Raw genomic sequence first — 144,179 nt, 5'->3', positions numbered from 1 at the left:
CGGGCTCCCAGAATTAGGAGAGGGGATAATTCATAGGCCACCATCTGGCCAACAGACCTTATCTTGACTTTTTGGTTTTAGACCCAGGAGCAGAAAAGGAAAGAATTGCTGTGTCCAGGGAAAACACACTGTTTAGGACTCTCAGTGGTGAGTTTATGATCAACATTTTGGTACTGTGTTTTGCTTTCTTAAATTACTATGCCATGTGCCATTCTATTTAGGATCATTTATTTACAAAAGGAGGTGGGGCAGTTCTTGCTGTGTGCAATGGGATGGGTGGTGTTTTTGCAGCTCCAGGATGCAGGTTCCCATCTCCGGCTGGGCACAGTGGGTTAAAGGGTCTGGAGTTGCCACAGCTGTGGTGTAGGTCGCAACTGAGGCTTGGAGCTGATCCCTGGCCTGGGAACTCCATATGTCTCGGGGTGGCAAAAAAAAAAAATAAAAAATAAATAAAAAAAAGGAATAATGCTTGTATTGGCTGAAATTAGTGAAGAGTTCAAACTTCCCATAAATTGCCTCTGTGAATCCCCCACTCCATCAGCTTCTTTGAAGTGGGGTGGTAGCTTGAATAAGCACTTTTGACCTTGGCCCACACATTGCTGTGCTGGAAGAAAAAGGCCACATTTTACCTTAGACTGCTTCTTCCTCCAATGGAAACGGATTTCTAAAGACAAAGTAGAGACCGTCTCTAAAAGGACATTTCTGACACAGGTGATAAGTGGCTAGCAACTGAGATATAGATTTGAGAGCTTAGTCTCTTCTGATTTAAAAATGTGTCTTAGCATCTCCTGGAGCCACTCAACACAAAGGACTTTGACTTGGAACTTCCCTGCAAATCCCAAGGGACTGTGATCACACTTACTAAAAACTGTCTTCTGTGTGCTCCAAACATCAATAAATTTCATGGAGCATTTACAGGAGCCGTGACCTTTTGGTGTATGAGAAAACTGAGTATGGGGAATGTGTATGCAGGTGTTTAAGAGAAGGAAAAAGTGAAGACGGGTGGTCTTACTACTTCTCTTTTGGAGGCACAGGCAATGTGACTGCATGTTGTCTATTGAATCGAATGGACCTCTTCCTAAATTTCCATGTCTAGTTGATGGAAAAGAAACATTAGACAATGTGAGCCAGTTGAATATGTGAACATCTTTCCAAGTCCCTTCATGACTCCAGAAAAGCAAACCACTCTCACAAGCATTTGCCATATGCCAACGCATACCAAGCACTTGGTGTTCGACCCTGGGGTCAGAAAGTTGGACTATGGTATAACTTTGAACAATTTTCTCCACCCCACCTATGAGCAAAGTGAAGCCTTTGAAAGCACTTCTGTAAATTATGGACTATATACAGTCTATAATAATTAGCAGCCATTCAAGCTACAGGAGTCTGAAATAGAAACTTAAGATAGACTGAAAACAGAAGTGGCTGAGAGGAAATTGCATCAACCCTGAGGGGTAATTTTCATCTGGTGGTTGTCAAAGGGAACCTTCTAACCTAACCTCCCCTGATTTGACTGACTTACATACCTTCCTTTAGGGGTTTTAAGGCTAATGAGCCACGATTGCTATGGGAGTGTTCCATTTTGTTTTTATTTATCTATGTTTGAGATCAGAGGGTCGGGGGTGGGCAGAGCCTATGAAGTTAACTTTCTCCTCTAACTGGAGAAAGAGGACCTACAAGAACAGATGAAGAGAATGAAGATGGAGACAGATCCATGTTCCAGACTAGAGAGAACTGGAGTTTAAAGGACAGAATAGCCAGGTAGTTAGTTTTGGAAAGAAACTTGACAAATAAGAAAAGATGTATAGCACTGGGAACTCTATCTAGTCACTTATGATGGAGTATGATAATGTGAGAAAAAAGAATGTATACATGTATGTGTGACTGGGTCACCTTGCTGGACAGTTGAAAATGGATAGAACACCATAAACCAGCTATAATGGAAAAAATAAAAATCATTATTAAAAAAGAGAAAAGAGTTCAGGTTTAAAAATAATTCTTCTGGTGTATTCTCTCAACTGGAGCCAGTATTGTCAGCAGTGTAGAAGGCTGAGCATCCATAAGGCTGAACTAAGCTGACACTTGGCTATTGGAACAGTGATTCTCAGAAGTGGGCAGCAAGTATGGTACCAGAATCCCTGGGGGTTAGGACAATCCACTTCCCCACCCACCCTAATTGTAGAGGTCCACTCTTCCAAACTGTAGTTTATCTTATTGCTCAGGGGTGGGGAGAGAGGAAAGGAACAGGAGAATAAAGTATGTACCCAAATTCTAGATTGTTCTCTAGAATTTTTTCTATGAAGACTATAGTGGTAGAAAATGGGAGCCTTCTTGGAAAATTAATATAGGAATCACAATATTTAAAAAAATTTATTATAGTTGATTTACAATGTATAGTTTCTGCTGTACAGCAAAGTGACTCAGTCATACATAAACATACATTCTTTTTCTCACATTATCCTCCATAGCTTTCCATCACAAGTGATTGGGTATAGTTCCCTGTGCTATATAGCAGGATCTCATTGCTTATCCACTCCAAATGTAATAGTTTGCATCTACTAACCCCAAACTCCTTGTCCATCCTACTCTCCCTCTCCCCTTGGCAACCACAAGTCTGTTGTCCAAGTCCATGAGTTTGTTTATTTTCTCTAGGTGGGTTCATTTGTGCCTTATATTAGAAGGAATCACAATATTTAATTGAAGAGCCCCCCCCCTTTTATTCTTTTCTGAATCTACCAAGGGTAATAAGAAGAAATCGAGATCATGCAAGGGAAACAAGACAAAACCACCCTTGGCATCAATCCTGGTGCCCTATATCATTTCAAAGGCCTTTCAGGAGTGGAGATAAGGCTGAGAAGGTAGACACAAGTGTCCCTGGAAAGCAGTAGAAAAGGATGGGGAGGTGAAGAATGCTGGTTAGAGTTTCTGCCAGTCTTTTTTTTTTTTTAATAATGATTTTTGTTTTTTCCATTATAGCTGGTTTACAGTGTTCTATCAATTTTCTACTGTACAGCAAGGTGGCCCAGTCACACGTACAGGTATACATTCTTTTTTCCCATCATGCTCCATCATAAGTGACTGGATATAGTTCCCAGTGCTGTACAGCAGGATCTCATTGCTTATCCTTCCAAAGGCAATAGTTTGCATCTATTAACCCCAAATTCCCAGCCCATCACACTCCCTCCCCCTCCCCCTTGGCAACCACAAGTCTGTTCTCCAAGTCCATGATTTTCTTTTCTGTGGAAAGGTTCATTTGTGCCGTATATTAGATTCCAGATGTAAGTGATATTGTATGGTATTTGTCTTTCTCTTTCTGACTTATTTCACTCAGAATGAGAGTCTCTCGTTCCATCCATGTTGCTGCAAATTTTATTCCAGTCTTAACTGAGGGCTGCCTCCTCCATCCAGTTCCTCTGCCATCAGGAGCAGAAGTTGTCCTTGGCTCAAGCCCATCAACACACCGCTGTCTTCTCTGTATGTGACCCTGTTCCCTAGGCCAATGGACTGTCCGGCGCCTTGTCCTTGGCATCAATCACTTGGTGAGGAGTATTAGAGAACTGAAAAAAAAAAAAAGATCTAGACTTGAATCTGGGCTCTGCCTCATTAATTTCATGGCCTTGGGTGTGTTCATGGCACCATGGTTTTCTAATTTTTAAAATCAAAGTTATTGGAGGCTTAAGTGAGCTAAAGGAGGTAAAGTATTTGATCAGTACCTGGCACACAGATTTCAGCCTTTGTGAAGATTCCAATTAAGAAGGTTCCTGGCCTCCCTACCTCGAGCCACCATTCTACCAATTACCCAGCTCCATGTTGCATCACCTCTAAGGAATGCAACATTTATTTCTATACATTATCCTTAGTTAGACTGCGAGTTCCTATAGGAAGAGGTCAACCTTATGGCTTTGTATTCCTCACACTATTACTAGGACTGCAACCAGTACAAGCTCAAAGAAAGTTTCTTGGATCCCCATGGTTCCTCTGCTGACTGAATACACAAGTGATTGACTAAAAGGGGAATGGTGGTGGGGAGAAATGAAACTAGAGGTCTTCATTAATCGAGGGGAATGTTGCAGCCTAGCACCCTTTTCTTGTTTTGACTGATGCAGCAAATAAGACAGCAGACTTACCGGATTTTATTCTGAATACTGTTGACTAGTTTGTGAGCAAAGGAAGTCTAGGCTGTATTTACTTTTAAAGGGCCACGCAGGGAAGCCTCATCAGAGTTTCGTACTAGGCTGTTGAATCAGGAGTGAGTAAGAAGAAGAAGCCCCACGCTGCCAAGACCCAGTGTGGTTTCACATTATCTGTCATCTGCTCGAGAGGTTGGAGTCTTCTTACATTTCAGCACCACCTACTGCAGCTGGATCTGCAGGTTGTAGATGGGCATGTAGTGTCAAATTATCCTCCATTTACACATAATTTCTGATTATTATCTAGATCCTTTCCTTCCCAGGACTCTCTGTCATAAAACTTCCCTTAAGTCACAAAATATTCCCTCAAAGCATCTCTGATCAACAGCAAGCTTACTTGAAGCTAATGTCCCGGTCTTCTTTTATAGATGGAAACATGAGTTATTCTACTGAAGCCAGGAAAGTACGATTGCTAAGCAATCCACCAAAAGGTCATTCTTTCCTCACTGTCCATACCCTGTTTTGAATATGCACATCTGGTGAGCCAATTTATGTAGGTAATTGCCCACATCTCTTGCCTAGGGCACATTCTCCTGCTTTTCTTTGTGGACCGAGAAGAATTTTATTTTATTTCATCACTTTTTATTTAACTATAATTGGTATACAGTATTATATTAGCTTCAGGTATATAACATAAGGGATTAGATGTTTCTCTATATTATGAAATGATCACCGTGATTAGTCTAGTTACTATCCGTGCCCATGCAAAGCTATTACAATGCTATTGACTATAGTCCTTGCGATTTATTTTGTATCTGGGAGATTGTGTCTCTTAATCTCCCTCACCTATTTCATTCATCTTCTACTCTCCTGCCCTCTGGCACCCAACAGTTTGTTCTTTATATCTATGACTCTGTTTCTGTTTTGTTATATTTATTCATTTGTTTTGCTAGTGTTTTTGTTTTTTCAGATGAATATATGGAACTAAAATTGCTCGATTATCTAGCTGTTTTATTTTTAATTTTTTGAGGAAACTTCAGACTGTTATCCACATTGGATTTCTTCTAGGAGTTTTATTGTTTCAGGTCTTACGTTTAGGTCTTTAATCCATTTGTGTTAATTTTTGTATACAGTTTGATTAAGTAGTCCAGTTTCATTTTATGTGTGTGTGGCTGCCCAGTTTTCTCAATATCATTTATTGAAGAAGCTGTCTTTTCACCATTGTATATTCTTGCCTACTTTATTGTAGATTAATTGACCATATAAGTGTGGGTTATTTCTTAGCTCTCTATTTTATGTGTCTGCTTTTGTGTCAGTTCCATACTGTTTTGATTACTGTCACTTTGTAATACAGTTTGAAATCAGGGAGCATGATACCTCAAGCTTTGCATTTTTTCCCTCAGATTGCTTTGGCTATTCAGGGTCTTATGTGTTTCCATACAAATTTTAGAATTATTTGTTCTGGTTCTGTGAAAAATGCCATTGGAATTTAGATAGGGTTTGCACTGAATATGTAGATTGCTTCAGGTAGTATGGCTATTTTAACAATATCGAGTCTTTTCATCAATAAGCATAGTATATTCTTCCACTTTCTTGTGTCATCTTTAATTTCTCTTATCAATGTCTCATTGTTTTTAGAGTTCAGGTCTTTCAACCCCTTGGTTACATTTAGTCCTAGGTATTTTATTTTTTTGATGTAATTGTAAATGGGATTTTAAAAATTATTTTCTCCTGATAGTTCATTTTGATAGTTCACTGTTAGTGTATAGAAATGCAACAGATTCTGTACATGAATTTCGTATCCTGCAATCTTACTGAATTCATTCATGACCTCTCATAGTTTTTTGGTGGTGTCTTTAGGACTTTCTATGTATAGTACCATGTCATCTGCAAGTAGTGACAGTTTTACTTTTTCCTTTCTAATTTGGATTCCTTTTATTTCTTTTTCTTGTCTGATTGCTGTGGTAGGTCTTCCAATACCATGTCAAATATAAATGGTGAAAGCAGGCATGTTTGTCATGTGTTCCTGATCTTAGAGGAAATGCTTTCAGCTTTTCATTGTTGAATATGATGTTGGCTGTAAGTCTGTCATATGTGGTCTTTATTATGTGAGAGTTTTATCATAAATGAGTGTTGAATTTTGTCAAAAGCTTTTTCTGAATCTATTGAGATGATCATGATTTTTATTCTTCAATTTGTTAATATGGTGTATCACATTGGCTAACTTATAAATATGAAATCATCCTTGGAACAAGTCCCACTTGATCAGGGTGTATGATCCTTTTAATGTATTGTTGAATTCAGTTTACTAACGTTTTTAAGTATTTTTGCATCTACGGTCATCAGCCTATAATTTTCTTTTTTTTGTGTGTGATATCAAGTTTTATATCAGGATGATGCTGGCCTTGTAGAATGAGTTTGGAGGTCTACCTCTCTCTTCAATTTTTTTTGGAATAATTTGAGAAGGATAGGTGTTAACTCTGATTCTGTTTCATTATTGGTAGTTGGTCTGTTCATGTTTTCTGTTTTTCCTGAAATAGAATCTCTAGTCTTGTGAGATTGTACATTTCTACAGATTCATCCATTCCTTGTAGGTTGTCCAATTTATTGGCAATAATTTCATAGTAATCACTCATGATCCTTTGTATTTCTGTGGTGTCAATTGTAACTGCTTTCTCATTTCTATTTTCTTCTTGTATGTCTGGCTTAAGATTTATTATTTTTCATATTCTTTACAAAGAATCAGCTCTTAGTTACATTGAACTTTTCAATTTTTTTCTCATTTCATTTATTTCTTCTCTGATTTTTATGATTTCTTTCTACTAACTTTGGGTTTTGTTCGTTATTTTTCTAGTTCCTTTATGTGTAAAGTTAGATTGTTTTGAGGATTTTTATTGTTTCCTGAGATGGCTTATATCACTATAAGCCTTTATACTTCCCTTTTAGAATTGCTTTTATTGTGGCAATAATAAAACTTTGGGTTGTAATGGTTCCATTTTCCTTGCCTTCTGGTATTTTTTTTTTTAATTTCCTCTTTGATTTTTTCAGTGACCCATTGGTTATTTAGTAGCATATTTTTTAGCCTCTACATGTCTGCATTTTTGCAGTTTTTTCCTTGTAGTTGATTTCTAGTCTCATTCCATAGTGGTCAAAAAAGATGCTTGATGTGGTTCCAATTTTATTAAATGTACTGAGATTTGTTTTGTGGCCTAGCATGTGATTTACCCCAGAGAATGTCCCATGTGCACTTGAAAGGAATGGGTATTATGTTGCTTTGGGATGGAATGTTCTATATATATCTATGAAGTCCATTGGTAAGGTGTCACTTAAAGCCAATATTTCCTTATTCATTTTCTGTCTGGGTGGTCTACCCTTTGGTGTAAGTGGAGTGTTACAGTCCCCTACAATTATTGTGTTATTGTCAATTTCTCCCTTTATGTTTGTTAGTATTTGCCTTATGTGTTTAGGTGCTCCTATATTGGGTACATATGTATTTATAATTGTTATATTTTGTTAGATTGATCCCTTTATCATTATGGAATTTTGTCTCTTCTTACAATCTTTGTTTTAATGTTTGTTTTTTCAGGATATAAGTATTGCTACCCCCTTTTATTCATTTCCATTTACATGAATATCTTTTTCCATCCCCTTACTTTAGATCTGAAGTGAGCCTCTCTCTCTCTCTCTTTTCCAGCCATTCTCACAGCATAAGGAAGTTACTGGGCCAGGGATTGAATCTGAGCCCAAGCTGTGACCTTTGCCTCAACTATAGCAATGCTGAATCCTTAACCAACTGGGCTGGGCCAGTGATCAAACTGGCACCTCCACAGAGAAAAGCTTGATCATTAACCCACTGCACCACAGTGGGGAACTCCTGAAGTGAGTCTCTTGTAGGAGATCGATCTATCTGTCTGTCTGTCTGTCTATCTGTCTGTCTATCTATCTATCTATCTATCTATCTATCTATCTCTCTCTCTCTCTCTCTCTCTATATATATATATATATATATATTCAGCCGCTCTATGCTTTTTGATAAGAGCATTTAGTTCATTTACATTTAAAGTAATTATTGATAGGTATGCACTTGCTGCCATTTTGATGTTTTCATTTATATTTCTTTTTTCTTTTTTCTTTCTTTGTTTTCTTTCCTTGTGATTTAGTGACTAACTTTAGTGTTATTTTTGGACTTCTTTCTCTTCTTTTGTTTGTGTATCTATTTTACATTCTTAGCTTATGGTTACCATGAGGTTCATATATAACAACCTATATCTATCTATCTATCTATATATAGATAATATGACTATTATAAGTCTATTATCTCTTAAGTTCAAATGGAATCTAACAACTCTACATTTTTACTCTCCTCCTCATCTTTTATGTTTTTGACATCATACTTTACATCTTTTTACTACGTGTATTCCTTAACTACTTATTGTACATATAGATGATTTTACTACTGTGTCTCACAATTATCCTACTAGCTTTTTAAGTGGTTGATCCACTACCTTTACCTATATTTGTCCTATATTAATGAATTTTTCTTTATAATTTTCATATTTATATTTGTAATCTTTTCTTTTCTGTTTAGAGCTGTTCCTTTAACATTTCTTGTAAAGCTGGTTTAGTGGTGCTGAATTCTTTTAGTTTTGCTTGTCTGCACAACTCTATCTCTTCTTCAAATCTGAATCATAACCTTGCTTGGTCGAGTTTTCCTGGCTGTAGGTTTTTTCTTTTTGAATATATAATGCCAGTCTCTTCTGGCCTGCAAAGTTTCTCCTGAAAAGTCAGCTGATACACAGGTGATTTAAAGTCACTGTTATCACTTGTTTGTTAAACTCTCTTTAAGCTCATGTTCAGCTGACTTGCCCTGAGATACACAATAAGCCATGAGTGAAAAGCAGCCCATGATATTCCATAATATTGCTGACCAGAGATAGTGAAAACCTTAGCAAAGATGAAAAAAAGAATTCTGCCAACATTTTGGTTTTAAGAATAGCCTTCCAGAGTTCCCATCATGGTGCAGTGGTTAACGAATCCGACTAGGAACCATGAGGTTGCGGGTTCGATACCTGGCCTTGCTCAGTGGGTTGGGGATCCGGTGTTGCCATGAGCTGTGGTGTAGGTTGCAGACGTGGCTCGAATCTGGCATTGCTGTGGCTCTGGCGAAGGCCAGTAGATACGGCTCCAATTAGACCCCTAGCCTGGGAATCTTCATATGCTGTGAGAGTGGCCCTAGAAAAGGCAAAAAGACCAAAAAAAAAAAAAAAAGAATAGCCTTCCCTCACCAAATTTAATAGTCTTGTTCCTTTCAAAATATGACTCCACTGTGTCCATTTGAGAGCAGGAAGAGCAAAGTTGAGCCCAGGATGACTCATCTAGGAGGCCCTTGGTGTTGGCCTAGGCCTCATGTTACAAAACACAGCATTTAGACTTTTACTTTAAATTCAAATGAGGTTATGTCTATTCTTACAGAGATATAGGACAGAAGTGAAAGAAGACATTCTTTTTCGCAACTATACAATTGTCTCATTTTGATACCACAAAGCCTTAATTCTTTTTTTTTCTTTTTTTTGTCTTTTTACCTTTTCTAGGGCCACTCCCATGGCATATGGAGGTTCCCAGACTAGGGGTTGAATCGGAGCTGTAGCTGCCAGCCTATGCCAGAGCCATAGCAACATGGGATCCGAGCTGTGTCTGTGAACTACACCACAGCTCATGGCAATGCCGGATCCTTAACCCACTGAGCAAGGCCAGGGACCGAACCTGCAACCTCATGGTTCCTAATCGGATTTGTTAACCACTGTGCCATGACAGGAACTCCAAAGGCTTAATTAATTCTTATAAATTATTTTGTGAACAGTACCACCATATTGTATTAAGTTTATGTGTTTTATATATGTTAACTTATTAAATGTAAACACTTAAAATACACTCTACTTTTGTAACTTTGTTTTGGAAGTTCCTGATAAATATACCAGGAACATCATGCTTTACATCTTTTTTTCATCTTTGGGAATTGCTTGGTGACTAGCATCTAAGTTCTCAAAAAGTGCCACTAGACTGAAATTGCCTCTCTTGGTAAAGCTCACTGCATGCCCTATGGAAGTAGAAAGGTTATAGTCAACTGTTTGAAGGCTTACTAGAGCTTCTCAAGTGTTTTAATGCATCCAAAGCATACATGGCCAGGTACTCTACCACAAACAAATAAAATATTCTACCACAAAGAAAATATTCACATGAGTATGGTTACCTACTTCTTAGTACTCAATAGTCATGGATTAGGTTTAAATGCCACAGCTTTGGTGTTCACTGGATGGTGCAGCTTTTCTTTCTCTGATCTTTTGTACTTGAATGAGAAGGAGATGGAACAAATGAAGAATTCCCCCATCATCAGTGTCAAAGGCTCTGTTAACCAGGCTGCCTAGTTATTGTTCGTGTGTGTATTGTGGGAAAAGTTCATAAAACGTGCCTGAGGGTATTTAGGAATAAGTACTGAATCTTCCTGTGCAGTAAATAGTATCCAGTGGTCTGCTCTGCAGACCTTGAGATTTAGCTTGAGGATTTAAATAAATGTTTTTTGAAAGTTAATTTTTCCTTAAACATTCTTGATCCACATCAACTGAGTCCCTAGCCCCTGAGCATCCACACTTGGAGAGAGATTATAAATAACAGAACACTAAGATTGAGACTTCCATTAAAGAAGTTCCCTTGTGGTGAAGTGGGTTAAGGATCCAGCATCGTCATTGCAGTGGGTCAGGTTGCTGCTGTGGCACAGGTTCAGTCCCTGGCTTGGGACCTTCCACATGACACAGGAACAGCCCCCCCACCCCCTCACCCAAAGAAAAAAAAGAATGAGAGACTTCCATTAAATAAAGAAGCCAATAGCTTTGGTAAAGCCTCTGCTTTTAAGGCACAACAGGGAATTCTGGTTTACAGCAATACTGCAGAATGGTGCACCAATGAGTTATTCAAGTCATTCCTTTAGGAAAGCTTGCAAGATGTCATGGGCTCAGCTAGCTGTGTGTGTGTTTTCATTTTGAAGTCTTTGGAGAAGAAGAAATTTTAAGCATATACTGTTTTGAACAGGTATAAGTAGCTCTCATTAAAGCAACTTTAGGATTCCAGGTGATTGAATTTGAGATTCTTGGATTATGATGCCTAGTGTATCTCCTCACTTTTACTCTTAAGTAAAACCTACAGGAAAGAAAGTATATCAGAGTATCTTGCTTGTGTCCTCCCATGGGCTTAAGGGGTAGAAGTCCTTGACTGGATTTTCCATCTCCTTTCAGGCAATTCTCTTCTGCTCACAACTTTCCCAGATAGTCAGTGCATTGGATATTCTGGGCCAATCATTATGCTTCTCTTCCTCTCTCTCAGCAGATTCCTCAGCATTCCTGTACCCAGGAGAGTCAAATTCAGCCCTGGCTTCTATCCAGTAAATTTCTCCATACTGTTAAAAATGTATCATCTAAAGATAAATCATTTTTTTAGAAGGCTTTGAAATTATCCAGAGTAATTTATTTTTCACTCAAACTGTGAGGTTATTTTGATTTCAGATAGCAACTAAGAGAGGAGTGTTTTTTTTTTTTTTTTTTTTTTTTTTTTTTGTCTTTTTGCTATTTCTTGGGCTGGTCCTGCGGCATATGGAGGTTCCCAGGCTAGGGGTCGAATCGGAGCTGTAGCCACTGACCTACGCCAGGGCCACAGCAATGCGGGATCCGAGCCGCGTCTGCAACCTACATCACAGCTCATGGCAACGCCGGATCGTTAACCCACTGAGCAAGGGCAGGGACTGAACCCGCAACCTCATGGTTCCTAGTCGGATTCGTTAACCACTGCGCCACGACGGGAACTCCCAAGAGAGGAGTGTTAATGTCTGTATTTTCTTAGAAGGCCTGAAATGGCCTTCTTCCCTATTCTGAGCCCATATCGGTGTCAACAACTGTCTAATGAAGAGAGAGCATGTTGGTGGACTTAAACAGGGAATGCTGGTGGAATGATGAATAGACCAAGATGACATGAACAGAATTGTGTAGTTAGAGAAGCTAGAAATGTAGTTTTTTAAAAACTGAAGTATAGTTGATTTACAATGTTGTGTTAATTTCTACTGTACAACAAAGTGATTCATTCCATTATGGTTTATCATAGGACACTGAATATAGTTCTCTGTGCTGTACAGTAGGACCTTGTTGTTTATCCTCCCCATGTATAATAGCTTATATCTGCCAACCCTAGCCACCCATTTCAGCCTTCCCCCAACCCCCTCCCACTTGGCAACCACAAGTCTGTTCTCCTTGTCCATGAGTTTGTTTCTGTTTTGTAGATAGGTTCGTTTGTGTTATATTTTATATTCCACATATAAGTGATATCATATGATATTGTCTTTCTCTGACTTACTTTTTAGTATGATAATCTCTAGTTTTATTCACATAGCTAAAATCACATTATTTCATTATTTTTTAGGGCTGAGTAGTATTCCACTGTGTATATGTACTACATCTTCTTAACCCATTCATCTGTCAACAGACATTTAGGTTTTTTTCCCCATGTCTTGGCTATTGTGGGTAGTGCTGCTATGAACACAGAGGTGAATGTATTTTTTGAATTATAGTTTTGTCTGGATATATGCCCAGGAATGGGATTGATGGATAATATGGTAACTCTATCCTTAGTTTTCTGAGAAACCTCCAAACTGTTTTCTATAGTGGCTATACCAACTTACATTCCCACCAACAATGTACAAGAGTTCCCTTTTCTCCTGGAAAGGTAATTGCTAATCAGTGATAGGAATACAAATCCCGAGTATCCATCTACTGTGGTCACACCACAGTTTTTGAGAATAATATTTAAAGACCATGAAACAATGCTATTGGTCTGTATGTTGGCCCTGAACTCAAATGTGGTATCTAAATCAATAACATGGATGGACCTTCACCATCAAGTCACCTCTTGCCCTTCCATTTAGGACCTAAACTAAGTCAATATCAGTGGCAATCTTGGCCTAGTTCCCTGGGTCCTACTCTGGCTGCCACTTACTTAGACTAAAAGGGGAAATGGAAATTAAGGGGAGAGAGTGTGCCATGTAGTTCTTTAGGTGAGCTCACTGAAACCCAAAACAATGCAAGGAAAACCAAAATGAACAAAATAAAGCAAATAAACAATAAGAACAAATATCAAATAAACCACCTCACCTTTGAAGAGTACATTTCAGAGAGATGGCTATCCTCAGTGCCTTCTTTACTTCTACCAGGTGCCTTCCCATAATGGCCTAAAAAGTTCTTAAGGGGGATGAAGACCTAGTGCTTTCTCTGGTCAGAGGGGTCATCAGTGCTCCATCATAATTTGTATGCTGTTTAATCTGGGGAAGTAAAAGCAAAGTCCTATAGCCTTTGAGTCCTCATTGCATCTGGGATCCAAGGAAAGCACAACTCAGTATCACCGGGGGCACAAGAAGTGCTGTACAAAAGGGCCCTAATGGAAGTGCAAAAGGAAGTGAAGGAAAAGGAGCAGTTTACTCTCAGAAGGTGAGGGGCACATCCAAGAAAATTATTATTCCATCCCTTACTCTCCTGTTTTTTCTTTGCTATCTGAAACAAGAGCTTGAACAGTACATGCTTGAATAATACTTGTTAAATTATGAAGGGGGCAGAAACAAGGGAGCAGGTAGAAGACTGTATTGGTGGATAAAGGATGGGAAGGCATTTCTGAGGGATTCTGTATTCCTACAAAGCTGCACTGATCCCTGTTCAATTCCAAAAGGGCTGAGATTTGGGCCCGAGCCTAGCCAGATGGTCCAGATGAACCCAAAGTAAGTTACAAGGGCAGCACTTATTTTTCTAGCCCAAAGCCTAAACTACATGCTCATCTAATGGCCTCCTTAATCTACCTCTAGTTCTTCCTTGGTCTGACCTGAGGAGAGATGAGGAAGGAACCTGTCACTGTCCAATTACTCGGCATATCTGGAAGGAAGTTTTAAAGCCTCTGTCCCTTCCATCAAAAGCTCCAACCTGACAACACCATGCCTAAGAGTATCCTCAGCCACAACCTAGATATGAATACAGCTGGTCCTCTGTACCTGTGGGTTCCACATCCACAGATTCAACCAACCAACCTCAGACTGAAAATATTCAGAGAAAGAATTCCAGAAAGTTTCCCAAATGCAAAACTTGAATTTGCCACATGCCAGCAATGTTTTTTACATTGCATTTGTATTAGGGATCATAAGCAATCTAGAGATGACTTAAAACATACAGGAAGATGGGCATAGGTTATACGCAAATACATGTTACACATAGGGACTTGAGCATTCGCAATTATGGTATCTGTGAGGGAGTTTTATGATCAACCCCCCATGGATACCAGGGGTTGATTAAACATCCTTCTTGAGTTTAGAGGGAATGAGGAGAAAGGCTTGAGATTTTGTGATGGTTGGATCCTGTCCCAGAGTTCACATTCCTTCTGTTGATTTTACTGCCTAAATCTCTGTGGAATTGTGCAACCATTAACTTTCACCTGCCCTATTTTAATAGTCTACTAGCTTGAACCTTACTCTTTTCTCTGGCTTTTGTACCAGTTTCCACAAAATGCAGCGGAAGCATTTTATATTGATTTTTAAAATTAAAATATAGTTAGTTTATTTACAATACTGTGCAACTTTTGCTATACAGAAAAGTGATCTAGTCATTCATATATATAGTCATATATTCATTTACTTTTTTTGGCTTTTTTTTTTTTTGCTTTTTTAGAGCTGTACCTGCAGCATATGGAAGTTCCCAGGCGAGGGGTTGAATTGGAGCTACAGCTGCTGGCCTACACCACAGCCATAGCAATGCAGGATCCGGGCCGAGTCTGGGACCTACACCACAACTCACGGCAGCGCCGGACCTTAACCCACTGAGTGAGGGCAGGGATAAAACCTACATCCTCATGGATACTAGTCATGGTCACTACCACTGAACCACAATGGCAACTTCCTACATTCCTCTTTTATATTATCTTCCATCATGATCTCTTCCAAAAGACTTGATTTAATCCCTGTGCTGTACAGTAGGACTTCATTGTAGCAGAAGCATCTCAAAAAATATACTGCTGTAATATTATCATCTCTCTTGCCTATAACTTTCAATACCTTCCTATAGCTTTTAGGATAGATAACAAAACCCTTACCATGATCTAGAAGACCTTGTCTAATCTATCTAGCCTCATATTGTATTTTCTTAGTCCCTTTGTCCTGCTTCCCATATGCTTTTTCTCCCCACCTGTAATGCTTGCTTGCTCCCTCTCTCTTCTCCTTTCATTTCTACAAGAGGAGAAGCAAAGGATGAGCAGAAGTTAGCTGGACAAACACAACTTCCCTAGGAATGTTCTTTCTGATCTTACCACCCATCTCATCTAGGTCACCCTCCTTTGCCCTTGCATGGTCTCTAAGAACCACGCTCTTTCTTTTGGAATTATGTCCAGTTGGAAATTATACATTCATCCCATACTCCACCAGACTACGAAGTCCATGAAAACAAGGGATTGTCTGTCCACAGGGCCCAGCTTAGTTATTTATTTGATGAATGAGTGTGTCAGTCCCAATATATACCAGCAGGGGAGCAGTCCTCTAGGGAGATCCAGGGAATGTGAGAGGCATTCTGTCTGGGAAGAACAAAAGAAAACCCACATTCCACAGAGTTTTAAAATTGCTTTTCTTAGGGAATAGATGATGATATTTTCCAGGCAGAAAAATGGCAAAGCATTAAGGAAAGTGAGCATTGAAAAAAAGGGCATTAGATTTGATGACTTGCTTCTCTTTCTTAGTGACCTTTAGTAGATGAGCTTCAGTAGAGTAAGAAAAGCCAAAATTGTAAGCGGTTAAAGGAGTAGGAGGTAAAGAATGGCAGTTGGAGTTTTTATTTTCGGGAGTTCCCTCTGTGGCGCAGTGGTTAAGAATCCGACTAAGAACCATGAGGTTGCGGGTTCGGTCCCTGCCCTCGCTCAGTGGGTTGACGATCTGGCGTTGCCGTGAGCTGTGGTGTAGGTCACAGACACGGCTCGGATCCCGCGTTGCTGTGGCTCTGGTGTAGGCCGGTGGCTACAGCTCCGATTCGACCCCTAGCCTGGGAACCTCCATATGCCGCGGAAGCGGCCCAAGAAATAGCAAAAAGACAAAAAAAAAAAAAAAAAAAAAGAAATTGCAGTGAATATGGACTGTACCTGACATGTTTGTGGGTAAAAATGAAGCCAAGAGATGAAACAACTTGAGAAAGTGGCAGAATCAACAGAAGATTGTTTAGTTGGGTGAATTTTTTTTATCATGATAGAGACCAGAAAATCTAAAGGCTGAAGGAGAAGAGGTAGTAGAATGAGACCATGGAGGTTTGTAGGTTTTCAGTCTTGAGACAGAAGGAAGGCACGTGACACCTAACAGGTACTCCATCAATAATAATGTAATAAGCGGGTCAAGTCAGCATGGTGCGGTGCCTGGGAGAACTCAGGCCTCATCTCAAGGGGTCCCAATCAACTAAGAGCCAGGCACTTGTTCCCAGGTAGGAATATGGAACCATTGATACTGGACATTCTAATGTCAAGAAACTGGATTGTTATGTGAAATCCCTTTGGATTTTTAATTCTTTTTGGTCTTTTTAAGGCTGCACCTCAGCATATGGAAATTCCCAGGCTAGGGGTCCAATCAGAGCTACAGCTGTCGGCCTATGCCACAGCCATAGCCACATCAGATCTGAGCCGCATCTGTGACCTACACCACACAGCTCATGGCAATGCTGGATCCTAACCCACTAAGCAAGCCCAGGGATTGAACCCACGTCCTCATGGATACTAGTCGGGTTCGTTACCACTGAGCCACTATGGGAACTCTTATTTCTGAATTTTGACCAAAGTTAAATCAAAGTTAAACAAAAACAGCCAACATGCAGTCAATTGACAACCAGATGGGAATCTGTATTTTAGCCACTGTTTCTCCTGACCATAGATGGTGGTATGGTATTTAACAGTTTTATTGAGATATAATTCACAAATAGTGTTCAGCCATTTAAAATGCACAATTCAGTTGTCTTTAGTACATTCACAGATATGTGCATGATCACCAGAGGCAATTCTAAAATGTATTCATCCTCTCAAAATAAACCCTGGATCTTTTAGCTATAATCACTCCCCTATCCCTCTACTTCCTCAGCCTTTAGCAACTCCTTGTCTACTTTCTGTCTATAGATTTGCCTATTCTGGACATTTCATTGAAGTGTCATCCTATATTCCCCTGTGGTCTTTTGCAACTGACTTCTTTCACTTAGGGGAGGGTATTTTTTTAAGTGAAGATGTTGGAATGTTAAGAATTTGGAAGGTCATTAACCTCAGTGAAGGAAAAGCCAGGTTGCTCCAACACTAAGGTGAGTAGAGAGAAAAAGGTATGTCAAGGTTAGAAAACCATCCTTCAGAAAGGAGGGACAGGCAAAGGCAGAAACAAGCCCTGATGCCTTCTGCAACCATGTATATAGGACACCTCGAGCAGCAATCTGTGTGAAAAGTTTCCATTAGATAGTCAGTCTGCACCAGATCTGAGAGTCTGAAGGGTGTGTAGAAGTTTGGTTTATTCATTGTTTAGACAGCCAAGATCTGATCTATTTCTGCCTGTGTTCTCTCTGTTACTGATAATTTTGAATATCACCCTGGATTGCACAGCCGTTTTTCAGGATGTTATTCTCAGTAAGTCCTTGGTTCCAATCACCAGCAGTGCTCAGAACGGGCAAAAAAGGAGAATAATCTAAGGGTCCTGGGCACCTGGCCTCAATTTATTCAAGGTATTTTGCTTGTAATGAAGACAACTCTCCAAAAACATCCTCTGCAAAGAAGCAGAGCCCTTTCAGGCAGCTGAGCACACCAGCCTAAGGGGCTGGGAGGTCTCATTCCAAGGGCTTGGCATTCAATAGAATTAAAAAAAAAAAAAAAAAAAAAAGTTCCTCAACAGCATGCCAGGGAACACAACTCTGGAATTTTCAGAAAACCACAAGAAGAGAGGAGCATCTTCAAAATATGCACATGAGTTGGACACTCAGCTATTAAGGACTGCAGGGGGCACGATACATCAAGAAAACATCAACAGCTCTCGAGTTGGAATATACTTACGTCTGATGATGGTCACTTTGCTACAGTGTTGAGGCTGCAGTTGGGCTGAGGGGCAGCCTTTGCCAGGCCCACATCCTAGACAGGGTAAACCACAGCAGCCAAACCTACCTCCTCAGAAAATGGGTCCCAACTCTAGCTTTCCAAAATTCCATTCAGGAGAGTGACTCCTTAGAAGCTTTCTGAAAAATTCTTTGGGTTAAACTCTATTAGTAAGGATTAAATGTGTACAGGTTTCCCCTGCTATCTGAAAGGAGAGCATTTCTATGAAAGCTTTTATAAGCCAAAAGGGTGGAAAGCAGAGAAACAATGACCTTCAGACAACATCTTGCTAACGGATGCTCGAAATAAATCAAGATAAAGAACAGATGCTCACAGTTCAAAGCTCTGGCAGCTTGAGGCTGAGATGCTGAGTATAGTTTCTGAGGAAAGAGCCAGGACGGACCACGCTCCATGCTGCGGTGCGCAAGTGGACTCTGTAATGGCTCCCGCAAGACAAATACTGAAAACTGTTTTCAGTTTTTATCTTTTTTCATAAAAGTGAATATCCCCGTTGGATTTCTCTTTGGTTAATGAAAACCATAGGTTTTGTTGTTTTTTGTTTTGGGGGTTTTTTCTTGTCTTTTTAGGGCCGCACCCAAGCATATGGAAGTTCCCAGGCTAGGGGTCTAATTGGAGCTGTAGCTGCCAAGCCTATGCCAGAGTCACAGCAACACCAGATCTGAGCTGCATCTGTGACCTACACCACAGCTCATGATAACACCAGATCCTTAACCCTCTGAGTGAGGCCAGGGATCAAACCCGCAACCTCATGGTTCCTAGTTGGATTCCTTTCCGCTGCGCCATGATGGGAACTCCTGTTTGTTTTTTTAATGACTATACCTGTGGCATTATGGAAATCCCAGTCTGGGGGTCAAATCCGATGCCACAGCCACAGCAACACTGGATCTGAGCTCCGTCTGTGACCTACACCACAGCTCATGGCAATGCTGGATCCTTAACCCACTGAGGGAGGCCAGGGATCGAACCCATAACCTCACAGAGACACTGTTGGATCCTTAACCCACTGAGCCACAGCAGGAACTCTACTCATGTAGTTCTTTCATAAAAGCAAGCTTTCCCAAAGCGGGGACACTTGAATCTGAGTGCCTTCATCGGGACAGAAATGCATTTCTGGCCAGGGGGCATCTGGAAGAAGGCTGTCCAATGCTGTGTGGCAGCTCTTCTGCACAATCCAGGCACCTGGGCCCTCCTCCCTCACTACTCTGCTCTCCCCAGAATATGGCCCTTGCAGTGGCTCACAATCTCATTTCAGGCAGCAGATGGAAGAAAAAGATGATGAAGGAAGTTCAAAAGGCACCTTCCCACTATCCTTTAAAGAAGGTCCAGAAACTGCCATCTAGCACTTCTGTTTAAGTTTTATTGGCCGGCCATGGTTATCTGGGCATGTTCACTTGCCAGAGAGGTTAGGAACTGCTGCCTTTATTCTGTATGATTATACCCCAGGTGAGCCGTGGGCGTGCTGGCCCTAGTTACTGTGGCAGAGATGCCTAGTTGCCCTTCCACCCTTGGATTTAAAATGTGAAGAAATGATATTGGATTCTGTGCCATTTAGTAGTGATCAGACACTGGGAGAAAGAGAATATTAAACAAGTTTTGTTATTCAGGGAGAAGGGGAAGGGGCAGGGAATGATCACATAACACATAGAGGCGTCTAGTCTTGTCTCTTGGGTTCATACTTAACAATGAGCGTAAGTGACTTTTCAGGGTCAGGTAGCCCGCCAGTAACTAGAACCCAGGACTGACTCCTAACCAGTGCCCTCTCGTGCCTCACCCAGAGCTCTACAGATAAGGAAGCTTTTTCTACTTTGTACGTAAGAAACTGCTCAATAGTTCAGCCTGGGAGACAACAAACAACAGGAAAGTCATTTCTCTTTATCACTACGGTGTCCCTTGCCTAAGTCAAGTCCCCAAAGTCTATAAATTCCCAACACTCCTCTGCCTCAAGGTAGCATTCTGAGCAGGTTCTCTTGCCTCTGCTTGAATCTGCTCAGTGATGGGGGAGCTACTTTGAGACAGTCCACCCTGATTCATGCTGCTTTTGTTGTTACATAGTTCCTGATATAGAAGAGAACATATCTTCCATCCATTTTGTGAAAAGGCTCTAAATAGACTAAAATCCATGACAAGAAGTTCTTATAGGGAGAGTGGTTAGTGTTCTTAATGTCAAGATTTGGGACATACCCTGGAATCCCCAAATTTCCTTTAAAAACCTAATTTTTCTTTCTTTTTTCTTTTTCTCTTTTTGTCTTTTGTCTTTTTTAGGGCCTCACTAGCGGCCTATGTAGGTTCCCAGGCTAGGGGTTGAATCGGAGCTGTAGCTGCCGGCCTATACCACAGCCATAGCAACGCAGGATCCAAGCCGCGTCTGCTACCTACACCACAGCTCATGGCAACGCCAGATCCTTAACCCACTGAGCAAGGCCAGGGATCGAACCCGCATCCTCATGGATACTAGTCAGGTTTGCTAACCACTGAGCCATGATGGGAACGCTAAAATCCAAATTTTAACCTAACGCAAGAGGTACAAGTAGTCGATCACCTAAAATCATTCTTACAGTTGTTTGCAAGTTCACTGGTGATTGGTTGATAGGTTTTACTCATTGCTATTTAAGAGATTAATTTAGGATAAAAGGGGACAAGAAAACATGTTCTAAGATTGGGAGATGGAGGAATAGGAGGCCCTGAAGGATTTTGGTATTTTATGTACTAGTGGAAAAAACAAAAGCTACAAATTGAAAAAGAATTTTTAAGGGTCCTAATTTTCACATTTCACGCTCTAAGAACTTATTTTTATTTTTGATTAGATTATAGTTGATTTACAGTGTTGTGTCAATTTCAGCTGTACAGCATAGTGACCCAGTCATACATATATACACATTTTTTTTTCTCATATTATCTTCCATCGTGGTCTATCCCAAGAGATTGGATATAGTTCTCTGTGCTGTACAGTAGGACCTCATTGCTTATCCATTCTAAATGTAATAATTTGCATCTACCCAACGGCCAACTCCTAGTCCATCCCACTCCCTCCCCCCACCCCCTTGGCAACCACGAGTCTGTTCTCTATGTCTGTGAGTCTGTTTCTGTTTTGTAGATAGGTTCATCTGTGCCATATTTTAGATTCCACATATATGATATCATATGGTATTTGTCTTTCTCTTTCTGACTTACCTCACTTAGTATGAGAATCTCTAGTTGCATCCATATTGTTGCAAATGCCATTATTTTATTCTCTTATGGTTGAGTAGTATTCCATTGTATATATGTACCATATCTTCTTAATCCATTCGTCAATGGACATTTATGTTGTTTCCTGTCCTGGCTATTGTGACTAGAGCTGCATTGAACATAGGGTGCATGTGTCTTTTTCAATGAAAGTTTTGTCGAGATATATGCCCAGGAGTGGGATTGCTGGATGATATGGTAGTTCTATATTTAGTTTTCTGTATTACCTCCATATTGTTTTCCATTAAGAACTTATTTTTGTAATTTTTAAAAAGGTTATGATAGGAAATTTTATGTTTTTTAAGAAATTCTATCACAGTAATTTGTAAAGGGGAAAAAGGCATGGTCCAGAAAATAAAAGCAGTAATAGTTTCAGAGTTAACATGTCTTAAATTACACTTTATCTCTTCTCTAATCCGTATTATCTGAAGGAACATTACCAATGAGTAAGTTAAAGTTTTGTGTCATCTTTGCTTGTATAACAGGTGCACTTTTTAATCCCCTGAAGGGACTGGTAAACAAGAGGTAGGGATATACATGTGTAGCCCTGGATGTTTTAGAAAACTTTAAATGTATATTTTCTAGTAAATAATTAGATGGCCCCAGATGGCCACACACATTTGACGCTTCATAAACACTGCTTGCTGACATATGTTGTAATAGAATTTTATCAATAAGGAAGGTGGACTTTCATCATCAAACTTAGCTGAACTATACAGAAGTCCATCTGAATCATAAACAAAGGTCTATAAATTTGATATATAGGTCCAGATGTTGAAGAGTATATAAGAGGATTCTCTAGGAAAATATTGAAAAAACCAACTTCCTACCCTCTAAGACGTCTTTTCAAGGTTTGTGGGTTTTGTTCATGTTACTGGAAACTCTAGGTAGCAGTTATTTCATCTTCTCTTGGGAAACATAAACATCTACCTAGTGAACTGTAACTTCTCTAAGGCCAAACCTGGGTGCCATTGTTTTTCCAATTTTCCCATGTGCTATGGCCATCAGCACTTTTTCCTGCCTCCCGGACATGAGTTGGAAAGTGACAACTGCCATGACAGGTACAGAGAATTACTTAGTTCCTCTTACCTGCTGAATTGTGAGTCTTTTGAAAAGAAGCTCCACTGTGTTTTAATAGATAGTCAAGTAATTGTTGGAAGCTGTAGGAAAGCATAGGAAGGAACAATGAATTTCAGCTCCTGCATGAAAGGAAGATCAGAGCCACTTTCATGTAAAGCCTTCTTGGTTGGCCCTGGAAGGATTTTCTTTCTTTCTTTCTTTCTTTTTTTTTTTTTTCTGAAAGAGCCTCGTGCAAACATTTACAAAAAGGAAATGTTTCTTAAGCTAGGAACAGCTTATAGTTAGTGAGCAAGCATTTGGCATAGAGAAAATTCAAATATGTTTTGTCCAGAGTTCCAGAATCACCAAATCTCACTATCGTCTTTTCTGTAATGACCCACGTTGAACTTGAGTTGTGTTTGGGGAAGGGGAGGGAGGAGCACATGATCCACTTAGAGCGAATTCATTTTCTCTCCGCTGTTTTCCAGTGACGGCCCAGCCAAAGCACTGGTTTTTAAACTCATCTTATTCAGTTGCAGAACCTCACCTTTTGGCAAACATATTGTTACCCACAGTCCCTCTGTTTAGATTAAAACAAGTGAAAGCAGCAGGGGCTGAGCCCCGTTCACCGAGCCCCTTCTCTCCCCGCAAGACCTTTGAACCACAACAGCTGAAAGGCAGGCTCAGTGGGACAGTTTGAAGACCACTGACAACCTGATGCAACCTGGTAAAAATCCATGGAAAATGTGCTTGTGAGGCAAAACGGACCCAGGAAAACCCCGCATGGGCTCCGCAGGGTCTGTGGCTGTGGATTTTCTGCTGCCCTGCCCCTCCCCCGCCGCCGTGGAAAGGGGAACTGCAGCGGCGCTGAGGACGCAGCCCTGCCCCGCTGTCTTTCCCTTCCCTTCTCTGTTGGGGGCCTTTCTGCACAGTCTCTGCTCCTCGCGCCTCTTGGCATCAAAGCTATTTCCCTATGGAGGGGAGCTATAGGTTGTAATTAAGAATCTGGGCTCTGGATCAGACTCCCGGCTCCAGGACTTGCTGGGTGCAGGAGCCTAGCAATCACTTAACTCTCGTTTTGCCCCAGCTTTCTTCCCTTGGGGCTAGTGTGAAGCAACAGCACCTGCTCCATAGGGTGTCCTGAGGATTAAATGAGGTGATGACTGTAAGGGCCTTGGAACAGTGCCAGACACTGTGTGACCGCTTGGTAAACCCTCTATGTCATTAGGAACACAGCTTGCTTGCCTGATGCAAAAAGCTAGCTCAAAAAGGACTGCTTCCTTTTTTTTTTTGTCTTTATAGGGCTGCACCAGTGGCATATGGAGGTTCCCAGGCTAGGGGTCTAATCAGAGCTGTTGCTGCCGGCCTACACCACAGCCACAGCAATGCGGGATCTGAACTGGCGTCTGAGATGTTCTCCACAGCTCACAGCAACGCCGGATCCTTAACCCACTGAGCGAGGCAAGGGATCAAACCCACAACCTCATGGTTCCTAGTCTGATTCCGCTTCTGCTGCACCACGACGGGAACTCCAAAGACTGCTTCTTTTACTCCTAATTTTCTGGATCACCTGAATTTTCCTTGCTATCTCCAAGCAAGACATGCAGTTTCAGCAAATCACACCTATGCATATTCCTCTGCGTACGTCAGTGTGACAGCTGAGGAATAACCCCGAACATCCAAGCCATTGCTCTCCTCCTGCTCTCTATGCAGAAACCTTTAATGACAATTCCCAGAAGCTTCCAGAAACTCCATCTTCTGTCCGTTTGACTTTTCTCCAAAGGCACTTTGTTATTCAACCCTTATAGATCTTTGAGCTGGACTTCTCTTTCTTGTACCATGAAAACCCATATATTAAAAAAAATTAATTGGTACAAAAAAGGCTGACTAATTTTCAAGACCCAGTGCAAAATGAAAGTGGTGGTGTGTCGGGGCAGGGGGGCTCCCTTGTTCACAATTATCAAGAATTTCAAGGCAGGGACATTAAAGGCATTAAACCAAGTGTGAGCCCTTCTGTCACATGTCCCTGAAGCTGGTCCTGAGTATAAACATCAGCATCTTTAAAGCCTTTATTTGTGCCACAATCAGGAGGGGATATTTAATTTACACAATGAGCTTTCCCTTATTTTTATACATGAAGGCTTGAAGGACAGAAAGTATATATAAGATGCTTGTTTATTCCTCCCACAGAAAATAGTTGTAAACAAAACACAAGCAATTCAATCTAAAGAGCTATATGATGGATTCCTGTAGAAGAAAATTAGATCTTTTCTTTCTCTCTGCTGGGGAAAGAGCGCAGCTGTTTTTTCCTTGAATTCCCCTGTGATACTCCATTTTAATAAACACCCCAGATTCTTGTCTTTCAGCTGTCACCAGTCTCATTAAAAGATCCCACTCTTCTTAAAGGTGTCCTCAAGCTTTACAAAAGAGGTTAACTGTTCACTTGTCAGTACTTTTCTTGTGGGACTGTGAGGAATTCTCATAGGAACCAAGCTAACTTTTCTGCTTGCTTAATGGAGATCCTCCCCAGGAGCAGAGCCTGAGATAAGGATTTATTTATCAATAGTTTATTGAGAGATGCAGGGAGGGAGGGCTAGGAAGGCAGCACAAAAAAAAGGTGACTTATTAAGCCAACTACCCCAGGGATTGACTGAAAATTATCATGTTGTGAAACCCTGAGATGCAGTGTAAACATACACCACAGAATTATCTCACCTGAGGGCTCAGGGCACCAGGGTCTTGAGGCATCAACTCCCATCAGACACCTGCTGAGGGGGCGGGGCTAGATCCAGCCAGTGCTCAGCTGGGAGGGTAAGACCTCAGGGACAGCCGGACATCTGCAATATTAAATTGGCAGGCACTTCTACACTGCAAGAGAAACTTGGAAAGCAGATAGTTTGGGGTTCCAAGACGGGCACTACTGATTAAATGCAGAGTGACATGGGGTAAGTTAACACATGAGCCTCAGTTTTTCATCTATACAATAGAAATACCACCACTTACCTACCTTCAGGGTTAGCTGAATGATTAAAACTCTATGAAGCATCAGATAATAGCCATTGATCGAGAGTGCTGCCATTACCTTGTTTTTCAACCTGTATTTCTCCAACTTAAATCCTCATACCATTCATTTGGAAATCTTGTTAAAATGCAGATTCTGATTCAACATACCTGGGTGTGGGATGAGTATCTGCATTTCTAGTAAACTCCCAGATGATACAGAGGCTGCTGGTTCACGGACCAGAAGGTTATGAACAAGAGGTTAAACCTTTCTAAAGTTTCTTTTTAATCACTGTGCACCATAAATCATAAAGTATTTTCCCTGGATCTATTGAATTTCATCAGAGCAAAAAAAAAAAAAAGATAGTTGATAGCTGCTAGCCTTATATGGATCATAACAACAAGCTGGGTTAATCACCACTAATAAACTTAACCGACTGGGGTTCCCAGAGCAGAGTTACACAAGAGAGGAAGTGCAGAATGGGAAAATACATAGGATAGATAAGGATTTCAGCATTATGGGAAACCTAAGGAAAGAAAAAGGTTGCATCATTTTGAGAGAATGAGGAAAAGGAAGAGAGCCCAGAGACATATTTCTAAGCAATTCATGACACTAATCCAAAAGTAATGTGATATGCTTTGAGATGCCTCCTATGTACCAAATAGAATGTCAGGTGGAGATGTGAAAAGAATGTACGTGATATTTACAGTCTGTTGAGGGCAGCAGACATATACATGCAGATGCTAAGCAATAAAAATGGGAAGGAATAGTACTCCTTAGAAGGAGAGTTTTATTAGGCACAGGGAGGTTATTTTCATCTGGAATACGTAGGAAAAGTAAAGCAGGAAGGGAGATTTCAGCTGAGCCTTCGGAGGACAGGTGAGTCTTGGGTTTGAAAATAGTGGAAATGTAAAGGGAAATAGTTGTAACTTTAATAGAATGGTTCAAGAAATTGTGCCTCAAAACGGCATTGCTGGAGTTCTTGTCGTGGCTCAGTGGTTAACGAATCTGACTAGGAACCATGAGGTTGCGGGTTCGATCCCTGCCCTTGCTCAGTGGGTTAAGGATCCGGCATTGCCATGAGCTGTGGTGTAGGTCGCAGATGCAGCTCGGATCCTGCGTTGCTGTGACTCTGGCATAGGCCGGCAGCTACAGCTCTGATTCGACCCCTAGCCTGGGAACCTCCATGTGCCACAGAAGCAGCCCAAGAAAATGGCAAAAAGACCAAGACAAAACAAACAAAAGGCATTGCTAAGGTATATATATGGTCAGTAACATGACTTGGTTATGAACTCTGGCCCACAGCTGACCTTCAGCTAAGGCAGGTAGAGGTCAAGAAGCATGGGCCAAGAGGAGTTTATCACTAAGAATACGGAAACTGGAGTCAGAGGTGGGCTCATGCACAGGTTTCAATTAGAACCAGCTGTGTGACTTGGAAATAACTAGTCCCCGTTGTGGCTCAGCAGTGACAAAACCGACTAGTATCCATGAGGACACGGGTTTGATCCCTGGCACCCCTCAGTGGTTTAAGGACCCGATATTGCCATGAGCTGCGGTATAGGTTGCAGAGGCAGCTTGGATTCTGTGTTGCTCTGGCTGTGGCTGGCAGCTGCAGCTCCAATTCAACCTCTAGCCTGGGAGCGTCCATGTGCCATGGGTGCAGACCTAAAGAAAAAAGAAAAAAAAATCAACTTTATATAATAAAACATCCATTTTAAGTGTACAGTGTGACAGGTAGTCATCTATGTACCTGCCATTCCAATGAAGTTATGGTGCGTTTGGTTATTCTAATCAAGGTATCGTATATTTCCTTTATCTCCCAAAGTTCCTTCATGCCTCTTTATCATCAATATCTACCTATACCCCCACCAGACACAAGTAATTGCTATCTCTTTTCTATTGCTGTAGATTAGTTTTCCTCTCCTAAAAGGTCACGTAAAAGGAATCATGAAGTACATATTCTTTGGTGTCTGGCTTCTTTATTCAGCATGCTTTTGCAATCCATGGGGTGAGCATCAACTGTCTGTTGACTTTTATTATCAAGTAGTCTTCTATTTTATGGATATACTATTTATTTATTATTTTTAGACTGTATTTTTATTATAGTTGATTTACGATGTTTTCTCAATTTCTGCAGTACAGCAAAGTGACCCAATCATACATATATGTATATACATTCTTTTTCTCACATTTTTCTCTATCATGTTTCATCACAAGTGATTAGGTATAGTTCCCAGTGCTATACAGCAGGATCTCATTGCTTATCGACTCCAAATGCAATAGTTTGCATCTGTTAACCCCAAACTCCCAGTCCATCCCACTCCTTCCCCCTCCCACTTGGCAACCCCAAGTCTGTTCTCCATGTCCATGAGTCTGTTTCTTTTCTGTATATACATTCATTTGTGTCGTGTGTTCCAGATATGTGATATCATATAGTATTTATCTTTCTCTTTTTGACTTAATTCACTTTGTGAGAGTCTCTAGTTCTATCCATGTTGCTGCAAATGGTATTACTTGGTTCCTTTTTATGGCCGAGTAGTATTCCCTTGTGTATACATATACCACATCTTCTTAATCCATTCATCTGTCAGTGGACATTGAGATTGTTTCCATGCCTTGGCTCTTGTGAATAGCAGTGCAATGAACATAGGGGTACAGGTATTGTTTTCAATGAAAGTATTGTTCAGATATATGCCCAGAAGTGGGATTCCTGGGTCATATGGTAGTTCTATATTTAGTTTTCTGAGGTACCTCTGTACTATTTTCCAGAATGGTTGTACCAATTTATATTCCCACCAATAGTGCAGGAGTGTTCCCTTTTCTCCACACCCTCTCCAGCACTTGTTATTTGTTGACTTGTTAATAATGGCCATTTTGACTAGTGTGAGGTGGTACCTCATTATAGTTTTGTTTCACATTTCTTTAATAATTAGTGATGTTAAGCATCTTTTCATGTGCCTGTTGGCCGTCCGTATATCTTTAGAGAAATGTTTGTTCAGAAATATCTGCCAGAGCATCTCAGGCTGTGGTGTCCATGGGAGGTAGTACCAATGGTCTGTGTGGCTCTCTCTCTGCTTTGCCCTCCTCAGTTCAGCTGCTGTGCTTTTCTCTGAGACTTTAAGGTACCTCTATCTTGGCTGATCCCCCACTCCCACCGTTGGTTAGGCAGCTTCCTCGGGTGTGGATTCCTTTCTTCTTCAGAGCTCCCTTTCAGGAATGCTAGTTGCATCCTCCTTCATTCTCTCTCTCTCTCTTCTTTTACTCCTTTTGTTCTTCACAGTTATGTGAAGGTTTCTTGCCCTTTTTGGAGGTTTAAGGTCTTCCACCGGTGCTCAGTAGATGTTCTGTGTGAATCGTTATACATGTAGATTTTTTTTTTTTTTTGATGTGTTTCTGGGAGAAAGTGAGCGCCATGTCTTACTCCTCCACCATCTTGATCTCTCTCTCTCTCAGAGATACCATTTATTTAATCATTCAATTGTTAATTGATGTTTGGGTTGTCTCTAGTTTTAGGCTGTTATAAATAGCTGCTATGAATATTCATGTATAGTTCTCTTTGTGTGGACATATGCCTTCATTTCTTGTTGGTATATACTTAAGAGTAGAATTGATGTGTCATATGGCAAATGTAGGTTTAACTTTATAAAAAACTGCCAAATGGTTTTCCAAAGTGGCCATACCACTTTATATCTGCACTCACAGTATATGAGTGTTCAGTTACTCTATATTCTCACCTTCGAGTATTCACAGTTTTTGTTTTTAGCCGTTGTATATATGTGTAACAATATATCATAGCTTAATTTGTATTTCCCTCATGACTAAAAATGTTGAGTACCTTTTCATGTATTTATTGGCCATTCTGATTTTTTTTTTATTTTAAGGACCAAATTATTATTCCAATTTACAAACTGAGCTATTGTCTTTGATTATCAAACCATAAATGTTCTTCTTTTTTTTTGTGTGTGTGTGTTTTTGCCATTTCTTGGGCCACTCCCTCAGCATATGGAGGTTCCCAGGCTAGGGGGTCTAATCAGAGCAGTAGCTGCCAGCCTATGCCAGAGCCACAGCAATGCAGGATCCAAGCCGCGTCTGCGACCTACACCACAGCTCACGGCAACGCCAGATCCTTAACCCACTGAGCAAGGGCAGGGATTGCACCCGCAACCTCATGGTACCTAATTGGATTTGTTAACCACTGAGCCACGACGGGAACTCCCATAAATGTTCTTTATATATTCTGGATGCAAGTCCTTCATCAGATATATGTAAAGAATATATCTTCTACCAGTCTGTTGGTTTCTCTTCATTTTCTTAAAGGTGATATTTGAAGTATAGAAGAATTTAATACTGATGGAATCAGTTTTTTGATCTTTTCATATTTTTTGTTTTTATGATATATCTAAGAATTCTTTTTATACCCTAAGTTTGTGAAATTTCCCTATGTTTTGCTGTAGCAGTTTTATGTTTGTTTTTACATTATAGTTTATATTCCGTTGTTACCTTTTGCATTTGGTGTGAACTTAGAGAGTTAAGGTTCATATTTTTTCACATGGTTATCCAGTTGTTCAAGCACTATATTTATTGAAAAGACATTCATTTTGCCATTGAATTATTTTGGCACATTCAATTTCTTCAATAAATACAGTGCTACTAAAAATGTCTGTTTCTTTTATCTTAGTTTTTACAAAGCTATGTCTTTCAAGGATTTTGTCCATTTCATTTAGATTGTCTAATTTATTGCATATGTTTGTTCATAATAGTTTGCTTTTATGTTTTTAATGTCTTAAAGTGAAGTTCCTTCTTTCATTCCTGATTTTTTTTTTTTTTTTTTTTGCATGTTAGGGCCACACATGTGGCATATGGATATCCTGAGGCTAGGGTCGAATTGGAGCTTCAGCTGCCACCACAGCATAGCAACGCAGGATCCAAGCTACATATGTGTCCTACACCACAGCTCACAGCAATGCTGGATACTTAACCCACTGAGCAGAGCCAGGGGTCAAACCCACATCCTCATGGATATTAGTCAGGTTCAATACCACTGAGCCACAATGGAAACTCCTCATTCCTGATTCTAGTAACTTGTACCTTCTATTTCTCTTGACTAGTTTCATTAGAAGCTTAATAATTTTTTAAAGAACCAGCTTTGGGTTTCATTGATTTTTTTTCCTGTAAATTATCTGTTTTCCATTTCATTGATTCCATTCATATTTTTATTATTTTCTACATTCTACTACTTTGGGTTCTATTCATTCTTCTTTTTCCTAGCTTCTTCATGTGAAATCTTGCTTTTTTTTAATTTTAAACTTCCGTTCTTTTCTAATGTAAGCAATTAAAGCTCTATGTTTCCCTCTAATCAGTACTTTATCTACATCCTACTAAGTATAATATGTTGCATTTTCATTATTATTCAGGTAAAAAATGTCCTAATATTTCTTGTGATCTAGTATATAATACATGAACTATTTAGAAGTGTGTTTATTAATTCACAAACATTTGTGTATTTTTTCCAGTATCCCTTTGTTATTGATTTCTAATTTATTTTGTTGTGGTCAGAGAACACATTCTATATGATTTAAATGCTTTAAATTCCTTCAGACTCTATAGAGTCCACTACCTAGTCTGTTCTGATGAGTAATCCATGTGCATCTGAAAATAATATGCATTCTGTTGTTTTGGGGCTAAGTGTTTCATAAATGTCTATATCATTTGGTTGCTATTATTGTTTCATTCTTCTATATTCTTATATTCTGATGGAATTTTCCTTATATTCGGCCAATTAATGAAAGAAGAGGTATGTACACACTTATAATTGTATATTCTTGATGAAATGACTCAGTCATAATTATGAGATGTTTCTTTCTCTCTATTAATATTTCTTATACTGAAGTATCTCTCAAGTTTTCTTACACTAAATCTTTGCAAACTATAGTATTTTTTATCCTTTTACATTAACTTACCAGGATTTTAAAAATTATTTATGGTAGGCTTCTTGCAGACAGCAAATACTTGGGTTTTGCTGCACCCTCTTTCATTCTATTGAGTGTTCTGTATCTTTTTCTACTAGTAAACATTAGGATTTGCCACATAAATGACACGAAGCTCTATAATGTTGAATGCAAGAAATATTATGTGTCTATTTTTCCAAAAGGAGTTGTATCAAGGTAGTTTCTTCTCTCATCAAGGTGGGTAAGAATGCCAATATCTGCACTTCTATGACCTTTCTGATCTAATGGTCATGGAAAATAGTGGAGACTATTTGTTTTTTGTTGCTTTAGGATGCTGTTGCCATTGGTCTTTGCCTAGGCCCACATGGTTTAATGGAAAGCTCCCCAGTTTGGTGAGACTGGTTATTCCTGTTCCCATTGCTGAGCTCAGACATGGGCCCTCCGCAGAGATGATTGTCACTTTCCTTGAGTATCCAGGCAACCATCTCTACCAGTGGTTCTGCCATCTCTAGCAAGCTTCACCAGAGGGAAGTTTCCACTTCTGCCGCTAAAGCACAGAACCCTTATCATCTTTCTCTTCAAATTAGCCAGCCTGATCAATTTTGGCTTCTACAGTACCAAGTGAAAGGTGGGAATGGGTGTGAGAAAGAAGAGTCTTTTTTCCAAGAAGAGTCTATAATTACCCCCCAAAAGAAAGAAAAATTTTAAAATGCACAAGAAAATCAAGTAAACCTCTCAACAGTTCACTGTTATACTCTTAAGTTAAAGCCATGAGTCATTCTTCACTGAGCTTTAAGAAAATATTTAATAAGTCTGAGCAGGGACAGATCGCTTTTTTATGAAAGCTTCCAGGGCAGCCTAGGTCAGCCAGGAATTGCAGGAATGCATGTGTGGAATAGTTCTGAGATGTAGAGGAACTCTGCCTATTCTTCCACAGGAAAAGGCTGCTGGAGTAATTCCCCTGCTCTTGTCTACTTCCCTCTCTTGTGAATGAACTGCGTGTTTAGTGTTATTCAACTTCATTGAACCTCTGGGTTCAAGATCTAAATAGGGAATGAAGAAAAAGAAAGTACATCCCAGCGTTTGGAGAGAAACAGCTGCCAAACAAAATGTCTTAGTTGGCTTTCTGTCTCCAAGTGGAGATAAAATGAAGCAGGGAAGATGCTGGGCGGTTCTCATTCAAGCAGTTCGAGGTTCTAGGTGCAAAAAATGCAGTACAATCCTACAGATATAAAGTACTTAGCGGTGTCCAGCTCAGTAAATGCTTGCTGTTATCATTACCATTAATATTGACAGCAATTTTCTCCTACTCTTTCTTCTATAGCCCTTTGAGAGAAATTGCAGCTGAACTAAAAATATGATTTGCGCTAACTGCCTGTCCTCCCTCTTAGGCTATAAGCTCTGTAGCCTAGGAATTATCTTGGGGAGGAAAGTGATGGAAAGAAAGAAAAAGGAGTTTCCGTCATGGCGCAGCAGAAACAAATCTGACTAGGAACCATGTGGTTGCGGGTTCGATCTCTGGCCTTGCTCAGTGGGTTAACCGACGTTGCCATGAGCTGTGGTGTAGGTCACAGATGCAAGTCGGATACTCGAATCCCACATTGCTGTGGCTGTGGTGTAGGCCAGCAGCTGTAGCTCTGATTTAGACCCCTCGCCTGGGAATCTCCATATGCCACGGAAGTGGCCCTAAAAATGGGCAAAAAAGGCAAAATAAATAAAAAAATAAATAGAAAGAAAGAAAAAAGAAAAGAAAGGAAAAAAGAAACACTTTACTTTCCAGGTGCTAAGCATCATTAGAACTGTGCTTATTCCTTCCCTAAGAATGAATATGCCATAAGAGCTTGTTTGAACACTCTGTTTTAACAATGGACTGTTTTAATATGCTATTTCTGGCTAAAAACTATCTTAAAGAGATGAATCATTTAAACAGATGAAACTGTTTTGTAATCGAAACTGAAAATATTCCCATTAATATATTAAACAAATGCTACTAAAAACCACATGCTGGAAGTGAAGAAATACTTTGCATAATTAGCATCCATTAAGAATTGTGTTATATAGTGAAGAACAAGGAAATAAAATATCTAATTATAGCTTAAGACATTTTTTGTCCCCTAGTTAGAGGGCCAGTTTTCCCCAAGTTACCTGGTAGTCAGTTCAGCTAGATGGCGTTCCTGGACTCCAGGACGCCTTTCAGCCTTTTTCTCATGACTGAATGATATTCCTGTGTGTGTGTGTGTGTGTGTGTGTGTGTGTGTGTGTGTGTGTGTGTGTGTGTGTATCTAGGCTTTCTATCATGTTCCATTGATCTATGCCTTTGTTTTCATACCAGTACCATATAGGTTTTTTTATTACTATAGCTTTGTAGTATACTATGAAGTCAGGGAGCATTATTACTCCAGCTCTGTTCTTCTTTCTCAAGATTGTTTTGGCTATTCAGAGTATTTTGTGTTTCCATGTAAATTAAAAAAAAATTTTCCAATTCTGTGCAGAACGTTACTGGTGATTTAACAGGGACTGTACTGAGTCTGTAGATTGCCTTGCTAATATGGTCATTTTAACAATATTGTTCTTCTAATCTAAGAACATGGTGGAGTTCCCATTGTGGCTCAGTGGTTAAAGAATCCCACTAGGAACCAGGAGGTTGCAGGTTTGATCCCGGGCCTTGCTCAGTGGGTTAAGAATCTGGTGTTGCCGTGAGCTGTGGTGTAGGTCGAAGACGTGGCTTGGATCTGGTGTTGCTGTGGCTCTGGCGTAGGCTGGCAGCTACAGCTCCAATTCGACCCCTAGCCTGGGAACCTCCATATGCTGCGGGAGCAGCCCAAGAAATGGCAAAAAGACAAAAAAAAAATAATAATCTAAGAACATGGTGTATCTTTCCATTTATTTGTATGGTCTTTAATTTCTTTCATCAGCATCTTAGGATTTTCAGAGTAAAAGCATTTTGCCTTCTTAAGCAGGTATATTCCCAGGTATCTTATTCTTTTCAATGTGATGATAAATGGGATCATTTCCTTAATTTCTCTTTCCGATATTTCATTGTTAATTGTATAGAAATCAACAGATTTCTGTACATTCATTTTGTATACTGTAACTTTACTGAATTCATTGATGAGCTCTAGTAGTTTTCTGGTAGAATCTTTAGGTCAATTAATCTATGACAAAGGAGGCAAGAGTATACAATGGAGAAAAGACAGTCTCTTCAGCAAGTGGTGCTGGGAAAACTGGACAGCCATATATAAAAAAATGAAATCAAAACATTCTCTAACACCATATAAATTCAAAATGGATTCTAGACCTAAATGTAAGATGAGGTACTATGAAACTCCTAGAGGAAAACATAGAACACTCTTTCACATAAATTGTAGCAATATTATTTGGGTCTGTTTCCTGGACTAATGCAAAATAAATGGGACCTAATTGAACTTAAAAACAAAAGAAACCATTAACAAAATAAAAAGACCCATGGAATGGGAGAAAATATTTGCAAATTATGTGACCAACAAGGGATTAATTTCTAAAATATACAAACAGTTCATACAGCTCAATATAAAAAAAAAAACCCAATCCAATTAAAAAATGGGCAGAAGACCTGAATAGACATTCCCCAAAGGAGACATACAGATGACCTACAGGCACATAAAAAGATGCTCAACATGGCTTATTATTAGAGAAATGCAAATCAAAACTAAAATGAAGTACTACCACACACCTGTCAGAATGGCCATTTTCAAAAAGTAAATGCTGGAAAGGGTATGGAGGAAAGGGAACCCTCTTACACTAGAATGGAATCCCTTGCTTTCCAATAGAGCTTGACCGGTGGGGGGTGGGAGGTGGGCAGCAGAAAATTCAGGAAGTAGAGTGAAGCTAGGGTACTTATTCTAACAAACTGTATATTTATTTTTTGCCGCTTGAAAACCACCCCCAGTTTACTAGTATAAAATTACCATTTTATTAGCCTCACAAATTTTGTGGGTCATGAATCAGCCAGAGCATAATGGGGATGGCTTGTCTCTCTCCACCATGTTATCTGGAACTCAATAGCTAAAGGTGGCTTCTCAGCTGGGAGCTTTTTATCTAAAAATGTTCACTCACATGTCTAGCAGTTGGTGTTAACTAGCTACTGGGACTTCAGCTGAATGTTTGACCAAAATACTTCCATATAGCCTCACCACTGACCTTTCCACCTGGCTGACTTTGGGCTTCTTCACAGTATAGCATCTGGGTTCCAGTAATGAGTTTCCCCAAGAAAGCCAATAGAAGTACAGGGCATTTTTATGTTCTAGCCTTGGGATTACATAATGCTGCTTCCATCATGTTCTATTGGTCAAGTTACAAAGCTCTGCCCAGAATCAAGGAGAGGGAATATAGGTGGTCACACTTTATGGGAAAAATGTCAAGGTCACATTGTAAGAAACACACGTGAGGTGGAAGACATTTTGCAGTCATCTTTGGAAAATACAGAGTCATGACATTGAGATTTGAGGACTAAGTGTATACATAAGTATAGCTCAACTGATAAGGAATGCCTAGAAGAGAAGTATAGAATTTATGAAAATGCAAAAGAAGTAGTATGTTATACAATTATTATTCAGGGTTTTCCCCCAGACTTAAAAAAAATAAATAAATAATTGGATCCAAAACAGAGTTCCTAAAATACCCCCAAATCTCCCTGTGAAAATGAATGTTCTTGATCATACTGTGTGTGTCCCTGGAAAGAACTTCTTTTCTCCTCATTCTTGCCACCAACCCCTGCCCCCTTGAAGAGGATGTTGTAAGGACAGGATGGGTGGAGGTAATTTTAGACAGGAAAGAAATTGCTTGCATTTCCTCTAAAAAGTGCAGTAATCTTGCAATAGTATGCAAAGCAGTCTTTGGGAAGGTAGGAAGGCAGAATGTACTTCTTCTGGTGTACTGCTAGAAAGACAGTTAGTGCTCTTTCCATAAGGATTATCAGAGGGTCTTTGAAAAATGTGATCACACTGAAGACAAAATTCCACAAATGTATATACCTCACTCTAGTTATGGGATTATAGAAAGCAAAAAGAGACCTTGGAACCTATTTGTAGCCCAACTTCATTAATTTTCCAGGCATGAAAATGAAATGAGAGGTTAAGTGGCCCAACTAAGGGATAAACTACTTGGACTTCTGCTATTGATGATAACTTTGAAACAGGTCCCAACTCAAAATCCCCACTGTCTTCAGAGGTATTTATTTTATTTTATTTTTAATGATTTTTATTTTTTTTATTACAGCTGGTTTACAGTGTTCTGTATTAAACTTTAAATTTTGAGATAATAGTAATTTCAAATGCAGCCATGAGAATAATAGAGATCACATGTTGTCCAGTTTCCCCCAATAATATCTTGCAAAACTATAGTGTAATATTGTAACCAGGAAATTGACATTGATGCAGTCAAGATACAGAACATTTCTGTCACCACAGGGGTCTGTTATGTCGCCCTAAAATAGTCACACATACTTCTTCCTACCCCTTCTCCCTCCTTAACCCTCAATAACCACTAATTTATCTTCTATTTCTGTAATTTTGTCACTTAAAGAATGTTATATAATTAGAATCATACCATATGTCAGTTTTTGAGATCAACTTTTTTTTCACTCAGCATAATTCTCTGGAGATTCATCCAGGTTCTTGAGTGTATCAGTAAATTTTCCTTTTATCACTAAGTAGTATTCCATGCTGTGGATGTACCACAGTTTAACCATTCACCTGTTGAGGAACATTTGGGTTTCTTTCCAGTTTCTTGCTGTTACAGATAAAGCTGTTATAAGCATGATATTCAGGTATTTGTGTGTAAATGCCCAGGAATGCAATAGTGGGTTGTATGGTAGTTGTACCTTTAGTTTCTTAAGGAAACTGCCAAACTGTTTTCTAGTTTTTCATTTTGCCCACCAGCAATGTATGAGCCATCCTTTCTCTCCATATCCCCACCAGCACTTGGTGTCATAGCTATTTTTCATTTTACCTGTTCTAATAGGTATGTAGTACTATCTCTTTGTGGTTTTAATTTGCATTTCCCTAATGGGTAATGATGCTAGGCATCTTTTCATGTACTTATTGGCCACCTGTATATCTTATTTGGTGATATCACAGGAAGACTTTGCTCATATGAATCATTTAAAAATATATTTGGTTACACATACATGTATACATTCTTTTTTCTCACATTATCATGCTCCATCGTAAGTGACTAGACATAGGTCCCAGTGTTACACAGCAGGATCTCATTGCTAATCCTTCCTAAAGGTAATAGTTTGCATCCATTAACCCCAAGCTCCCAATCCAACCCACTCCCTCCCCCTCCCCTTTGGCAACCACAAGTCTATTCTCCAAGTCCATGATTTTCTTTTCTGTGGCAAGGTTCATTTGTGCCATATATTAGATTCCAGATGTAAGTGATATCATATGGTATTTGTCTTTCTCTTTCTGACTTACTTCATTCAGGATGAGAGTCTCTCGTTCCATCCATGTTGCTGCAAATGGCATTATTTTGTTCTTCTTTATGGCTAAGTAGTATCCCATTGTGTATATATACCACATCTTCCTAATCCAATCGTCTGTCAATGGCCATTTGGGTTGTTTCCATGTCTTCACTATTGTGAATAGTCTGCAATGAAGACGCGGGTGTGTGTGTCTTTTTTAAGGAAAATTTTGTCTGGATATATGTCCAAGAGTGGGATTGTGGGGTCATATGGTAGTTCTATGTATAGCTTTCTAAAGTACCTCCACACTGTTCTCCAGAGTGATGGTTCCAGCTTACATTCCCACCAACAGTGTAGGAGAATTCGCTATTCTCCACACCCTCTCCAGCATTTGTTATTTGTGGACTTATTAATGATGACCATTCTGACTGGTGTGAAGTGGTATCTCATGGTAGTTTTGATCTGCATTTCTCTAACAATCAGGGATGTTGAGCATTGTTTCATGTGCTTGTTGGCCATCTGTATATCTTCCTTGGAGAAATGTCTATTCAGGTCTTTTGCCCATTTTTCCATTGGGTTGTTGGCTTTTTTGCTGTTGAGTTGTACAAGTTGCTTGTATATTCGAGAGATTAAGCCCTTGTCAGTTACATCATTTGAAACTATTTTCTCCCATTCTGTAAGTTGTCTTTTTGTTTTCTTTTTGGTTTCCTTTGCTGTGCAAAAGTGTGTCAGTTTGATTAGGTCCCACTGATTTATTTTTGCTTTTATTTCTGTGGCTTTGGGAGACTGACCTTAGAAAACATGTGTAAGGTTGATGTCAGAGAATGTTTGCCTATGTTCTCTTCCAGGAGTTCGATGGTGTCTTGTTTTGTCTTTAAGTCTTTCAGCCATTTTGAGTTTATTTTCGTGTATGGTGTGAGGGTGTGTTCTAGTTCCATTGCTTTGCATGCAGCTGTCCAGGTTTCCCAGCAATACTTACCGAAAAGAGTGTTTTTTTTTCCCATTTTATGCTCTTGCCTCCTTTGTCAAAGAATAATTGACCATAGGTATCAGGGTTTATTTCTGGGTTCTCTATTCTGCTCCCTTGGTCTGTACATCTTTTTTGGTACCAGTACCACACTGTCTTGATGACTGTGGCTTTGTAATATTGCCTGACGTCTAGGAGAGTTATGTTTCCTGCTTGGCTTTTGTTCCTCAGCATTGCTTTGGAAATTCTGGGTCTTTTGTTGTTCCATATAAATTTTTGGATTGTTTGTTCTAGTTCTGTGAAAAATGTCACCATGCTGTACAGTAGAAAAAAAAATTGTATTGGGTAAATAACAATTTAAAAAATAATGTTAATATCAATATTAATATTTAGAAAATGCTTTTTTACATCTTATAGTTCAGAACCTAACAACCTAATAATGTTTTAAGTCATCTACAAATGCTCTATGGGCAGGTAATTTATACTTTTCTATATGACAATTATAACACAATACTTCAGTTCCTTAAATATGATTTCTTATTCAACTTCTCCCTCATTTATTATAAAAAAGATTTATTTCTTGGATCTCAATAACTTTATCAAAATAGACATAAATTGTCTGTGCTAGATAACATTTTCAAATGTAACTTCCTTGCCTTATAATACTCTCATTTGAGAGAGGCTAAATAATAGATGAATTATTAAAAATGCCTGCTACCTCTACAATCTAATGCTTTTCAACATGATTTAATCAATCGATAAATGCTTACATCAAAAGTTACTGAGACAAGTTGTTTTTAAAATGTAGTCCTTGGAGTTTGGGGATTTTGTCAAGGAGACTTACGGGTTTATAAAATAGCAGAGGGTAAAATAATCAAAGCAGCAGTGATTTTGTATTTTATAAGTTTGTTGGGATTGCTTGTAAAATTTTGTTTGAAAGATGGGATATGTTGTATTAAACATTAGTATATTACTGACTTGTGCTTAAAAATATTTTGAAATATAAAAGTTAACAAGGTAATAATAATAATACATACTGAGCATTTATTAAATGCCACTGTTTATATATATATAAAAATACATCAGCCCACCCTCCCACTCATCCTTATGGTTTTGTTTGCCAGTCCCTTAAGTTCATGAAAAGAAACCAACTTTCCCACTGTTCTCCAACCCCATTGGCCTCCGTCAGCATCTTTAGCATGTCAAACTCTTCTTGTTTAACCAGTGAACACAATGGCTCTGTGACCAGTCTTCTTCATTCCCCACGTGGCTGGCTCTTCTCAACTTTGAATCTGGGCTTAAAGACCACTTCTTTAGAAATATCTCCCTTGAGTTCCTTAAGTTGGTCCTCTCTTAGTCTCTCTTGTAGCTCTGGTTTCCCTCCCCTTATATTTACTTATCTATTTGCTTGTCATCATCTTCACTGACATCATGTTATATAAACTCCATCTCCAGGGACCTTGTGTCTTTCTTCACTTGAAGCCTCAGCCCCTGGGCTAAGGGCCAAGTACATAATAAATCCACAGATTTGGTGAACAAATGGCTACATTTCAGTGTCACTTTATCCAGGTTTCAAGTTACCACAGATTTTTTTTTCCCCCTCAAATGTATTTTCCATGATTTCCCTTTTCAATTTACTTCTTATCATCGTCATCCCTATCCTTAGGATCAAGCTAAGACATATGTCATATTTAATCATGTGAAACACTCATTCAGATAGAGGGCTATTTTAGATTAAGGTGGTATTTAGTCACTAAATATATTTCATGAATATTTAACATGGAAAAATTTTAGTGTATTAATGTATGTTATCTGATGCGTCATGCAGTTTCATAAAGTAAGAATGTTATGTATGATTGAGGTGTATGGAAATAAATACTAAAGTAGTATTACGGGCTAAATTGTGTCCCTTCCACCCCAAAGTTGTATTTTGATGTCCTAACCCCAGTACCTCAGAATGTGACTGTATTTGGAGAGGTATTTAAGATTAAATGAGGTCATTAGGGTGGGCCCTAAACCAGTATGACTGGTGTCTTTGTAAAAAGAGGGAATTTGGACACAGATGCCCACAGAGGGAAAACTACATGAAGACCCAGGGAGAAGACAATCATTTGAAAACCCAGGGGAGAGACCTCAAAAGAAATCAACCCTGCAACGCCTTGATCTTGGACAGCTAGTCTCCAGGACTGTGAGATAATTAATTTCTGTCGTTTAAGACACTCAGTCTCTGGTATTTTGTTATGGCAGCCCTAGCATACTAATACAATTAGTTAACAGCAGCAAATGAGGTGGTAGTGTTATGAGAATTTACGTCTGATTCTCTGCATTTTTTAAATTTCTATATAAATTTTGTCACAAATTAGTTTAGTGCTACCCAATCCTGAGCTGATAGATGGAGCTATTTTGAGATGAAACTAATGAGAAAACAATAAATGAAGAAGGAACAAGTTGGCTAATTAATGCCCCCCTTGTCACTGAAGAATCTGAAAAATTGAATTCATAGTTGAAGCTGATGGAGCTTTTAAAGTCTTGGTCAAAGGAAAGTGTGCTTAAGGGTTGGTCCTCTGACCAGACCATCATCACCCAGGCAAGAAGGCCTGTATCCCTTACCTGGAAGCAGATCTTCAGTGTGGTCCATGGCACAGTGCTCCGGGGACTGTAAGTGGAGCTTCCAAATCCTTGATTTGAAACTCACAGAATAAACCGACCTTACTAATTACTTGGAGACAAATTCCTGACTGGGCTGCCCATGCCAACAGGGATGATGGACGTTGGCTCTGGAAATCAACCAGGCAGTGGAGTGTGTGGGGCTGACACATTCAACCTCTCACCTCATTAGCGGGGTCGCTTTGTTCATACATCTTTCACTCCCTTGAATAAATGTAATTGGCCGAGAATAAACGAAGATGCTCAGATAAACTCTATTGGACTCAAGGACCTTCATCAACTGGGCCAATCCTCTTTTAGTAAGGGAAAAAAGTGGGACCTCCAAATGCTCAGAGTAGTGTTCCCAGGGCTCGCACATATGTGTGCAGAATATTTATAGCAGTCTACCTCAATCTGAAGTTCAAGATAAAGACTCCTTGGAGACCTACAAAGTCTACAGTTTCTCATGCTACAAACAGCACTTTAGATTCCCTTGATAGGCCTTGTCTACTATCTCAGAGGGAAACCCATTTAAGGGATGTTCCAAAATTAATTGCTTATCTTATGATGTTGGGCTAGAAGTTAAAATCCTATCAGTACCACATCTGGAAAATATAAAGAGATTGATTAGCAGTTGGAGGAAGCTGTACTATCACTGAACAGTAACTGAATCTCATTAGTGAGCATTGTTTGATAATTCCTCTCTTGATAAATTATTTCCTCTCTTCAGCATACCCAGGTACAGGTATTTGTTTTACAGAATTTTGAAATTGATAAGGTAGGGAGCAGATGCATTTGAGACCCAGTTACTTAACTATAATGTATTTCTGCCCTATCTACTCTAACTCTCAGACCTTAATAAAGTGCCTGTGCATTACCAACTTTTTATTTATTTATTTAATTGAAGTATAGTTGATTTAAAATCTTTTGTTAGATTCAGGTGTACAGCAAAGTGATTCAGTTATACATGTATATTTTTTTCAGATTATTTTCCATTATAGTTTATTATAAGATACTGAATATAGTTCCCTGTTCTATGTAGTAAATGTTTGTTTTTTGTCGACCAACTTTTTTAGAAATAAAATTGGATGGAACAGTCTGTCTTCAAGGAGAGCTCCGTCTGGTGGAAGAATCAGACACATGAGCCACTGAGTTGAACAAGAATAACAGAAAATATTCTTCTGCTCTCCCCACTGCCTTTTCTGCAGAACAAGTGCTTCCCTGAACCTTAAAAACAATCTAGGACAGGTCTATGACTTTTCTGGTAAATCCCCAATAATAAAGTCCTCTGGTTACTTCTAAAGAAAAAAAAATTCTTGTTTCAGTAACTCCTACCCTGTCAAAACTCCAAATTTCATTTTAAGGGAAAGATTCCCATTACTATTGGCTTCTCCATCTCCCTCCTGGTCCCCACTCATTCTCTCACCCACTAGGCTCCTCTGGCTCTTTAGGCTGAAGCCTAAGGTGGGGGCTGGGGGTGTGCTCAGAGGCAGGGACAGGCTTGACTGGCACTCGGTGACCTCAGCCCTGGGCAGGTGTGTGGTTGATGGTATCTCCTGGGGGTGGTTTGAATACCGCAAAGGGAACTGCAGAGGAACTTCCTCTGACATGGTGATGCATTTTCTTCTGGGTGGCTGCTTATATTTCCTCCCTCAAGCCTGGAAATTGGATGGTCCATCTCTCAGTTGGAGTACCAGCCTCTCCAGGGGAGTTTTGAAATAGCTCTCAGCTGGCTCTCTCTGTCATGGACCCACTGAGCTGTGAAAGGACGTGCTGCTGGCTTTCAGGGCAGCCTGGTTAAGCTCTTTGCTCTCCTGCCTCTGGCTTATTACCACAGTCTGGCCTTTAGCTCCTTCAGCAGTGTTTACGCTGTCCCCCACACTCCAGGGTATATGTAGATCAAAACCCTCTTAGTTCATCAAAGCCTGATCACTAAGCTTGAGGAAAGGGAAAGAACGCTTCACACCTCTTCCATGAGGTCAGGAAGACCCACATCAGTAAGAACCCCCTTGGAAGAAATCTTTTTATTCTAGATTCCAATTTCTTGACTGAATTCTTTTTTTTTTTTTTTTTTTTTTTTTTTGGACTTTTTAGGGCTGGGCTGCACCTGTGGCCTATGAAGTTTCCCAGGCTAGGGGTCAAATTGGAGCTGTAGCCACTGGCCTATATCAGAGCCATAGCAATGTGGGATCCCAGCCATGTCCGCTACCTACACCACAGCTCACGGCAAAGCTGGATCCTTAACCCACTGAGCAAAGCCAGGGATTGAACCCACATCCTCAATGATGCTAGTCAGGTTCGTTAACCGCTGAGCCACAATGGGAACTCCTTGACTGAATCGTTTTATTTTTCTTTCCCATTATGGTTTATTACAGGATATTGAATGTAGTTCCCTATGCTATACATTAGGTCCTTGTTGTTTATCCATTCTGTATATGATAGTTTGTATCTACTAATCTCATACCCCCAATTCACCCCTTGCCCACCCACCCCTTGGCAATCACAAGTCTGTTCTCTATGTCTGTGAGTTTGTTTCTGTTTCATAGATAGGTTCACTTGTGCCCTATTTTAGATTCCAAGTATAAGTGATATCATATGGTGTTTGTCTTTCTCTTTCTGACTTACTTTGCTTAGTTTGATAATCTCTAGGTCCATCCATGTAGCTGCAAATGGCATTCTTTCTTTCTTTTTTTTGGCTGTATTTTTAACTCTCACTATGTGGCCTGGTTATAACCAGCAGATAAAATTTGTTTCCAACCGATTCCTTTGGAAGTTCTGCATAGGTAATATAGCATCTTTCTTTGGATTGCAGGCTAGGTTGCTTTTTAATTCTTAGCAAAGAAAAAAAAAAAAAAGACAGTCTCATCTTGTCATATTAGCAAATATATCATTTGTGAGTGTGAGAGAAATGAATGCTATGATAGAAATACACAAACCTCTTGTAGCAATTAATGGTAGTCCTTATCAGGGAAGGGGAGGTGTTAATAAGTTTCTCATCAAGCTCAGGAGCTCTCCTGAGCTGAGTTCCAAGAGATTAAGAATCCAGAAAGGGGAGTTCCTGTCATGGCTCAGTGGTTAACGAACCCGTGAGGACGTGGGTTCAATCCCTGACCTTGCTTAGTAGGTTAAGGATCTGGCGTTGCCATGAACTCTGATGTAGGTCACAGATGCCGCTCAGATCCCACATTGCTATGGCTGTGGCTGTGTCCAGCGGCTGCAGATCTGATTCAACCCCTCACCTAGGAACCTCCACATGCCCTGGGTGTGGCTCTAAAAAGACCAAAAAAAAAAAAAAAAAAAAAGAATCCAGAAAGGAAGAAAGAAGACCTTGTAAATTAGTTGTTTTTTTTTTTTTTCAACTGCAGGATCCGTTTGGATTCCTCGGTCTGTTTGCTACAATAGTATTACTCTAACACATGGCATTTTTCCCAAGGAAATCAACATTTACCATTATAAGGTGTTCTTTCCTGGGAAAGTTGAACCTGGATCTAGAGTCTCTAGCGTGATCTTCTATTTGCAGAGAAGTACAAGGATAGAGGAATAACTTAAGTGATACTAACACAGGGAAACAGATGAATCCAGAATGGGGAACATTCTGAGGAAATGACTCATTTTCTGCAACAAGACAATGAAGGGGGAAATTTTGGGAAAAGGGACAACTGTATATACACAGTCAAATGTGAGACACAGTCAAATGTGACATGTGAACTTTGTAGATCATGCAAAAGAATTACTAATAATTTTATTAAGTATCAACTGGTATTGTATAAAGTAAGAATGTATTCTTTTTAAGAGCTGCGTACTGAATTATTCAAGAGAAAAATGACACAATGCCCAATACTTACTCTGAACTGTTTTAGCAAAGAAAATGACAAAAAGGATAGTTAAGCTAAGATGGAAAATCTTGATAATTGTTTCAATTTGGGTGATGGATAAATGTGATTCATGATTCTAATTTTGTCTTGTTTAAATTGTTTTATAATAACATTTTTTTCAAAGTTCATCTCTTGCATTTCCATAGTTGGTGGGATGCTTTTCTCCTCATGCTGCTTTCTTCTTATAGGTTGTACCATGCTGTAAGGGCTCTGAGCTTTTTGCATCCAAATGGGCCTGAGAAATAAAGAATAGTGAAATTCACACCTTTCTTCTACTGACACCCCATTAGCAAAAATGTGTCATATGGCTTCTTCTAGATAGAAAGTGTTTGCTGAGTATGCAGTCACTTCCAGCCTCTGCTCTCCACTATGAAAGTAAGGCCCTGCTCTTCCATGGATGTCTCATTGTCTCTGCCACATGCAGACTCCTGGGTTCCAACAATGGGGATTCAGGTTTAGCAGGCAATTTGGGCCTCAGCTCAGCATCCCCAGCAAGTCCTGCAGGTGACTCTATGACTCAGGGCACTCTGAATATTTTCCATTTGCTCTCCCAAGTGACACTCAGCTCTTCGCCACCTGTGCCCTGCAGGGCAGACCCCCATGACTGCATCAAGAAACTCCTTTGTCCTGTGGCTTCCCGTGGGGTTCAGGCAAAGGTCAGCACTGAGTGCCAGAGGCTGGAAGGAAGTAGGGGATGGAAAAGAGGAGACTGAAGAGAAGGGGCTTTGTTCCCGACTCCCCCTGTGGAATTGTCACCTTGGGGGTTTGTTTCCCTCCTGCAGTCACCCTCTTTCAGCTGGCTCTCTCGATAGCCTTTTCTGTCTCCAGGTTCTGATAAGGGTTCCATCCTCTCACCCCTTCCAGCCTAGGCTCAGTACCAGCTCCACATCCAGAATATTACTTGATCTGTGTGGTTTCTCTCTACTGTCCACACTCCAATAAATAGTGCTTTTATTCAGTTCACCTCAAATTCCCAATTGTTTCTACTGAGACCCTTGGCTGATACACAGAGGGTCCAGGGATAACCTTGAGCAACACAAGTTCAAGGCAGGACATGCCACAGCTCCTAGGGAATCTGAAGGACACATTTGGATTATAAGATGTTTAATGCCGCTGGAGTGAATGTGAGGAGTGAGAGGTGAGAATGATGCAGTGGGCGGCATCTGTACCAGTGCAGGGCCTTTCTCCCATGCTAGATCATCCTGACAGCTGCAGGAAGGATGCTTTGCAGTAACCAAGGTGAGAAATGAGAGTTTCAACTAAAAGACAGTAAATAGTGAGACTGGAGAAGGAGAAAAATCAAGGTTTTCTTGTTGGAATCTACCTACAGTGTGGCGAAAGCTGTGCTGGTGAACCAATGAATCCGCAAGCACAGGAAAAAATGCCTCTAGGAAGAAGAACAGAGGAGGTGGGTAAAGAAGGTTTTAGGGAAAGTACAAGTAGAAAAGCATTACTGGAACCTTAATATCCCTTATGCCACAAATGTAACCTCTTTATTAGTCTTTACATTTATCACCAAGAAATTATGCTCCAGTTTGGGAGGTTCTTTCCCTTCCTTATGGGAAGAAGATTGTCCATTGCACGATCATTTGTTTTAGCAAAGAAAATGGAATTTTTTTTGTATAGTCAGGTTTGCTAGGCTACATTTGTTATGGGAAGTGAGAAATATCTAAAACTGGAAAGACTAAAAACTGTAATGAGAAATATTATTTGAAGAACAGCATTGGGAATTTCCGTTGTGGCTCAGTGGTAACAAGCCTGATTAGTATCCATGAGGATGTGGGTTCGATCCCAGAATCCCAGACTCCTCGTCCAACCAAAGCATCCTGGCCTGACCCCTTCACCCCAAGTCTCCACTCAGCCCCTCATCCCTCAACCCAAGAAACTGCTCTTTTATGCAATGTCTCTTCCTGGCTGACTATCCACAAGAGCCAGATCTGAGAAACTCAAGGAAGCAACAGTCATTGACTAGAAAATAACTAAGTGGCATCCAAGGTAGAACTTAATATAACGTGCCTCCAAGTAAACTAGCAAACCCAGATATCAAAGATGCTCAAACATGCTTTACTGATGGTTCCTTAGATTCAATCCTGATTGGTTCCCAATGAATGAAAAACATTCGGTAGCTGTGAGAAGGAGACATTTTCAACATATTTCTATAAATAGGCTTTTTGTAAATGAAAATGTACAGGAACTCTATCGGTCTTAGGAACCATGTGCAAAAAACAAGCAAACAAACAAACAAAAAAACTAACAACAACAGAACACATTTCCCCCTATTTTCTTCTTAATTTTAAGATGATAGATATCCAAATAATTTCCCATTGACATACTGCGAGTGCAACTTAAAACCATAAGTACACTTGCAAGGATGAATCTACAACTTTCATTAGGTTGAGGTGTTTTTGTTGTTATTTTGGCCATAGCCTCTCTTTTTCAAATCTATGGTTCATATATCAACATTAATCCTTTTTAGCAAATACTATCCTACTCTCATTCTACTCTATGAATAAGTCATCCTAATCACTTCAGTGAAAAATGAGACTTCCCATAACTTGGATCATTTTTAGAGATGAAAAATGAGTTGTGATTCAGTGAATCTGGGGGGCAATCATTGCTTTTAAAAGGAAAACTAAGTTCTGATATTATAATTACACACAGAGAAAAAATATAGAATTGAAAATATTATAAATCTTCATTTTTTTGGTCAGAGCGTGAGAGATAGGAGAAGATTGAAACCTGTTTCCTAAGAAGTAAAGCAAAGAACAATCTTGTCTGATGCCAGTACTTTTATTCAGGAAGGTTTAAAAAATTTTTCTATTGAAATATAGTTGATTTAAAATGTTTCAGGTGTAAAGTGATTCAGTTTTATATATATATGTATATTCATTTTCAGATTCTTTTTCATTGTAGATTATGACAGGATAGACTATAGTTCCCTGTGTTATACAGCAGGTCCTTGTTGGTTATCTATTTTATATGTAGTAATCTGTATCTGTTAATTCCAAACTCCTAATTTAACCATCCTCCCTTTCCCCTTTGATAATCATACATTTGTTTTCTATGTCTGTGGGTCTATTTCTGTTTTTGTACATAAGTTCCGTTCTATCATTTTTTTTAAGACTCTGCATATGTGATATCATATGGCTTTTGTCTTTCTCTGTGTGACTTATTTCACTTAGTATGATAATCTCTAGGTTCATCCCTGTTGCTGCAAATGGCATTATTTCCGTTCTTTTTTATGCTGAGTCATATTCCATTATATATACATATTACATCTTCTTTATCCATACATCTGTCAGTGGACATTTTGCTTGCTTCCATGTCTTGGCTATTGTAAATAGAGCTATGAAAATTGGAATGCTGTATCCTTTTGAATTAGTTTCTTTCTTTTCTGGATACATGCCCAGGAGTGGGATTAATGAATCATATCGTGACTCTATTTTTAGTTTTTGAAGGAATCTCTATACTGTTCTACATATTCTTGTGTTTTAAGGCTGATAAAAATTGAATTTTCTAAAAAGTTAATTTTATTGATTGGTATCAAGTAATTATATTTTACTAAACTTTTTTTTCCTTTTCTTAATGTGGTAAAACGCACATAACATAAAAATTCACCATTTTAACCATTTTAAAATTTATGGTTCAGTGGTATTAAATACATTTACCTTGTTGTACAGCCATCACCACACTCCATCCTGTGACTCATTTGATCTTGTAAAACTGAATCTATATCCATTAAATAAAAACACCCCATACTCTCTTCCCCAGCCCCTAGAAACCACTATTATACTTTCTCTCTTTATGATTTTGACTATTCTAAGTATCTCATATAAATGGATATAAGTGGAATCATAATGAATTCATGGTTTGTGTGTGTGTGTGTGTGTGTGTGTGTGACTGACTGACTTCACTTAGCATGAAGTCTTCAAGGTTCATTTATTTTGTAGTATATTTCTGAATTTCCTTCTTTTTTAAGGCTGAGTAATATTCCATTGAATATATATACCACATTTTACTTATCTATTCATTCGTATGGACACTTGGGCTCCTTTCATGTTTTACCCATAAGTGAATAGTGCTGCTATAAACATGAGTGTACAAATAGCTCTTTGAGACATTGCTTTCAATTCATTTGAGTATATGCCCAGAAGTGAAATTGCAAAACCACATGATAATTCTATTTTTAATGTTTTAAAAAACTGTCATATTATTTACCACAACAGCAGTACCATTTTATATTCTCACCAACAGGGCATAAGTGCTCCAATTTTCCTCTCTTATTACCAACACTTGATACTTTCTGTGTTTTGATAGTAGTCATCTTAATGAGTGGATATAATTCTCAGATATAGGGATTCATTATGTAAAAGAAAATAGAGAATAAAGACAATTAAAAAAAGGTACCATCTTTGGACAGTATCACTAAGAAAAAATGTAATTAAATGATTCAATTAAAATTCCTCAGGTCAATTTAGTTGTACAGTTTTCAAAGGAATGTGTGATATCAATAAAGAAGTATTTGTAGCATGCAGATGACTCTGCTTCTTAAAAAAACTATTGTTAGAGGTCTATTAAATTTGTAATTTTTTAATTCAAAAAAAAGGTGCCGTTACCTCATTGTAGGTTTGATTTGTATTTCTGAAGTAATGTTGAGCATCTTCTCAAGAGCTTATTGCTATCTGTATATCTTCTTTGGAGAAATGTCTATTCAAGTCCTTTGCCTGTTTTAGATTGGGTGATTTTTGCTTTTGTTATTGAGTTTTAGGAGTTCTACATATATCCTAGATATGAATCTTTTATCAGATATGTGATTTCCAAATGTTTCTCCCATCCTGTGGATCACCTTTTTATTCTGTTGATAGTGTCCTCTCACGCATAAAAGCTTCTCCCCCCACCCCCACTTTTTTTAACATCCGCACTTGTGACATATGGAAGTTCCTAGGCTAGGGCTCAAAATGGAGCTGCAGCTGCCAGTCTGTGCCACAGCTTGTGGTAATGCCAGATCCTTGACTCACTGAGTGAGGCCAGGGATCAAACCTGCATCCTCATGGAGACAGCATCAGGGTCCTTAACACGCTGGGCTACAATGGGAACTCCAAAAGCTTTCCATTTTGATAAAGTCCAGTCTGTCTAGTTTTTTTCATTTGTTACCCGTGCCTTTGGTGTCATATCCAAGAAGTTATTACCAAATCCAATGTCATGAAATTTTACCCTATGTTTTCTTCTAAAAATTTTATAGTTTGACCTGCTGTATAGCACCAGGAACTATATCTAGTCACTTATGGTGGAGCATGATAATATGGGAAAAAAATATGTATGTATGTATGTGTGACTGGGTCACCTTGCTGTACAGTAGAAAATTGACAGAACACTGTAAGCCAGTTATAATGGAGAAAATAAAAGTCATTAAAGAAGAAAAAAATTGAAAACAACAAAATCAAATAAAAATTTTATGGTTTTAGGTCTTACATTGAGGTGTTTGATCCATTCTGAGTTAACTTTTGTATATGGTATTGGATAAAGGTCCAGCTCCATTTTTTTGCATGTGGATATCCAGTATTCCTAGCATTATTTGTTGAAAAGACTGTCCTTTCTCCATTGAATTGTCTTGGCACTCTTGTAAAAATAATTTGGCCATATATACAATTATTATTTCTGGGCTCTCTATTCTGCTCCATTGGTTATATATCTAAACTATATGTTTATACCAGTACCATAGTGTTTTGATTACTGCAACTTTGTAACAATTTTGAAATCAGGAAGTGTGAGTCTTCCAGTTCTTTTCTTCTTTTCAAGATTTTTTTGGCTACTTAGGATCCCTTGTGATTCTATATGAATTTTTCAATGGGTTTTCTATTTCCGCAAAAAGCATCATTGGGATTTTGATAAGGATTGCACTGAATCTATATATTACTCTGGGCATTTTTGAAATTTTCATAATATTAAATTACAATTATATAATTATATTCTAATTTATGAATATATGATGCATTTTCATTTATGTATGTCTTTAATTTTTTCTAGCAGTGTTTTATAGTTTTCATTGCACAAGTCTTTTACCTCATTGATTAAGTTAATTCCTAGGCATTTTATTTTCTTTGATGCTATTACAAATGGAATTGTTTTTGTAATATCCCTTTCAGATTTTTTGTTGTTCATGTATAGAAATACGATTGATTTTTGTGTGTTGATTTTGTATTCTGCTCTTTTGATGAATTCATCTGCTAGCTCTAAGAGCTTTTTTTGTGGAGTGTTTAAGATTTTCTACAGATAAGATTGTATCATCTACAAACAGATATTTTTACTTCTTCCTTTCCAACTTGGATGCCTTTTCTTTTTGTTGCCTAATTGCTCTTCCTAGAATTTCTACTACTATGTTGAATAAAAGTGGTAAAAGTAGGTATTCTTGCTTTGTTCCTGATCTCAGAAAAAAAGCTTTTAGTCTTTCCCCATTGAGTATATCTTTTGTGTGGGTCTTTCACATATGGCTTTTATTAGGCAGAGGTAGTTTTCTTCTATTCCTATTTTTGAGTGTTTTTATCATGAAAGTGTATTGAATTTTGTTACATGCTTTTTCTGCATCAATTGAGATGATCCTGTGATTTCTTAGCTTCATTGTATTGATGTGACCTATTATATTGATGAGTTTTCATATGCTAAACTATCTCTGTATTCTATGAATAAATCCCATTTGTCATGTTGTATGATCTTTTTAATATGCTGCTGAATTCTGTTTGTGAGTATTTTGTTGAGTGTTTTACATCAATATTCACAAGAACTATTGGTTTGTAGTTTTTTGTGATTTTTTTTTCTGACTTTGGTATCAGGATTATGCTAGCCTCAAAATGGTTAGGATGTGATGTGTTCCCTCCTTTTCATTTTTTTGTAAAAGTTTGAGAAGGATTAGTATTAGTCCTCTAAGTGTTTGGCAGAATTCACCAGTGAGGCCAGGGCTTTTCTTTGTTGGAGCTTTTTGAAGACCGATTCAATATTCTTACTAACTGTAGGCCTATTTAGATTTTCTAGTGTTGGTAGGTTTAGTATTTCTATTAATTTGTCTGTTTTATCTAGGTCATCATTTTCTGGTGTAGAATTGTTCATATTACTCTTACAATCCTTTTTATTTCTATAGAATTAATAGTAGTACCCCACTTTCAATTCTGACTTTAGAATTTTTGTCTTCTCTCTTTTTTTTCTTAGTCCATGTAGCTAAAGTTTTGTCAATTATGCTAAGCTTTTTGAAGAATGAGCTTTTGATTTTCTCCATATTTTTCTATTCCCTAAGTTGTTTAATCTCTGCTCTTTCTATATCCTTCCTTTTGCTAGCTTTGGGTTTCATTTATTCTTTATCTAGTTCTTTATGTTTAAAGTTTGTTTGTTGAGTCGAGATTTTTTTCTGATTTTTTTTTTAATGACTCACCTGCTGGGATATTGGGAGAAGTTAATTTAAAACATACATGAATGGGAGTTCCCATCATGGTGCAGTGGTTAACGAATCCGACTAGGAACCATGAGGTTGTGGGTTCAATCCCTGGCCTTGCTCAGTGGGTTAAGGATCTGGCGTTGCCATGAGCTGTGGTATAGGTCACAGACATGGCTCGGATCCTGTGTTGCTGTGGCTCTGGCATAGGCTGGTGGCTACAGCTCTGGTTAGACCCCTAGCTGGGAACCTCCATATGCCATGGGAACAGCCCTAGAAAAGGCAAAAAGACAAAAATAAAATAAAACATACATGAATGCAAAAAAAAAAAATTATGGCTATAAATTTCCCCCTTAGCACCACTTTTTCTGTGTCCCATAAGTTTTGGCATGTTGTGTTTTCATTTTTCATTTGTCTCTAAATACTTTCTAATTTCCTCTGTGAGGTCTTCTTGACCCATTGGTTGTTTAAAATATATTGTTTAATTTGCACAATTTTGCGACTTTTCTGATTTTTTTATGGTATTGTTATCTAACTTAATCCCATTGTGTTCAAAGAAGATATTTTGTATGATATCTATGTTTTTTAATGTATTGAGACTTAATTTATGGTCTAACTTATATGGTCTGTCCTGAAAACTGTCCTACGTGCACTTAAGAAGAATGTGTATCCCGCTGTTGTTGGGCGAGATGTTCTGTATATGACTGTTAGAACTAGTTGGTTTATTGTGTTAAGTCCTCTTTTCCTTACTTATCTTCTGTCTCTCATTATTGTGAGAGGTGTTTTGCAGTCTTCAACTATTGTTGTAGAGCTGTGTATTTCTCTCTTCGATTCTGTCAGTTTTTGTTTTATGTATTTTATGGGTATGTCAATAGGTATGTATATGTTTATAGCTCTCTTTTGGTTGCTGTTTATATGTAATATCTTTTTTCATCCTTTCATTTTCAATCTGTTTTTGTCTTTAGATCTCAAAAGTGAGTCTCTTGTAGACAGCATGTAGTTGAGTTGTGTGTTTTTATCCATTCTGCCAATCTCTGTTATTTGATTGGAGAATTTAAACCATTTACATCTGAAGTAATTATTTATAATGAGAGATATTGTCTGAACCTCTGTGATTAGAAGAAACAATCAGCAAGCAGGGCACAGATCTTCATATTTGGAGAACAAGGTTCTTTTTGCTCATCCTGGCTCCTCTAAGCTATGTGAAATCTACTCCAGGAACATATGCACAGCTGCCTGCTATGTGGCTGGGGGGTAGGGACAGATGCTACTGTGCTAAGAGCTAAATATGATGAAAATTAATCACTGTTTGCTTTCTAAGTCTTCCTCTGGAAGTGTAAGCTTTCTACAGACCCCCAAGTTCAAAAACAGTTACATCATACAGATTCTGCTAGTGCAGTTGTCTAAGTAGGGAAAAAGATTCCTTGTGCCCCCACTCTGCTATCTTCCTAAAATCCTTTCTCCTGGGTAAAGTTAGTTTTAACTAAAATATTTTTTCCTTTGTATTTAGACAGAAATAATCTTCCCTTGGAACTTAGGGAACATAATGAAAAATTTGTTTGCCTTGCAAAAGTCCAAGCAAGTCGAGAAATCCTATGTATACACACAAAGTAAACATATGGCTCACTGCAATCATTTCAAATCACAGTTCGTTTCTCTTATTATCAATGAGGTTGGTGTTCAATTACAAAGCACAGAAAAAGCCAAGTGGAACCTCTGAGTTGAAGCAGCATGGACATCCAAACAACTCACTGGGCTAGAATCAGTTACTAAACTTTGCATTCTAGGAAAATATGATGGAGAAAATAAAAGTGGCAATTGTCCAACCATGCAGTTATTTGTGCTCTGACATTTAAAATATGTTGCTTAATAGATATTTGATGATGAAAGTTAAACAACTTATAGAAACAAATGTTTTGGCAGTGTCAATTGTTTATATATCCTTAACTAGCAAATAAGAACCTACTTGTAGTAGACACTGGAGATAAAGAGAAAATAAGACAGTTTCTGATCTTGGGAAACTAATAGGGAAGGTAAACATAAGAGAAGAATCCAGAAGAAAAGGCCTCTACAAGTGAAAAAGAGGTTGTAGAGAAGAGCTCTTCAGGAAAGTCTTACCTTCTAAAAATAATAACACTTGGAGTTCCCATCGTGGTGCAGTGGAAATGAACCCGACTAGGGATCATGAGGTTGCAGATTCAATCCCTGGCCTCACTCCATGGGTTAAGGATCCGGCATTGTCATGAGCTGTGGTGTAGGTCACAGATGCGTCTCGGATCTGGCATTGCTGTGGCTGTGGCACAGGCTGGCAGCTACAGCTCCGATTAGACCCCTAGCCTGGGAACCTCCATATACCATGGGTGTGGCCCTAAAAAAAAAGACTAAAGAAAATATAAAAAATAAAAAATAAATTAAATCAATAGCACTTGATCAGAGAATAATTAAGCGAAATATTCCCAAATTACGGCAACGAAAGAAAGGTAGCATTTTAGGTTGAGAAAATGTGTATTTGGGAAAAATAGCAAGGCTTTTGATAGGGCAGAAGCAAATGGTACAAATGGCGGTGTGACAAGAAGTGATGCTGAAGAGGACACTGAGCTCAGACCCTAAAAGGCCTTATCAGATATGCATTGGGGTTTGGGCATGGCTCCATAGATATGGGCGAGATAGGCTGTGGTTTATGTGCAACTCAAGGCAAGCAACTATTATTCACCCTCTTGCTTCTATTGAAGAATATGTCTGAAACAGGGGAGGACATGGTACTGTTTAGGCTCTTGTTAAAGTTATTAACCAGGCAAGAGTAAATGGCTGAAGATTTTAATGATTTGTCTTATTAATAACTTATAATACATGTTGCTGCTCTTGACATAGGCTATGAGTACGCATTTGGGGTGAGTTTATTGCTCTTTGTGGAAACGCACTACAAATATTTCATGAGAGCATGAAGTGACAAGATTTGAGTAGTTCTGTATATCCCCCATCCTCAGTATCATATATCATGTTTCCCAGATGAACCTAAGCAAAGTGGTGAAGGTGAAACGCTCATGGGTCTTTTGTCCCAAATCTTAACAGGGGTGACCCTGAGGAAACTCCCCCCACTTCCTACCCCACCAGGACTGACTTTCCCTGCTCACAATTGTCTTCTTCCCTTTCTCACCTAGGATCACTTAGATTTTCCATGTACTTGCACTTTCACAAGAGAACGAAAGATTCCAATACCAGTCAATCCAGGAGGCAATAACAGTAACCCTGCCCTGCAGAAGCCCTCCACCTTGAAAAGGACCACCTCTTAACTCAAAGAAGGACTCTCTGGTGTTAGGATATCAGTTATCAAGGCTGCCTAGTCAGGGAATACAGTGTTGCAGTAGTTGAGTTGGTATAGCTGGTGGGGGAGGGGTGCTCTTTGGGACCTCACAAATCACCATTACTAGAGTGCTAATCATCACTAGCATGAGCTCCAGCCTTGGAGCTGTTGAGTGTTCATGTATTCAAACAATTTCTCTTCCTTCTGCAGCCTCTGTGCCTGCGGGCCTTCCTCTGTACATGAGTAGTAGTAGGCTTTGAGCCAGTGAAGCGCTGAAGAGTGCTATTTAGGCATTTGCATGTGTCAGATGATGTGCTTTTATGCTTTGTGAACAATCAATCTGATAAAGTGTCCTCCTAAAGCACCCAGAAAGGGCCAGGATTGGATCAAGCAGTGGGTGGACAGAAATGCGGAGGCAGTAGCTGTGTATAAAGAGATAAATGACACACACTAAAAGTTCTGATAAAAATACCCTCGTGGGAATGGGCATTTGACTGTCTTCTTCTCTTCTTTGCTATTCAAGAATGTGGGGTAGCAGATGGTAAAGTTAAACTACATTTAGAATCTATATCTTCAAGGATGACATGCACCAAAGTGAAATGGAATGGTGGACAATGGGTATTCTGAAAGGTGTTCTAACTTGTATGTCACTGGGTTTTAAAGAATCAACTACTTTTTAAAAAGTTTTATCTGTGTAGGGACAGGACAATGCATAACTTCCTGAAATCCCGGACCCATGAAAACCTCACTGCTTTATGTAGATGCCATATTCTGGCCTCTAGATGAAAAAAGCCTTGAAATTCTGATGTATTGTGACATTTGGGGATTTTGAACTCTGTTTCTAAGTTACACAATATAGCACTATTAAGAATCATCCATCAAAGCAGAGATAACCCTAGGGACCAACAACTAAGCATTGAACCCTCTCTTGACCATTAATTGTGACTGCTAATATTTGTTCCTTTTTTTTAAAAAAAAAAAAAAAAACTTAAAAAAGTCTAACAATGTTCCAAATAGTACCAGTCATCACAAGACTCAAAAGTAAGAAAAGAAACTAAAGGAAAATGATACTCAGTTTTTCTCTTGTTTGGCAAAAATATAAGCCTCACAGTTTATAAGCAAGGTTATTGTCTAATGCACTAAGTATGGCGGCTTTTGAAGAAGGGTGCAAAGATGACTGTATTCGTTAGGCTATTGATTCATAATAGGCTGCTGTGTTTCTAATAACTGGCAAATGCCTAGATATAAAATATTGTCCAAGTTGTAATCACTGCATTCTCAAATTCCAGATGTAGGCATGAAATCACACTTTAGTCACATGACATTTATACCAGATTCAGTTTATGTATCTTCCCAGATTTGCTCAGCTCCACTCTCAACCTTGTTCAATGAGCACTGCTGCTATTGCCTCAACTCCAAATACTACCAGTGGTCTCCTCTTCTTCTAGGGCACAGCTTCCATGGTGCCATCATAGCAGCATCTATAGCAACTCCACTACCAAGGTTTGACATAAACAGACACATAGAGACTCTTGCTCACCTGGCCAAGTAACATAGCCTTAGTGTGGGTGAGTTATGGGTTCCATAAGCAATTTTGACCAATGGGAAGCAGAAGGGAGTTGACAAATTCTACATCCTTCTCTCTGATCCCTCACCAGAGGTTTCTAAGACCCAGTGGTACCTTGCATTTGGCCTTTTCAGAGATGTGTCCTGTGTTCAAGCAACCCCTTGTGAATTTTTATGAAATTTCAGTTTGCTTGATAATGCATCTCTCTGTAGTATTTCTCTCCTTATTTCCCTTCTTCATGTCTTTTTCTCTAACTTTTGTTGTCCTTGGATTTGCACCTCTAACTCTGCTTTCTAAGGCTGAGAGACATTTATACTTTCTATGTTCACCTTAAGTTTGAACTAAATACTTATTATGTATGTATGTATGTTGGTTATCAACTTTTTATTCCTGAATTTCTCCAAGATGGGGATAGGGAGGGTGCCGGTCTGTGGTATTAGGGAAGGAGTAATTTAAGTCCATTGGGTATTTAGATCTTTGTTAAAGCCATTGCACCACCAAAGGCATGGTTTTTCACATTTTGGAACTGATGTAGTAGCTCAAGGGAAAACAAGTTTGACATTCCTTTCCAGCATGCAGTAGGTCTGTCCCTTTGAGATACAGTTGGTATTGGTATTGGTTTCCTCCCCCTATATAACAAGAACAGAAGCCCCCAGGTAGGTATGCCCTGTAGGAGGCTGGTGAATTTGGATGGAAGAAAGTATAACCTTGTCTGCCCTTCTTTATTAAATGCATGTGCTTTATCAAGAAGTACAGTTTCTTTCTCTCTCTCTCTCTCTCTCTCTCTCTCTCTTTTTTTTTTTCAGGGCTGTACCCACGGAATATGGAAGTTCCCAGGCAAGAGGTTGAATTAGAACTGCAGCTTCCAGCCTACACCGCAGCCATAGCAATGCCAGATCCGAGCTGCATCTGTGACCTACACCACAGCTCATGGCAATGCTGGATCCTTAACCCATTGAACAAGGCCAGGGATGAACCCACATCCACGTGGATACTGGTCAAGTTTGTTACTGCTGAGCCACAACGGGAACTCCCAAGAACTACAGTTTCAATATCAATATAGGAAATACCAATAGATACAACTCACAGAAACAAAAGTTCTTTGGAGTCCTCCATAATTTTTATGAGTGTAAAGTGATCCTGAGACCAGCAAGTTAATAGCCATCTCCAGGGCCTAGCATAATTACTGGAACAAAGAGACTTCTGGTGCCTGTGTCATAACCCCTTAGCCTACTCTGGTTCACCCCTCTTTTATGGTGCTTTGCAATTTGCAAATAGCTAGTAAAGAGGCAAAAATGCTGAGTGGCCATGAATTGCTATGCTTGATATCTTGTTGATAAATCTAGGGAAATTATTACTTTGAGATCTTAATTCTTCAACTTTTGTGTTTCTAACCTCTTCTACTATAAGGATCTCAGTGTCTCCAATATTATTTTTCTTCTTCATAAAATACTACCAACATAAATGTGCCACACTCAAGCTCCATGGCACACTGAGCTGGAAGAGGATACATCTTACATCTACAGCGAAAAGTTGGCATTTACAGAGCAATGAAGGGAACTATTCATCCAACTGTAGTTTGAGACTTCAGTTTCATTTATGGATAAGATATCATTTTTAAAACTTAGATAACTTTCATATGGTATTTTATTTCTCCCTAAGATTAGGTGAAAAATAATGGTGCTTCAGTGCTTGGTGAGAATAATACCTAATTTTTACTTTCCTTTTTAAAAGGTTTTATCTGGCACATCAGTAGAAATGAAGTCAAATAGCACTGAAAGTATACAGCAATACAGTGTCCCAAATGCACATAAATCAGGCTAAGATGTGGGACTCCAAGAATATACAGTATTAATTTGATTTCATTTGATGTTTTATGGAAATTGTCACTAAAATGTAGCACTATTATTTAAGGCAAAGTTTTATGCTGGAAATAGTGGTGCCTATAATAGACAAGCTTGTAAAATGAGCTTAGGACATGGCCTGATTGCTAACTGGAAAATTCTATCACATCTAGAAAATCACATCACTTTCAGTGAAAATTGGCCACTGGGTCTCTGTCTCTCTTGTGCTTGCTCTCCTTCTCTCTCTCTCTCTCTCTCTCTCTCTCTCTCTCTCTCTCTCTCTCTCTCACACACACACACACACACCTTTCTTAAAGAAATTATATAAAAAAGGTCTAATCTGGAAGATTTATTCTTCCAACCTCAACACAACCTCCCCCACCTTAAGTCATGAAGTCAGCGATCCTCTTAAATTCTTGCATGCTTACACACACAGTACAGAGGAGTTTTCATTTACTGTCACCCCTTTTGCAGTTTTATTGAGTACTCCCCATAATTTTGGTGCCACAGTAGGCTTAGGGATATAACAAGCAAGGCAGACACCAACCCTGTCATGTTGAACTTAGTCTAATTTACCACTAGTCTAGAAAATACAGTGCCCTTTAGTTTGCATGACCCCCTTAACTCCCAATAAGCTTCTTGGTGTTCTAAGAGTGTATAGGAGTTGCTTTCAGCTATAAGTAGCAAAGGTCCTGATCTAAAACTGGCAACAATTTGGAGTGTACTTTTCCCAAGTAACAAGAAATCCAGAAGGAGCTGGTTGCAGTGTTGGTTTGGACATTGGCACTTGCCACAATGTCACTGAGAATTATAGAGTTTTCCATCTGTCTTTTTACCAACAGTGACATGGATGATGAATATTCTTAGGCTGACAGGAGTCCACTCAAAGAGTCTGACCCAATCAGAGCTATCGGTCAGTTACAAGATGCCTGCAGTAGCTCCAAGCACTGTATCCTCACATGACAAAGTCCAAAAACAGAAAAGGAGACCTGGGGTCACTTCTCTGGCTTTTCTACTTCTATAAATTAAAGAAGCATTTCCAAAAGTCTTTCTTAATGGTCTTATATAACTCCTATTCAGAAGTCATAGCTTTTAATTCTGAATTTGAAACATAAAACCAATAATATACATTGACATGTATGTTCATTTACTTTTTCAATTGGCATAGACTCTGTTATAAAGTAAATCTGCTTTTCAATGATTGGAAAAAACCCAAAAGTTTTTCTTATGCTTCCTTGAACAGACTGAGTCACTTAGGCACCAATAGCTAGTTGCCAGGGAGGCTGGGTAACCAAGTATCAGCCTCAGTTGAGCAGAGAAACTATAGGGGAGGTGAATACCCCCAAAGCAGGCAATCCACAGTATGCACCACAAAGGCATATTTATATTTGTTAAATGCAAGTTGTGGGAATGAATAGTTAAAAAACAGACTAGAATAAAGGAAGAGACAGTGACATGGAGATGAATATTCTTAGGATGACAGGAGTCCAGTCAAAGAGTCTGACTGTATCTGGGGTCCCAAATCCTCAGTAAATCTGTGAGCATTGGGGAAATGGAGATGAGGGTTCCTAAGTTGATAGCAGTGATGACAGATATGAAATACACCTGGGGGTAGCTGGAGCTCCATGACCTATTGTGGACAGGGAAGAGCCAGGACACTGACTCTGAGCTTCATGCCAAATTTTAAGGTCTTCTGGGAGAATGGGCAGATTTTTCTCAAGTGAGTGAGCAAGAAATTAGCACATCCAGGTTTCAGTTAGAGGAAAAAAAGTATGGAAGTGATGTATATAGAAGAGTTTATATATGGGAAAAATGAGAATTATAGCCAGCAGTGAATGTGGTTGAAAGGATGAAATCAAAAAGAAGATGTGGCTTGGAAGGTGGGGAGAGAAGCAGGCAGAAAGGGAACCAGGATAAACACATGGGCAAAGATCAGTTTCCTCCAAGATTTCTGCTCTAGATCCTGGCAGGAATTCAAGAGAATGAGAAGTCAAGATAAAGAGGAAGTTTATGGATAAATTTAACCAGCTCTATAAGTTATGACTCTCTAGTGTCAAGTAAACCAACTTTAATTTTTTTTTTTTAAATAGAGGATGTTGAACAGACTCTAGAGCTAAGAAGTCAGCTGGGCCTCAGAAAGTGACAAGAATCTTAGCCTGGTAAACTGCCAGAACTCTCCCATCTCTGTTTTTACATATTCAGATAACTTTTCTCTGCTCTTAGGCTAGTGATGGAATACAGCCACGCCACACTTCTTATGTTTACATGTTGTATTTCCAGCCACCCACTAACACGCTGACTTAAGTCCACATCCTTGGAGAAGATCTGACTTATCCTCTTTGGGTTGGATAGGGTCTATCCAGCCTCTACTAATGCTGAGGAGGCACAATTATGTAATATAAGTATGGCTTCAGTCTACTGAAAAAAAAATACACAACCTAAATTTTGAGATTTATGTTTTATTTGGCAGACAAGAGTGAGGAATAAGCCTGGGACACAACACCTCAGATGGCTCTCAGAGACTGCCCTTAAGAGGTAAGGGAGAAGGCAAGATAAACAGGGATTTTTGCAACAAAAGACCAAGTAGTTGGAAATCAAAAGATTGCTGTTAATAAGAGAAAACCAGATACCTCAAGTGAAAGAATATAGCACTTTTCTATGTATGGGAAGATACAAGAGTCTGGGCTCACTGAGATCATTCCTTGGATGTGCACCTCAGCTACCTGGGGCCAGTATCCTGTGCTTTCTTATCCTAAGTTTCCTCAGGGTGCACCATTGGAGTGGCTGTTGCAGTTGACTGCTAGATGGTAGGCATCCTGCCATCCTTAGGGCTCACTGTTGGGGCAATTGTAATGGGATGGCTTTATGGCTGCAACATCCTTTGTTTACTGATATGGCAGGCAACATTTTTTTTTTCATTGATACTTCGGTAAGTTTATCCCTAAAATGGGGAGTTCCCATCGTGGCGCAGCAGAAACTAATCTGATTAGGAACCATGAGGTTGCAGGTTCAGTCCCTGGCCTCACTCAGTGGGTTAAGGATCCTGCGTTGCCATGAGCTGTGGTGTAGGTCACAGATGTGGCTTGGATCTGGCATTGCTGTGGCTGTGGCACAGGCTGGCAGCTATAGCTCCGATTCAACCCCTAGCCTGGGAACCTCTATATGCCATGGGTGCAGCCCTAAAAGGACAAAAGACAAAAAATAAAATAAAATAGGAAGAAAGGGAGAGTTTAAGAGAAGAAGATTCTCAGAGGTCCCGTCATGGCTCAGTGGTTAACGAATCCTACTAGGAACCATGAGGTTGCGGGTTTGATCCCTGGCCTTGCTCAGTGGGTTAAGGATCCAGCGCTGCCATGAGTTGTGGTGTAGGTTGCAAACGTGGCTCAGATCCCGAGTTGCTGTGGCTATGGCATAGGCCGGCGGCTACGGCTCCAATTAGACCCCTAACCTGGGAACCTCCATATGCTGCAGGAAGCAGCCCTAGAAAAGGCAAAAAGACAAAAAAAAAAAAAAAAAAAAAAAAAAGAGAGAGAGAGAGAGAGAGAGAGAGAGAGAAGAGGATTATCATGTGCTATGCAGACATCCCAATTATTTCTTATAGTGCTGAAACCAGAGATATTTGGTGTAAACTGACTTGGTACAGCTCTGGTCTTCAGGAATCTTTGGCAATTACTGAAGTTAGCAGTAGGATTTGAGTCTGTCCTATCCTCAAAGTGGATTTCACATTTCATTCAGTGGGTGACCTGGAATGAGAAGGAGAACATGGAAAGGTAAGTCCCAAGTCCCAAGTGTTTGTCACCTATGTCATGTAGAAGTAGTGTGTGGGTTAGAGAGGTGAGGGAGAGGTTGGAAGGAAGGGAAGAACCACACAGACATTAAGAACAGAGATGACACTGATTCCTTCACCAATAAAGATCTCTAATGGGAAAGTTTTGCAACTGCAGAAAGACAATGTGTGGGTCTCACCTTAAGGAACACAAGATATGCCAAAGGCAGAAAATGGTATTTTGGAAGTGGCCAATAGCTGACTCCGTAATTTTGATGGTATCTTTTAGTAAATGCCATAGAGAAAACATCTTTTGACTTCAATATACAATTAAAGGCCGGGGCAGCAGCTCTGATTAGACCCCTAATTAAACACCTAGGAAGAAGTCATATAGTAAGATAACATGAAAGAGTGGGAAGAACCCTGAATTTGATATGAATAAGACTCGGAATCTAGTTGTACACCCTGAGTTATCTTGAGCAAGTATTTGTTCCTTTTTAATAAATAAATGAATAAACTAATAGTGCAGAGATTAAGAGCTGTTTAGATTTAGGACTTCATGTGGTTGTGAGGATCAATTGAATTGACATAATAGCAGGTAGAAGACAGCTGAACTCTATGCAAATGCTAGCAATGACCCGGAACTTGGAGGAGAAATGTTCATACACAGATGAAAGAGGAAGACTCTCCTTTTAGCTACTAGTCACTCCTATAATATCTGAATGCCTGGGGGAATAGGTAGTGAGTACTCATAGTGCCAGACCAAGCTTTTTCAAGGGAGGTATCAGCTCTAAAACTTTATAAGAAGTATATTCCTTAATCACCAAGCGGGCCTCTTTGCAAGATTTTTGGAAGCATAAAACCAGATGGGAACCTTTGCAGTCTTGAGTGCTATATAGATGGGACCCATTTGGTCAGTTGTACATTTGACTCTTGAACAACTATGTGCTAGAACCTTGACCCTCCCTGTAGTTGAAATATCACACTTAACTTTATTAAGTCCATATCTGCAGTTCTGTGTCCCCGATTCAACCAACCACAGATTGTGTGGGTCTACAGTACTATTTAGTGGAAAAAAAAAAAAATCCGTGTATAAGTGGGCCCATGCAGATTAAACTCATGTTGTTCAAGGGTCAACTGTATAAGGACCTCACAGAGCAGCTTGCTGGTTTGGGTACAGAGGATTCTGTCTCAAGGACTGTGGGGGTGAAGAGGGGAGAGGGGAGGGACGGAAAAGCCCGGGCACAGTGTCCCTGGACTCGTTGCGCTCAGAAGCCTGTGGGTGGGGGATGATGTACTAGAAATAAGTGCTGGGGGAATTTTTGTTTGAGCGTACATCTGTTTGATCTAGAGGTCATCTGGGCCACAACTGGAACATTCAAATACAAACAGACTTGCAGTCTTCAAGAAAGACTCTTGCCTATATGGCAGAAACGAACTTGTCTACCGAAAAAATCAAAGTCATGGACATGGAGGACAGACCAGTGGTTGCCAAGGGGAAGGGGGAGGGAGTAGGATGGACTTGGAGTTTGGGGTTAGTAGATGCAAACTATTGCATTTAGAATGAATAAGCAATGAGATCCTGCTGTATAGCAGGGGACTATATCTAATCACTTGTGATGGAACATGATGGAGGATAATGTGAAAAAAAATATATATGACTGGGTCACTTTGCCATACAGCAGAAAATGACAGAACATTGTAAATCAAATATAATAAAAAATAATAAAAATCTTTAAAAAAAAAAAGAAAAAAAATAAAGAAAGAGCCTTGCCTAGGGAGAGCTGCTTGCTGGTTTCAGCTCTGCCCTTCTTCAGGCAAGTTCCATGAGCCCTCTCATGATCCAGCCATGCGCACTTACTAAGTTTTCATTTTAAATTTATAGTCAACAATCTCAGGATCCTTGCTTAAAAGATGAGACAGTTGGGGCAGATAGAGTTTGAAATGTCCAGGCCAACAGGGTATTCTGTGATTATCTGAATAGTCTACTGGCCAGAAATGTGGTCCTCTCTGAGAATGTTCATCTCAAGCAAGGACTGTACGGTCATAGAGCCCTTCTAGCTAGACTCCCCAAAGTGCTCCCACCCCATCTTCACTCCCTTCTAACACCTGAAGCAGTGAAGATAGAGGGCTGGACAGTGTACGTACCAAGATGGTGGTGATGATCTAATCACCGGTCAGGGACACGCCTCTAAGTGCAGTCTAACCTTGTTTGTTTTATAAGAGGAGCAAGGCTGGAAGGATCGAAGCAGGAGAACTGGGGAAGAAAGTATATTCTGTTTAGAATAAAGGCTTAAAAATCCACCATAATCCAAAAGGGGAATCCCACTCTTTTTACATGAGCCGAGTTCCTCTTTTACATATTTGGGAGGACAGTATAATTAGATGAGGACACTGAGCAACCTCAAGGCATTTGGAAGTCCCCTCTGGCCCCCATTTCAAAAGGAGGCTCTTAATTTGGTTCAAAGTCCTAACCACAAATGTGCTGAATCAGGCCCTGGATGCCTTCTGTCTGCCAGCAGGAATGGGACTCTTGGAGGTACCCGTTAGTAGGAAGCCTTATTCATTTTCTGGTAAGGAAAATAAAGGGAATGACCCTAAATTTTGGGTTTTACAAGCATGCTCAGATGATGGCATGTCCACTGCTACTTGTACAATTGAACTTCTGCTTCAGTCATTGCCGATCAAGAGGCTACATACTCATTTTTTAAAAAAAATGCTTCAACACTAAAAAAGAGATGCAATGAGTCAGACCCAAACTCTTAAAAGAAACCTTGCTTGAATCACTATCCAAATATTCAAAATCACATCACTATAACACAACCTCAGTTTCTACTCCGTATCAGCACTCTGGGTATTGTCTATTTGCTCAAAGTCTCAGGTCAAGCAGCAAAGAAGTTAATGTGCTTCCAATCTATTGGGAAATTAGAATTCATTTCACAGAGTAGGAAAGTCTGTGAGGAGAAATTGGTAGCAGCAAGGCAACCTGAAAAGGACCTTGGTGGTCCTTACAAACGTGGTGGTTGGCATGTGGGCTCATCGCGGAGGAAGTGCCGATCCCTGATCTAAGAGTAGGAACCGTTGTCCTATCTGGAAGAAAAAGGTAGTGTCATTGGGGTAACAAACCCAAATCTCAAGTTAACTAGGACTCCAGAATATTAAATTATGAAAAGGATAACAAGTGAAACACCCAGGGTACAAATTTAAGGAGGTGTGCATACTCAAGCTCATGCAAGTACTGACCTTGCACTAGCACAACCCTGAGTGCAAGTGCCTCCTAAAATTTTGTGCCCAAGGTGCCTCTTTTGCCTCACTCTAAGCCCAAGATATGTTTGCTCTTCAGCTGCAGAAGATGTGGGTCTTTTAAAGTGTTGTTGAGAGGCCATCTGACTCTTGAACCTTGCTTTAAATCATGGGTTAACATGTCTGAGTCTGTCTCAGCAACTTTAAGGCTTGTGGAATGAATGTTGGCTGTTCTCTCTGCCATACCTCTCAAATGTCCAGGGCACTCTACCAACTACAGCTTCCTCTTCCACCTACACCTCATTTCAGTTAGTTTCAGCAATCACAGAGCTCCAGCCTGCTAGGAACTATTACTGCTTCACATATTCAGTGCCAGAGAGTGAGCAATCCAAGTACAGAATCTTATCCATAGGGTCTGCTTCCTCTACCAACTGTCTTAGCTTGGATTCCCTAGAAACAGACCTATGATGGGGATTCTTAAGTGATTAATCAGGTGGGTACTCTTGAGAAAAAGAGAATGAGGGAAGCAAGATAGAGCAGATGAAAAAGCTAAGCAAGAATATGACCTCACTGGATTCTCCCTTAAGTTTGATCCTATGGGAATTCTGAAGCATAAATTGCACCATAAAACTAGTCACACCTCAAGGCAAAGAGGCTGACCTCTTATGCCCTGAGTCAGTTGTTGGATGAGATCTGGTGCAGGTGAGGGGGTAGGGGAGAGGAGGACTCACAGTGTAGCCTCCCGTGGGTTTCTTTTTGCCCAGAGCCAATTCTTTGGAGAAAGAACACTGCGAACTTTATTGGCCAACATTCAGAGCATCGGGGGGACACGTGCACCAGCTGGTAAAGGGGTAGAGCACCAAAAAATCAAGACCACCACCGTATACCCTCAAGAAATGATCTGTTTCATGGAGAACAGACTTGTGGTTGCCAAGGGAGAAGGGGAGGGTGTGGGATAGACTGGGAGTTTGGGGTTAGTAGATGCAAACTATTGCATTTGGAGTGGATAAGCAATGAGATCCTGCTGTCTAGCATAGGGAACTATATCCAATCTTCTGGGATAGACCATGATAAAAAATAATATTTAAAAAAAGAACGTGTGTGTGTGTGTGTGTGTATACACATGACTGAGTCACTTTACTGTACAGCAGAAACTGGCCCAACATTGTAAATCAACTATATTTTAATAACAATAAATACAATTTTAAAAAATGATTTGTTTGACCAAAATAGAAATTTTGTAGAATATGTGGACTGCCAGAACAGCACCAGTCCGGAGATATATTTCAGGCTTAGCTCTGCCATTAGCTAACTGGAGGACCACTCTGGCCACTTTGAGTCTCAGTCTCTAAATCGTTAAAATTAGAAGGAAAGTCCACAAGACTCAGAGCATCTTGCCTGTGATTTCGGACCTCGTTGCTTGTGGTAAGTGGGATGGCTGTGCTGTAGCATCACAGTAACTGAAACTCATATCTGTAGTGAGTTGGGCTGGGAGATAGGTATAAGGGGATGCACGACTTATGCAATTGTCAGAGTCGCCAGGACGGTGATAAGTTTAGGGAGTTGGTTATTAAGTGAAACTGATGCTCTCAAGGGAGAAAATGACAGGTTAGGGTCAGCTAACTACCAACTCTGTCATAATATGAAAGCTAGAGGGCCCCACTTGGCAGCATATAAAAGAGGTCATGGCCTGTGGCTTAAGAGCAGATTGTGCTTAAAATCAGGTCTGATGCCTGATCAGATAAGAGCAGAATTATAAATAAGGCTGAACTCACAGTCCCAGAAAAATCTCCCGTGATAGGACTATCTGGAGGGATGGACTTAAGAACTCTAAGTGCCCACACTCCCCTGAGCACTCCGGGGATGGTGAGATCGCCCCATGGCCCCTTGCTCCCCATGCTACCGGGGAACATGGCAGTCTCACCTGAGGTGATGACTTGTAAGATGATGCTTGTTCTATTTTTTCTAACATGGCATTAGAACAATATTTCATTGGAGAATACTACTCTGATTTGCAGAATTCTAAGACAATGCAGTCATTCTCATCCTTTAAAACATTTGAGACTACCACAAAAAAAAAAAAAAAAAAAGAGGATTTCCCACCATGATGCAGTGGAAACGAATCCGACTAGGAACCATGAGGTTGTGGGTTCAATCTCTGGCCTCGCTCAGTGGGTTAAGGATCTGGCATTGCCATGAGCTGTGGTGTAGGTTGCAGACACAGCTTGGATATGGTGCTACTGTGGCTGTGGTATAGGCCAGCAGCTGTAGCTCCGATTAGACCCCTAACCTGGGAACCTCTATATGCCATGGATGCAGCCCTAAACACACACACACACACACACACACACACACACACACACACACAAAATAAATAAATAAATAAATAAATAAATAAAATAATAAAAATATTTGAGACTATTTAAATATCATTATGTGGCATAACAATTAATAGGGCTTTTTTGTATTTAGTAAGTTTTTTCTGATTTTTTCCAGCATTATTTTTCTTTTTTTTTGTTTTTGTTTTTCTAATTAAAAATGATTGAAGTATAGTTGATTTACAATGTCATGTTTGTACCAAGTGTTTGGCACAGTGATTCAGTTATACTGATCTGTGATAACCTATAAGGGAAAAGGATCTGAAGAAGAATCCTTTTCCTTTATAGGGTATTACAAAATATTGAGTATAGTCCCCTGTGCTATTTGGTAGTTCCTTGTTGGTTATCTATTTTATGTATACAAGTGTGTATATGTTAATCCCATCCTCCTTACCTTCCCCTTTGGTAAGCATGTCTGTGGGTATATTTCTGTTTTATAAATAAGTTCATTTTTATCTTTTTTTTCAAATTCCACATGTAAATGATATTGCATGCATTTGTCTTTTCCTGGCTTCATTTGGTATGATAATTTATAGATCTATCCATGTTGCTGCAAATGGCATTATTTTGTTCTTTTTTATGATTATGTAGTATTCCATCATATATATGTACCACATCTTCTTTATCCATTCCTCTGTCCATGTACACTTAGGTTGTTTCCATGACTTGGCTATTGTAATGCACATAAAGGTGTATGTATCTTCTCAGATCATAGTTTTCTCTGGATGTATGCCCTGGGGTGGGATTGTAGGATCATATGTTAACTCTTCTGTCCATTTTTTGATAGGGTTGTTTCTTTTTTGATATTGGGCAGTATCATCTGTTTGTATATTTTGGAAACTAATTCCTTGTTGGTCACATTGTTTGTAAATATTTTTCTCCCAGTCCATAGGTTGTCTTTCCATTTTGTTTATGGTTTCCTTGTCCTAATTTTTGACCCCATATCTCATCACAGCTCCTAGACCAATAACAAAGATCAAAAGCCAGCATGGCCCAATTAATGAAGTACCAGCCATGCTTTAGGAACCAGAGTGAGAGAGGGCTCTGCAATACATTCAGGCCATGGCCCTTCATCCCACTGCCATGGGAACATGGCTGACTGTAATATAGGGATAGCTAAACATACTAGGGACATCCCAGTAGTGATCCTCAATGAATGAGGAAAGGGTGAATACCCCAGTTTCCTTCCCCCTCAATAGACAATGCAAAGTATATTCCACGTAGTTCTTTGAGGGTCTCCAGTGGGACTGAGCCCCACTGCCCACAGTGATAACCCACTTGTTAAAGCACTTTTTTTTTTAAATTTTACTCCCTTTCCTGTCTTTTCTCTTCTTTCTTCACCATGCTCCCTGGGAGCTCCTCCAAAATAAAGTAGAGCATATAAATCCTTGCTTCAGGCTCTGCTTTCAGGAGCACCTGATATAAGACAAAGCCCACAGTGGAACTCAGGGAGGGAGGGGTAGTGGAAGGAGGTAAAGTGAAGAAGCAGGTATGAGCTGGATCATATAGGATTTTGTAGTGTCTTAAAAGCTTGGATTTAATTCTAAGAGCAATAAGAAGTCAGGAAATGTTTTAAATAGAAGGCTAACATGAATAGATTTAAGTTTCTTTAAAAAAAAAAAAACTGCTAGCTGCTTTGAAGAGAATTATTTTCATGGAACAATAGTGGATACAGAGGGGCCAGTTCTGGAGACATAATGGTGCTTAGGTGAGGAAGGTTGTCAGTGGAGAGGAAAAATGGAGCTGATTGAAAATATTTTAGAGTTAAATTCTACAGGACTTGCTGATGGGTTGGTTAGGAGGGCCAAGGAAAAATGACTGTGCCAGTCACTTAAATGGAGAGGATGAAATAGAGCATGCTTCAAATTCCAGCTTAAATATTTCTATTCTATTCTTTAACTTTTCTGCCTAATGAGGTCCAGGATCCAGGAATTTCTGGGCAGATTGAGTTGGGTGGGTTATGAGAGCTCAGTGGATACTGATAGAAATCCCTTCCCAAGTCAGGTGGGTAAGTGGGCTGGGAATACATGTGTTAATAATTTTTTTTTCTGTCATACTTGGGTTTTTTAGGCATAATGATAAGAACCTGTTGCCTTCTCCAAGTTCATTTTATTATGTAATTATAATTTCTTAACAACAAAAATAGTTGCAAATTTTAACTTGACTCATACCACACAGAATACTGGAAGTGCATATTCTAAAAGGGGGAATAGTAATTACAAATTGAGCCATGTTCTCATCATTCAGGAGAGGAACAGTCAGCTTCCTGGACAGCACAGATGGCTGATACATTATTAATCCTGCAGGGCAGAGGGACACTGGAAAATAGTCCGGAAGCCATTGCTTTCTAGACAAAACACGGAAATACTTCAAGCAGTCTGCCTCACCCAGCCAGCTCTTCACACTTCGCTCTCCACTGGATCCATGGTGTCCTGATGTCACAAGAAAGGAATAGCTCCCTTTTAAACACTAAGGAAATGTCTAAAACACTTCCTGCCAACAGCCTTTCTGGCATCAGTTGTAAGCCAGTAGTCATTAAGGACTTGTATTCCAATCACTAGCGATTTATATTAAATAAAGGTAGGCGTTCCCACTGTGGCACAGTGGAAATGAATCCAACTAGAAACCATGAGGTTGCGGGTTTGAACCCTGGCCTCGCTCAGTGGGTTAAGGATCTGGCATTTGCTGTGAGCTGTGGTGTAGGCCAGCAGTTGTAGTTCTGATTGGTCAGACCCCTATCCTGGAAACCTCCATGTGCCACAAGCGTGGCCCTAAAAAGCAAAAATAAATAAAATAAAATAAATAGAAAAAGGTAGGGGAGTAGGGGAGCCATATAAGCAGCTCAGCTTCTGGAAATTTGTCCTTAGACATCACACGTGGAACTTTCCTTTTGGTAGATCTTGCCACATACAGAGATGTTGGGGAGGGGTGGGAGCCTGCAGGACATGACAGGGTATGACAGGTTCAGTTCCTTTCAGGATTTTGTGGGTGGTGCAAAATGGCTAAAACTGAGCGACTAGATGACTAGGAAAATGCCCAAACTGCTCCCAAAGTCAAACATTTGTTCTTACAGAGTAGACTCTACCTCCCTACCTATTGAAAGTCAAAGACTGTTGTAAATGCAACCTGAACTGCAGACTCCTGCCCTCAATGGGAACCAGGTCTCACATCACCCACATCCCTATCAGTCGTCATTCACACTCTATTCATTCTCTGCTACTAGAATGACTAACAGGGCTCACATTTTGTGGAATCAGTCCAATCACAAAATGGTTTACCCACTGTGTACAACCCCCAAATGCAGCAGAGACTCAGAATGCTACTTCCCTTTACCTTAGAACAGATGGGATTTCCCGTCGTGGCTCATTGGAAATGAATCCGACTAGGAACCATGGGGTTGCGGGTTCGATCCCTGGCCTCGCTTAGTGGGTTGAGATGCAGAGTTGCTGTGAGCTGTGGTGTAGGCCATAGACGAGGCTCAGATCTGGCATTGCTGTGGCTCTGGCATAGGCCCGGGGCAACAGCTCCAATTAGACTCCTAGCCTGGGAACCTCTATGTGCCACAGGTGTGGTCCTAAAGAGAAAAATGACAAAAGACGAAAAAAACAAGTGAGCCACCTTAGAAGAGATGGCGTTGATAGGCATATCCAAGGGTGTGGCAGATGCTATTTGTTGATTCCGCTCTACATGCCTTTGGTTACTTCCAAGCTGGTCTGTGGCTGCAATGGACAGCCTCCCATCCCAAGGGTCTGAGCTGCTCTGCCTGAGGGTTTTCTCTGAGACTAAAGGTCCTTGCCTGGAAGTACCAAGGACTGAATGCCCCAGGGCTACCCAGATGGAAGTCAGTGGAGAAACTGTTCTAGCCTCCTCCACGCACTAGCGGGACAATCCTGAGACATATTCTCTATGGGTGTCCATAGAGTCCCCAGTGGATTAAACCATAGTTAACCAACAACAACTGCCCAACTGTGTTGGCTTTCTTCCTATGGTAGACAAAGAGGTGCACTGGCTTGATCTAGAAAGGGTGACTAGCAGCTCCAGACACCAGCTCCTTCAGGGTCTGTCTTAGTCCTAGAGTTGCCTCCCCTGAGACCATGCCCTTCCTGGAAAGCCCACATCTGACAACTATGTGAGATCAGGGCACAAAGGTATGGCCATTTCATTGCCACACAGGATGATGCTATGGCCCATATTTGCCACAGAGCTCCCTTCCAGGCTGGCCGAGGCTTTGGTAGGCTTGTATCCAGTGTGACTGCCCAGTCCCACTTCCTTTCTCCTTATCTTTCATGCAGACATTGATCCCTAAGCGACATCTCGTACCCCAAACTCTGTCTAGAACCTGCTTTTAGGAAAAGCAGTCTACAGCGTTTTCCCCATCTCTCTCCCCATTCCTTCACTCTTGTTCCAGACAGCGCAACTAAACCTCGTGCACTCAGTTTGGAGGGAACTCAAACTAGAACCAGAAGGAGAGAGGAGAAGAGTTTCTTCCTTGTTCCTGATCTTTCCATGTCAAAGTAGCTCCTGCAGCTAAAGCACCCTTGGCACTCACACCTTAGCTCCTCCCTGAAAGGGAAGCCTGGGGAGGTGTAGCCCAGCTTGTTCCTCTTTCCTTTTCTGAATCAGGCTTCCCACAGGAAACATGTGCTCTTCCCTATTCCTGCCTCTGCCTGTTTTCTAGAGGCAACTCGTGACTTAGAGTCCAGTAGTGGTCAGTGCTGCTGCAATGGCCAAGAGTCTGAGCTTAGTTTTGAGAAGCCCACTGCCTTGATACAAGCCACTTTCTCCAACATCTGACTTCTCAATAGGAAAGCTGGCATTTGGGTTATCATCTGCTGACTCTTGTCCTGTGACTATATTGTTTAAGAATCCAGGAAGGAAAGAAAAAGACAATTTGTTAGCTTCCACCCACCCCCTTCACTTATCTGGAGAACCAATTCCAGCTCCATTGTGAGGCAGCTGAGTTGTGTCCAAGCAAGGAGGGTGTGGTGGCCAGGGAGGTGCCCACTCTGATGTTCCATCAAGAAGCCAGCTGCAGAAAACGTATTTGACTGGCAACCTCAGCTTCTGCTTTCTGGATCCATACAGTGTTCACTTAGTGGTCAATGGGACTGAGATTCTCCAAGCCAGTGACTGAGCACATCAGGAGTTCAAAGCCAGCCAGTCCCACCACCAGCAGGTTTCGGCTCACAGGCAACTCTGGCTCCAGGACCTCATCTGCCTTGTCACAGCATTCTCAGAACTGCGCTGCATGATGGGGCTCTTCCTAACCAACCTTTGCTCCCTTCTCTCCTCTTACAGGTGTCAGACCTGTGTGATGGTCTGAGGGCTCTCCGGGCATACTTCTGCTTCTTTCTCCTCTATACGTCAGAGGTACCTGCATGGCTAAACCCTCCCAGTGTCCGACCCTTGGGACATCTGAACTCACACAGGAAATAACTGCCAAAAGCAGGAAAATGGAGGATCTTTAGGGCAGTGCTTGTTTCTTTTATGCTAGAATCCTGTTTTTCATGGCCCATTTGGAAAGTGATGCCAGACTCGGGGGACCCCTGATTTTTTTTTTCTTTTTCTTTTCTTTTTTTTTTTTTGGTCTCTTTGCCATTTCTTGGGCCGCTCCCACGGCATATGGAGGTTCCCAGGCTAGGGGTCGAATCGGAGCTGTGGCCGCCAGCCTACACCAGAGCTACAGCAACTCGAGATCTGAGCCACGTCTGCAACCTAAACTACAGCTCACAGCAACACCGGATCCTTAACCCACTGAGCGAGGGCCAGGGATTGAACCCACAACCTCATGGTTCCTAGTTGGATTCATTAACCACTGAGCCATGATGGGAACTCCTTCTTTTTTTCTTTTTCTTTTTTTTGGCCACACTCATAGCACGTGGAAGTGCCCAGGCCAGGAATTGAACCCATGCCACAACTGCAGCAACACCATATCCTTAACCCACTGTGCTACAGGGGAACTCCCTGGGCCTCCCTGTCTTAATTGCAGAACTTTCCACTTAATTGCCCCATGTGTCATGGAAAAATTAAACATTGTTGTGAAGGTTTACATCTCTTACTTGCTAAGGATCTGCAGAGACATCTTGATCAGGCCTTGAAAAGGATAACCATGTCGAGCCATTTTTATAGGTCTGGGTAACTGAGATCTAAACTCTGTTTTCCTAGAGCTTATTCTCCAAAAATCTTCCCCCAAAAAGAAGCCCTCAAGCTTCTCTCCTGCAGGACCCCTTTCAGCCATTTCTAACTGGAGTAGTACTGACTGCTCAGTAACAAGACAAAAATTTTTTGGAAAGTAGTGCCCAACTTTCAGCACATTATCCTTGGTTCCAGAGGTCCGCCCTCCCATTAGAAAGGAAGGAGGACACTGGGTGATTGAAAGTACAACATCCATTTGGAAAGAAAGGTGGACTTGAGCTTGAGCTATTTCATCCACAACTGAGTGATGATGAGGAAACCACTGTTCAGAGCCTTAATTTTCTCATCTGGAAAATGAAAAGACTTTCACTTTTTGTGAAAGTTAGAGAAGAATGTGACTTTATAAACTGCAGAACAGAGGTTGTATAGTGATGGTCAGTGGGTCAGATCTGGTCTACAGATGTGCTGGGTTTTTCCCCACGCAAATTTTTTTTATGTGGAATTTTTACAGAAAATCTGCCTTTCTGGCTTCTTTTGAAAAATCCCACATGGCAGCAATCCAGCGGCAGGGAATAACAGCTCCCCCCTGGCTCTGGGTAGGTTTTCTCTGGCTGACTCCTGTCTCCACAGCTCCCCCCAGTCTTCCTCACTGAGAAAGCGCTCGTTACATCACCTGCCAGGCCCCTGCAGGCATCGGGGTTTGGGAGCTGAGGTAGAGCATGATGAAAGTGTTCACCATGTGTGAGGGGTCAGTCAGGTGTTGAAGAAGCAGCTCCACGAGAGAAGACAGTCTGTCAGCAGGCAAGATGGCGGCCGGCAGACTGGCCACGCCCCATACGCCAAGTCATTTCCACGTACAACTTTCCAGAGCTGCCTTGACTTCCCACTTTCATGCCATTGTGCTTGGGAGAGTAGATTTTGGTGTCCAAAAAGCTAATGCGAGCAGAAGCCATGGTTCCTCCTGCCCCGCCCTCTCCCCTCACACAGCCCACGGGCTATAGGCAGACTCCATGCTAACACCAGTATACCAGGCAAGAGCTTCTAACTGCCCTCTTCTTCAGTGGAGGGAAGTTTCATGGTCAAGGCCAAGGCCGTTTGCACTGTTTCCTGTGACAAGCAAAGGAGGTAAAGCCTGCACCCTGCCATGGCTGGGGAATGAATGGGTGCTCTTGCCTGAAAACTGCCCCAACCTAAGAAGATCTAGAATCATTAAGTAAGACCCCAGCTCTGCAACCGTTAGCACTGGACTCATGCAGTTTCTTAGCAAGGAAGGGGCAGCTTTTCTTCTGATGGGCTTTTCCTTGCCTTAACAATGAGACAGTAAATTTGTGATTCGTGATTCATTTTTCAAGTCTTGGAACAGTGTCTTTTATATGCAGAAAGCCAGGCACAGGCATTAGTTCCTCTAATTCTCACAGCACCCCACAGAGATAGAGACTATTATTATCTCTACTTACAGGCAAATAAGGTGCTGGGAAGTTAACTCATTTGTATAAGGTCACACAGTAGGAAAGTGTGATGCAGGGATTTGAACTCTAACAACCTGAAACAAAAGCTCCTAATTTTATCCACTCCCATGCGATACTGCGTCTCAAGAGATCTGAGCAAGTGCTTAAGAAAAAAGGAAGCTACTTGGGTCTAGCTGAGGTAAAAAAACGTTCTGCATCGTCCAGACCAGCTTGGTTGTGGATAATGCCCGTTTGCCATGACCCACAGTATAAGATAATTTTCGCTTTGAGGAGTCACGTGCAAACCATGAGATCCTACAACAACCTTCTTTACCAAATACTCTTAAATGATCCTACAAATCCTCATCCTGGAAGCCTAAGACCCCAAGACCAGTTTCACACTTGAAACCAAAATGTATTCACGTCTACGATATTATATTTTGACTTCTGTATACACTACAGCATGCTCACCGCCAAAAGATTCATGTCCATCCTTGACCATAAGGTTCATCCCTTTTACCCTTTTTGCCAGGTCCGCACCACCCACTCTCCTCTGGTAACCACTGCTCTCTATTCTATCTGTGTGTTTGTTTTTGTTTGTTTTGTTCATTGATTTTGTTTTGTTTTGTTTTTTCATGAGGTCTATTTATCCATATCTTGCCTGGAAAGACAGCAGCTTTGGCCTGCTGCAGGGCTTCTCTCAACTTCTCTTATGCACAAGGAACCAGGGAACTCAGATTCACTTTTGGGGTTCAGTAGGGGGAGGAAGGCAGTGCTACACAGCGAAGAAGGAGAACTGAACCCCAGCTGCCCTTCATGGAGTCTCCTGCAAGTACCCTAACTGACGGAGGTCTACAGCTCTGGGCAAGAGCCCTCTTGAGGCCAGTGACCCTCCATGACCTCTGTCCTATGGGAGAATGGCAAAAGATCATTTCAGGCAAAAGTACTCATCTCTGAAGGCATGTTTCAAATGCTGCTTGGGCTGTTTCTCAACCTTTTCCAGGGAGAGTGGCCCTTTAGTAATAGAAGAATAGATTTAAGAGGAGCCGGCAGGGCTGATGTTGGCTCTTTCATTGAAACAGGAAATCTGAGTGGAGCTGTCCATGTAATAACTAACTAAGCCATTTAGTAATGGACTTGGTTAAGGCAGTAGCCTGTGCGCATGGCTGCTTCACTGCTGCTTTCCATTCTAACATGGTCAAACTGGTCCCTTTCTCAATAGTGTTCCCTTGCTTGAATCTTTTCACAGTATTCCCCTTAAACTACCTGGCTTCATTAGCGTTTTATCACCACTCAGTCTCTGCTTGAGAGGGTTGCAGGGGAGATAGTATGTCTCCCCCTTGGCCATGCCACACACAAAAAGTGAGAGAGACTAGACATTCTTCTTACTCCAATCTAGGTGCTGCCTTCCCCATCTCGGCGAGCAGAAAGAGTCTTGGCCACGGGTCTCTTGGTCCCTGATCGTGGCCTTCATAAAATTCAAATGCCTTGAGTCTGAATCTCCTCTGCTCTTTCTGTACCATCTATGTTCTTGGAGCAACTTAATAATTTATGGAGAGGCAGGATCATCAAGCATCACTTGAATTTTTTGTTAGTGTGACCTCTGCACATTTGTGTTCCAGAGCCAAACAGTTGTACATAGGATATAACAACTGTAAATAGAATATAGCAATTGTATATAGAATATCCTGGGATCCTTGTTTCAGGATTCATGGAGTATAGGTTTATTGGATTTGTTTAGATTCTGAATGATTTTAGCCTACTAAATGATTTTAGAACACTACTCCTAAACAGGAGCAAGGATTATTGCAATATCTCTTATGTTCCTTAGGCATGAGCTGCAGTTCAGAGTCTCCAAAAGCAGACTATGAGGCTAGAATGCAAGTCATTTATTTGGCAGGTAGAAAGAACACTCATAAGAGAGTAGGGAAGGGGAACAGGGTAGCAAAGTAACCAGTGCAGTGCATATTATTAAACCAGCTACCACTATGGGCACTTGGAGAGTAACTCCAAGGAGAAAATCTGTGCCTTGGTGGCCACTGTAGTTTATGGTTATGGGACCATTTCTGTACTACCTGGCAAGAGTGTCTAACACAGTAGAGGCCAGATCTGTGCTGATGTGAAGCACAATGATCCCTAGTGAGATATAGGGGATAATGATGAGTAAAGCTATTTCTGCTTCCTACTCTTGGCTCCTGGTCCAGATGTGCTCCCTGTTGGAGTCACAGTGCCATCTAGAAGTCTCTTGATAATGTATATAATGTATTCTAGAGAAAGGTACCTCATCTAAGCGGGAGCCACAGCTCTGCCTTCAGTGGGCCTTTCCAAAGCTCTCTGAGACCAGCTGCCTCTGGGTGGCGCAGTGTCTGATATGACTAGGGAATCCCATGGTGATGGCTCACTCCCATATCTCCTTTACGGTCATGGGAGACCTTGGGCAGATTCTGTGTTGTGTGGATTAGGAACTCGGTAATACTCTGGATAGTGATGCTGAACAAGACGCTGTGGGCAAGAAAGGTCCATATGCTTAATCCCAGTTATGAGCCTGGATGCCAGAGAAAAATGGGGGCAGATCTCATGGTGGAGCCTCTGTTGCCTTGTGGAGAGTGGGGGCGGGTGCCAGGGTAAGAGGAAAGGGAAGGGTGGGCTAGCCACAGCTGTAGTCTCCAAGCGTTCAGAGGAGTATGAGGAGGAGCACATCTCTCCACATCACATACTAACAGTCCTGGGTTTGTCCCACCAGGCCCTGACCTTGGTATAAGAGACCTGCCTCCGTCGAACATTCAGTCAAATGTGCTTCTCAGCAACTCTATTAAATCTAGAATTTAGTCTTCCATTTCTTTTCCTCTTTCATTTCAGGCAATAAGGGCTTTTTGGAAGCTTCTGAAGAAATTCCCTGGCAGTTAACCAACCATAAAAATCAAATTCTTTCTTGATTTTCGTGGTTTGTTAACTGCCTCAGTTTTTCATTCTCTCTCTAGCGAATCAATGTGATTTAGTACCAGCTGGCCAGTGCTGTTGCTTGTTTTCATTTTCTTCCGTTCCTGCTCATGCCCGCTTCTCAAACGGCTGATTACTCTGGCCAGGGTGCTCTTTTCTATTAGAACATTCCTCTAAGTCAACCTGGAGAAAAAAAAAAATTTTTTTTTGTCCTTTTAGGGCCACACCTATGGCATATGGAGGTTCCCAGGCTAGGGGTCTAATTGGAGCTGCAGCTGCCACCACAGCCACAGCAATGTGGGATCTGAGCTGCATCTGCAACCTACACCACAGCTCACAGCAACGCCAGATCTTCAACCCACTGAGCGACGCCAGGGATTGAACCTGCAACCTCATGGTTCCTAATTGGATTCATTTCTGCTGTGCCATGATGGGAACTCCAACCTGGAGAAAATTTTAACAATTGGTCTGCCACCTTGTGCCACAGAACAAGGGTCAGCAGACACCCTATAAGGGGCTAGGTAGTAAGTACTTTTTGGCTTCGAAGACCAAACAATCTATATAGTAACTACTCAGCTCTCTTGCTGGAGTGTGAAAATAGTATGTAAATAAATGCACATGACTCATATCCAATACAGCTTAAAAATGAATAGGTGGTTTTATCATTCCAACTACATGACTCTGTAAAGACAAAACTATGGAGACAGTGAAAAGATCAGTGGTTACCAGAGATGTGGGGATGAATAAATGAAGCACAGGGGATTTTTTAGGGCAGTGAAACTATTCTGTGGAATAATCTAATGGTGGATGCAAGTCATTATACATTAGTCAAAAGCCATAGAACGCATAACAGAAAGAATGAACTGTAATGTAAACTCTGGCCTTTAGTTAATAATATTGTACCAATATTGCCTCATCAATTTTAGCAAATGTACTATGTTAATGCAAGATGTTAACAATAGGGCTAACTTGGGGTGGGAGATGTGAAAGAATTTCTACTCAATTTTTCTGTATACCTAAAACTGTGCCCCTAAAAACCTATCGAATATTTCTTAAAAACCAAATGTAAACTAAATATTTTTCCATACAAATGGAAACAACAACCAACTAGGTGGCAGTTGGAATTTGGCCCTTGGGCTGTAGTTTGTCTATTCTCCCCTTCCACCCCAGCCACCCACACCCATAGAGTATCCACATCTCACATAACAGCAGGATGAGGTTTGCATAGCCAACTGGATAATGAGTGATCCATTCCCCCAGAGCTGTCTTGCTTTCTCAGACCATTCTTGGTACCAATTGTATCAGTTCTCATCCACCAGGAAAGAGATGCTGAGATGGATTGAGGAGTGTAAGAGGCTGACTAGGCGGTGACACCTATGAAAAATAAAGGGGGAGAAAGCAGACTTGGGCAGGGAAGGTTCTGCACTACTTCACACATTCAGTGATACCTTGGTCAACTCAAGGGGGCCCTGGAGCAAAAATTACCCCCAGAGGAGTTGGCAGGTCAGAAATGGCGAGGCAGGACCTTTTATTTTCACTGTACTAACTCACACACTGGGAACTGCTCCAATATTGGGTTAAATCCCAAAGACACTGCAGAGATGCTGTTAGTAACTTCTCTCCTCAGCGCTCTGGGGTCAATTTTCTCATGAAAGGAGATCTGGGGGGCAGACCCAAGGCTGCCCAGGGTGCCAGTTCCTCCCCAGCCCAATTTCACTGAGATATAATTGACGTATAACATTGCATCAACTTAAGATGTACAACATAATGATTTGATGTATGTATATATTGCAAAATGATTACCAAACTCAGTTTATGTAACATCCATCATCTCACCCACAGTTATGCTTTTTTTTCTTGTTATGAGAAATTTTAAGATCTACTCCCTCGGGAACTTTCAAATATACAGTATGGCAGAGTTAACTGTAGTCACCATGCTGTGGGTCCCAGGAATTATTTATCTTATAACTGAAAGTTTATGCTGTTTGACAACTTTGACACATTTTGCCCATGCCCCACCCTACCCCCACCTCTGGCAACCACAAATCTGATCTTTGTTTCTATTGGTTTGTGTGTGTTTACATTCTGTGTATAAAAGGAGATCACAGAGTATTTGTCTTTCTGTCTGACTTATTTCACTTCGTATAATGACCTCAGGCCCATCCATGTCACAAAAGGAAGAATTTCCATCATTCTTATGGCTGAATAATCATTGACCTTTGAACAACATGGGTTTGAACTGTGCTGGTTCACTTACATGCGGATTTTTTCAATAAATTCTATAGTGCTGCATAATCTGTAAGTTGGTTGAATCCATGGATACATAGCTGTTCCAACTATAAAGTCATACACAGATTTTTGACTGCAAGGGGTTAGCGTCCCTAACCCTGACATTGTTCAAGATATCCCAGCTGTATCCCATTGTATATATGTACCACATCTTCTTTATCCATTCATTTGTCAATGGACACTTAGGTTGTTTTCATGTCTTGGCTATTGTAAATAATGCTAGAATGAACATGGGAGTGAAGAGATCTTTTCTGTATAGTGATATCATTTTCTTCACATATATACACAGTAGTCAAATTTCTTGATCATATTGTAGTTCTATTTTTAATATTTGAGGAGCCTCAATAGAGTTTTCCATTTATAGTCTCACCAACAGTGCACAAGAGAGCCCCCTACTCCATATCCTCAATAACACTTTTTTCTCTTGTCCTTTTGATGATAGCCCTTCTAAAAGGTGTAAGGTTATATATCTCATTGTAGTTTTGCATTTCTTTGAATATTAGTGATGTTGGACACCTTTTCACATGCCCATTGGTCATTTGGATGTCTTCTTTGGAAAAGCATCTATTCACTTCCTTTGTCCATTTTTCAATGGAATCATTGTTTTTCTGCCGTTCAGTTTTATTAATTCTTTATGTATATTTTGGATATTAACCCCTTAACAGATATAATTGCAAGTATTTTCCCCCATTCTCTAGGTTGCCTTCACATTTTTTTGATGGTTTCCTTTGTGCAAAATTTTTAGTTTGATCTAGTCCCACTTGTTTAGTTTTGCTTTTGTTGCCTTTGCTCTTGGCATCAAAAAAAAAAAAAAAAAAAAAATCATTGCCAAGACCAATGTCAAGATTACTGCCTATGTTTTCTTCTACGAGTTTTATGGTCAGGTCTTACAGTCAAGTTATTAATCTATTTTCAGTTAGTTTTTGTGTATGGTGTAAAATGAAATAGTGGTCTGGTTTCTTTCTTTCTTTCTTTTTTTTGCGTGTGGTTGATCAGTTTTCCCAATGCCATTTATTGAAGAGACTATCCTTTCCCCATTGTATATTCTTGACTCCTTTGTCATTCACTACTGATAATATATGAGTATGTTTATTTCTAGGTGCTCTATTCTGTTTCTTTGATCTATATGTCTGTTTTAATGACAGTACCATACTGTTTTCATTACTGTGGCTTTGTAATATAGTTTGAAATCAGAGAGCATGATGCCTCCAGATCTGTTCTTCATTCTCAATATTGCTTTGGCTATTATGGGTCTTCTGTGATTCCATACAAATTTTAGGATTGTTCTATTTCTGTGAAAAATGCCTTGAAATTTTGATAGGAATTTTATTTAATATGTAGAGGCTTTGGATAGTATAGACATTTTAACAATATTAATTCTTCCAATCCATGAGCATGAGATATCTTTCCATATATTTGTGTCTTCTTCAGATTATGTCATTAGTGTCTTACAGTTTTAATTGTATAAATACTTCACCTCCTTGGTTAAATTTATTCCTATTCAATATGCTAATATTTTTTTGAATATGAATGAAGGGTGAGTTCCTATTCATTCTTTTTCATGTGATTGTTTCCTTTTTGGTCTTTTTTTGTTTTGATTTTTATATTTATTGGTTTTATAGTTGCTGTACAATATTGGTTAAGTTACAGGTGTATAAATAGTTATTCACAATTTAAAAGTTTATACTCTTTTTATAGTTCTTATAAAATTTGGCTATATTCCCCATGTTGTATAATATCTCCTTTTACTTTATTTTATACCTAATAGTTGTTTTCTTAATTTCTTTTTCTGATAGTTCATTGTCAGTGTATAGAAACACAACTGTTTTTGATATATTGATTTTATACCCTGCTTTATACCCAACTTTATTTGTTTATTAGTTCTAACAGGTCTTTTTGTGAAGTATTTAGAGATTTTATATAAAATATCATGCCATATGCAACTAGAGACAGTTTTACTTCTCCCATTCTGATTTGGATGCTTTTTACTTCTTTTCTGATAGCTCTGGCAAGGAGCTCTGGACTAAGATTGCAAGAGTGCAAATCCCTTCATCACCATTTCCTATTATGTGGCTTTTCAATACTATGTTGAATAAAAATAACAATGGGCATCTTTGCTTCTTTCTTGATCTTAAAGGAAATTCATTTTGCTTTTCACCTTTGAGTATGATGTTAGCCATGGGTTGTCATATATGGTCTTTATAATGTTTAGGTACATTCCCTCTATACCTAGTTTGTTGAGAGTTATTAATCATAAATGGATATTGAATTTTTCAAATGCTTTTTTTTGCATCTATTAAGATGACCATATGATTTTTATCCTTCATTTTGTTAATATGTATTGCATTGATTGATTTACAAATGTTGAATCATCTTTGAATCTATGAAATAAATCCAACTTGATCATGGTGTGAGGTTCTTTTAATGTACTGTTGAGTTAGGTTTGCTTACATGTTGTTGGGGATTTTTGCATCTATGTTCATGAAGGAGGCCTGTAATTTTCTTTTCTTGCAGTGTCCTTATCTGGTTTTGGTATTGGGGTAAAATTAGCCCCATAAAATTAGTTGGAAAACATTACTTCCCCTTCGGTTTTTTGGAATATTTTGATAAAGATTGATATTAATTGTATTAATACCATTAAAATAATTTATTATTTATTATGTTATAAATAATATAAAATATAATTATATTGCAAAGAATATACTAAATAATATTATATAATATGCAATAAATAATGTACATAATAAATTATTAAAATAAATTCTATTAATTAAATCTTTGGTAGAGTTCACCATTTGTTCCTGGACTTTTTTTGGGAGGGGATGTTTTTGATAACTGATTCAATCGTTTTAGTAGTTATTGGTCTGATTGGATTTTCTGTTTCTTCAAGATTCAGTCTTGATAGATTGTATATTTATAGGAATTTTTTCATTTTTCTAGGTTGACCAATTTTTTGGCATATAATTCTTCATAGTAGTCTTTTATGATACTTTCTATTTCTGCTATAGGTTGTAATATGTCCCTTTTTATTTCTGCTTTTATTTATTTGAGTCCTCTTTTATTTTATTTTTAATTTTTTATTGACATAGTTGATTTACAATGTTATGTTAGTTTCTAGTGTACAGTGAAGTGATTCAGTTACACATTTTTATACATAGTCTTGTTCATATTTTTTTCCATTATGGCTTATTATAGAATATTGAATATAGTTGCCTGTGCAATATATTTGGACCTTGTTGTTTATCTATTTTATATATAGTGGTTTGTACATGCTAATCCCAAACTCCTATTTTATCCCTCCCTGACCCCCTTTCCCATTTGGTAACCATAAGTTTGTTTTCTATGTCTGTGAATCTGTTTGGTTTTATAAATAAGTTCTTTTGTGTCGTATTTTAGAGTCACATATAAGTGATATCACATGGTACTTGTCTTTCATTTTCTGATTTATTTCACTTAGTATTATAATCCCTAGGTCCATTCATGTGGCTGCAAATGGCATTATTTCATTATTTTTAATGGCTGAGTAGTATTCCATTGTACATATGTACCATATCTTCTTTATCTATTCATCTGTCAATGGACATTTAGGTTACTTCTACATCTTGGCTATTGTAAATAGTGCTTCTATAAACATTAGGGTGCATGTATCTTTTTTTTTTTTTTTTCCCACTGTACAGCAAGGGGGTCAGTTTATCCTTACATGTATACATTGCAATTACAGTTTTCCCCCCACCCTTTCTTCTGTTGCAACATGAGTATCTAGACATAGTTCTCAATGCTATTCAGCAGGATCTCCTTGTAAATCTATTCTAGGTTGTGTCTGATGAGCCCAAGCTCCCGATCCCTCCCCCTCCCATCAGGCAACCACAAGTCTCTTCTCCAAGTCCATGATTTTCTTTTCTGAGGAGATGTTCATTTGTGCTGGATATTAGATTCCAGTTATAAGTGATATCATATGGTATTTGCCTTTGTCTTTCTGGCTCATTTCACTCAGTATGAGAGTCTCTAGCTCCATCCATGTTGCTGCAAATGGCATTATGTCATCCTTTTTTATGGCTGAGTAGTATTCCATTGTGTATATATACCACCTCTTCCGAATCCAATCCTCTGTCGATGGACATTTGGGTTGTTTCCATGTCCTGGCTATTGTGAATAGTGCTGCAATGAACATGCGGGTGCACGCGTCTCTTTTAAGTAGAGTTTTGTCCGGATAGATGCCCAAGAGTGGGATTGCGGGGTCATATGGAAGTTCTATGTATAGATTTCTAAGGTATCTCCAAACTGTTCTCCATAGTGGCTGTACCAGTTGACATTCCCACCAGCAGTGCAGGAGGGTTCCCTTTTCTCCACAGCCCCTCCAGCACTTGTTATTTGTGGATTTATTAATGATGGCCATTCTGACTGGTGTGAGGTGGTATCTCATGGTAGTTTGGATTTGCATTTCTCTTATAATCAGCGATGTTGAGCATTTTTTCATGTGTTTGTTGGCCATCTGTATATCTTCTTTGGAGAAATGTCTATTCAGGTCTTTTGCCCATTTTTCCATTGATTGATTGGCTCTTTTGCTGTTGGGTTGTATAAGTTGTTTATATATTCTAGAGATTAAGCCCTTGTCGGTTGCATCATTTGAAACTATTTTCTCCCATTCTGTAAGTTGTCTTTTTGTTTTCTTTTTGGTTTCCTTTGCTGTGCAAAAGCTTTTCAGTTTGATTGGTCCCATGGGTTTATTTTTGCTCTAATTTCTATTGCAAATCAAATGCAAATCAAAACTACCATGTATCTTTTTGAATTAGGGTTTTCTCTGGATATAGACCCAGGAGTAGGATTGCTGGACTGTATGGTAATTCTACTTTTAATTTCTTAAGTCACCTTCACAGTGGCTGTACCAATTTACGTTCTCACGTACAGTGTAGGAGAGCGCCTTTTCTCCACACCTTCTACAGCATTTATTGTTTGTAGACTTTTTGATGATGGCCATTCTAACCAGTGTGAAGTGGTACTCAATTATAGTTTTGATTTGCATTTCTCTAATAATTAGCAATGTTGAGATCTTTTCATGTGCCTATCTTCTTCAGAGATATATCTATTTAAGTCTTCGTGCTCTCTTTCTCCCTTTTGATTGGGTTGTTTGTTTTTGAGTTGTATGATCTGTGTATATATTTTGGAAATTAAGCCCTTGTCAATTGCATTATTTGCAAATACTTTCTCCCAGTCTGTTATTTTTTGTTTATTTTATTTATGATTTCCTTTGCTGTGCAAAATCTTATAAGTTTGATTGGATCCCATTTGTTTATTTTACCTTTTATTTTTAAATTGCCTTAGAAGACTGATCTAAGAAAATATTGGTACAATTTATATCAGAGAATGTTTTGCCTATGTTCTCTTCTAGGAGATTTATGGCGTCATGTCTTACATTTAAGTCTTTAAGCCATTTTGAGTTTATTCTTTTGTATAGTGTGAGGGAGTATTCTAGCTTCATTAATTTATGAGGGGCTATCTAACTTTCCCAACACAACTTGCTGAAGAGACTCTTTCTTTCATTAGTTAAATGAAACATAATGGTGCACATAAGGATTGCCCCATTGTCTGGATATAAGTTGGGCCAATGGCTTAAGGAATCAAAATGAGTTCAACAGGTGGGCAAGTTAAGAGTTGTCTGAGAACATGTTATTATGAAAGTAAAGCACTAAACTAGAGACCTTTGATGGCCTGTTTTAGCCAGATCTGGACCCACCATAGGGCTTTCCAAAGTTACCATCAGGACACCCCCCAAAGACCCTTCTTGTCGCTAATTCCATGACAACTGAAAAGTTCCTTGTGGCACTGAGGACTGATTATTTTGTTACATGGTCTGGCTTCCTGTCTAGTGCTGGCTCCTCCCCAAGGGGCTTTTTTGTTTGCCTGACATCCATCTGGCTCTGAAACACAAATATCTAAGAAAATCGAGATTAGTCTTACATCTTGACATTAGGGAAAAACAGTGCCCACAACGGGCATTGAAATCTTTTGGATAGGCTTCAAGAATGATTTGTGTTCTGCAGTAGTGTGTCTGGAATGGTTCCCAGTTAAGAACCACAAAGCTAGTAGGGAAAGATGGAGCACCAATTTCTTCAGCCCCATTGCCTGAGCAAGGTTCTGTATGGATGCAACAGAGCAGGTCCATTCACCTTGATTTCCTGACCACCATCAGGTACCTTTTCACAGAGGAGTGCTCCAGAGAATTTATTAATGTTCAAAACTTCTACTGCTTAATATGAGTATCCATAGGGCCTGAAGGAGTACATAGGTGCAATTTCTGCTTATATAAACTAGACTATATCATGGTGTATGAACAAAGTTCACTGGAATAAATCAGGAGTTCTGGGATCCAGAGATAGTTCAATTCTCAGGGCGGAGTTACCCTGGGCAAGTAATTTACTCATATGCTCCAGATGAGGTCATCAATGATAGAACTATCAATGGCGCCATGCTGGCAAGTTACCAATTCCCAAATGGAGTTATATAAAGACCATTTGATACATATAAACCACCATTTTTAATAAGTATTGATATTATATTAGTATGACCATAGAGCAAAATAATTGGAACCCAATGCCATAAATTATTAGTGTTTTTAATAAGTAAAGGTATATTTAGTATTTAAAACTACTATTTCTTAATTGCAAACCGCTATTTCAGTAAGTTATTTTCTTAGGTAGTTTAGTTCCTAGGCAAATCAGCAAAGTTCACTGGGTTTATATTTTAGAAGCAAAGTTGCTATGGGATAGCAGGTTATTTTCCTTGTACAGCACATAATATCTCTTATTTTGTAACAGCCCTCTCCTGACTACTGCCATTTCCATTTTAGTAGACCCCGAAACAGTGCATATTAGCCAGAGACCATCATGCCTTTGGCAAGATGGCAGCCTCCAAAGAGAGGGACCCACATATGTGGGGATTGCGAACTGCTGTAGGGAACACCCCTCCCAAGGCAGGTAAAAGAAGTCAGGTGCCTTAACCAGAAAACAGAGATCCAAGAGAGTAGGGACCATCTGTGGCTTGCCCGCCTGTTCCCAGCTATGCTACCTCAGTATATGTCTGGGGCATAATCTGTTTTGGAAGAGAGGGGAAGTCAACGAGCCATAAGCGCTGGTGCTTTGAAATGCGAGTCTCCATGACTTCCCCACTGACAGAACCAGTCTCTTCTCTGGCCTCCCTGGGATTGGTTCTCTTCTGAGACCTATACTTATTGGTCCAACTCTTGCCTCTTCTCTGGTTTGTCTTTACTCTGCTTTAGCCTTTCAGTATCTCCTCCTCTTCTTAGGGTCCTCTTTCTGCTAATTAACCTTTCATTGGGTCAGCTAGCTTAACCTGGCATTCCCCTCCCAAAACTATGTATCTTTACCCAAATGTAGAACCCCAGATGTCCTAAGACTGCTTAAGTCAGTCACCCTGGTCATTTCTTCCCAAAGAGCCCTCTCAAAATCTACCCATTTGTGGCTCCATCCTCTGGGGTCTGTGAGATTTGTTGTATGATTAGACACTGCCATCTCCTGGTCAAAGCATTAAACCTGCTCCCAGCTGGTGTGCCCCAGCAGGCACCCTGGGGCTTAGTGTGCACTCCAGGTGTATACTGCCAGCCAGAATTGGAGAGACACTCTTGGCAATCATCTTCCCCGCCCCACCTCTGCCCCACATCTTATGAGGCCTAGAACTTAGAGAATTAACAGCTAGTCCTGCCATGTGGACCATCTAAAAACCACACCTCCCTCAAAGTCAAAAGGCATCTGAAACTGACAGTATTAATGGCCTGAATCTAGCCAGAACACAGATTGGGACTTGAACCCAAGGTTTTAAATTAGAATCACTCACCCTGTGTCTGGACTCACTGAGGCTCAGGTTCTTCTTGTCTCTGTGCAGAAGGAATTCAGCAAGAGACAAAATGATAAGCAAGAAATAGATTTATTAAGATAGGACGCTTGTGAGAGATGCAAGCGGGCAGGCATGGAAGCGCTGCCGTGAGCATTCTGTGGGCTACAGTTTTTATCATCCAAGGGGAGTGGGGCTGGAAAAGACCACCTCTTCCTTTCTGGGAGTAGTATCTCCTCCTTGGTATCTGGTAAGGTGTGTATTCAAATCCTCAGAAGGGTTGACCTCAAAATCTTGCCCTTAGTCTGAATATGAATGCAGGCCTCATCCCATCCCCCACCCAACAACCTGAGGCAATTCTCAAGGCTCCACTAATGAAGCAAGCCTGCTTTATGCTGATGGTTTTCTTGAGCAATTTATTAACTTACAGTTATCTCCCAAAGTCCCCTAAGTTTCTCTCTTTAAATATGGTCCTCTCTCGGAACTTCTACAACTACCTGTGCCTACTCCATCCCTATCACATCTTCTCCATAGAGGAACATCAACTTTGGATCCTAGGCTTCATTATTTTGCCTTCAATTTATCTGGTCAAATGAGTCATCTGAAAGGGATCTTAAAAAATACTGTCTTGGAGTTCCCGTAATGGTGCAGCAGAAACAAATCCGACTAGGAACCATGACATTGGGGTTCAATGCTTGGCCTTGCTGAGTGGGTTAAGGATATGGTGTTGCCATGCGCTGTGGTGTAGGTCGCAGATGTGACTCAGATCTGATGTCGCTGTGGTGTGGCATAGGCCGGCAGCTATAGTTCTGATTAGACCCCTGTAGTTCTGATTGGACCCCTAGCCTGGGAACCTCCGTATGCCATGGGTGCGGCCCTGAGAACCAAAATAATAATAATAATAAATAAAAATTTTTTAAAGTACTGTCTTAATTTGGATGCACACTTGTCTTCATGGGAACTTCTAAGCAGTCTCTCTTAGTAATGAGGGCTAAATTGAGTCTTTATACAGTAGTTTTTAGAGTTAGATTTCTGATGAATGACTCCATGTAAATATAATGCAGTCTCTTGTTAATCTGTTCAGTAGATAAACTCCAGCAGGCATAAAAAGCCTATGTTCCACAAAGAGAAATTGGCTAAATGACATTTTCAATATCTCTGTCACAGCTAAGAAGCTGAGACCAAACATGCTAAATATCCATTCTAGTCTAAACTCTAAGCCAGCTGAACCTACAGGTCTTATCCTCTTTCTTTCTTCATCCCCAGACCCTAATCACAAAGGGGATCCTCGAATTGGAGCTGACTCTTGCCTGCAACATTTGCCAGAATCTGTGGAATTACCAGCTCTGCTTTAGGAATTCCCTCAGGATCACAAAAGGGAAAGACTTCTGTCCCTTTGGTTTCAGGGACTGTATCTTCCCTTTGGTATCTGGGTATTTTGGGCCAAACAGGCCTGCAGTAGTTGAAAGAAACTGCCAGACATGGTTTCTAGAATTGGCAAAAAGAACCTACAACTTAAAAGTCTAAATGTGTTGGAAGTTGATTCCAGTTTATAATGGGCTGGAACTTGGGAGATTAAAAACAGCTTAGACTTGGACATTACAAACTTCTGGCTTTTCCTATGTGCCTCTCCAAGGCCATGCCAAACAAAAGAGAGAGGGAGATTCACCTGAATCAGAGACCTTGATTACGCTGCTTAATTACCGTACTGTTGGATATTAACTTTACCCCACGCTCATTTGATTTTTTAAAGGATTGGATAAACTTTGAACAAGCAAAACAGTTCTTCTCTACACCCTTAGTAGAGATTAATTTCAAATCATCTGCTGCCTCTTTCCAAAAGACTAAGAAAAGTGATGTGTATGAAGAATTGATTGGCGGTCAGGCAGCCCATCTGACCAATTCTTGTTATTCTACATTCCATCCTCAGAGTGAACAGGACCCTCATGTACTTGGATAACATTTTCTTGGCCTCACACACAGTCACATTTGCTGTGTTATATTTTGGTGTTTTGCCTTCAGCTTTCATCAAGGGATGTGATTTAAAAAACAGGCTAATGAAATTCATCACTCTCTTTGTTCTGGGAACATGGAAGAGGTTGCTCACTACATCCCTCAGCTCTTGCTCTAGAAAGGCCCTCATGAAACTCGTTAGACAAAGATGCCTGCTGGGAGAGGCTTTTACATCCCCTGAGTAATAGGCATATTTTTTCCTCAATTGATAAGAGTACAGTATCTGTCTCTTCTGGTACTTTGAATAAGCTCTAAGTTCTTGGTAGGCAAAGGTCAGAGACTCAGGCTCCCATGGGCAGACATGGCTCATCTAGCCCTGGTGGGGTTGTTTCCTAGTTGGGGTTGGAGACCCCAGACCCAAGAGGCTAACACATCTTGTTCTGGGCTGCCCGGAATGAGATCTGAGTCCATGGGGGCTCCTGAAATAAGTGACCAGTGGAGATTGTCTTGAAGCTTTCTCAGCTAGCCTAGGAAGTTAGTGAACTTGGGGCTCATCCATCAAGGACCCTAACTTGTAGTTATTGTCACACACCCTTTAAAGGACATTATGGGTCTAGTCCTCAGAGGTCTGTTTTGTTTCATTTTGTTTTGCTTGTCAAATAGGGAAAGGGACACTTCTAGCTATTTGCAAATGTACTCACATGTACCCTGAAATAATGATCTCAGATTTTTCTGTTCTAACCTCCTCACCTGGCCATGACAGGCTACTTCTTTCTGTTACCGATCCTGATGAGCTCATCACTTGTCACTCTGCTGGACACAGACCCCCACAGTGGTGACCCCCATGGGTGTCCTCCTCTCATATTCAGGAAGGCAACATGATAATTACACATCCATGATGTCGGTCTTGTCACTCAGTAGCAGGACGGGAACTCAGACCTGCCCCCTGGAGTTTGGAGGCCCATTCGCAGGGGCTGCTGGCCTGGATCCCAGCTGCTGAGAAAGGGGTGTTTCCACAAGGCCGCTGTTGACACCAGGAGGAGGTCGGGTGTTCCCTCTCACTCTTGTCTCCACGTGGGTCTCAGCCCCACCAGTAGAAGTACTCCAGGCTTCCTCACCTTCCCTAGTCCAAAAACACATCTCACTTTACCCTAGAGTTAATGTGAAAATGTCTTTTTCCCAAATCCCCAGGACCCACAGTGTGGCCTCATAGGTTTACTTAGGTGTGGTCTTGTGGCGTCATTGGTACTGTTTTGGCATATTTCCACAAACTTGGGTTATCCCACATTGGCTGTGGTCAGGTTATCATCCTAGAAAGGGTTTCCTAGGGATGGGTTTTAACAAAACAGAACCTGTAACACATAAATATGTTCATATAGAAATCTAATACTGCTACATTAAGTATATCATAGGATCAAAATACTATGTGATTTTAAAGCGACAGTTATACCAGGTAGGATTTATAGCTTTGATTGTGATCATAATTTTAACATTAGTACATTGACATAGTAAACAAACTCTAACAGAAAAACGAACACTATTAATCTCTATAATCTTGACTGCCGTGACCCTCCCCTAGAGGTTATCCTTCCAGAGATATTTGGTGTCTATACACTTAGATTAATGAGTTTTTATTAAAATCCTATAAATTTATGATGAAATTGATGGTTTTTCTGTGGTAAGGTCTAACTTTCATATCTCAGAATGAGCTGTTTCCTTAGCGGGAGTAACTGACATATTTTTTGGCAAACAGCCTATAAAATCATACAAATATTATTTATGAACTGGCCAGTTGTGGTAGATCCATCATTTTAGATATCCTTTGCCTTTTATAGCAGTCTTTTTGATTTCGTACTTTGGCATACATTTCCCAGAAAATTAAAATCTTTAACTTACCCTTAGAGCTTGATGATCAAACAAACAATAATTATAAAATACTCTTGATTAACAGAGTTCATCCAAAGAAGTGTGCTGTTCAACTTTAATTTATCTGGAATCACTCTAATGTCTCAAGTTATGTAATATTTAAAAAAAATAACCTGGGTTATGATTTTTATCAACATTTTGTTATTGCCTGATTAAATCCCAAACAAGGCACTAGATTTAAAGAGATGCCAGATGATGATTAAAAGCAACCCTACTGTCTGATGAATTCCACAGCCAAGTTAATTTGTGCTTGAAATACACAGGCATGGAAGTGAACTTCCCCCAAAGCCAAGTCACTAGTGGAGCTTCCATTTTGTCCCCACTATTTGGGACAAATAGCCCTTGGTCTTCCTTATACTGGCCCTCTGGCAAGACCAGCCAGAAGTTGGGAGGCTCAAGGATGCTGCAATGGCCTTGCCAAACTTTCTTAGAATCGCACTCAGTCTAAGAAGCTTTCAAGCAACCTTATTTCTTTTCACGGGAGATTAGACATGCATTGCAGCCTAATGGCTCTCTCCACCTCAATGGGTTCTCCCTCCATTTTTTCTGATGATAGGCATTTTCTCCAATAAATTTCTGGCCTGATGTCAACTACATAGTGGACCCCTGTCACATGCTACAGGGTGCCCTCATGGTTCAGATCTCTTTGAGCCAGACTGCAACCCCCTGACTGTCATTCTGACCATGCTTCTGATTATAATGATTGTGTTCACTAGGTTTCTATTGGTTATGCAGTATCAACTGCCTCTACTGTTTCAGTATCTACTATCCACTTTGCATTCAGCAGTGCCAGTCTTGTAATGGCATCCCCTACTTTAGCTCTGATCTAGGGAGGGCAGCCACCACTGAACTTCCTAGTGGTGGTGATGCCCTTCTCATTAGCTTGTACTCAATGCTTTGGTAGACAGTGTCTCCTCCGTGCCATCCTGTGAGGCTGTTTAGGCCAGCTGGAACTCTTCAAAGGATTGACATCTTTTTTCTCTCACTTCCACATCTGGTCAGAAGGGACCCTGATGCTGCGCTGGGTGTGGCCTGAGGGAAGGACACAAGTGCAACAGTGATGAATGACCTGGGCCATCTGCCCAGGTGCTCATGCTTAATCCTGAATGTACCAACTCCATCCACCCAATGTAAAGATTTGTGGGTTCTGATTTAACCCAATTAATGTTGGCTGCATTGTCCTTTGGTATATACATGCTCAGATGACCCATCTACAACAAGGCCCAAAGCCAGAGCTGTTTTTCAAACAGCATATGATTCTTTGCTATAAAAGATCTTGTCTAGAAAAAAAAAAAAATCACCAGCAGTCTGCATGTGATTCTCCCATGAAACGTGTGAATTCCACAGGGTGTCCTTCTCACCCCAAAAACTTCCTGTGGAGTAGAGTCCCTTTTCTCCCTAATTAGCCTAGTACATCTCTAGCTTGACTATGTTGTGATTGAAATCTAGTAATTGTCTGAGTGTAGATCTGGAGAGGGGTTGGGGTCCTATGCCATCATGAGCCCATTAGTCTTTAATGGGAAAGACTGAATAAGTTCTGCAAGTTCATAGATTTCAGGGATCTGTGGATTTGAGAGTGACTCTATTCTGTCCCAATCAGGACCCTAAACTTGGCATTGCTTACTTGCCTAGCTGAGAACTGAACCTTCCTTTGAGTTCTGCTACATTTATGATTAAGTCCAGGGTCTGGTCCTCCACTTTCTCTGCTTTCTGGTAAAGAAGAAAAGAGCCTTTTTTAGATACTATCAAGAAAATTTCTGGCTTTCACAGCCTTTAATTATTGATTAAACATTCTCAACTTTTTTTTAAATTTATTAAAGCACAGTTGATTTACAATGTTCTGTCAATTTCTGCTGTATAGCAAAGAGACCCAGTCATACATATACATACATTCTTTTCCTCATATTATCTTCTATCCCAAGAGACTAGATATAGTTCCCTGTGCCATACAGCAGGACCTCATTGCTTATCCACTCTAAATGTAATAGTTTGCGTTTACTAACCCCAAACTCCCAGTCCATTCCTCTCCCTCTCCTCACCCCTTTGGCAATCACAAGTCTGTTCTTCATGTCTGTGAGTCTATTTCTGTTCTGTAGATAGGTTCATTTGTGCCATATTTCAGATTTTGCATATAAATGATATCATATGGTATTTGTCTTTCTCTTTCTGACTTCACTTCGAGTGTGAGAAATTCTGGTTGCATCCATGTTGCTGCAAATGGCATTATTTTGTTCTTGTTATGGCTGAGTAGTATTCCATTATGTATATGCACCACATATTCTTAATCCATTCATCTATCAATGGACATTTAGGTTGTTGTTTCCATGTCTTGGCTATTGTAAATAGAGCTATGAACATAGCGGTGCATGTATCTTTTTTAATGAATGTTTTATCTGGATATATGCCCAGGAGTGGGATTGCTGGATAGCTTTTTTGTTGTTTTAAATTTCATTTAGCAGGAGCCATGTAATTCCACTGTACATATGATTAGTATTTCCCCATACTTCTCAAATACCTGATACAGTGCACCTGTTAGTTCATTTCCTTACACTTCACCATCAGTGAACATTCTAACAATGTCAACTCCTGGCACACAGTTGAATTTTTTAAAGGTTATCAGTACTCTGCCCATCGTCAGTGATGCAGTCTGTACTAGTTTCCTAGAGCCGCTGTAACAATTGCACACAAACCGAGTGGCTTAAAACAGAGGAATTTATTCTTTCATAATTGTGGAGGCTAGAAGTCCATAGTTCATATGCCAATAGGGCTATACTCCCTCTGAAGGGGCTCCAGGAAAGAATGCTTCCTTGCCTCTCCCAGCTTCTTGTGGCTACAGGTTCTCCTTGGCTTATGGTAGCATCACTCCAATCTCTGACCTCATCGTCCCAGGGCCTTCTCCTCTGTGTCCTCTTGGATTATAGAGACACCAGTTATTGGATTTAGGGCCCACACTAATCCACTATGATCTCATCTTAATCCTTACCAATTTGTATTTGCAACGACCTATTTCCAAATAAGACCAGATCCTGAGGTTCTGGATGAACATGAACCTGGGAGTAGGGTCCTCATGGCCAACTGGCTGGTGATAATTCAGCCTCAGAATCCTTCCTTAGCATTAACTTGGATCATTCCTGGCACTAACTATTGCAGGTTGGATCCTCAGGAAGCCACCTCTGAGACAAATAAGAGCATGCAGGTAGTTTAAATGTTGCTCTTAAAGTGAATATACATGGAAGGAATAAACAGAAAGAAGAATTTGTCAGAGTGGTAATTTAGACTACCTTGTGATTTATACAGAGACCTTGCCTGGTTCCACGGGACTCTCTGATGTTGAGATGACCCCTTGCTGTTTTGTTTGGAGTGGTTTTTTTTGGCCACACCCATGGCATGTAGAAGTTCCTGGACCAGGGATCAAACCCACACCACAGTTGCAGCCTGTGCCACAGCTGCACCAACTGTGGATCCTTAACCCACTGCACCACAAGGGAGCTTCCTCCTTATAGCTGTTTAGACTTGGGCCAAAGGGGTGGAGGCTTGAAAGAGTAGGATAATCAGTCATTAAATGTGGACCATTCTAGGAAGGGCCTGTGCCCTCAGGCAAGGCGCTCTCTTAAGGCAAGACATTAAGACTGATAGCTAAATGCTCTCAGTAGTAGAAAAAAAGTACTTCACTCCTGAGGCGTAGTGGATGATGTCCTAGGTCACCCAGACACTTCCTATCGTTGATCAAGACTGAGAATTATTTTTACAAAACAAATATTTTAGACAGGCCATTGATTTCACTCCCAGAAAGATAAATCAGGGTGGGGGAAGCATAAGAGCCCTTGAAGAGAAATAAATCTTAGTTGGATGGCATGACTGAAGGGAAGTATTTTTCGTTTTTGGTTTTTGTTTTGCTTTTTAGGGGTGCACCTGCGGCATATGGAAATTCCCAGACAGCGGGTGAATCAGAGCAATAGCTGCCAGCCTACACCATGGCCACAGCAATCACAGATCTGAGCCGTGTCTGAGGGGGTAAAAATTTGTACCTTTGGACCCCCTTCACCCACTTTCCAGCCCCCTGTCTCTGGCAACCACTAATCTGTTCTGTTTCCATGAGCTTGGATTTTTTTTGTTTGATTGGTTTTTTTTGATACCATATTTAAGTTCATATGGTATTTACCTTTTTCTATCTTATTTCACCTAGTATAATGCCTTCAAGTTTCATCCATGTTGTCACAAAAGATAAGATTTAATTCTTTATTACAGCTGAATAATGTTCCATTGTATACATATATCACATTTCATTTATTCATCTCTCGAACATTTGTTTCCATGGCTTGGCTATTGTGAATAATGCTGCAGTGAACATGGGGGTACATATATCTTTTCAAACACTGTTCTTATTTTCTGTGGATGAATACCCAGAGTGGAATTCCTGGATCATATGGTGGTTCTGTTTTTGTTGAAAACTCCATATTGTTTTCAACAGTACCTGCACCAATTTACATTCCCACCAGCAGTGTAAAAGTATTCTGTTTTCTCCACATCCTCACCAACATTTGTTATTTGTGTTCTTGTTGATAATATGCATTCTGACAGGTGTAAGGTGATACCTCCTGGTGGTTTTGATTTGCATTTCCCTGATGATTGACAATAATGAGCATCTTTTCAGTGCCTGTTGGCCATCTGGATGTCTTCTTTGGAGAAATGTCTATTCTGGTCTTCTGCCACTTTTTTTTTTTTTTATATTGATTTGCATGAGCTGTTTGTGTATTTTGGGTATTAAGCCCATATCGGTCATCACTTGAAAATATTTTTCTCATTGAGCAGGCTGTCTTTTTATTTCATCAATGGATTCCTTTGCTCTCCAAAAGCTTTTAAGTTTAATTAGATTCTAGTTGTTTATTTTTGCTTTTGTTTCCTTTGCTTTAGGAGACAGGTCCAAAAATTTATGGCTACAGTTTATGTCAAAGAGTGTTCTGCCTATGTTTCTAGGAGTTTTATGGTTTCCTGTCTTACATTTAGGTCCTTAAAACACTTTACCTTTTGTATGTGGTATGGTGTTATTCATTTACATGTAGTTGTCTAGTTTTCCCAGCAGCACTTATTGGGGATACTGTCTTTTCCCATTGTATATTCTTGTCTGCTTTGTCATAGATTGATTGACCTTAGAGCACAGAAGAAAAACTCATGCTTATATTATGTTCCATTGATTCATCTGTTTTTGTGCTACTGTCATACTCTTTTGATGACTATAGCAAATAATCATTGCCAAGACCAACGTCAAGGAGCTTACCACCTATTTTTTCTTCCAGAGCTTTTATGGTCTCTGGTTTTACATTCAAGTCATTAATACTTTTTGAGTTAATTTTTGTGTATTGTGTAAAATAGTGGTATGGTTTCATGCTTTTGTGCATGGCAGTTCCGTTTTCCCAAAGCCATTTATTGGAGAGACTGTCTTTTCTCCATTGTATATTATTCTTTTTGTTGTAAGTTAATGACAATATAAGGGTGGGTTTCTTTCTAGGCTCTTTATTCTGTTTCATTAATCTATGTGAATGGTTTTATGAAATACTGTTTTGATTATGGTAGCTTTGTAGTATAGTTTTAAGTCAAAGATCATGATACTTCCAGCTTTGCTCTTCTCAAGATTGCATTGTCTATTCTGGGTCTTCTGTGCTGCCTTAAAAATTTCAGGACTGTTGATTCTAAATATGTGAAAAATGCCATTGGAATTTTGATAGAACTTGTATTGAATCTGTAGATTGCTTTAGGTAGTATGGACTTTTTTATTGCAATAGTTTATGTACAATATTATGTTAGTTTCAAGTGTGTCATGATTTGATATTAACATATTATGAAATGATCACCATGCTAACTCTAGTTACCATCACTGCCCAATGTCATTACAATATTATTGAGCAGTGTTGCCGTGGCTATGGTACAGATTGCAAATGCAGTGCAGGTTCGATTCTTGGCTCAGGAACTTCCACATGCTGTGGATATGGCAAAAAAAAAAAAAAGATATACAACAGATATTTTTCTATTTATTTTATACCCTATAATATCACTGAACATATTATTTCTAACAGGTTTTTGGTAGAGCCTTTAGGATTTTCTATATAAAATATGACATCTGAAATAGTGATGATTTTCCTTTTTCCTTTCCAATTTGGGTGACTTATTTCTCTTTCTTGCCTATTTTCTATAGCTAGCTAGGATTTCCAGTATTGTAAGTTGAATAAAACTGGCAAGAGTTGGCATTCTTGTTCTTAATAGTAAACAGCTATAAGGCTTTCCTTTAAAATTGAGTATGATGCTAGCTGTAAGCATATCATATATGACCTCTATTATGTTGAAGCATAGTCTTTCTATACCTACTTTGAGAGTTTTTATAAATATATGTTGAATTTTGTCAAAAGCTTTTTATGCATCTATTGAGATGGCCACAATGATTTTTGTCCTTTACTTTGTTAATGTGGTATATCACATTGATGAGAATATAAGCTTCCTTCTGGAACATAGAGGTGAGCTAGCTGTAATGAGGCAGCAGGCAAGCACAAGGGTAGTGTCCCCTGGCCTACATTCCCTGAAAGCACCTCTGTAATCTCTAGACGTGTGCCAAACCTGAAGTCTGCCCCTCAGGTGAAAGCTCCAGAGCAAGCAAATAGGCCTCTTTCACAGAAAGACGGAGAGTGTGTTTCTGTCTGTGCAGTGCTCTGGGGCTGGGAGCCTGACAAGAATGTTCTCCAATTGTTATGGTTTGTGGGCCTCAGGAATACTAGCTCCCCTGAGCACCAGGCATGCATAAGAGCTGCCCTCCAGGAAACACCGGTACTATGGATTGTGGCAGGGGGAAGAGTGGAATGCTTAGTGCCCACCCTCCGAGGTTTCTGGAAATGTTTACCCTTAGTCCTTAGATGACCATATTACAGATGAGTTTCTAAGGAAGCTGCTTATCATCAGAAGACTGTAAACTAGATATTGCCTGATTTGTGAAGTGGTCACTGTAGCCACTGGCTATAGAGCCAAGATGTGTCTGTCATAATCCAGTAAAATTGTTTTTGATGGGTATTGAGAGTACACAGGGCATCTTAACACCTCCAGAGCTAAGCTAGCTAGCAAAACAAGCAAATTCAGCAAGAGCTTATAAATTTAGAGCTTTATAAATTACATAAAAATACATTTCTGAAGGGCTATATAAGGAGCCACACCAACATTACTTTCCCTATCTTGCCAAGACCTTTCTGTTAACCTCTAGTAGTTTTGAATTTTGTTAGCAGAGGAAATCCATTACAAGGTGAAAATTTTCAATGAGCTTTGTAATTACTAACTTGAGTGCCTTTTCAATTCAGATGGAAATTATAAGCTAATAGTTTGTCACTACTTTTCTTTGTATTTTTCCCAGTCTTCGTTTCCTGTAAGCTGGTTTAGTTTCCATTTTGAGGAATTAAATATTTCATGAAAAAGATAGAAGAGTTCCTATAGAGTAATAATAATAAAACGACCAATGAATCCAGTGGAAAAAAATCAACAAAGTGTATGTACTGAGAGTAATCCAGTAGAAAAACTGGGCAATGTATATGAACATACAATTCACAAAAAACAAAAGGCAATGGCTCTTAAATACTTAAGATTATCCTCCTCGCTTATAAGATAAATGCAAATGAAAACTACATGGAGCTCCTTTCCTTGAAGACAAAATATGGGGCCGAGGAAGTGATGGGAACAAGAAGATGGGGCTGGAGAGCTGGCATGGAGCCAAGAAGGTGCTCGGCATGATCGGAAGATTAGCTAATACAAACAGACTGTAAATCCTTTCTCTGGCTCTCATTATTGCTCAAACATGGAAAGGGAGAAGGTTAGAAATAATCCTTAGGTGTTGAATTGGAGTAGTTAAAGGTTCCAGTGTGAACTCATGTCTTTTAGAGTATATAAATTGATTAAGCTGTGTGTGTATATGCGTCTCTGTTTCTTGTAAGAACCTAGAATCAAGATTATCGTAGTAGCAATGAGTATGCTAAAGTTCCAGATCTTGGTTTCTGAATATCATCCTCAAAAGGTACTGACTTCCAATTATAAGATAAGTAAGTCTCGGGCATATAATGTCCAGCATGATGACTATAGCTAACAATACTGTACTGTATATTTGAAAGTCGCTACAAGTGGGTCATAAAAATTCTCATCACACACACAAAAATTGTAACTGTGAGGTGATATTAACTAAACTTAAACGGTGGTAATTATTTTGCAATGTACATATATGAACTTACTATATTATACATCTAAAACTAATATTTTAATTATATCTCAATCAAAATTAAATGCCATCATTCACTCAAGAGAGAGGTTAGCAAACAGCAGGCCAGTCTGGCCCACTGCCTGGTTTTATAAAGTTTTATTGGCCATAAACCATGCCCATTCAATCATATATTATCTATGGCTGCTTTTACACTCTAGCAGCAGAGTTAAGTAGTCATGACACAGCTCCCAGGCGCACAAAGCCTAAAATATTTACTATCCAGCCCTTTCCAGAAAATGCTTGCTGATCAGACTTAAAGAAACCAGGAATTCTTGAAGAAATGGGTAATTTCAGGGCTAAATCAGAGAAAGTTCAAGATGAGCCTGGGATGTCTTGTACCAGAAAGAAGATGCTCAAAGGACACAGAATCTAGCTTATGGTGGCTCCCATTGGCCAAATATGGGACAATATGAGCATCAAAATAAAGAAGGACAGAGGGACCTCAAGATGGTGGAATAAAAGGATGTGGAGCTCACCTCTTCACACAAATACATCAAAAATTACATGTACATGTAGAATTATCCTCACTGAAAACTAGCAGGATGACTTCTATACAAAGTCATAAGAAATATTCACTTGTAATCAGGTAGTATAGTAGGAAGAGAATCATGTCAGCATCTGTGTCACTGACAGGGGCTTAAGAGGAAAAAGGCAATGGCACAGGTGAACACTCACCTTGGAGAGTGAGCGGGTCAAGCCACAGACTCAGCAGTTCAGTCCTGGGGTCCTTCATAGAGGAGACAAGCCCCCTTGGCTGCTGAGAGAAATGTTGGAACAGAAAGAAAAACTGGAGAAAACTAGATTCCATTCAGAGATCTGCCCTAGCAGCAGCTACCTTGCTATACTCCCCAGTGCAAGCTGAGTGAACACCCCGGACCTGCTTGCTCAACACCACAGCCTAACACTAAATCTGGGGTGGCCACAACAGAGGAAAAGACATGACCAGAGGCTGCATCTGAATGGAGCCACAGACAGCCCAGGCAGGGCATCAGACTTTCATGAGCATACAGCCCCACTGGCTTCAGCTATAGCCTCCTTTGGAGAAAAGGACCCAGCATGAAAGGAAAAAACACAAACTTGAACAGAGTCAGCTTCAGCCTATCTCTCAGGGATTCCACTCCAGCAACTTTGGAGCAGACCTTTCCCATCATAGGGCCACAACTGCCACTGAGAAGAAAGGAAGTCACACCTCACACCCTGCATAGGCTCCAGCTCCTCCATCACCACCTACACCCCCTACCAAGGTAAAGGCTGCCGGCATACCCCAAAGAAAGACATGACTAATGTCCACATCAAGTCCAGCCCTCCCACCAAAGGCACTGTATATGCTCAGTCTACATAGGGGTACTCCCACATAGGAACACCCCTCAAGACCATAGTAGGTAACTGTGTCACTTAAATTCATAGCAAAAGAAAATTAGATAAAATAAAAAGGCAGAGGAACTACTCCCAATGAAAGAGAAAAGCCTTGGGAAAAAAATAGTGAAAGAGATAGAGTACTTACGAATGCAAAATAGTAATAAAACTGATAACCGAGTTAAGAAAGATAATTGATCTAATCACTGATCATTTTAATAAGGAACTATAAAATAAAAAGACCTAATCAAAAATAGGTAATTCAATAACTGGGGTTAAAAAGGACTCTAGAAGCAATAATAGAAGACTAAATGACACAGAAGAATGGGTAAGTGATCTGAAGACAGAATAATAGAAATCACTCAATCAGAATGGCAGATAGAAAGCAAAATTTTTTTAAAAAAAAAAAAGGGAGTTCCCATCGTGGCACAGTGAAAACGAATCCAACTAGGAACCATGAGGCTGTGGGTTTGATCCCTGGACTTGCTCGGTGGGTTAAGGATCTGGCATTGCCATGAGCTGTGGTGTAGTTTGCAGATGTGGCTCAGATCTGACATTATAGTGGCTGTGGCATAGGCTGGCAGCTGTAGTTCCAATTAGACCCCTAGCCTGGGAATCTCCATATGCCACAGGTGCAGCCCTAAAAAGCAAATAAATAAATAATAACAAAAAAGAAAGAAGCATACAAGATCTGTGGTATAAAATAAAACATGCCATAATTTGCATTATAAGGATTCCAGAAGAAGAGAGAAGAGGATCAAAAATGTATTCTAAGGAATTATGGCTTAAAACTTGCCAAACCTAAAGAAGGAAACAGATATTCAAGCAAAGGAATCACAGAAGGTCTCAAACAAGATGAACCCAAACAGACCCACAGCAAGACATACCATAATTAAAATGGCAAAGTTAAGATAAATAGAGGATTTCAAAGGCAACAAGAGTCATCTACAAGGGAACTCCCACAGGTTATCAGATGATTTCTCTGCAGAAACTTTGCAGGCCATGAGGGGGTGACATGACATATTCAAAGTCCTACAAGGGAAAAACCTACAAGCTAGGAGTACTCTACTCAGCAATATTATCATTGAGAATATAAGGAGAGATAAAGAACTTCTCAGACAAGCAAAAACTCAAAGAATTCACCAATAGTAAGGCCACTGTAAAAGAATTGCTGAAGACTCATCTTTAAATGGGAAAGGATATATAGGAAGGGGAAAATCCCTGTAAGAAAAGCAAATATATAGCAAGGATTCAAGATTAAATAAGCCACTATATAGATTAAAAGAAAAAAATCTATAAAAGCAACTATAATCACAATAAAGTGTAAAAGGATAAATATAAATGTGAAAAATATGACAGAAACAAAAAATTAGGGGGAGAAGAGTAAAAATGTAGATTTTTAGAATGTGTTTAAATTTGAATGACTATCAAAGTAAGTATAATTACAGGTCACATATGAACCCCATGGTAACCACAAATCAAAAACCTACAGTAGGAGTTCCCTGGTGGCTCAACAGCTTAAGGATCTGGCATAGTATTCACTGTGGCAAGGGTTAAATCTTGGCCCTGGAATTTTTGCATGCTGTGGGCATGGGGCAAAAAAAAAGTAGATAGATAAAAATAAAAAATAAGGGCACCCAAGCATACTACGAAAGAAAATCATTAAGCCACAATGGGAGAAGCAAAAAAGAAGAAATGAACAAAGAAGAACTACAAAAAGACCTGGAAAACAAGTAATAAAATGGCAATAAAAACATACCTATCAGTAATTATTTTAAATCTCGATGGACTAAATGCTTTGATCCAAAGACATAGGACAGCTAACAGGATTAAAAACAAAACCCTTCAATATGCTATCTACAAGAGACTTGCTTCAGAATGAAAGACACACAGAATGAAATGGAAGAAGATAGAAAAAGATTTCATGCAAATGGAAACAAGAAAGTAGGGATAGCAGTACTCACATCAAACAAAGTAGACTTTAAAACAAAGGCTATAGGAGTTTCCATTGTGGCTCAGTGGTTAACGAATCCGACTAGGAACCATGAGGTTGCAGGTTTGATCCCTGGCCTTGCTCAGTGGGTTAAGGATCTGGTGTTGCCATGAGCTGTGGTGTAGGTCGCTGACATGGCTCAGATCCTGTGTTGCTGTGGTTCTGGCATAGGCCAGCAGCCACAGTTCTGATTAGACCCCTGGCCTGGGAACATCCATATTCTGCAGGTGTGGCTCTAGAAAAGATTTTTAAAAAAAGGGCTATAAAGAAAAAGAAGGGAGGGAGAGGACAAGATGGCGGAGGAGTAGGAAGACACGCTCGCCCTCTCCCACAAACACAACAAAAAAAGCACATCTACAGAATAAATGACTCGCACAGAACAGCAACCAATCGCTGGCAGAGGAACCTAAACTCCAATAACGGCAAGAAATTCGTGACATTATTGGGCAGAACAGGAGAAAAGAGGAGAGTGAGAGAAGGCGAATCCGAGCGAGACGGGGGCTCCCGAAAGGGAACTGCGGAGGAGAAAGGGATCCCGCACCCTGGAAAGTCACCTACCGGGCGAAAGATCAAACGAACCGGAGGAATCTCCAGATGCAGAGAAGAGTGTAGCAGTAAGTTGGAGTACGGAAAAGCCGATCAAGAACCCCACGGACCATCTGAACTACGGGCAGAGTCACCAAAAATTGAGATGCCTGGGTGGGGGCTGGGCACCGAGACCTCGCCTCTGAAGGTTAGTCCCCGAGAGGGGGCCGGGGGACGCCTGGGTGGGGGCTGGGCACGAGACCTCGCCGCCGAAGGTTAGTCCCCGAGAGGGGGCCGGGGGACGCCTGGGTGGGGGCTGAACACCGAGACCTCGCCGCAGAAGGTTAATTCCTGAGAAAGGGCCGGGGGACGCCTGGGAGGGTGGCTGGGCACCGAGACCTCGCCGCAGAAGGTTAATTCCTGAGAAAGGGCCGGGGGACGCCTGGGAGGGTGGCTGGGCACCGAGACCTTGCCGCAGAAGGTTAGTCCCCGAGAAAGGGCCGGAGGGCGCCGCCTGGGTACCGAGACCTCAGCTCCAGAGATTAGTCCCCGGGCTAGGGGGCGGGGCAGAGCGGAAACTGCTTGGGAGGTCTAGAAACCAGTTGATGGGGCAGAGACTGCCTGGGAGACTAGAAAACAAAGCTGTCGCAGAGGAAGGGAGCAATACTCCAGGAGTGGGGAAGGGGAAAGCCACATCAGAGGGAACCTGGGAGAACAGCCTGGTCTGCACCCGTGCTGAGGGGTGGGTCCCCATAGAATACCCCCAAGCCACAGCAAGCTTACAGGCCCGCTAGCTAGCTGAAAACTCTGCTTCCCAGTGCATCCCCTCCCCCCACCCCCGCCACGCCCTACGCTCTCACGGACCTGGGGCTGCCTGCCATCCAGGAGGGCTGGCCTCAACAATTGCCTGAAGCCTACCACCGCAGGGGCTGTCCCTGCACAGGCCTGCTTGCCCTTTGGAGGGGCTACACTTCCGCAGAGCAGCACCAAACAGCACCAGCCCCCGAGAAAAGGCCTGCGGCCTAGAAAAGCTAGAACAAGCTTAGCCAGGCTGTGAATAGATCGGCCTAATTCTCGGATGGTTTTTCTGAGTCGGGTTGCCCCGGGAAGGAGCCTCTTCGGTTTCCAACGGCCCTGCTACCCGCCCAAGCCCCCGGGGGATGCTCTAGTGGACCAGCTGCATAGGACTGCCAGCTCCAGGCAGGACCCCCTGTAGCCCAGAAAAGCTGCAACAAGCTCAGCCAGACTGTGAAAAGATCCGCCTACATTCTCAGGCTGTCCTTCTGAGTTGGGCTGCCCTAGGGAAGAACCTCTCAGGTTCTCAGTGCCCCAGATAGCTGCTCCAGCCCCCAGGGGGTGATGCACCCCTAAAAAGCAGCTGCCCAACACCGCCAACCCCCTGCAAGAACCCCACAGCCTAAAAACACCAGAGCAAGCTCTGCATGGCCAAGTGAAATCTGCTACCATCGCGGTGTGGACCTCTCAGTCCTGTCTGCCCTCAGGAAGTCCTCCTTTGCTTCAAAGAAACACTGTTAGCCCCATCAACACTCCAGAAAAGCCACACTGCCTCAAAAAAGGTTGACCAACAATGCCAGCCCTCAGGAAATATTCCACGGCAGTGACAAGGCAAACACTACCCGATCACGGAGAGTACAACTCCCTCAGGAGAAAGAAAACAACAAGCAAGATGAAGAAGCTGAGAAACCACTCCCAGTCAAACCAACAGGAGAACTCACCTAAAACAGTCAACAATGAAACAGATCTCGGCAGTCTGACAGACCTGGAGTTCAAAAGAGAAATAGTGAAAATACTGAAGGAATTAAGAGAAGATATGAACAGCAATGCAGATACCCTCAGAAAGGAACTAGAAAATATAAGGAGGAGCCAAGAAAAACTAGAACATTCATTTGCAGAGATGCAAACTGAACTAGGGGCAGTAAAAACCAGAATGAATAATGCAGAAGAACAAATCAGTGATATGGAAGATAGAATAATGGAAATCACTCAATCTGGTCAACAGACAGAAAACCGAATCAAAAAACTGGAAAGCAATATAAGAGACCTATGGGATAATATAAAGCGGGCCAATCTACGCATAATAGGAATTCCAGAAGGAGTAGAAAAAGATAAGGGAATGGAAAATATATTTGAAGAAATTATTGCTGGAAACTTCCCAAATCTAAAGGATACTGGATTCAAGATACAAGAAGCACAGAGGGCCCCAAACAAACTGAACCCAAACAGACCCACACCAAGACACATCATAATAAAAATGGCAAAAGTTAGTGATAAAGAGAGGATCCTCAAGGCAGCAAGAGAAAAACAGAATGTTACCTACAAGGGAACCCCCATAAGAATATCAGCTGATTTCTCTACAGAAACACTACAGGCCAGGAGGGAATGGCAAGAGATATTTAAAGTGCTAAAAGGAAAAAATATGCAACCTAGAATACTCTATCCAGCAAGAATATCATTTAAAATAGAAGGGGAAATAAAAATTCTTCCCAACAAACAAAAACTTAAAGAATACAGCAACACAAAACACAGGTTAAAGGAAATATTGAAAGGGCTTCTCTAAACCAAAAAGAAAGGAAGGAAAGGGAAGAAAAAAGAAAAGAAAAAAAAAAAAAAAAAAAGAAGAAGAGGAAGAACTAGGACTGAGGAAACTGCAATCAGAGAGCAGTCACTCAAATAAGCCAGCATACAGATTTAATCATGAACATGCTTCAAACAAAATAAAATTAAAAAGAAAAAAATAAAAAAGAGTCATCCATCAAAACCATAAAATGTGGGCAAGGGATGTCAGGAGGTAAATAACCCTTTTTGTTTATATGTATGTCTCTCTTCTTAATTTTAATATAGTAATGAAGTGTTTGAACTTACAGGACCATCAGGCTAAAACACACATTTATGGGAAGGGGTTAACATACTTAAAAAACAGGGCAATCACAAGCAAAAACCAAATATTGCATTTGCAAAAAATGAAAAAAAAAACCACTCAAGCAGATAATAACAGGAGACCATCCAACCAAAAAAAAAAAAAAATGGAGAACCATAGAATCAACTGGAACACGAGGTTCAAATGGCAATAAATAATCATCTATCAATTATCACCTTAAATGTCAATGGACTGAATGCCCCAGTCAAAAGACACAGAGTGGCTGAGTGGATAAAAAGGCAAAAACCTTCAATATGCTGCCTACAAGAAACTCACCTTAGGACAAAAGATACATATAGATTGAAAGTGAAAGGGTGGGGAAAAATATTTCACGCCAATAGACATGACAGAAAAGCAGGAGTCGCAACGCTCATATCAGACAAAATAGACTTTAAAACAAAAGGCATAAAGAAAGACAAAGAAGGACACTATTTAATGATTAAGGGATCCATCCAAGGAGAGGATGTTACTATTGTCAACATATATGCCCCAAATACAGGAGCACCCAGATACACACAACAAATATTAACAGACATAAAGGGAGATATTGATGAGAATACAATCATAGTAGGAGACCTAAATACCCCCCTCACATCAATGGACAGATCCTCTAGACAGAAAACCAATAAAGCAACAGAGATCCTAAAGGAAACAATAGAAAAGTTAGACTTAATTGATATCTTCAGGACACTACATCCAAAAAAAGCAGAATACACATTCTTCTCAAATGCTCATGGAACATTCTCAAGAATCGACCACATATTGGGACACAAAGCGAATCTCAATAAATTTAGGAGCGTAGAAATTATCTCAAGTATCTTCTCTGACCACAATGCCGTGAAATTAGAAATCAACCATGGGAAAAGCAAAGAGAAAAAACCTACTCCATGGAGACTAAACAACATGCTACTAAAAAACCAATGGGTCAATGAGGAAATCAAGAAGGAAATTAAAAACTACCTTGAAACAAATGATAATGAAGACACAACCTCTCAAAATCTATGGGATGCTGCGAAAGCAGTGCTCAGAGGGAAATTTATAGCAATCCAGGCCTTTCTCAAAAAAGAAGAAAGATCCCAAATTGACAACTTAACCCTCCACCTAAACAAATTAGAAAAAGAAGAACAAAAAAGTCCTAAAGTCAGCAGAAGGAAGGAAATTATAAAGATCAAAGAAGAAATCAATAAAATAGAGACTCAAAAAACAATAGAGAAAATTAATAAAACCAAGAGCTAGTTCTTTGAAAAGGTGAACAAAATTGACAAACCCCTGGCCAGACTCACTAAAAAGAGGAGAGAAAGAACCCAAATAACCAAAATTAGAAATGAAAAAGGAGAAATCACAACGGATACAGCAGAAATACAAAAAACCATAAGAGAATACTATGAACAACTATACGGCAACAAGTTTGACAATCTGGAAGAAATGGACAATTTTCTAGAATCTTACAGCTTGCCAAAACTGAATCAAGCAGAAACAGACCAACTGAACAGACCGATCACTAGAAATGAAATTGAAGAGGTCATAAAATCACTCCCTACAAATAAAAGTCCAGGACCAGATGGCTTCACAGGTGAATTTTATCAAACATATAAAGAGGATCTGCTGCCCATCCTCCTTAAACTCTTTCAAAAGGTTGAAGAAGAAGGAATACTCCCAAAGACATTCTATGAGGCCACCATCACCCTCATTCCAAAACCAGGCAGAGATACCACCAAAAAAGAAAACTATCGCCCAATATCATTGATGAATATAGATGCAAAAATTCTCAACAAACTCTTAGCCAACCGAATCCAACAACATACCAAAAAAATTATACACCATGACCAGGTTGGGTTCATCCCAGGTTCACAAGGATGGTTCAACATACGCAAATCAATCAGCATCATACACCACATTAACAAAAAAAAGGTCAAAAATCATATGATCATCTCAATAAACGCAGAAAAAGCATTTGACAAAGTTCAACATCCATTCATGATCAAGACCCTCGCCAAAGTGGGTATAGAGGGAACATTCCTGAATATCATCAAAGCCATTTATGATAAACCCACAGCAAATATAATCCTCAATGGGGAAAAACTGAAAGCCTTCTCACTCAAATCTGGAACAAGACAGGGATGCCCACTCTCACCACTGCTCTTCAACATCGTTTTGGAAGTCTTAGCCACAGCAATTAGACAAACAAAAGAAATAAAAGGCATCCATATAGGAAGAGAAGAGATCAAACTGTCACTGTATGCAGATGATATGATACTATACCTAGAAAACCCTAAGGACTCAACCCCAAAACTCCTTGAACTGATTAATAAATTCAGCAAAGTGGCAGGATATAAGATTAACATTCAGAAGTCAGTTGCATTTCTGTATACCAGCAATGAAACATTAGAAAAGGAATACAAAAAAATGATACCTTTTAAAATTGTACCTCACAAAATCAAATACCTCGGAATACACCTGACCAAAGAGGTAAAGGACCTATATGCCGAGAACTATAAAACTTTAATCAAAGAAATCAAAGAAGATGTAAAGAAATGGAAAGATATTCCATGTTCCTGGATTGGAAAAATCAATATTGTGAAAATGGCCATCCTACCCAAAGCAATCTACAGATTCAATGCAATCCCTATCAAATTACCCATGACATTGTTCACAGAACTAGAACAAACAATCCAAACATTTATATGGAACCACAAAAGACCCAGAATCACCAAAGCAATCCTGAGAAACAAAAACCAAGCAGGAGGCATAACTCTCCCAGACTTCAAGAAATACTACAAAGCCACAGTCATCAAAACAGTGTGGTACTGGTATCAAAACAGACAGACAGACCAATGGAACAGAATAGAGAATCCGGAAATAAACCCTGACACCTATGGTCAATTAATCTTTGACAAGGGAGGCAGGAACATCAAATGGGAAAAGGAAAGTCTATTCAGCAAGCATTGCTGGGAAACCTGGACAGCTGTATGCAAAGCAATGAAACTAGAACACACCCTCACACCATGCACAAAAATAAACTCCAAATGGCTGAAAGACTTAAATATACGACAGGACACCATCAAACTTCTAGAAGAAAACATAGGCAAAACACTCTCTGACATCAACATCATGAATATTTTCTCAGGTCAGTCTCCCAAAGCAATAGAAATTAGAGCAAAAATAAACCAGTTTGATGGGACCTCATCAAACTGAAAAGCTTTTGCACAGCAAAGGAAACCAAAAAGAAAACAAAAAGACAACTTACAGAATGGGAGAAAATAGTTTCAAATGATGCAACTGACAAGGGCTTAATCTCTAGAATATACAAGCAACTTATACAACTCAACAGCAAAAAAGCCAATCAATCAATGGAAAAATGGGCAAAAGACCTGAATAGACATTTCTCCAAGGAAGATATACAGATGGCCAACAAACACATGAAAAAATGCTCAACATCGCTGATTATAAGAGAAATGCAAATCCAAACTACCATGAGATACCACCTCACACCAGTCAGAATGGCCATCATTAATAAATCCACAAATAACAAGTGCTGGAGGGGCTGTGGAGAAAAGGGAACCCTCCTGCACTGCTGGTGGGAATGTCAACTGGTACAGCCACTATGGAGAACAGTTTGGAGATACCTTAGAAATCTATACATAGAACTTCCATATGACCCTGCAATCCCACTCTTGGGCATCTATCCGGACAAAGCTCTACTTAAAAGAGACACGTGCACCCGCATGTTCATTGCAGCACTATTCACAATAGCCAGGACATGGAAACAATCCAAATGTCCATCGACAGATGATTGGATTGGGAAGAGGTGGTATATATACACAATGGAATACTACTCAGCCATAAAAAAGGATGACATCATGCCATTTGCAGCAACATGGATGGAACTAGAGAATCTCATACTGAGTGAAATGAGCCAGAAAGACAAAGACAAATACCATATGATATCACTTATAACTGGAATCTAATATCCAGCACAAATGAACATCTCCTCAGAAAAGAAAATCATGGACTTGGAGAAGAGACTTGTGGTTGCCTGATGGGAGGGGGAGGGAGTGGGAGGGATCGGGAGCTTGGGCTTATCAGACACAACCTAGAATAGATTTATAAGGAGATCCTGCTGAATAGCATTGAGAACTATGTCTAAATACTCATGTCGCAACAGAAGAAAGGGTGGGGGAAAAAACTGTAACTGCAATGTATACATCTAAGGATGACCTGACCCCCTTGCTGTACAGTGGGAAAATAATAAAAAAAAAAAGAAAAAGAAGGACATTGTATAATGACTAAAGGAATCAATACAGGATGAGAATATTACACTTGTTAACATATACACACCCAATACAGGACCACCTAAATATATAAAGTAAATACTAACAGACATAAAGGAGGAAATTTACAATAATGAAACAATAGTAGGAGACTTTGTCTTCACTGGCATCAATGGACAGATTATCCAAACAGAAAATTAATAAGGCAATGGTGGTCTTAAACATGATAGACCAATTGGACTTAATTTCTATCTACAGGACATTACATCCCCAAAAAAGCAGAATACACATTCTTTGCATGTAAATGGAACATTCTCCAAGATAGATCATATACTAGGTCATAAAACAGCCTCAACAAAATTTAAGAAAATAGGAATTACACCAAACATTTTTTTATGACCACAATGGTATGAAATTAGAGATAAACTACAGAAAGAAAAATGGGAAAAGACCAAACACAGACTATACAACATGCTACTATAAACTACTGGATCAGTGAAGAAATCAAAGAGGAAATGAGACAATACCTTGAGACTTTAAAAATGGAAATAAAAGTTTCCAAAACAATGGGATGCAACAAAAGCAGTTCTAAGAGGGAAGTTCATAGCAATACAGGCTAGTATAACCTACCACCCAAAAGAATTAGATAAGAACAAGTTCACAGTCAGCAAAAGGAATAAAAAAGCTCATAGAGGAAATAAAGAAATTAGGTGTCCAAAAAAAAAAAACGATAAAAAAGATGAAAGTTGAGTTCCTGCCATGGCTCAGTGGTTAACGAATCCAACTAGGAACCATGAGATTGAGGGTTCAATCCCTGGTCTCACTCAGTGGGTTAAGGATCCAGCATTGCCGTGAGCTATGGTGTAGGTCACAGACACGGTTTGGATCCCATGTTGCTGTGGTTGTGGCATAGGCCAGCAGCTACAGATCCAATTAGACCTCTAGCCTGGGAACCTCCATATGCCACAGGTTCGGCCCTAGAAGAGACAAAAAAATAAAGACGAAAGCAAGAGCTGGTTTTGGAAAACATAAAATAGATAAACCTGCCAGACTCGAGAAGAAGAGACAGAACCCAAATAAAGTAAGAAATGAAAGAAATAGCAACTGATACAACAGAGATACCAAAAATTACAAGAGAATACTATGAACAATTATACATCAACAAATTGGACAACCTAAAAGAAATGTACAAATTTCTAGAAGCATACAGCATGCCAAGATTGAGTTAAAGAGAAACAGGCAATTTAAACAGACTTATCACAGAGGTGAGATTGAATTTGTAACTTTAAAAAACTCTGCAAACAAAAATCCAGGACTGGACAGCCTCATGTGGAATCCTATCAACATGTAAAGAAGAACTAGTACCTATGCTTCTCAAACTATTCTCAAAAATTGAGAGGGGTAACAGTCCCAAATTCATTCTACAATGCCACCATCATCCTGATATAAAAATCAGGCCAAGATACTACAAAAAATTACAGGCCAATATCTTTTATGAATGTGAATGCAAAAATCCTTAACAATGGATCATAAACCACAATCAAGCTGTATTTATTCCAGGGTCACAAGGATAGTTCAAAATACACAAATCAATGTGATACACCACATTAAAAAAACAAAGATAAAAGTCACATGATTATCTCATTAAGTGAAGAGAAAGAAATATTGAACATTCATTCATGATAAAAACTCTCAAAGTGGATATAGAGAAAACATATTACAATATAGTAAAGGCTACTCATTTATGACAAACCCACAGAGATGAAAAGCTGAAAGCCTTCCCTCTAAATTCAAGAATTTGTCTACTGCTTCTACTTAATGTAGTACCGGAAGTCCTAGCCACAGCAATCAGATAAGAAAAGGTATCCAAATTGGAAGGGAAGAGGTAAAACTATTTGCAGATGATATAATACTCTATATAGAGAAACCTAAAGTCTGTACCCAAGAACTACTAGAATAAATGAATTCAGCAAAGTTATAGGATTTAAGACTCAAAGAAATTTTTCATTTCTGCAACCGTACCTGCAACCTACACTGCCACTGGCAGCAACACTGGATCCTTAACCCACAGAGCGAGGCCAGAGATAGGACCCATATCCTCAGGTACACTTTGTTGGGGTCTTAACCCACTGAACCATAACAGGAACTCCCAGATACTATAAAATTCTTAGACAAAAACATAGGCAGAACTCTCTTTGACATAAATCACAGCAATATCTTTTTGGTTCCACCTCCTAGAATAATGAAAATAAAAAGAAACACAAATGAATAGGAGCTAATTAAACTTTATAGTTTCCTTTGCTGTGGGAAAGCTTTTAACAAAATATAACCCACAGAATGCAAGAAAATCTTTGCAGACTGACAAAGGATTACTATCCAAAATATATAAACATTTCATACAACTTTACATTTAAAAAAATCAAAAATGGTCAGAAGATCTAACCAGACATTTCTCCAAAGAAGACAGGCGGATGGCCAAAAAGCACATGAAAAAATGCTCAACATCACTAATTATTAGAGAAATGCAAATCAAAACTACAATGAGGAATTACCTCAAACAAATTGGAATGATCATCATCAAAAAGTCTACAAAAAATAAATGCTGGGATGGGTGTGGAGAAAAGGGAACCCTCCTCTACAGTTGGCGGGAACATATGCTGATACAACCACTATGAGAACAGTATGGAGATTCCTTAAAAAACTCAATATACAACTACTGTATGATCTAGTAATCTCACTCCTGGGCATAGATCTGGAGAAAAATCATAATTCGAAAAGATACATGCACCCCAATGTTCTTGCAGCACTATTACAAGTAGCCAAGACATGGAAGCAACCTAAATGTCCATAAACAGGGAATTGGATAAAGAAGACATGGTACAATAGAATATTACTCAGCCATAAAAAAGAATGAAATAATGGCATTTGCAACAACATGGATGGACCTAGAAATTATCATACTAAGTGAAGTAAAAGAAAGACAAATATCATATGAGATCACTACTATGTGGAATCTAATAAAAATGATACAAAATAACTTCTAAAATAGAAACAGTCACAAAGATTTCAAAACCAAACTATGGTTACCAAAGGGGAAATGGGGGGGGGATAAATTAGGAGGTTAGGATTGACATATATATACTAGTGTATATAAAATAGCTTAATAAGGACCTACTGTATAGCACAGAAAAATCCACTCAATACCATGCTATAGGACTTCTATTCTGGCCGACAGCATAACTACATGGTGCTGTCACTGCTATGGCTCTGTTTTGATCCCTGGCCTTGAAACTTCCACAAGCCGTGGGTGCAGCTAATCGAATTTTTTAAAATACTGTTTAATAACCTAAATGAGCAAAGAATATGAAAAGGAATGGATATATGTATAACTGATTTGCTTTACACCTGAAACTAACACAAATTTGTAAGTCAATTATACTCCAATAAAATTAAAAAAAAAATTTTTAGGTAGTGCTAGGAAAACTGGACAGCTACATGTAAGACAGTGAGATTAGAGCATTCCCTAATACCATATACAAGAATATACTCAAAAGGGTTTAAAGACTAAGTGTTAGATATAAGACCTGAAACCATAAAACTCCTAGGAGAGAACATAGATGGAACACTCTGACCCAAGAAAATACTGCTCTGATTTATGTCATTCTCCTAAAGCAAAATAAATAAAAGCAAAAATAAACAAATGGGATCCTAATTAAACTTAAAGGCTTTTGCACAGCCAAGAAAATCATAGATGAAATGAAAAGACAATCTATTGAATGAGAGAAAATATTTGCAAATGATATGACTGAGAAGGGATTAGTATACAAAATATACAGTTTATATGACTCAGTATTAAACAGCAACAACAAACAACCCAATCAAAACATGAGCAGAAGACCGAAATAGATATATCTCTGAAGCAGACAGGTAGATGGCTTATAGGCACATGAAAAAATGGTCAGCATTGCTAATTGTTAGAGAAATGCAAATCAAAACAACAGGGAGGTGTCATTTCACACCTGTCAGAATGGCTATCATAAAGAAGTCTATGATTAATAAATCCTACACTATTGATAGGAGTGTGAATTGGTACAGCCACTGTGGAGAACAGTATGGAACTTCCTTAAAAAACTGAAAATAGTACTATGATCTAGCAATTCCACATCTGTGTATATATTCAGAAAAAAATGAAAGCACTAAAATATTTAAAAGATAGCACACCCCAGTATTTGCAGCAGCACTATTTACAATAGCCAAGACACAGAAAAAAACCAGGTACCCATCAATGGATGATTGGATTAAAAAGATGTGATATTTATATATGCAATGGAATGTTAGTCATAAAGAAGAATGAAATTCCGCCATTTGCAGCAGCATGGATGGACCTAGAAAATATTATGCTTAGTGAAACAAACCAAAGATGAGAACTGTATGATATATACATATATATGTGAAATCTAAAACAATACATACAAATGTATATGCAAAACAGAAACAGACTCTCAGACATAGAAAAAAACATGGTTACCAAAGCAGAGATGGTAGCAGGGAGGGACATATTAGGGATATGGGAGTAATAGATACAAACTACTGTATATAAAATATATAAGCAACAAGGATATACTATATAGCACAGGGGATTACACCTGTTATAATAATTTATAATGGAGTATAATATGCAAAAATACTGAATCACTATGCTGTACACATGAAACACAGTATTGAAAATCAACTACAATTTTTAAAATAGAGGGAGATAGTAATTGATTATACTCTGTTGAATAAAATTGTGTAAGTACATACCAAGAGAGAAAGAAATGCTTTCCTGTACAGTTGAGTATCAACTAATAAATGTAGAAGAAACGATGAGGAAATATCAAACCATTTGGCAACCATTACAATGATGATTAGTTTAAGTGGGAATCATCAATAGATGCTAAGGCTTGAGACTAGGCCAATATCCCGTTATCAGAGATCTTCCCACAAAATATTTATCATGGAGAATGGAGGAGAATGGTGGACTTCTCTAGCTGTAAATTCAGACACCAGCCTGAGCAGGTGATCCAGGTTAACATCAACAGTAGTGGGCTGGGTCAATGTCATATGCCTCCTGATGTGATACACTGAGAGCACAGTGTCACTTATGGACAGTAGTTTTCTATTGGTGTTAATATCTCAGTTTGGATGGTTACATTATGGCTTTGTGAGTAAGAAAGGGTCTTTGGGAGTTCCAGTTGTGGTGCAGCAGAAATGAATCTAACTAGGAACCATGAGGTTGTGGGTTTGATCCCTGGCCTCTCTCAGTAGGTTAAGGATCTGGTGTTGCCTGCCATGAGCTGTGGTGTAGGTGGCAGACATGGCTTGGATCTGCTGTGGCTGTGGCCAGCAGCTGTAGCTTGGATTAGACCCCTAGCCTGGGAACCTCCACATGCCGTGAGTACAGTCCTAAAAAGACAAAAGGCCAAAAAAAAAAAAAAAAGGTCCTTGTGTTCCAGAAATATACACTACATTTAGAAGTGAAGGGGCATCACGTTAGCAACTTGCTTTCAAGTGGTTCGGAAAATAATAGCAATGGATATTTACATGAAATTTACAAAGCAAATACATTAATAACTGGGGGAATTGTGATGAAGTAGATATGGCAATACTTTACTGTTTTTACAACTTTTCTGTGCATTTGAAATTTTTTAATTTCCTGAGATACCTTTTTAAAAATCATATTTATAATATAAAATGGTTTAATAATTAGAATTTTGACAAAGAGTTGGAAAAGAAACTGCATAAATTTCTGGCTGGGAAAGTATGTAAAAGTACTGTTTCTTATGGAAGGCTGTTTGTCACTATCAAATTTTAAAACACTCAGTAATTCTACTCAGGAATTAATGCTACAGATGTATACATCTATGAAATGGTATAATCTTCAAGTTACATGAACTGCAAATATTCAAGTGCAAAATTATGTGAATACACAACCATTTATGTGAAAGAGGAACCATGCATACATACTTACCTATAATTACTGATGTTAGAGAATAGAAAAGAAGATGAGTGGCTAGGTAGAATGGTAGGCAATATATTTTGTCCATCATTCTAAAAGTAAAAAATAAAAATAAAAAGACAACCCACAGAATGGGAGAAAATATTTGCAAATGATGCAACTGACAAAGGATTAATCTCCAAAATATATGAACGCCTCCACCTCCTGAAGCTCAATATCAAAAAAGCAAACAACCCCATCAAAAAATGAGCAGGAAAGTTTTGTCCAGATATATGCCCAAGAGTGGAATTGATAGTTCTATGCATAGATTTCTATGCATAGATTTCTAAGGTTCTCCATACTGATCTCCATGGTGGTGGTACCAGCTTACATTCCCACCAACAGTGTTGGAGGGTTCCCTATTCTCCACACCCTCTCCAGCATTTGTTATTTGTGGACTTATTAATGATGGCCATTCTGACTGGTGTGAGGTGGTATCTCATGGTAGTTTTGATTTGCATTTCTCTAACAATCAGGGATGTTGAGCATTGTTTCAAGTGCTTGTTGGCCATCTGTATATCTTCCTTGGAGAAATGTCTATTCAGGTCTTTTGCCCATTTTTCCATTGGGTTGTTGGCTTTTTTTGCTGTTGAGTTGTACAAGTTGCTTGTATATTCTAGAGATTAAGCCCTTGTCAATTGCATCATTTGAAACTATTTTTTCCTATTCTGTAAGTTGTCTTTTTGGTTTCCTTTGCTGTGCGAAAGTGTGTCAGTTTGATTAGGTCCCACTGGTTTATTTTTGCTTTTATTTCTGTGGCTTTGGGAGACTGACCTTAGAAAACATGTGTAAGGTTGATGTCAGAGAATGTTTTGCCTATGTTCTCTTCCAGGAGTTCGATGGTGTCTTGTTTTAAGTCTTTCAGCCATTTTGAGTTTATTTTCATGCATGGCGTGAGGGTGTGTTCTAGTTTCATTGCTTTGCATGCAGCTGTCCAGGTTTCCCAGCAATACTTACTGAAAAGACTTTTTTTCCCATTTTATGTTCTTGCCTCCTTTGTCAAAGATTGACCATAGGTGTCTGGGTTTATTTATGGGCTATTCTGTTCCTTTGGTCTGTACTTCTGTTTTGGTACCAGTACCACTGTCTTGATGACTGTGGCTTTGTAATATTGCCTGAAGTCTGGGAGTTATACCTCCTGCTTGGCTTTTGTTCCTCAGCATTGCTTTGGAAATTCTGGGTCTTTTGTGGTTCCATATAAATTTTTGGATTGTTTGTTCCAGTTCTGTGAAAAATGGCCTGGGATTGGATAGGGATTGCATTGAATCTGTAGATTGCTTTGGGTAGTATGGCCATTTTTACAATATTAATTTTTCCAATCCAGGAGCATGGAATATCTTTCCATTTCTTTACATATTTAATTTCCTTGATTAATCTTATGGTTCTCAACATATAAGTCCTTTACCTCCTTAGGTATATTCCCAGGTATTTGATTTTTTGGGGTGTAATTATAAAAGGTATTATATTTTTGTATTCCTTTTCTAATATTTCATTGTTAGTATACAGAAATGCAACTGATTTCTGAATGTTAATCTTATGTCCTGCTACTTTGTTGAATTTGTTGATCAGTTCAAGTAATTTTGGGGTTGAGTCCTTATGGTTTTCTATATATAGTATCATGCACCTGCATGTTCATTGCAGCTCTATTCACAATAGCCAGGACATGGAAACAACTCAAATGTCCATTGACAGATGATTGGATTAGGAAGATGTGGCATACATACACAATGGAATGCTACTCAGCCATTAAAAAGGCCATAATAATGCCATTTGCAGCAACATGGATGGAACTAGAGACTCTCATACTGAGTGAAGTAAGTCATAAAGAGAAAGACAAATACCATGTGATGTCACATATCTGGACTCTAATATATGGCACAAATGAACCTTTCCACAGAAAAGAAAATCATGGACTTGGAGAATAGACTTGTGGTTGCCAAGGGGGAGGGGGATGGAGTGGGTTGTATTGGGATCTTGGGGTTAATGAATGTAAACGATTGCCTTTGGAATAGATTATCAGTGATATCCTGCTGTGTAGCACTGGGACCTATGTCCAGTCACTTATGATGGAGCATGATAATGTGTGAAAATAGAATGTGTACATGTATGTGTAACTGGGTCACCATGCTGTGCAGTAGGAAAAAAATTGTATTGGGGAAATAATTTTAAAAAATAATGGGCAGAAGGTCTAAATAGAAATTTCTTCAAAGACAACATACAGATGGCCAAAAAAAATGCTCAACATTACTAATTATTAGAGAAATGCAAGTCAAAACTACTATGAGGTACCACCTTACACCAACTAGAATAGCCATCATCAAAAAGTCTATGAATAATAAATACTGGAGAGGATATAGAGAAAAGAGAACACTCTTACACTGTTGGTGGGAATGTAAATTGATGCAACTACTATAGAAAAGTGTGGAGGTTCCTCAAAAAACTAAAAATAGAACTACATATGATCCAGCAATCCCACTCTGGGCGTCTGTCCAGAGAAAACCATAAATCAAAAAGATACATGCACCCCAATGTTCATTGCAGCACTATTGGCAATAGACAAGGCATGGAAGCAACCTAAATGTCCATTAACAGAAGAATGGATAAAGATGACGTGGCATGTATATATGTGTATGTGTATATACATACATACATATACATGCAATGGAACATTAGCCATGAAAAAGCATGAAATAATGCCCATCTCCAGCAACTTGGATGGACCTAGAAATTATCATACTAAGTGAAGTTAAATAGTGAAAGGCAAACATCATATGATATCACATATGTGGAATCTCAAAAAAGGACACAAATGAACTTACTTGCAGAACAGAAACAGACTCACAGACTTCGAAAAACTTATGGTTACCAAAGGGGACAGGTTGTAGGGGGAGGGATGGACTGGAGGTTTGGAATTGGCCTATGCTCACTGAAGTATATGGATTGGCCAAAAAGGGACCAGCTGTATAACACAGAGAACTCTATGTGGGAAAAAAATCAGAGAGAATGGGCATGTGTCTACGTATGACGGAATCACTTTGTCGTACAAAAGAAATCACAACCTTGTAAATCAACCATACTTCAATAAAACTTTGTTTTAAAAAGCATAGATAAATGAGAGGTAGAGAATTGAGGCTATTTTGGGAATCAGTATTAGATTCTACCTTTTCATGGGAGGAATCACAATTTTCCATCTCTTGACTCTAGACCTTGGCTGGTTGGATGTGGTCGAACTGACAGTGTGACAATTCCAGGCCTAGTAATACCTAGGGATGTGCCCAGGGAATCTGATTGGAAGATGAAGTACATAGAAAAGAGCCAGTAAACCCATATATATTAGCTGTTGTCATTACAGCACCATCAAAATATGTATTGTTTCAAGAATAAAGTTCATATGGGTATAAATATTATGGTAAAAAAAGAATTCTAGACTAGCCAACAGCAAGCCAATCACCAGAGCAAGCCCATCCAGAACCAAGTGAATTGCCCAGCTAAACTCAGCAGACCCACTCAGTGGACCCATAGTCTTGTAAGCATAATAAATGGATGTTTTAAGCCACTAAGTCTGGGGTAGTTTTTAATACAGCATTCATGTGGCAATAAATATATAGCCATCATGAACCCCTTCTTATTGGGTCCTGTGTGAGACTTGGTGTCTGATAGAACTTACCTCCTCTTACAAACACAGAAGTCCAAAAATATATTCAACTTTTCCTTGTCATCTTGGCAGCTGGGCATGGGCACATGACCTGGGTTCAGTTAATCAAGTGCTTGTATATGAAACTTTGAATGCAGCTACACCCACTAATTAAAGTGTCAAATTCTCCAGTGCCATTATTTGTTGGTGCTGTTTGTTCCAAATTATTGATGGTGTAATTGGCAGCTATGTGAGGTCCTAGCACTGACACTTGTATCTTCAGTTGATTCTTAGGAAGGGTTTTCAGTGCTGCCTCTATTTACCCATTTTCTGAGCCCCGTTCTCCTGCTCCTAAAAAATAAGAAGGTATTGGTTAGCTCATGGAGTTAAGTTCATTTTCTGTTTACGAGGTCCAGTGGACTGTTTTTAATTTTTAATTTAAAAGTTATTGAAGTATAGTTGATTTACAATGTTGTGATAATTTCTGCTCTACAACAGTGAGTTATACATATGCACATTTCCATTTTTTTTTTAGATCTTTAAGTTGAATGTCATTCATTCAGACTTTTGCAGTTGATTGGTCAAGAATCTGCTGGTGTGAACAGTTCAAACTGTCATGTTGGTGAAGTTACAGAGAATAAAGATAGGAGAGAATTTTAGGGATGTAGATGGTATTAATATGCCTCTACACTATTCTTTGAAACATAAGCAAAAAGATTAGCTTGGTATAACTCAGTCACTATAATATAGTATGGTCAAAATAGAGCTCCATCATGTGCCTTTGCACTGGAAATAAATTGTACCATGACTCAAGTCCTAGCAGCCTTTTACATTAGGAAAGACCAGGATTCAAGCTTTGAACTTTACCCCTAACCCATAACTTCTTTAGACTTCTAAGTTTTGACTGCTCTATTTTGAAAAGAAATTTTTATTTATAATGATTTTTATTTTTTCCATTATAGCTGATTTATAGTGTTCTGTCAATTTTATACTGCACAGCAAGGTGACCCAGTCACACATACATGTATACATTCCTGAAAAGAAATTTAGAATCAGGAATATTGGCAGTGTACTTAAATGCCTGCTATTGTCCCTGAAAAAGAGTATTAGCTATGGATATACCAAGTAACTCAGAAATATCTTGAATCAGACAAGAAATTGGATAACTACCAATTTTCCTATCTCTTGGCTGCCAATTAGTTTGAGGCTCAACAGAACTGAGACTCTGGCTAACTTTCAGCTGGCACTGGTTCAGTCTTTAAATCTCTTACATCTATCATGTCCCATTCCATGGTTTAGGCCCTTATCTCTCATCTAGATGATTACTGCAACGTGAGACAAGACTAGAGGCAGAGAAACGAAGTTTTTAACAGGGGACAGGCTTTCTGTGACTTGGTTTCTTCCTACTTCCCACTGCAACTCCTGCCAATCCTAGCATGGAAATAGACATTTGCATGATTGTACCAATTATTTTTAGAACACCAAGCACTTAAACACACTGGTCCCTATGATTAGAATGTCCTCCATACTTGATACTCATCCATCAATTCTCAACTCAAGCATCACCCACTATGTCAATGTTCAAGCAGAGTTGACTGTCATCCTCTCTTACAGCAATGCTATCAATTTAGCCCTGTCTCTACTATGGAGCACTGATTTCCTTATGGTCTCTCTTATTGTTCAGAGTTCGTTTGTATCCCCGTGTCATTGGCTATTGTGCTAAAGTACTCAAATTATGTCTATGGGCAGCCTTAGAGAAATAGGAAGAAAGAAAGAAAGAAGGGAGGGAGGGAGGGAGGAAAAGAAAGAGAAGAAAAAAAAAAAAAGGATCTGAAATCCCAAGGGCTCAATTCTCTGTTCTACAAAGAAATAGTAAATCTTCATCCTGTCAACAAAAAAGTCCCTGACATTTAAGAACCATACTTAGAAAAAGAGTGACAAGATGAAAATACATAAAAATTACTGCCCTGAATTTTTAAAATTATTCTCAAGAACTCTATCAATCACATAAATAACAGTTCTTTCTTCCTTATTAACTACATAAGCTGAAAGGCTGGCAGGGTTTCATGGAAATTTTATGATCACTGGCGTCAGTATGGTTTAAATCTGGCCTTAGATAAAGTTTTTGCCCTCTGGATCTCAGTTCCTTGAATTGAAAGGATTGTATTGCACTGCTAGGAATCATATATGTGTGTGTGTGTGTATATATATATATAAGATATATATATATATATACACACTCACAGGATACATATATTATACAGTTTTGTAATTTTTCCAGTGAACAGGCTTACAAGGACTAAAAACTTCTACATAATGAAACCTTGGCTGTGCTCAGTTTTTTTTTTTTAAAGAATATCATGATGTCCATATTATCCAGTTTTATACAGCATTTTTAAAATACTGAGGCATAACTGTATATACTGCCTTGGAACTGGTCCATGTCCTGTTCAACGGGGAAGTGTTTAACAGGTGCAATTATGACTATATTGATCATTTTAGAAAAAATTATAAAGAGGTAGATACATGTGCATAAAAGTAGTGATGGAAACAATCACCAAAGCCATAGTGTGTAATATTTGAAAAGAGTGGGAGAGACATAAGAAAAATTATTTATTTATTGGTCTTTTTAGGGCTGAACCTGCAGCATATGGAAGTTCCCAGGCTAGGGTTCAAATCGGAGCTGTAGCTGCCGGCCTACACTACAGCCCCAGCAACACAGGATCCAAGCCAAATCTGTGACATATACCACAGCTCAGCTCATGGCAACACCGGATCCTCAACCCACTGAGTGAGGCCAGGGATCAAACCCATATCCTAGTCGTGTTTGTTACTGCTAAGCCATGATGGGAACTCCGAGAAAAAGAATTTAAACAATTCCATTTTGATTGACATACTCTTTTGAGGACACTGTCTTAGTACATTCAGTCTACTGTAAGAAAATACCACAAACTGGGTAGCTTATAAACATATTTTGCACAGTTCTAAAAGCAAGGAAGTCTAAGATCAAGGCACCAACATGGTCACATAGAAACTGCCAACCCAGAGTAGTTTACACAGCAAAGTTGTCCTTCAGAAATGAAGATGAGATAAAGTTTTAGTGACAACCAAAAGCTAAGGGAGTTTATCACCACTATACCTGCTTTATAAGAGAGGCTAAAAGGTGTTCAAGTTAATATAAAAAGGTGCTGAGATGTAAGCTTATGAAAATAAGTATTATGCTGGTAAAGGTAAGGATCCAATCAGATTCAGAATACTCTAAAACTATGATATGTAACCACTTAACTCTAGTATAAAAGTTAATGGACAGACTCTGCCCTGCCTGCCCAGCAGTCCGTGCCTTGTCACTGCCTGCTCTAGCCATGTTGAGGGCTCTTGGGTTGTAAATTGGTGACCCAGCCTCCTGAGGTGGCCCTCATACAGCTCACACACCTCCAGCAATGCCTCAGGCAGCAGGTGACGGAGGGGCCACTGCAGGCCTGGACGTCTACTGGCTGTGCTTCTTCCTGGCCAGGGGTGTTGCCAGATGCTGTGCCAAAACAGTTCCTTCTGTGGATTGTGTAAAGGTTTTATCCCAAGTTCACAATCACCATTACAAATATTTTGTTCCCCCAAGGAGGGATACTTTGGATTGTATAAAGGGAATGGTGCAACGATCTGCATCTTCCGCTACGGTACAATCCAGTTTATGAGCATTATAAAACATTTACTACATATCTGTGGGTTTCTGGTCTGTGCACAGATTAATCGCTGGATGCATGGTAGGTTTAGCAGCAGTTTATCTTTACTTACCTTCTTGACATGGTTAGAGTATACCTATCATTCCAGGTGAAAGAGAAGATACTCATACAGGAGTTATTCATACATTCAGAACAAATTATGCAAAGGAAGGTGATTTCTTTGCATTTTTTGAGGCCTGAAGCCTCCTGTATTAGGAATGGCTCCACATACAGGCGTTTCATTTTTTACTTTTGGTGCTTAAAGAGTGTTGGGCTTCCCCAAGTTCCCACCCTTCCTGGAAGCCCTTCAGACAATCCTGATATCTGAGTTTTGAAAACTTACTTTGTGGTGGTGTTGCTCGAACAATAATGTAAACAATATCTCGTACTTGAAGTTTAACTCAGCCAGGGAAGACAAATACTATGTAATATCACTTTTATGTGGAATCTAAAAAATAATACAAATGAATCTAAGTACAAAACAGACACAGACTCCCAGACAGAAAATAAACTTATGTTTACAAAAGGGGCAAAGTGGGGGGGAGGGATAAAATAGGAGTATGGGATTAACAGATACTGACTACTGTACATAAAACAGATAAACAAGGATTTACTACATAACATAGGGAACTATATTCAGTATCTTATAATAACCTATAATGGAAAATAACTGAAAAAAATATATATAACTGAATCACTTTGTTGCATACCTGTAATTAACACAATATTGTAATTCAGCTATACTTAAGATATTGCTATTAATGTTGTTCCTAGCTTTTAATTGTAATCATGTAATCAAAGACTGACCTCAGTTATTATTATAAGACAGGCTTGGTCATACTGCAGCAGAATGTTGAGACCTGAAACTTTCAGTTATATGAAACTTAATACTGAATATCTTTTATTCTCATAGCAGATTATAGATTTGTTTTTTTAGATGATTTGGTATGTAGTAGAAAACCTAAGTGGATTGTGAAATATCCATTAATATAGATGTAAACATCAAAGAATGTTTCTAAGGTATTATGGCATGATATAGCAACTAGTTCTTCATGTAAAATAATTTTAGTGCAATATAAACTTAAGTATAAATGTAAAACATCATTTGAATTGTTATCCTTTATATTAAAATGGTTTAAAATGTAAGAATTCAATTTATTGTGTTCATTAATGTTTTACTATGTTTTATGTTTTATTATAAGCATGAGAAAGGGAAGAGAATAGTTATGGTTCTATCCTCAGAGCAATTTGTAAAATAGTTTTCTAATGTCCTAAGTATCTTATCTCTGCTTCAATTGTTATTTTTTATGTGAAAGAATCATCATACCTTGGTTAAAAATTACATGAACTGGAGTTCCCTGGTGGCCTAGTGGTTAAGGATTCAACATTATTACTAGTGTGGCTTAAATTCAATCCCTGGCCTGGGAACTTCTGCATGCCACAGGTGTGGCCAAATAAATAAGATGAACTGGTTTCATTTGCAAAGTCTTTATTTTAAAATAAGGAGTTCCCATCGTGGCTCAGTGGTTAACGAACCCAACTAGTATCCATAAGGACACGGATTTGATTCCTGGCCTTGCTCAGTGGGCTAAGGATCCAGCGTTGCCATGAGCTGTGGTGTAGATCACAGACACAGCTCAGATCCTGCATTGCTGTGGTGCAGGTTGGCAACTGCAGCTCCGATTTGACCTCTAGCCTGGAAACCTCCATATGCCACAGGTGCAAACCTAAAAAGAAAAAAAAAATACGTGGATCTTTTCATGTTTTATAATTGTACCCACAGGTAAAAATACATGTGTTCCTAAAACTATTTTGTGTATTTTCATTTCTGGGCTACATGTATCTAAATACTATTATCAAATCTCAAGATAATTTAAATATATAAAATCTCAGTCATGTTGTCAGTAAATAAAGATGACAAATTTTTCAAATAAAATTTTGCATTCTATGTCTGTTGTAGAATATGTAGGATATTAAAAATTCTATTCAAAAAAGTTAAAGGACAAAAGTTAAAAATTGATATAGCTACATAATTTTTACTATATATATGGTAAAAAAGATGTAAATTGTGACATTAAAAAAATGTGTTTGGGGGAGTAAAAGTGTAGAGTTTTTGTATGCAATCATAGTTTTGTTGTTATCAGCATAAAATAGACTCATAACTATAAAATATTTCAAGAAAGCCATAGAATAACCAGAAAACAAAAATCTGTAGTAGATATACACAAGATAAAGAGAAGTGAATCAAATTATGACTATGGCAAATTAGCAATTCTAAAGGAAGACAGCAAGAGAGGAAGAAAGGAACAAAGGAAATAATAAAATGAAGAAAACAGTTAACAAGATGGCAATACAAAATCCTTACCGATCAATAAATACATTCAATGTAATGGATTATTCCCCAACCAAAAGGCAAAAAGTGACTGGGTGGATTAAAGAAAAAAAGACCCAAATATACGCTGCCTAAAAGAGACTCGCTTCAGCTTCAAGGACATATGTAGGCTCAAAGTGAAAGGATGGATAAAAGTATTCCATGCAAGTAGAAACCAAAAGAGCAGGGGTAGCTATACTTATATCAGACAAAAGAGACTTTAAATCCAAACTATTTTAAGACACAAAGAAGGTCATTGTATAATGACAAAAGGGCCAACACATCAAAAGGCTGTAATAGTCATAAATATATATGCATCCAACACAGAGAACCTAAATACATTAAGCAAATGCCAACAGATATGAAGGAAGAAAGAGGAAACACAATAATTATTAAGGGATTTCAATATCCCACTTTCAACAATGCATAAATAGGAGTTCCCATCATGGCTCAGTGGTTAACGAATCCAACTAGGAACCATGAGGTTGTGGGTTCGATCTCTGGCCTCACTCAGTGGGTTAAGGATCTGGTGTTGCTGTGAGATGTGGTGTAGGTTGCAGATGTGGCTCAGATCCCATGTTGCTGTGGTGTAGGCCAGTGGCTGCAGCTCTGATTAGACGTCTAGCCTGGGAACCTCTATGTGCTGCAGGTGCAGCCCTAGAAAAGACAAAAAATAAATAAAAATTTAAAAAATTAAAAAAAAAACAATGCATAGATCATCTAAGCAGAAAATCAGTAAGGAAACATTGGATCTGAAGTATGCTTTAGACCAAATGGACCTAACAGACATTTATAGAACATTGCATCAAATGGCAGCAAAATATACATTCTTCTCTAGCACATATGAAACCTTCTCCAAAGCAGATCATGTGATAGGTAAAGAAATAAGTTGCAGGAAATTTTACAAGAGTAAAATGTTACAATTATACCAGGTGTCTTTTCTGACCAAAATGGTATGACTAGAAATCAACAACAGGAGGAAAACTGAAAAATTAAAATATGGTAAAATTAAACAACATACTCCTGAACAACCCGTAGGCCAAAGAAGAAATCAAATGCAAAATTAAGAAAATCTTAAAACAAATGAAAATGGAAATGTGTAGTTCCATGTAGGGAATTTTACACTGATGAATGCTTAAATTAAGAAAGTCAAATTACATCAAAAGGATCATACACCATGATCAAGTGGGATTTATCCCAGGGATGCAAGGATTTTTCAATATCTGCAAATCAATCTGTGTGATACACCACATTAAAAAATAGGAGTTCCCATTGTGGTGTGGTGGTTAATGAATCCAACTAGGAACCATGAGGTTGCAGGTTTGATCCCTGGCCTTGCTCAGTGGGTTAACTGTGATGTAGGTTGCAGACACTGTTTGGATCCTACGTTGCTGTGGCTATGGCATAGGCTGGCAGCTGCAGCTCTGATTAGACCCCTAGCCTGGGAACCTCCATATGCTGCAGGTGCAACCCTAGAAAAGACAAAAAGACAAAAAAATTTTTTTTAATTAATAAAAACCATATGATCATCTCAATAGATGCAGAAGAAGCTTTTGACAAAATTAAACACCCATTTATGATTAAAACTCTCCAGAAAGTTGGTTGGAGGGAAACTACTTTGACATAATAAACACCGTATATGACAAACTCATGGCTAACATCATACTCAATGATGAAAATCAGTAAGAATTTCCTCTAAGATCAGGAACAAGACAAGTATGTCCACTCTCGCCACTACTATTAAACATAGTTTTGGAAGTCCTAGCCATGGCAATCACAGAAGAAAAAGAAATAAAAAATCCAAATTGGAAAGGAAGAAATAAAACTGTCACTGTTTACAGATGACATCATGGTATACCTAAAAAAAATCCTAAAGATGCTACCAGGAAACTGTCATCAATGAATTTGGTAAAGTTGCAGAATACAAAATTAATGCACAGAAATTGACTGCATTTGTATATACTAACAATGAAAGATCAGAAAGAAATTAGGGAAATAATCCCATTTACCATCACATCAAAAAGAATAAAATACCTAGGAGTAAACCTACCTAAAGAGACAAAAGACCTGTTCTCTGAAAACTATTTGACACTGATGCAAATCAAAGATGACACAAACAGATGAAAAGATATACCATGATCTTGGATTGGAAGAATCAATATTGTCAAAATGACTATATTGCCCAAGACAATCTACAGATTCAGTGCAATCCCTATCAAATTACCAATGGGATTTTTCATAGAACTAGAACGAAAACTTTTTAAAATTTGTATGGAAACACTAAAGACCCAAAATAACCGAAGCAATCCTGAGAAAGAAACATGGAGCTATAGAAATCAGACTCCTCAACTTTAGACTATACAACAAAGTTATAGTAATCAAAACAGTATATGCTGGCATGAAAACAGAAATATAGGTCAGTGGAACAGGATAGAAAGCTCAGAATTAAACCCATGCACCCATGGTCAATCTGTGACAAAGGAGGCAAGAATATACAGTCTCTTCATTAAGCAGTTCTGGGAAAACTGGATGGCTACATGTAAAAGAATGAGATTGTTTTTGTATATAGTATAAGAGAATATTCTAAAGTCAAAATGGACTAAAGACCTAAATGTAAGATGGGATGCTATAAAATGTTTAGAGGAAAACATAAGCAGAATACTTTTTGACGTAAATCACAGCAATATATCCTCAGATCCACCTCCTAAAGTAATGAAAATAAAAACAAAATATACAATGTGACCTAATTAAACTTAAAAGCCTTTGCACAGCAAAAGAAACCATAAACAAAATAAAAAAATAACCCACAGAATGGGAGAAAATAATTGCAAATGAAGCAACTGACAAGGGATTAATCTCCAAAATCTACAAACAACTCATGCAGCTTGATATTAAAAAACAAACAACCTCATCAAAAACTGGGCAGAAGATCTAAATAGATACTTCTCCAAAGAAACATATGGCCAATAAAGCACGTGAAAAGATGCTCCACATTGCCAATATTAGAGAAATGTAAAACAAAACTATAGTGAGTTTTTTAGTCAGAATGGCCCTCATCAACAAGTCACCAGCATTTATTCTCTGGAGACTTGTTGAGAAAAAGGAAAACTTTCTATAGTGCTGATAAGAATGTAAACTGATGCAGCTACTATGGAAAACAGTATGGAGGTTTCTTAAACTAAAAATAGAACTGTCATTTGATCTAGTAATCCCACTCCTAGGCATATATCTGGAGAAAACTAATTCAAAAAGATGCCTGCACCCCAGTAGTTATTGCAGTACTATTACAATAGCCAAGATATAGAAGCAATCTAAATGTCTATTGACAGAGGAAAGGTTAAATATGTCGTACACATATACATTGGAATATTAGTCATAAGAAAGAATGAAATAATTCCATTTGCAGCAACATGAATGAACCTAGAGATTATCATATTATAGGAAGTTAAGTCAGACATAGAAAGACAATTACCATATGATAACCCTTACATGTAGAATCTAAAAAATGATACAAATCAACTTATTTACAAAACAGAAACATATTCACAGACTTCAAAAACAAACTCAAGGTTACCAAAGGGGAAAAGTGGAAGGAGGGATAAATGAGTTTGAGGTGTTCCCTGATGGCATAGCAATTAAGGATTGGCATTGTCACTACTATGGTTTGGGTTCAGTCTCTGGCCTGGGAACTTCTGCATGCTACAAGTGCGGCCAAAATAAAAAAAATAGGAGTTTGGGGTTAACATATACACACTGTTACATCTAAAATAGATAATCAACAAGGACATACTATTAGCACAGGATACTCTCCATTCAGTAACCTATATGGGAAAAAGAATCTGAAAGAGAATGGATATAAGTGCATGTATAACCGAATTACTTTGGTACACATGAAATGAACACAACATTGTAAATCAACTACACTCCAATAAAAATAAAAAAGGAAAAAAAATCTCAAAGAACTTTATACCTCAAGGAACTAGAAAAATAAGAACAAACAAAGCCCAAATTGAGAAGGAAATAAAGATGAGAGAAAAATAAATGAAATAGAGACCAAATAATAGATATTATCAGTGAAATCAAGAACTGGCATTTCAAAAATAAGCAAAACTGACGACCTTTGTCTAGAATAATAAAAAAAAATTAAGGAGTTTCCTTTGTGGCACAGCAGAAATGAATAGACTACAAGCCATGAACATGTGGGTGTGATCTCTGGCCTTAATTCAGTGAGTTAAGGATTTAGCGTTGCTGTGAGCTGTGGTGTAGGTCACAGACACAACTCAGATCCCGTATTGCTCTGGCTGTGGTGTAGGCTGGTGACTGTAGCTCTGACTTGACCCCTAGCCTGGGGACTTCCATATGCCACATGTGTGGCCTTAAAAAGCAAATATAAGTAAATAAATAAATGAATAAAAAGAAGATTCAAATAACTAAGGTCAGAAATGGAAAATGAGATATTACTACCAATACTACAGAAACAACACAGGATCATGAGAGACAATTTTGAACAATATGCCAAAAAGGAAACCTGGATAATCTAGAAAAACTGGATGAATTCTTAGAAACTTACCATCTACCTAAATAAGGAAGAAACAGAAAATATAAACAGACCAATTATAAGGAGATTGAATCATTAATCAAAAACCCCCAACACAACCCTAGGACCAAATGGCTTCACAGGTGATTTATTCCCAACATCTAAAGAATTAATGCTAATCCTTTTCAAACTCTTTGGAAAAAATGAAGAGGAGGGAATATTCCCAAATTCATTTTAAGAGGCTAGCATTACCCTGATACCAAAGCCAGAGAAGGACATTACAAGAAAAGCACTGACCAATATCTCTGATGAATATAGATGCAAGAATTCTCAACAAAACTTTTGCAAACCAAATTCAAGAGTACCCTAAGAGGATCATTCACCATGACTAAGTGGGATTTAATCCCTGGGATGCAAGGATGCTTCAACGTATAGAAAGTAATAAATGTGATACAGTATATAAATGAGAAATAAGAATCATATGCTCAGCAGATTGAGAAAACATTTATAAAATATAACATTCTCTCAAAATAAAAGCACTTAAATTGGGTACAGAAGGAATATAGCAAAACACAATAAAGGCCATGTATGACAAAATCTATAGCTAATCTCAACAGTGAAAGACTATTTTGCTCTTTAGGGCCACACTTGCTGCAGATGGAGGTCCCCAGGCTAGGGGTCGAATCAGAGCTATAGCCTCTGGACTACACCACAACCACAGCAATGAGGGATCTGAGCTGCATCTGCAAGCTACACCACAAACGGCAGCAATACTAGCTCCTTAACCCACTGTGCAAGGCCAGGGATCAAATCCACATCCTCATGAATACTAATCAGGTTCGTTACTGCGCTTAGCCACAACGGGAACTCCCAACAGTGAAAGACGTTTTAATGCCCAGCTAAGGCAGGTCTGCTGTGCTCAAAGTCAGGGCCCTGTTTGGGGAAACTCTGGGTGGAACATCTGGACAGGGTCTCCTGGGGTTGTTGGCTCTGCAGACCTCCTGAGCCTTCCATGTTTACAGAAGTGGTCCACTCTCTTAGCACTTCTCAGTAAATACTGTGTCCCCAAGGCCATCAGGAAAGCATGGATAAATGGGACACCAGCACTGAGAAGTTCCTTTTCCTGCAATATGTGACTTTGATGGTCCAAGAAGTAGTGACAGAGCTATGATCATATAGATCCATAAGGGCAATGGCCCCTGTGGTAATCAGATGCTCAGGCTTCTCTTGGATAAAGGTCTGGACCACTAGGCAAGTGCTCTAGTCCAGCAAAAATGCTAGCCAACAGTGCAGGTAATCTAGAATGGGTAAAGGGAGAAAACTAAGGAAAATGATTCGTGGCCTCAGGACCAAGTGCAGCAATAAAGGCTAGAGCTCTTCTACTCACCCTTGTATAGGCTTCCCCCAGAAATTGTGACACCTTGTGCACATCTCATACTTATTAGAGCATCACTTTAAATTTGTTCCCACCTTTCCCAGGTTCAAGATGGCAGTTGGACTCCAGCAGGCCCTATTGGGGAACCCCCCCACCCCCAGATTCAGTTGGATCTTTTTACCATTTCTGTCTGTCTCTCTGCAACTTCAGTAGGCGTTGGCTTCCAGAAGCCCACATTTGTGTCTCTCTCTGAAGCCTCTCACTGGACTTGGGACCCAGAAGTGAGAGTTTGCATCTCCTATGTGGGCCCTTACCCAGGGCTTGCTGTTCAGCACAGGCCCACAGGAAAAAGAGCAACTCTACTGTAATTATACTCACCAGAATTCCTCTGTGGGATCAAACCAACCACCTTAAGCAGGGCTCTTTCCAAAATCATTCCCTTACTTGCCATTTTCCCTTTCTTTTTCCAGCTTCTTCTGCTCATTCGCAAGTTTCTCCTGGGAGCACTCTCTTAATCACTTGGATATCCTCATCCCAGAGACTCCTCCTGTGGAGTTTGTTGTAAGATACACCTTCCCCTCTCCAAAGCCACACTTCCACTTTGGACAAACACACAAACTTTCTGTCTCAAGGGAATTAACTGAAATACAGCCTTCCACACCTCTGGATAAAAGACCCTCCCAACAGGATTGCCGAGTTGAAGGTTTAAAAACAAAAACTCTTGGAGTTCCTGTCATGAGACAGAGGAAAACGAATCTGACTAGGATCCATGAAGACGCAGGTTTGAACCCTGGTCTTGCTCAGTGGGTTAAGGATCCGGTGTTGCTGTGAGCTGTGGTGTAGGTCACAGACGTGGCTTGGATCTGGCACTGCTGTGGCTGTGGTGTAGGCCAGCAGCTGCAGCTCTGATTCGACTCCTAGCCTGGGAACCTCCATATGCTGCAGGTGCGGCCCTAAAAAGACAAACAAAACACCTGGCCCAGTTAATCTGAAATTCAGATTTTTTCTGGTATATCAGTTTTTATCAGGGCATCCTGTATTTTATCTGACAACCGACTTTTCAATTGAACTCTAAGATTTAAATTCCCATCTTCCCCCCTCTCGGAATTCTATTAACCATTGGCAGACAATTTGGCAGATTGCAGAGGCCATCTGTGCTCAGAGGTGGACATAGGTACCAAGGAGGGCAAGGTCAGCATTGAGAAGCTTCCTAGAAAGGGTGCTGATTATCTTTTCTGAATGGGGAGATGATAGCTTTGACTTTATTGGGTAGACATGGAGATTCGTTGTGATCATGTACATGGTGCATAGTATACATTTGAAAGGTTCAGCCACTTATTTGACTTTAATAGTATATTCCTTTTATGGCATCTATTTTCATGTCCTTCCTACTGGACAGAATTTTAGTTGAATCTCTTAGTTTAGGGTAGTGAACTAGTACACTGAAATGAGGGCTATTAAAATCACCAGCACTGTCGGGGAACTCTGGTCCCCAAAACCAGTCACAGGGGCCTCCCCTGAGACAGTGTAGTCCTCCCAAATTCAATTCTCTGACTTAGAAGCTGCTATGTGTGTTGATTCTGAGACTCAAGATAGCTCTGAGGAGTCTAGGGGTCATTTGTCATTCTCTACCCTCCTCTCTCTCCCCTTTCACCATCTTAATGTCAATCTTAAACCTGAGCCATGATGATGGTTGCCCAGGCTTCACGAATTTTGTTGTGCAAAGCTATTGGTCAGAAGGTGATAACGTTAAGAACTTCTGAGCTAGTTGTCTATCAAGGAGAAGATCAAGTGATGGTTCATTCATAATATAGAATACTGAGCATGCATTAAGGAATGAGCTGATCTTTCTTGAAAAATGGCCATGATATGCTGAATATAAAAAGGGAACTGCATAAAGATATATACATTATGATCAAACTTTTTTAAGAATTCTTGTGCTTCTAAAATCCTTTATGTTCATATACATACTGCTGTGTATTAAAGTGACAGGTAACAAGGACCTACTGTATAGCACAGGGTCATCTACTTAATACTGTCTAATAACCTATATGGGAAAAGAATCTGAAAAGGAACAGATACATGTATATGTGTAACTAATTTACTTTGCTATACACCTAAAGCTAACACTACTTTCTAAGTCAACTGTAATCCAGTAATTTTTTTAAAGAAAAGTTATGCTCATTTTCATTTGCCTCAGTCTCTTTTTTTCATTTTTATAGCCACACCAGCAGCATATGCAAGTTCTCAGGCTAGGGGTTGAATTGCAGCTGCAGCCATGGCCTACACCACAGCAACCACAGATCAGAACCACATCTGTGACCTATGTGCTGCAGTTTGGGGCAACACCAGATCCTTAACCCCCCAGGGTGAGGTCAGGGATTGAATCTGCATCCTCATGGACACTATGCTGGGTTCTTAACTCACTGAGCCACAGCAGAAACTCTGGCTCAGTCTTCTGAAACATGACCTTGGATGACCTTTTGACAGTGAACACCTGTTGAGTGGGATGGAGAGGTGAATAGTAAGAAAGAAGAGATTTTTCGCCTCAGGAGAGAAATACATTAAGCTTTTCTATGGAAATGTATTGCTTTTCTAATTCTAAATATAAAGAAAAAATATTAATTCTGATTGTGGCCAGATGTTCACATTCCGAAGGATGTTTTCGGCTAGAAAGGCAAATACTTCAAGTGTTTAGGAACTCAACTCGTATTATTGGCAAAGTAGAGAAATTAATTTCACCTGTGATCTTGACTCTTATTTTCTTCGGAGATGGTGACTAAGAATTGCATTTTTAGGAGCATTCCTTAAGCAGTCATCACTAAACTTGCAAGTATCACCACAAGATGGCAGAAGAAGATTAGTCATGGGACAGCTGACACGGAAGGCTCTTTGCCTGTAAGAATATTAAGTCATTTTCATGCTCCACTTGTATGGAATTACTGTTATTGAAAATTGTTTTAATCTTTGAAGTTATAGCCTTAACAAGAGGATGTATTAATCTGTATTCAACCAGAGAAATAGAACCAGTAGGGAATATATTTTAAGACATTGATCGCAAGGAATTGAGTTACATGGTTGTGATAAGGCAAATCCAAAATTTATAGGTCAGGCTTTCAGGAAGGTTGGCTATTAGGTATGGCTGAAACTTGTCCATAGGCAGAGTTTCATCTTCAGAGAAGCCTCAGCTCTGCTCTCAAATCCTTTAAACTGGTTGAATCTGGCCTGTAAGTTTATCTAAAATAATCTCCCTTAATTAAAGACAACTAACTATAGAATTTAATTATATCTACAAAATAGCTTCACAGAAATATCTAGACTAATGTTTGACTGAATAACTGGAGACTGTAGCCTGGCCAGTTTGACACATCAAAAGACCACCATGGTCACCCCTTAACTTGGCACTCATACAGTTGACCTTGAACACTCCAGAGTCAAAAATTCATGTGTAACTTTACAGTTGGCCTTCTGTATCTAGCTATAGTTCTGCATCCACAGATGCCAAAAACTGCAGATCCTATAGTACTGTAATATATGTATTTAGTGAAAGAAGTCTGCATGTAAGTGGACCTGTGCATGTAAACCTGTTGCTCAAGGGTCAACTGTACATCACTGTAAACCATACTTAATCTCAAATGATGTCACCAAAATGGCAATATAGAAAACTCCACTCTTGATCCCCTGACAAAGATCAGCTATTAGACAGCTATCCCATGAGCAGAAACAGCTCTGGGAGAGTTCTGGAGTCCACTTAGGAAACTTTAGCAATACTGTACAACAAAAACCCCAAGAATGAGTATACAAGAGAGTGATGCCTCCCATCATCCATCCCCCAAGAAGGCGTTGCTCAGCACTAAGGGGGAACTCCTCAATTAGAAAGAGTTCCTTGATGGGAAAGGAAAGTGAGGTGAACAATCAGCTTCTCCAGTCTTTGGGGCATTTCATGAAGGTACCGATCCAGTTCTACTCTACCCAGAGACTGGCAAAGCCGAGACGTAGAGATGGCTAGTAACAAAGAAAAGTAGGGGCTATCAAGAGCAGCCACACAGCAGGAGCAATGGCAGTTGCCAGCAACCTGCTCTGAAGGCAGCACAGCTGATTTCACCACTGAAGAAACAGCTAGAAGTATTAGGAAGGCCCTGCAGATTTCACCCGTTTTCACCCCTAAGTAGTCTCTTGTTGGCTGATGCCAGCCACCTGAGTTCCTCTCTACTCCCCCTGCGGGAGGCCAGGACCGACCCTCACCAGCAGCCGTTCAAGGTCCCTCCAGTCACACAAGTATAAAACTCAAGCCACCTGAGTTGCTCTGTTTTTAGTCAGCTCAGGCTGCTGCAGTTGTGTTAACCTAAGAAGCCAACCTAGAACCCTCAGGATGGCCCACCATGCCAACCCACACTCAGAGCAACCCCTCTAGCTGTGTACCTCAATGCCACCCCCGACACCTATAACCAGCCTCCGCTACTGTATGCATGCCTGGGTTCAGAGAGTGTGCAGCTACAGGAGAGTGCACTCACAGCCAGAGCCCCTGAAGCTTCTTGTGGGCTGAATCAGGCTCTGCTTCTGTAACTGGCTGCCACCACCACACCTACCTGTAGCTATAGCCCTTCCAGCTGTGCACCTGCAATCCCCAGGCCAACACATCAGCTTCCACTGCAGTGTGCATACGGTGGGGGAGAGTATGCTCATAATAAGGCCCCAGCAGCTGCCACTGAGCCCATAGGTGATCCTGCCCCTTGCTGCCTGTTCTGGTCCCCATCACTGTGTGTTGGTTTTAGACAGAGGTAGAGGCCTGCAGGTGGCCTCAGCCACTACATAGGTACATGCAGCTGCCTCCCCCCTGGCAACTAAGAATACTAACAACTGATTTTGGCCACCCATTCTGCCTGCCCCGGTCTCTAGCTACCAGACATGGAGGTGCCCCTTAGAACACCAACAGCCTTGTAGCCACAGAGATCATCTGCAGTGCTTGCCAAGGACCACACAGAATTTTTGATGCTCTGGACCCTAGCATCCTGAGCCAAAGAGATACCACAACCCCTCAAGACCTGGTACCATCACACATCCCCTCACTGGGTACCTTGTACCACTAGACCCAAGGTCACAACATGATCCAGCCTACCCCACCTGCAAGTGAAAGGCTTCCCTTACCAAAGACTCTTAAGTCTAGAAGAGATTATTCTTCCAGTGTCCAGACACCTACTTCAAGGCTACAGGGACCACAAAGAATCTGGGAAACTTGTTTCCATCAGAGTAATATAGTAAAATACTAGTAATAGGCCCTAAAGAAATGGAGATCCTGAAATTGGCAGACAAAGAATTGAAAATAATCTTTTTTACAGATGTTTCAGAGAACTGTAAGAGAACAGTTTAATGATATTAGGAAAACAATATAAGAACAAATTGAGTGAGTTCCCATTGTGGCTGAGGGGGTTACGAACCCAAACTTCCATATGCCGCAGGTATGGCCCTAAAAAGATAAATAAATGCAAAATTCCCAATAAAAAGTTTAAAGAGGAAGAATAAAAAAAGGACCAAAAATATTTTGGAGCTGAAGAATACAGTGATTAATAATTCCAGGGAACGTCAAGGCAGACTTGAACAGTAATAAGCTAGAAGACACATTAAAATTATCCAATCAGGAGAATGAAAAGCCTTGTAGCCACAGAGATCTTCTGCAGTGCTTGCCAAGGAATGAAGGAAGCCTATAGGACTTATATATGGTATTTCCTTTGATGGTTCCTGTATCATTGAGCCCCAGGGGAGAAAAATAATAAAAAAAAAAAGCTTATTTAAATAATGACAGATTTTTCCAAGTTTGGATATCCAAGTTCATAAAGCCAAGAGATAACCTCAAAAGTTCAATCCAAAATAATATTTTCCCATACATATAATTAAACTATCTAAAACCAAATAGCTAATCATCAGAAAAATGCAAAACTCAATGAGATATCACCTCATACTTATCAAAATGGCTATCATTAAAAAAGACCACAAATTACAAATGTTGGAGAGGATGTGGAGAAAGGGGAACCCTTGTACACTGTTGATGGGATTGTAAATTTGTGCAGCCACTGTGGAAAACGGCATGGAGGGATCTTAAAAAATAATAATAAAAATAGAACTACCACATGACCCAGCAATTTCACTTCTGGGTATATATCCACAAAACAAAAGCACTAACTTGAAAAAGACACATGCACCCCACTGTTCATAGCAGCATTATTTACAATTGCCAAGATATGGAAGTAACCTAAGTGTTTATCAACAGATGAATAGATAAAGATGATGTGGGGTGTGTGTGTACGTACACACACATATATATATACACACACATTCACAAGTGGAATATTACTCAGCAATAAAAAATGAAATTTTGCTAATTGCAACACAGATGGTCTTGGAGAGTATTATACTAAGTGAAATAAGTCAGAGAAAGACAAATATTGTATGATATCACTTATGTGTGAAATCTAAAAAATGCAACTAGTAAATATAACAAAGATGCAGACTCACAGATGTAGAAAACAAACTAGTAGTTACTGGGGGATAGGCAACACAGGAGTAGGGGATTAAGAAGTACAAAGTCTGTATGAAATAAGTTATAAGGATGTACTGTATAACAGGGAATGTAGCCAATATTTTATAATAACTATAAACAGTATAACCTTTACAAATTTTGAATGACTATATTGTATACCTGCAACTTATATAATACTGTACATCAACTATGCTTCAATTTAAAATATAAAACCAAACAGAATTTTATTTTTTAAAGTTTTATTGAAGTACAGTTGATTTAAAATGTTGTGATAATTTCTGCTATACAACAAAGTGATTCAGTTATACATATACACTCATCCATTCTTTTTCCTTCCCCTCTTTGGCCCCCACATCCATTCTTTTTTATATCCTTTTCCCACATAGATTATCACAGAATATTGGGTAGAGTTCCCTGTGCTATATGTCAGGTCCTCATTGGCCAATAATTCCATATACCACAGTGTGCATATGCCAAATCCCCAGTCTATCCCTTCCCTCCCACCTGTCCCCTTTGGCCATAGTTTGTTTTAAATGACTGTGAGTCTGCTTCTCAAACAGAAAATTTTTAAACCACAAGAGAAAAAATAAGGGAAACCCATTTGGCTATCAGTGGATTTCTCAGTAGAGACCTTGCAGACCAGGAGAGGATGGGATGGGATGTTCGAAGTGCTAAAAGAAACAAACTGAAAACCAATAGTACTTACATTACTCAAAGCTGTTCTTTAGAATAAAGGACAAATAAATTGCTCCTTAAAAAACAAAGCTGAAGAAAGTCCATCACCACATTGCCTTTTAAGAAATGCTGAATGAAGTTCAAGCTGAAATAAAGTGATGCTAACTAGCAACATGAACAAACATATTACACTAGTAAAGGTAAGTGTATAGCCAGATACAGAACACCCCAATCAATACTGTAACCAGGCAATGTGTTAACTACTTAATTCTAGTATGAAGGTAAAGGACAAAAGTATTAAACATATCTGTAATTTCAACAATTTGCCAATGTATACACAATATTAATAATGTGAATGATGATATAAAACACACAAAAGAGTAGGGGTAAAATTAGAGAGCTTTTGTATGTGATCAAAGTTAAATTGATATCAGCATAAAATAGTCTGAAATATACATATGTAATGTAAGCCTCTGAGAACCACATAGCAAAAATCTACGATACACAAAAAATGAAGAGAATCAAAGAATACCATTGTAAAGTCATCAATTTACAAAAGAAGGCAAAAACAAAGGAAGAAAAGTGGGACTATAATACAGCCAGAAAACGAAAAGAATAAGTCCTTACCTATCAATAATTACTCTAAATGTTACCAGGCTGAAGTAACAAAAGAAGGCAAAAACAAAGGAAGAAAAGTGGGACTATAATACAGCCAGAAAACGAAAAGAATAAGTCCTTACCTATCAATAATTACTCTAAATGTTACCAGGCTGAAGTCTCCAATCCAATATAACTGGATATATTAAAAAAAAAAAAGCCTATCTATGTACTTCCTACAAGAGACTTCAGCTTTAAGTAGACATATAGATTCAAAATGAAGGGATTACAAAATATATTCCATGCAAGTAGAAACCAAAACCAAGAAGGAATAGTGATACCTCTCAGACAAAGTCATACAGTAAGCCAAAAACAGTAACCACAAAAATAATCATTATATAATGATCAGGGGGTCAATTTGTCAACACATCATATATAAATGCAACCAACATTGGAGAACTTAAATATATTGAGCAAATACTACCAAATCAGGAGGGAGAAATAGTAAAGGACTTCAACACACTACTTTCAACAATGGAGATCATCCAGACAGTATCAACAAGGAAACACTGGACTCAAATCATATTTTGAACAAATGGAACACATGCATAGAATATTCCATCCAATAGCAGCAGTTTATCTTTTTCAAGTTCACATTGAATATTCTCCACAATAGAGCACTAGTTAGGCCATACAACGTCAAGCAATTTAAAATTTAAGTCATGTCAAGCATCTTTACAGACTACAAGGTAAGAAACTAGAAATCAATTACAAAAAGAAAACTCTGGGGAAAAATACAAACACGTGGAGATTAAACATCATGCCACTAACCAATGAGTCAATAAAGAAATGAGAGGAAGTAAAAAATGCCTTGAGACAAATGAAAATGGGAGTACAACCTTGCAAAATCTATGGACTGCAGCAAAAGCAGTTCTAAGAAGGAAGTTCATGATTATACAGGCCTACCTCAATAAAAAAAGAAGTCTCAAGCTAAACTTACACCTAAAAATGAACTATAAAAAGAACAAATAAAGCCCAAAGTTAGAAGAAATAATAACGATCAGAGTGAATATAAAATAGAGACTAAAAGAAACAATAGAAAAGATCAATTAAACTAGAGTTCTTTCTTTGAAAAACAAAAAAAAATGCTAAACCTTTAGCCAGACTCATCAAGAAAAAAATGAAAGGGCCCAAATAAACAAAATGTAAATGAAGGAAGAGAAGTTACAACCAACACCACAAAAGAGACTCCTAAGAGGCTACTAAAAGCAATTGCACACCAACAAATTGGACCACCTAAAGAAAATGGATAAATTCATAAAAACATACCATCTTCCAAGATTGTATTAAGGAGAAATCAAAAATCTGAACAGACTGATCACTAGTGATGGACTAGAATCAGTAATCAAAAAATTTCCAACAAACATTAAGTCTAAGTCCAGATGGCTTCACAGATGAATTTTACCAAATGTTTAAAGGAGAGTTAATACCTATCATTCTCCAACTTCCAAAATATTGAAGAGGAGGGAATACTTTCATACTCATTTATGAGTCCAGCATTACCCTGATACCAAAACCAGACAATGACACTACCAAAAAAAAATTTACAGGTCAGTATCCCTGATAATAGACACAAAAATCCTCAACAAAATATTAACAAAAAGAATTCAACAATACTTTGAAAGGATCATACACAAGTGACCAAGTGGGATGTATTCCAGGGATCCAAGGATAGTTCGATATCTGTACTCTCACTATGATACACCACATTAACAAGTGAAAGGT

The 144,179-nt window shown here is 39.4% G+C and overlaps 1 pseudogene; it reads left to right on the top strand.

Annotated features, from left to right (window-relative positions):
• Positions 68,539 to 126,783, top strand: LOC100624092 (annotated as a pseudogene).

This window comes from Sus scrofa, chromosome 8 (assembly GCF_000003025.6).
Source record: "Sus scrofa isolate TJ Tabasco breed Duroc chromosome 8, Sscrofa11.1, whole genome shotgun sequence".
NCBI lineage: Eukaryota > Metazoa > Chordata > Mammalia > Artiodactyla > Suidae > Sus > Sus scrofa.
The sequence above is the reverse complement of the archived record's forward strand: the minus strand, read 5'-3'. Positions and strand labels throughout refer to the sequence as shown.